This window comes from Rhinatrema bivittatum, chromosome 11, assembly GCF_901001135.1.
Source record: "Rhinatrema bivittatum chromosome 11, aRhiBiv1.1, whole genome shotgun sequence".
In the NCBI taxonomy this organism is placed as follows: Eukaryota; Metazoa; Chordata; class Amphibia; order Gymnophiona; family Rhinatrematidae; genus Rhinatrema; species Rhinatrema bivittatum.
Genome location: NC_042625.1, coordinates 37,985,380 through 38,112,557, shown reverse-complemented (window position 1 = coordinate 38,112,557; position 127,178 = coordinate 37,985,380). Strand labels below are relative to the sequence as shown.

The following is a 127,178-nucleotide window of genomic DNA, read 5'->3' as shown; positions in this document are numbered from 1 at the left end:
CCATCTCCACCATGGTATGCACTAATTACACTAAGATAAACTCTAATGGAGTTGGTTTTAAAGCCAACCTCCGATAGGTGAAGAAGGTAATCAAATTGTTTTGTGTCAGGCAAGAAAAGGGGTCCAGGGCCTTCTACTAACACCCCACACTGAACACCTCCTCCAGTTGCCCATAGGACTTTCTAGTGGAAGGCTTTCTAGAAGCCACCAAAGCCTGCAACACATCCTCAAAGATCAGGCTGTGAGCGACAGGGCCTGGAAGTTGGGATGCTGCAGCCTCCCTGATCTTGTGTAATGAGATTGTTCAGAAACTGATCAGTCTAGGGACTTCCCCAGACAACTCCAGCAGGAGTAGAAACCAAACCTGTATTGGCCAAGGAGGAGCTATGAGGATCATAGTCCCTCTGTCCTTCCAAAACTTCAAGAGTCTTCACCACTAAGGGAAGCTGAGGATATGAGTACAGAAGTCCAATTCCCTAAAACAAACTAACCAAATAATTACACCACCAATCACAAACCTGTCACTAACAGAAAGCTAGGTACCAAAAAGACTAAAACAAGCAATCATAAAACCAACATTAAAAATAGTCGGGAGAGTTGTTGACTGGGATAATTAGACAGATATCAAATATATCATTCCTGGTAAAAATACTCGAAAAAACAGTTCTTAACCAACGAGAGAACCATTTAGACGATCATGAAATCTTTTACCCAAATCAATTCGGTTTCAGAAAAAAACCAAACATTCAACAGAGACCTTACTATCATCAATAACAGATCTGATACTGTGAGGAATCGACTCTGGCAAATCATAATGCCTTGTACTCATTGACCTCACAGCATCATTTGACATAGTAGATCATAAGCTACTATGCCAACAGTTAAACATCGGAATCGATGGAACGGTATTAAAATGGTTCAAATCATTCCTAGATGAGAGAACATACCAAGTAAAATTCAATGGTCAGATATGACACCTTTCAATGTAACACTGGAGTCCTCAAGGATCAGCTCTATCTGCTACACTATTCAACATCTACATGTTTCCATTATGTAAAGTACTCATAGACTTTGGTCTAAACTTCTTCCTCTACACAGCTCATCAACAATTTTATTTTCCACTAACAAACAGAAAAGACAGCCTCATTAATTGCAAAATATATGACAATGATAAATGAAAAATGATCCCAACTTAAACTAATACTAAATACCAAAAAAACAGAAATACAGCTAAACCGAAACCCCCCAAAAACCCTACCACCTGCTATAGACAAGAAATTGCCAAATCAATCCACTGATGCAAGTGAGTACAACTGGATGAAAACATACCATGTATAATTTATGTCATAAACCAAGTAGTCTTTAACGATTTGTTACTGGATAATAATGGCACCTTTTGTAAAATACAAGCTAATTGTTACTATATGTGCCCTATTGTAAACCATTATGATGGTAAATAACTTAATGACGGTATAGAAAAACACGTATAAATAAATAAATAAAACAAACAATGAAAGAGCATATCAGTAAATTGATAAAATCCAGCTATAGCAAGCTGTGGATACTTAGCCCACTAAAACCGTAACTACTACAGACTTCAGAACTGTTCTACAAACACCAATATTTTCAAACCTTGACTACTCAACTCCCTGATCCTTGGTCTTCCTGCTTGTCACATAAAACCACTACAACTTCTACAATATGCAGCCAAGACTTATTCGGAGACAGGAAATACAATCACAATACTCCTACATTGAAAGCACTACACTGGCTACCAATTCAATCTAGTATCCAATATAAAACATTAACGATCATATTCAATATCATTAACCTAAATAATAATGATCTGCTTGGAATACCATTTAAACAACACAAACCCAACGAACATTAAGTTTAGAAACTAAAGGTCTCCTCTCAATCTCTACATTGCAAACCTCCGACCTGTCACAAACAGCATCCCTCACCCTATCTTCAAAGACATTCTCTCCCATATATGGCCCATCAGCAAGTTGTTCCTGTACCTTCAATTGGAGAGCCGAGGCCTGCAGTCATGCCATTCTGTGAGCGCTGATTCCCGCTGCAGAGGCTCTCAATGCTGTAATGAAATCAAAGGGTGCATGGACCTTCTGGTTCCTGCACTTGTGTACCAGCAACAACTCCTGCACCTGCTTCCAGATGTCCTGCAAGCATTGGCTCCTGTAGAGCTGGAAGGCAGTGATACAGGCAATAAGTATGGCACCCTGGAACACCTTCCTCCCAAGAGCGTCCATTGCTCTGTGGTCCTTCCTCAGGGGCACCGAGGAATGGGTCAGAGAGTGCTTGGGCCTCGAGGGCAGATTCAACCACCATTGACTGGTGAGGCAGCCTACACTTATCAAATCTGGCAGCCTTCTGGACAAGGTAAAATCCATCTGTCTTCTTATTAACAGAAGGCACTGTGAGGGAGTGTTCCCAAATCCTCAGCAACTCCTTAAGGATTCGTGTACTAGGACTGCCACAATCTCCTTAGGCGGCTCCACGAACTGGAGGATCTCAAGCTTTTTGTGCCTGGCATCCTCTTCTGTCAAAAGCTGGAAGGGGATGGTCTCCACCTTTACCCTCACTAACCCTGCAAAAATGAAGTCCTCATCTGGAGGGGAAGGGTCTGATGGGAGACCATCAGAGTGTTCATAGAACTCTGATCATCTGCTCAGGGATCATAGGGACCTTCATCCTCACCTTATACCACAGGAGATGGGGCCCTAGGTGCTCGGCCTAAATCCAGAGGTGCAAGCACCAGTGGAACTGGATGAGGGGCTACAGGCCTCCGCCAGCCCCGCTGAAGCTTCCTCTTAACAGAAACCAGCAACAACCACCATATCGGTAGGGGGAGGCCTCTGTGTCCCTCCAGGCATCGGTACCATCCCGGAAACAGCTGCCAGCTGGGTCGGTAATGCACCAATGAGCACATGGTTTCTCCAGAAATGATACAAAGGCCCTGCAGTGCCCGGCTCCACCGCCAGCTGGATTTGGCACTCCAGTTCCTCCTCAAATGTTGTTGATACAAACACCGACTGGGAAGAAGGAGGGTTTGGCCAAAGGATCAGCAACTGGCATCCGGACTGATGGGGACCATCTTGGACCCTAAGCATTGATGGAGGATGGGGGTTCCTAGCCATGGAGACACTTCGGGGGCATCGCAGCAAAAGCCGGTGCATCCCCATGCAACAACAACTGGTAACAATGCTTCTTAGTCTGCCCTCGATGGTCAGCTCAGTCCTTCCCTGGTGCAGAGGGCGAAGACAAACCTGGCATACTCGGCCTGAGGGAGACAGATAACTAATGGACACCAAGCCATCGGCAGGACAGTTGGTTCCATCGAGGTCCTTAGATGCCAATGCCTCGGACTTCCTCGACCCGAAGCAGATGTCCCTTCTGGGTCATCTGGGCACCAAGCAGCAATCTCAGATGTCATGCGATGCCCCCAGGCAGAGGATACATTCCTCGAGGATCAGTGATGGACATAGTCCTCGGGCTCTGGGGGCATTGGTGAAAACCAGAAGTGGCCATGACAGGGCAAAACAAAAAGGCCAAGCAACAAACGAGCGCAGCAGGCAGCAAGGCACCGCTACCAAGGGAGGAATAGACTGTGAAAGAAAACTTACCAAAATGCCGAAAACCCTGACTCGGGATACTACAGGAAGGTACCAGAGTGTGATCCGGCCACAAATTGAAGAGAAAAAAAAATTGTGAAAACACACAACAAAAGTTTTCCCACAAGCCAAAAAGCCAAGTTTTGATAGTCCTCACATATGGGTGACATCATAGGATGGAGCCCAATCACGGAACACTTTTGTCAAAGTTTCTAGAACTTTGACTGGCACTTACTGGGCATGCCCAGCAGCAATGCACTGACCCTGCATCCAGCAGGGGTCCCCCTTCAGTCTCATCTTATAGTAAAAAGTACATGCGAAAAATAAAATAAGAAAACGTAGGCGAACCCAACTCCGCGGGGTGGCGGGCAGGTTTCGTGAGGACTAACATCCTGCTGTCCGGAGAACACCTGCTACATGTAAGCAACTCTTTCTCACAGGACAAGCAGGATGGTAGTCCTCACATATGGGTGAGTACCGAGCTGAGGATGCCTGAGCAAAGCACCAAATGCACCCAAAGACGTGCAACAGGCACAACAGGGGTGGAAATTTGGTTAGGAGGGCATCCTGAACGGGTCGGTGGAAGGATGTTGGGAAGTTAAACTGAAAACAAGTTGCGTAGAATAGATTGGCCAAAGATGGAATCTAGTGTGCCAGCCTTATCTAAGCATTAATGGGCTGTGAAGGTATGGAGAGAACTCCAGGTAGCAGCCTTACAAATATCAGCACACGGCACCGAACGGAGGTGCGCTACTGATGTCGCCATGGCCCTGACAGAGTGTGCTTTTACATGGTCTTGCAGCGGAATGCCTGCTTGCTGGTAGCAAAAAGAAATGCAGTCCACTAACCAGGAGGAGAGAGTCTGCTTTCCCACAGGATTTCCCAATTTGATGGTATCGAAAGAGACAAACAATTGAGTGGATTTCCTGTGGGCCGACATGCAGTCTAGATAGAAGGCTAGGGCATGTTTGCAGTCCAAAGAATGCAGAACCTATTCTCCTGGGTTCGAATGGGGCCTGGGAAAAAAGGTAGGTAGGATAATAGATTGGTTAATATGAAATTCCGACACTACCTTTGGCAAAAATTTAGGGTGAGTGTGGAGCACTACCCTGTCATGCAGAATTTTAGTGTAAGGTGGATAGGTAACTAATGCCTGTAATTCACTAACTCTGCAAGTGGACGTAATAGCGAGAAGGAAAACTACTTTCCACGTGAGATAACGGAGATCACAGGAGTGGAGAGGCTCAAATGGAGGTTTCATGAGCCATCCCAAAACCACGTTGAGGTCCCAAGCAGGGGCCGAAGGGCACAGTGGAGGTTTTAAGTGGAGCAAACCTCTCATAAAGTGTTTTACTAAGGGCTGTGTTGAAATAGGAACATTCCCTACGCCTTTATGAAAAGCGGCTACCTCGCTGACATGCAACCTGATGGAGGAAGTTTTCAGGCCTGCCTCCAACAGGTGCCAGAAATAGTCCAGAAACTTCACCGTGGAACAAGTGAAGGGGTCTAACGACATAGAAGTGCACCATAGTGTAAACCTCTTCCATTTAGAATAAGACCTTCTCGTAGAAGACTTTCACGAAGCTACCAGGACTCTGGACACCGACTCTGAAAGGTTAAGAGGTTGGAGAATTAACCTTTCAACATCCAGGCAGTCCGAGATAGGGCTTGGAGGTTGGGGTGGCGCAGGCATCCGTTGTTCTGAGTTATCAGAAGCGGATCCTTCCCCAGAGGAATGTGGTAGCGTACTGATAAGTCCTGGAAGATTGGAAACCACACCTGGCGTGGCCAGTGAGGGGCTATCAATCATTATGCCCTTGTCCTTCTGTAACTTCACGAGTCTTCGATATTAGTGGAAGTGGAGGGTATCCATAGAGGAGACTTCTGGCCCACGAGAGTGCGATAGCATCTCTCGGTTGCGAGTGGTGGCTACGAGTTAGAGAGCATAAGTTTTCTACTTTGCGATTGTGAACTGACGCAAATAGGTCTATGTGAGGGTAACCCCAAAGTTGGAATATTGTGTCTGCTACCATGGGGTTGAGAGACCACGCGTGCGGAAGAAACGTGCAGCTCAACTTGTCCGCCAATACATTGTCCACGCCCGGCAAGTAGGTGGCTGTGAGGTACATCAAGTGGGAAAGGGCCCACGCCCATATCTGTGCAGTTTCCTGACACAAGAAGTAGAAGCCCGTTCCCCCTTGCTTGTTGATGTACCACATCGCCACCTGATTGTCTGTTTGAAGCAGGATGGCCTTGTTTGAGAGGCAATCCTGAAACGCCCTGAGGGCATATCTGATTGCCCGAAGCTTCAGGAAATTTATCTGGTGTTTGGCTTCCTCTGGAGACCAGGTTCCCAGAGTCTGTAGGTCACCAACATGAGCAACCCACCCTGGGTTGGAGGCATCTGTTAAGGTGATTTGAGGATCTAGAGCCTGAAATGGAAGGCCTTGAAGTAAATTGGAGTGTTGCATCCAGCCAGCGATAGTCAGATCTATGTGGTAACGTGAACAATGCTGGACATTGGTTGACAAACCTGAACCCACTGAGATTTTAAGGTCCACTGCATAACTCTCTTGGCTAGGCGGGCCATCGGAGTGATATGCACCACGGACGCCATGTGGCCTAGCAGTATGAGAAAGTGACTAGCAGTTGAGGATACTCGAGTCTGTAAATGATTTGCGAGAGAGGCTAGGGTGAAAGCTCAATCCTGAGGGAGGAAGGCTGTCGCCTGTATGGTGTTTAGGTCGGCTCCTATAAAGGAATAGGGTTTGGGATGGAACTATCCTGGATTTGGGATAGTTGATTAGAAACCCTAGGGAGATTAGGGTGTGGAGAGTGAGACGCAAAGACGCCAATGCGGCTGGTTGAGTCGGAGCCCTTATCAACCAATCGTCGAGATAAGGGTAGACATGGACACCCCGACTCCTGAGAAAGGCTGCGACTTCTACGAAGCACTTGGTGAATACTTGTGGAGCAGACGCTAGGCCGAATGGTAGTACATGGTACTGAAAGTGACGAGGACCGACCAAGAATCACAGGACTTTGCGATGAGATGGAACAATTGAGATGTGTGTGTATGCGCCCTGGAGATCTAGAGAGCATAGCCAATCTCCTTTTTGTAGAAGAGGAAGTAGCGAACCCAAGGTTACCATCTTGAACTTCTCTCTTTGTATATACTTGTTTAGGGCACAACGGTCCAGAATTGGACGAAACCCACCTGACTTTTTTGGGATGAGGAAATACCGGGAATAGAACCCCTGCCCCTGTTGGGAGAGGGGCACTGGTTCTATTGCCTGTGATTGGAGGAAGGTTGAAACCTCCTGTTCCAGAAGGAGAGAGTGCGTGGACGATCCCCACGTCAGCCGAGGTGGGGAATCTGCCAGTACAGTCAGGAAGTTGAGATGGTAACCCTGAGTGACTACCACAAGTACCCACTGATCGGTGGTGACTGTGTGCCAAGTGCTGGTGAAGTGGCACAAACGACTGCCGACCAGTACCGATGGAAGAGGAGGTTGGCCTATGCTCTCTAGGAAGGAGTCAAAACCCTGATGCTGGTCTTGGCTGAGGTTGGGTCATCTGAGGCCGGAACTGGACCTTCTGATAAGGCTTGAAAGGGTGACCTCGGGAAGCAGGAGGATAATACCTTCTTGGTTTATAGGCTGGTTGTTTAGAGTCTCGTCTGAATGTCCTCTTGGAGGTGGACAAGAACTCAGCAGGCACTGAAGAAAGTTAACGCAGCGTTTCATGGTGGTCCTTGAGCTGCGCCACAGGCTCCTGAATTTTATCTCCGAAGATATTATCTCCAGCACATGGCAGGTCAGCCAACTTGTCCTGTACCTCTGGTCTGAGGTCAGAGAATTTCAACCAGGCCCACCTTCTTGCACTAATCCCCACTGCGGACACTCTAGAGGCAGTGTCAAATTTGTTGTACGCAGCGCAGACCTCATGCTTACCAGCATCCAGGCCTTTCTGCGCAAGAGCATTAAGGTCATCCTAGAACTGGTCAGCTAAAGATTCAAAGAAATCCTGTATCTTTTTAAACAGGTTTCTGTTATATTAGGTCATGTACAACTGGTAGGAAGCAATGCGAGATATAAGCATTGAGCCATGAAAAACCCATCTGAAAAAAGCATCTAGGGACTTTTGTTCCTTTCCTGGAGGTATGGAGGAATGAGGTTTGGAATGTTTTGCCTTTTTCTGGGCTGATTCCACAACCACAGAGTGATGATCCAGTTGTGATCTTTGAAACCCAGGAGCTGACTACACAAGATCGGTGGCATCTGTCTTACGGTTAACAGGTGGAACCAAACCTGGATGCTCCCAATTCCTCTTTAGCAGGACTTCCAGCATCTTGTGCCTTGAATCTTCTTCTGTCTGAAGCTGAAATGGAACTGTTTCAGACATTTCCTTGATGAAGTTAAAAAAGGACAGATCCTCTGGAGGAAAATGCCTTCTCTCTTCAGGAAGAGGGCTCTGAAGGCAGATCATCTGTATCCTAGGAAGAATCATCAGTCCAAGGATCATAAGCTTGATCACCAGCTCCTGAGGATCTTCAGAAGGGAGAAAAGGCATTAATCCCAAAGGACCAGGCCTAGGCATCGCAGGTATCGATGGAGGCATCGATGAAGGAACCGGCGACATCGATGGATGAGTCTGTGGCAGAATTCCAGACGGCGGTATTCTGATGACAGAGGTATTGGCATCAAAGGAAGATGACATACTGGTGTTTTTGGTTCAATCGATGGAAGGGCACCAAGCAATGCATCCAATCTACCCAGTAGCGGTGCGAGCGCCATGGGAATCAGATCGGTGACTGGCTCGGGCACCGGTATTGGCATCGATGGAGGCTGGAAGCCCTGCAGTGCTTTACCGATGGCCTCTTGGATCATATGACCCAAATCCTCGTGGAAGCCTGGGGCGGGGAACCCCGGCACCGGAGTAGGAGGCAGCACTGGCGTAGCCGGAGGGTCCACCGGTGAAAGAGTAATCATAGCTCCCTGCACCGATGAAGGTGGGGGAACGCCTCTGTGACACAGTCGCAGAGGAGGATGGGGCCTTCTCTGGACGGGATTTCTTCATCTGTGGCTCTATCGACACCGAAGCCAAGGTCTTGCCTGGTTCGGCGGATTGAGCCTTCCAACGCCGGTGCCGACGCTTTTCACGATGTTCTCCTCGGTCCTTCTCCTGAGGTGAAGAGGAAGACGTTGACACCTTCGGAGTAGCCGATGCCGGTCAGGCTGTGGCGGTGACCCGCTGCTGGCGAGAGGTCGATGGCACCGGCTCAGATGAAGTGGTCGATGGAGTCGGGAGTTTTGAATGAAAAAGAAACTCCATCTTCTCCAAATGGGCTTTTCGGCCCTTCAGCATCATTTGGGCACATTTGGTGCAAGTTAGAGTATCGTGGTCGGACCCCAAACACAATACACACTCTATGCGGGTCTGTGATGGACACTGTCTGAGGACAATCAGGGCACCGATGAAAACCCGACGCCATGGCTCTGATGGCCGGTAGGCCCCAAAGGGAAAAAACTCGATGGGAATCGACCGCAACAAGGGTAAAAGCTTACCTTTCGACCGCGGAGTACAGATATAGATAGGGGGACCCCCATGGTATAACATTTTTTGAAATTTTTTTAAGAAGTTCCATGAGGAAAATTCCTGTCAGGAATCCCAAGAGAGCTCCTTAACCCGCTTGGCCTCTGCTGCGTGGGGGGAAAAAAAAAAAAAAAAGATTGAAGGGAGACCACTGCTGGATGCAGGGTCAGTGCATTGCTGGGCAAGCCCAGTAGGTGCCAAAGTTCTAGAAACTTTGACAAAAGTGTTCTGTGACTGGGCTCCATCCTGTGATGTCACCCATATGTGAGTACTACCATCCTGCTTGTCCTGTGAGAACATTTGTTTTGAGTACATGGCTAAAAGCATGCTTAAAGCAATAGGTAAGATTTCCTTGGTAGGCATGAACACCTGGGTACCATCTGGCCAGCACATGGGCAATGAAGACTATGCAACACTTCATTCTGTGCTGACATTGTCCACCACCATTGTCAGCAACAGCTTCATACTTCACTACCTCATTAAAAAAAAAAAAGTGCAGCCTGATCACCAGGCCAATTGCATTAAATGTTTTCTGGAATCTTCAACATATTAGGCCAGTTCCAGGAATCTTCTACAGCAGTATATGGGTTGAGTTACATGCACTGCTGAAGGGGATAGTAGAGGACCCCACTGTCCTTGAGGATCAAAGTGGATCTTCACTTGTGGCTTGAGAATTCAGCAACCGCTGCTGGCAGAGAAGGCACTCCAAAAAAGCTGTTTTCTGCAAGTTATGAGTCAGGCAGGGGTCGCGCTAAGGCTGCACTTAATCCTCCACATGCTTCATGCTCTCAACCCCATGAAGAAATGAAATAAAAATGAAGTAACATCCACATTTTTCTTTAAAAAGTATATTTTGATTTCTAAAAAATTAAAGTAACGGGTTACTGTATTAGTCCATTTGGAGCACTATTTGATAAAACCTGTACAAACGATATTCCCTCTTTAATATGCAAAAACTGAACCTGACTGACTGGGCAAGTCACTTTATTCCCTACCTAGTGGCTCAGTTTACCCACCTCTAACTACCCAAACATTGTACCACCTCAATACACTTTAGAGCCAGTCAGTAACAAAATTGCTAGCTCAACATTGCACATCAGGAGGTGGCTGTCTTTCTTTTTTATATATTGAATTGTAAAACATTGAGATGAAGTCCAGATTTACAGTCCAAAGGGGACAGATGTCTTGCATCTACATTAAAAACAATTAATCAGGCCCAACAAATCCAAATTCTTTGAAACAGTGGTTCCTAAAGCTGCCTTCATAGATCCACAGCCTGTCAAGTTTAAAGGATATCTACAATGAACATGCATGAGATATTTACACAGAGAAATGGAATGCAAATATGTTTGTCATGCAAATTCATTATGAATAGCTTGAAAACCCAATCAGCTAGGAGTTCGAAGGCAAGATCTTAGAAGGTTATTCTTTAACCTATTTTATGTTGATAGCAACCCTGTAGTAGAAACAAGACCCCTGTCCTCAAAATGAAATCCATAGTGTAAACACGTTTAAGCTACAGGGGTTTATTTATTTTTGTTTTAGTATCACCACATATGGCAGCATCTTTTTTACCATGATATAACTAATTGTTAAAGATGTAAGAAGTTTGTTATGGTATTTGTCTCAACTTATGCTAAATAGATTCATATCAAATAGACACAACTGACAATTTGTACAACTTTATTTAATCATGAAATCTACAAATGTTTTTAAAGTCATCTGATCTCTTGGTCAGGTAAGGAACATTACATACTGCAGTTAAAATGTGCTTCTGAGATGTCTATATTACTACAAGAAAGCACAACAATTCAGTCTAGCGTTTCTTGCAGGGTGAAGTATACAGAATACACGTCACAACCATCAAATCACACCATATATAAGCAAAACAATTTGTGCAAATCAGAGGACCTGAATCTAAAATCCTGATATATATATATTAAAAAAATAGTACATTATGATTTTACTAATAACTAGCAATACAATAGCAAATATTCTGTTGCTGAAAAAAAGCACAGAAAGAAAACAAAAGCACAAATCAGTCCCTAATGGGCTAGTGAAAAAAAAAGTACAATACAGTAAGAAATAGTATATTGGCAATATAAAAAGATCTAATTACATTAGTTGCCAAATATAGATTATGGATTAAAAGCCACATTGAGCAACCCAACATCATCAAAAGTTCAAATTTCACATTCACTATGAGAACTTATATTCTTTGATAACACTGATTAAGGTTTTTACACTGATAAAATTAGTTAACAGAAGTAGATGCACAGAGATGTCACCTTTATACAGCCAATATGTAACAATGCAAGCTTTCAGAACGACAACATTTCCTTGCTCTAAATCTAATCTTAGTAGTCACAAGACCTTGTAATTTTAAATAAATTAGCCTTATTTTAAAAAAGGTATAATTTCCACTATTGGCTTTTCTTTTCACATTTGAGGGGGTTAACACAGCATTTCCCCCTTATACAGAGTAATCATATTTAATTTGCTCATTTTGCTTTTGACATTCAGATGACGTTTCTTTGCGTATAAATTGGAACAGACACCAGTAATCCGCAACACACAATCCTTGATTCTTTCAAAAGAAAATATGTGGCAGAATACAAATGTGCCATCATTTTTAATATTAATGAATGTGCAAGGAATTACAGCAGCACAAGCTCAAGGGGGTTGGAGCAGAAAGAAGCTTTTAACAGTGGGCGTACAAGTCCAATAGTTGACAAGGCCACCTAAAGTCACAAATGGTCCCTCGATGTCCAGATTTCAAAATCTTCCCTTGTGTGTTTGGAACTTATCAAATCCAAGTATAAAAATACAAATGTATATTTTTTGGGGATGAAAAATAATTGGAGGCCATGCCCAAATTCTCAGGTTATTTTTGATCTAAGATGAAGAAGGAACAACGAAAAAAAGCAAAGAGGATGCATGGTGAAGGCATTTAGTTACAGACATGGGAGAACAAGAAATGGCTTTTAGTGAGTGGCGCACCACGTGCTATTTTAAATATTGGTGTCATCCTCAGACCTTTAGTTTTCATTTGTTTACAATCGGCTAATGGCAGATCTTTCTGATGCCACCAGATTTAGATTTTAGATAAAGGGTAAAGCACGTAACCAACCCAACCATGAAAACCAGCTGTGGTTTTGATATAAACTGAATATAAGAAGCATTAAGTCATGTATTACCAAATGTATCTTCAAAATAGTGGTTGTGTTATTTAGCAAAAAACTGTTTTGTTTGGGGGAGTGAGGAGGGCAGAGGGGGAAAGGGCAGGAGACTTTAAAACAGAGATGGCCAACTTCACTTCTTGAGAGCCATAAAGTCCTGGTTTTCAGGATAGCCACAATGAATATGCATGAGATAGACTTGCATACAAGGGAGGCAGTGATTGCATATCTCTCATGCATATTCACTGTGGCTATCCTGAAAACCTGGCCTGACCGCAGTTAAGCCACCCCTGCGCTTTAAAACAGTTTTTCTCAAGCTGGCCCTGAAGTACTTGTAGTCCAACTGTATTCACTTCTAGTCCTTGGAAGTCCACACACAAGTCAGGTTTTCTGGATATCCCTAATGAATATGCATGGGGCTTGCATGCAGTGTTCTCCATTGTATGCAATGCCTCATGCATATTTAGGGAGTACTCCAGGACTGGCTTGAGAAATAAATGCTCTAACACATCTGATGTGAATCAAGGTTAGTATTTTGTGGCAATGGTGCGTTATTAGTCATACACACTGGGTAAAGATAACATTCGTAGTGTGGGAGAATTAAGCAAATCTGTCCCAGTTTAAATCAGAAAACTGCCATACTGAAGAGTGCATGGACTTGTGTATCTCAGACCTTTCAAGCACATTCTGGGAACAACTCTTAACGTGGATAGTCTTCAATTATCACTGTCTGAGGGAGGTACAATTGCCACCAAGGAAAGCATGCAATGGGCAGTGTCATTTCATATGGAAAAATACAGATTTTACAGTTACAAAAGCATTTTCTAATTTAATACACAAAAGCCTAGGTAGCTCAGTAGATTGGCTGTAAAATACATAATACTGATTAAAAAGGATATGTTTTTTTTCACTTGGGTTACTCAGATCCACAGGAAAGATTTTGAAGATAGATGGTAGGTAATGAAAAATGGAATAAAAATAGTGCTTCATATCCGGGGCTGTTTTAAACATGAAACTCATACATTACACTGGGGCATAGCTCAGTAGCAGATACCCAGTTATCCAGCTAGAAGCTCATCCAATCACACCAAAATCTTTGTTGCAACCCTCAGGTGTATCCATTAAAAGCAATTCCAAGCATAGCCAAAGATTCATGTTTAGAAGTCTTTCCCTCCAATTTAGGGCGACCCAAACCTCGCTTTACAATGCAGTGAGCTACTTTTCAGATGCAGAGAAGCCGTGGCCTAAAACCAGTTGCCGGCTGCAGCTATGCATTTCTAGTTTACACTTCCAGGACTGAAACATTTAATCTTTTCATACTGTGTCTAGCTAGGGGCCTACACTCTTCCACCTGAATCTACATTTCTGTGACAGGCACTCCCTTCCAGAATAGGCCGTTAGTCTAAGGACCAGATGGGCTACATGTTTCTCCCATTTTGTGTCTATGGGGGAAATGCATATCACATTTGGCTCTAAGACAACATTCTTGCCCATCTCCTAAATCTGATGACAGTCTATTTCTTTCACATGCTCAATGAAATCCATCTGCTAGGGGTGCATTACCATGTTCAGCCACCAGCTCTGCATAATCTAACTTGGTAGATATTGGGGAAGGAAGGAGAACTTATAAAGATGTGTGGCACAGAAGCAAAATAAATGACACTGCCACACCTATGTGTCACCATTTTATTAGAAATTGGGATGTTTCTACGATCAAGCTGGGGGAAAACAAACAACAACAAAAAAACTTTCTGCGAGTTTTTACCAAATAAAGCCTTTCAAGAGGCAAAACCCCTCAGTACACCACCAACAGTATGTTGCAGAATTTCAAGCAGCTAGGACAGATAGGGTCCACTTACTCACACTAAAAACCTGGGAAAGCTAGAACAGATCAGAAGTATCCTACACAAAGAAAATTACCTGAATTAAGGTAAAGAGTTACATCAAATGTGTGCAAAAATCTATCATGTAAGTCTACCTAAAATACTTCTATCAATCCTAACAGAATGCATTAGTGATAAAACATGTCATTAATCCAGAGAGGCTATCTGGCTCAAATACATTTTATATACATGATGCCTTTGCTTGTCTTCCCTGAGGTTATTTACAACACTATTCTAAAAAACAAACAAACAAACAAAAAAAACCAGTGCTTGCAGTAGAATAAGTTCCAAAATATACAGATGAAAGGATATGAGCGGACATTAAAACACTCACTGAAATTGTCACTAAGCTATTCTTGGTCTTATGTCCAGTTAAGACCCTGCCTGCTCCCATTGTAGTAATACAGTAAATAATAGCATGGTCCATCCAGTCTGCCCAGTAAGTTGCTTATGGCAGTGGTCCCCAACCCTGTCCTGGGGGCCCACCAGCCAGTCGGGTTTTCAGGATGTCCACAATGAATATGCATGAGAGAAAATTTGCATGTTATGGAGGCAATTCATGCAAATTTTCTCTCATGCATATTCATTATGGACATCCTGAAAACCCGACTGGCTAGTGGGCCCCCAGGACAGGGTTGAGGACCACTGGCTTATGGTAGTAACTGCTGCTCCGTGCAGATTACCCCCATGCAGACACGTTACACCTAAAGTTATGATAGGTTACCCTATTTCTTCATGTCTGTCCTCTAACCTCTAGGAATCCAGAGTGGTATCCCAGGGCCCCTTTGAATTCCATTACTGTTCTCATCTTCACCAATTCTGGGAGGCCATTCCAGGCATCCACCTGTGAAGAAATATTGCCTGATATGGTTACAAATTTCTCTCCCCCCCCCCCCCCCGGAGTTTCATTTCATGACCCCTAGTTCTATAGATTTCCTTCCAACAGAAAAGGTTTGAAGTTTGTGCATCATTAAAACCTTTTGGGTATCTGAAGGGCTGTATCCCTCCTCTCTTTCAGGGAACATTCAGGTCCTTCAGCCTCTCCTCATAAGTCTTCCTATACAGAACTGCACACCATTTTGGTTACCTTTCTCTGGACTGCTTCCATACTGCCTCTCTCCTTTTTCAGATAAAGGCTCCAGAACTGAAGACAGTACTTCAGGTGAGGCATCGTCACCTCTTTTGTGCCCTTGCACAGAATATCTATATCTATACATAAACACACACACACTTTGTTGCCGACTCTCAGCACTGCACACACAGGTAGATTTTCAAAAAGTCACACGTGTTAAAAACAGGGGTTTTTTGCCAAAGTGCCAGGCCCAGATACCGGGGAAGAGAAACTGGCACGCACTCCGTTAGAGTGGTAAGCAACAAAACAAAACAAAACAAAATATATATATATATATAAATAAAGGTAGGGTATAGGGGGTATGGAACTGAGGAAGCCTGGGATCCGTCGGCGCACGAGACTTGCTTAATTCCGAGCCCCCCTTGCTCGCGTGGATTATAAAATCCGGCACGCATGTGTTGCGTGGCCCGCTGATATTAACATGCACGTGACGGCGCACACGTTATAAAATTGGTGCGTCCATGTGCGCACACCGGGAAGCACGTGCGCACGTATTAAAAGCTACCCACGATGAACTACACGCTAAAAAGCACCAATATTAAACACAACAGTAGCAGAAGGAAAAAAAAAGAAACCCTCTTCCAATAGATTGGGTTTCTGCTGCTTACTGGTCCCCGAGAAAACTAAGCAGCAAATGATATGAAGAGGGAAGCTGCTGAAGTTTTTCAGTTGGCTAGAAAATGGGTCTGAAATTAAAAGCAAACTGATCGGCAAGCCAGGCAGATTTCTATCCTGCTGCCCCGAACTATCAATCTTGTATCACAAAACAGCACTTGTGCAATTAATATCATTAAGCCTAATAATACAACATACCATTTATTTGTGATGGGCTTGTATATTTAATTCAAGTTTACTGTGCTATTATTTACCATAGACATTAATATCGACAAACTCCAGTAATACTATGCACTTTATTTTTTGACAGTCTGCTAATAACCCTGGATTATTGCAGCCGCTTTACTTGTAATCCACTGTGGATGGATTTCTTATTCAAAAAGGCAGGTAATAAATCCAAATAAATCCCCTGCATTGCACTGGTCATAATTTGTGCATTTGAACGAGATTACTACACCTGAGAAACAACATCCCATAGAATAAGTGCTCCCTTTAAGACTGTATGCATGATCTTCTGTTTTAATATATCTTCTTAAAAAAACAAAATCACACACACAACTCCTTTCCCAGCTATCTGTGCTATATGTGAGCAATAATCAGAGACAGAAGGCTTGGCACTGCTGCTCAGGATGACACCATAGCTGCTAGGCAAGACAGGAGGCCAAAAGCCAAGTGTCTTTAACCATTCAGGAAGTGTTGATATCCTACAGTGCGGCACACCCTGGAGTGACTTCTTGCAATTTTTTAAGTTTTTATTTATTTATTTTTAAAGGTTTGGGCTTTTTTTTTTTAAGCAAATCTATACTTAGGGCTTGAATTTAGGTTGTAAAATAAACCCCAAACAAAGCACCCCCAATGCAAAACAACAAAATAGGTGTTTAAACACTATAAAGGTACTTTCTCCTCTTTTGCCTACTCTGATCCTCCATTTTGTTTTGGTGCCTTTTTCCATGCTAAAGGCTCCTCAGCTGTACAAATATACATACCCAACAACTGTACCTGTGCCACAAAAGCACTGATAAACACCGATTTCTGGTAGCCTGAAAGAACCCCTACATAGCTGGAAAACAAACACCTAAATTTACAATTATAAAGTACTAAAATCAGAAGCCCTGCCTATATCACCATCTGTATAATGGAACTTTTTGCAGTCAAAGACCAGGGATCAGTGAGACACCTACATGGGGGTTCCAAGGACAATGGGAATGGCATAGGCAGCAACACTTTCCAGTGTTTAAACATTTAATTCTCAGAAGTGAAATAAAAACTAGAAGAAAATCGATTTTGTTGGTTTTAACTTCCAATTGAGTTACTGGAAATAGTTTTTGTTGCCAGTTTTAAACACCACATAATACCAATAAAAGCTAAAATACAGTACAACCTTTCTACCTGTAAAATACCTTACCAGTATGTGGGTAAAAGTCAAATCTTAATGTACTGCCATGATATTCAAATAATGATCCACAGAACAATTCGTTTTAAAAAACAAGATCTACAATCCACTTACCTGTAGGTAGCATCACACATACCCTGCTTTCTAAAATTATTTAAAGGGGGAACTCCCATGCTCAAAATTCAAAAAGGATTCTTGGATTCTTATGCATCTAAGAGGCAAAGCCCAGGAGTCTGTAGAATTAATTAGAACCAAGGACCCAACGAGCTAGTGAAAACCGAATCTGCGGGGCGTGACCACTTTGTGTTCTGCAGCAGCAGAGGTATTGATGTGAGCACACCTACCCCTGGGCAGAACATACCCGACATCAATACTCCGCTGCTGAACACAAAATGGCTGCTCCCAGTCCAAGCAAGACCTTGTCAAAGCTCGCCAGCTCAGGGACTCCCACTGTGGTCTTGGGCTTTCTTTTCCACCTGGCTGGACAATAACTACCCTGAATTTCAAGAATGGTATTTGCAATATTTGCTCTCTGCTTTAAATAAGTAAATAGATCACTCCATCTCATTTATCAAATGTGTATAAGATGTTTAAAATGCTTAACAGATTTTTTTTTTTTTTTTTTAACTCAAAGGATAAAGTTCTCTCAATAAAACAATGGACTCAGACTGTTTACATCAATAGCTGTGCATGTGAGCTGACCTATCGTGTAAAATATTTTAATATTCAAAATTGCATTTTAACATTGTTGCACATTTTTACAATTTCACATCTTGTTGCTTTGTGAGTTTAAGTTGGAGCTTCCCCCACCCACCCCCATCTTTCTACAGTGTGCTGGCGAGATAGCGATCTACAGACTTTACTTATTGGTCACTGGTTCTGTCTAGACTCTCTATGACCCTGTTGAGACGGATGTTGAGGAGACGGATCTGGCTGTCCAGGTGGTCGATCTTCTCCTCTAGGCTGCTGCTGTTCCTTTTCCAGCAAAACCCCATGGGCCTGGTCATGAAGTAGACGGCGACCACGCAGCAGAGGGGCAGCACAGCTTGCTCTGGCTCCCCTTCATACTTCTGGAGAATGTACATGCAAGAGAGCGCAAACAGCAGCACTCGCACCACCCAGAAGCAACGGCCGAACAGAACATGCAGCAGATAGAAGAAGAATCCAAGAAAGAGAGACACAAACCAGTAGGCTACCAAGACGGCACCAACTAGCAGAAGAGCCCGGGATGGGTTATTAGCAACGGCTGCAGGGTTGAAATGAGTCAAGCTGGAGGCTGAAAATAAAAGGATACAGATAAAAATAATTTAAAATTTTGATTACCCACCTTTACTTTGATGTACTAAAAGGAGGATCAAGCTCTCTTGCATTCCTTTACATGTAGATGGTCAACAACATGTGTATATGTAGGATGCTACAGGCAAAAATAAGTTAAAAAGAACAAACAGGTAGCTTTACATTCCCCAAATGCTTTTATTAAATGCACTGTGAGAAATATTGCCACCTGTCCAGTCATGCTCAACATCTCCTTTGTGCCGATAGTTGAAAGCTTTACTCTGAAATCATTCTTACACAGGCTCAGTGGAGCTAAGCATGATCTAACATCATCCTACGAAAAGCAGGGGATGTTGTTTAACACAAAGATAAGAGAGGTTTGCATACATCCCTTAGCAATCACAGAGAGGAGTGGGGGCAGCGGGAGATTCAAAACCAAGATAAAGCTTAGGAAATAAGTTAGAAACTGTATAAATACTCCTGTTCCTGTTAGTGGCAACAAAGCTGATATGGATATTTGTGCACATAACACACCAACTAGTGTCTTCAACACACAAAAAGTGAAAATCAGGACCGACGGAAGAGGGAAATCTAAAGTGATTGGGAAGGAGAAATACTTAAATATGTTGAGAACAAAGCAGAAAAACAAAAGTAAAAATAAGGAAGATGATACAGGAAATGTCTGTCTCAAACAGCCCCTACAAGCCTTTTCAATCAAGAAGAGATGTACCCACTCCGTCTTCCTAACCTTGAAGAGCAATTTATCCATGATACAAAGGCGTGAAGGTATTTTCCCCCCATCGACACAGAATAGGAAGGAGTCCTTTTGGAATAAGAGGAACACAGTGTGTTCTCTAGGGGAGAGGAGCAGTAACAGCTAACAGCTGCACTTGTCCAGGCTGCAGGTATCCCACTGAGACCAGGCTTGCAGTGGCAGGAGTCATTAAGCGAGAATTATGAAGGAGTTTGTATCATTTGTAACTTTAAAAAAAAAAAAAAAAGACTGGAGATCTCAGAAAATATTAGTATTAGGAAGAGATTACTCTTGGCAATTCCTTACAGTTAAAAAAAAAATTAAAATAAAAAAAAATAAAACGTATTTAAGAAGCTTGGCTGGCTCGTGTACAGATTCCTAGCAAAGGATAGCAAAGATGCAAATGGAAGAAAAATGGCTAATATGGTAAGACAGGGGGCTACAAATTTTAAAGATAAGTTAGTGATAGGAGGAAATAGAAAAGTGGAATTGCGAGACGCAAACATGAAAGGGAGGGAAATGTAGAGATTGATGAGGAAAAAAGCAGATTTAACAAATATTTGTTCAATGACGAAGGGCAAGGAGTAGGAACTAAAAAAAAAATAGTCTGGCAGGTAAGATTTAATATTTTAAAAAAAATGCAGTCACGATTTGGACTACAAAAACCCAAGAGAGCAGTACAGTGAGGAGTAAAATTCTTCTAAGCATAAAATAAGTGGTGGATCTGGGAATGACTATCTGATGATTTTAAGATGGCCAAAGAGGTGGGCACAGCAACAGTAAAATCCAGAAAGATGCTTGGCTGCGTAGAGAGAGGAATGGTCCGCATAGAAAGGGAGCTTATACTGCTCCTGTATAGATCCCTGGTGAGAGCTCACTTGGAATATTGTGTGCAATTCTAGAGACTTCACCTTCAAAAGGATATACACAGGGTGGATTCTGACCAGAGGGTGGCTACTAAAATGGTCAGTGGTTTTATTATGAAGCATATGGGGACACACAAAGATCTAAACATGTACACCCTAGAGGAAAGGAGAGATAGGGGAAATACAATAGAGGCACTGAAGTATCTCCAAGGTATCAATACACAAGAAGTAGGCCTCTTTCAATCGAAATCAAATTCTAGAACAAAGGATCATGGGATAAGGGTGAAAAGGGAAACTGAGGATAATCTAAGGATCTCTAGCGCTAGAGGATGAAAATGAAACAGTGGGGTAACGCAGTAACTTGAACCACTTGCTGGGAGGACTAGGTGGACCAGGTTGATCTTTATCTGTCATTATTTACTATCAGGTCAATACAGTAAAGTGCGGCCGCGGTTACCCGGCTCCTAACCCGCTTTCTACTCACTTTCCGGTCGCGTTAGCCCTTCCTGCGATATACAATCCCCTTTAACCCATTCTTACCGCCTCTTTAAATCACCGGGTAACCCCTTCCGCCCACAGCATGTATATTAGATGTAAACGATCGAATTAGCTATTCCCTCCCATACAGTAACAAGTGCACTGACTATCGCTTTATTACCCTGCTGTTTTGCCGCGCGTTTAACCTGCTAACTTACCACCTACCCTTACCCCTGCATTAGAGGCAGGGGTAAGGGTAGGCGGCAAACTTACCCCCAGCCCCCGCTCACCTGCCCTGGCCGCGTCAATGGGTGCTGGTCTCCAGGGCAGCCCCAGTCCTCTCCCCCTCCTCCCGAAGCAACGAAAGCGGAAAAAAAAATTATAAAAAAAAAAAATCGAAAAAGCCAAGAAAAAAAAAAGTAGCAACGAAGTGGACGGTTCTCCTACGCTCGGGATTGCCAGTCCTCTCTCCCCTCCTCCCGAAGCAAGGCGCGTAAAGCATTTGACATGACATTTGACATGACAGATACCAGCGTGTCCGTGAAGCGTTAGGCCCGCGCACCCAGGATACTGGATAGCGCTCTATACAGTAAAATGGGTTGCGCGGGCCTAACACTTCACGGACACTTCTTGGACGCGGCTTGCATTTGCAAGCAATTTAAATACAGTATAGAGCGTAGGTGAGCCGGACTGTGCGTGCGGCAACCGCGGGTGCGCCCGGCACTAACGCAGCTCTTCCTACCGCTCCTGATAGTCTGCCACCTTTCTTTATAGAAATGGTGGAGGGGATGTGTCAAACTGCCTCCCAGTGGAGGTAGAGGGGATAGGAACAATATCTGAATTCAGGAAAGCATGGGATAAGCACAGGGGATCTCCGAGGGAGTGGTAGAAAATGCAGCTGGTGTGGATGGGCCTATGTTTCTATGCAGAAGATCTCAAAGCTCATTCACATCCTGCTTTACTAGGCTTTTCTCCCATTCTACGTTCACGAGAAAAAAAAAGCTTAGTAAGTTCCGGCCCTAAGAGTCTTCAACCACTGCATTTTCCCTTTGCATAACCTATCCTGGGTGAACACCATACAGCAGGGCTTCCCAAACATTTTTTGCCAATGTTACCCCATTTTAGCATTTGAAAATCCACAGGACCCCAGACAATCAAATTAGCAGGGGTACAATCCATCTCCAGCGATCACTCCACTCACACCCTCCCCATACTCCAGGTGATCCCCTATCCCAACCTCCACACACTGCAGTCAATCCTCTCTCCCAACTTCTACCCCCTCTAAAGAACTTCCTCTTAACCTCCTCCTCCCCCTCCAACAGACCCTCTCAACCTTTGCCCCTCCAGCTCCCTTCCCCAAACCATCTCTCACATCTCTCCAGCCATTTTCATATCATCCCAAGCCCTTCTTAAAAACCCCAACTGATCCTGTCATTGCCCCCTCTTACATCCCCCATACCCCTCCCCCCCTTAACTCTTCACACATCTCCACAGCAACCAGTCAATCTATCATTTACCCTCCTTCACTCTCCACCTGATCTAACCCTCAAACTCCTCCTGCATCTGATCCTTCCCTTCAAACGGCCTTACCTCCAAACAAAGTCTGCGCATTTTCCTTTGGGCCTCCAGGCCAAAGGTGGATGACAACTGATGGGAAGAGAAGACAGGCTGATAACAGGAGCAACATTTTTCTCTTTGGTAGGCTCACTGGTAGATGAGAAAGGAGCAGTAGAAGTCTCCCTCTGTCCATGGAAACTCAGCCACAAAAACTATTGCAAGGGCAGTGCCCGTGAGCACCTGCTGGTTCAAAGGCCCCATACGGCCTTCCCACTATTAATGCTGCTGAAGAGCGCTACTACTTAAGGCACTTGTGACCGATCCCAACCCATAGTTTGGAAAGCCCTGCCATACAGCAAAGCACACAATTCTCCCACAGCTTACCATCAACTCCAAGAACATCAAGCAGGTCGGTCCAGATTCTGCACAGCATGTCTACCAAAAGATCCACACCGTACACAAATCTCTCCATCAGCCTGGAGAAATGCTGTTCAAAATAAGGAGAGGAAAGGAAAAAAAAAAAAAAAAGATCAGTTTTCAACATCTTCACTAAAATGAAACAGACTAAAGAATTTGTTTGCAAACGGCAATCTACTTATATATGTGTAAGCTTAATTTCCTGCCTATTCATGTCTTGAATGTACTATGAAGCATGGAAACATAAAGCCAGGCGATTTTACCATCTGTGGCAAAGAACTGTAGGAAAATGCCAGAATCAGTCCTTTGCCACTTTTATAAATAACTCACTGTCCATGGGATCTCGGTTGGCTTTTCTGGCTAAAATCAAAATCAAGCTGAAGATGATCCCTTCTTGGCCATTTGGAAGGGGGAGGGGAGAAGAAATGGGGTAAGGGTTAAAGCCCTGCCATCTGACCCCAATGAGGACACAAAAATGCTTTGAACCCTGACCAAACCAAATTAAAACAAGAGAGTGACGCAGTTAAGCAATCAAGTGTTCCCCCCAGTTATTATGGTGTTGGTACAAGAGTTTAAGGGTGCGGAATTCAGGCTAACAGTGCACAGAGTCCACATGCTCAATTTCGTCCCTTACCAGTCACCTTTCACCTTCCATAGCCACCAGGAAATGGACAAAACCCAAACCAGAGTTAAAAGAAAAAAAAAAGTTTTCACTTTTAATGTCTTTATTCTTGGGCTTTTACAAATCTCAGAACAAAATGGCTCGAGAATGCTAGATTTATCTTGAAATAGCTGTGCAAGTGCTGGACTGCAGCCACAAGGGTATTGTGACTAGTGAAAAATAAGCCACAGCAAAGATACTTATGAAAACAAAGCCAGCAAAAAGCAACATTTCGGTATCAGTTCAAAGGGTCATCATTCTATTAGCTCATTCAGACTGACCAACAGGAAACATTAACCAATGAAGTATGGATTTTTTTTATAAAATGCCAAATAATGGACTGAAAATGTTTTGTAGTGAAAAATTATAAATGCTAGGAAAAAAATTGCCATGTTTTTTGTTTTTTTTTAATTTTCTCTATTTTTCAGAACTTTACAAAGTATCCACTTTGAAACAGAAATATTGTATTAACTTACATGGAATAACATATGCTTAAGAAACAAAAAAAAAAATCAGAGGAAATAAGCTTTTTCCATTTATATAATACCCATTAGACCCCTATACTTGGGGGGGGGGGCAAGAGTACTGCACATTTAGGAGATTACAAGGAAACAAATTAAATTAAATATAAACAAATGAGTCTCACAATCCATATTACTTTTTATAAATCAGAGATACTATTGCTCAGCTGTAACAGAGCTTTTTCCCCTTCTGCAAAGCTCATCAAATGTTCTGGCTGGTAAAATATATAAGTGTCATCTTTATATTTTACGATACGCTTCCCATGTAAGTGTAACTAGAAAGACGCTCCCAATGCTAATACCACTTGTTTTAAATCAAGAAATGCCTTTCTCCTCTGTTGTGAACTCTTTGTAACATCAGGGTATATTCTGACTGCTGCTCCCATGAAATTTGCATTGGGCTTTTTAAAATAAACCCACATAATGTACCTTAAGTCTTTTTCGTTGAAAAAAGAAATTAGGAGCGTTGTTCTCTCCGCAACTTCATATGCTGATGAGTCGAGGAATTCGATCAAATTCTCAAGAACATTAGGAGTCAACTGTTTTTTCTGAGCTTTTCGTATTTGGAGAAAGTATACTTTATCCAGAGGCGGAGTTTTTCCAGAAGAAATTTCAAGTACTTCTGTGAAGTATCTTTTTATAGTTATACGCAGTAATTCTCCTATTACTCTGGGAAAGTTTAAAATCCTAAGATTTAGATGTCTCATCACATGCTCCAAAAATTCAAGTTTTCTATTTATAGCTCCATAGTTCTGCACCATAGTTGACTGGACCGTTTTAACTTGTTTTATTTCTTCTTCTATTTGTTGAAATTTACCCACTGTCTCCTGCTTTGATTTTTGAAAGTTCTCGTTTAACAAACACATCTGAGAAAAAAGTACACATATCTGCAGAACCTTCCGATAGAGACTTAGCAAGACTAGATATTAACGACCACAGGGATTCTAAAGTCACTACCTCCGGTCTTTTCATGCTTATTACTTCACCAGGTTTAATAGGAGTAATGGAATCTAGGTTCTCACCACAACCACTAGCTTGATCTCCTGCAATTCCCAGCACAAGGCCTCTGGTGGTATCCTCTCCGGGCGTCTGAACTGTGTTACACTACGATTCAGCCCCCTCAGCCTGGTCAGCTCGAAAATCCACATCGGGACTTTGTCAGGCGCGGAGTCGAGGTTCCCCGTTCAGACGGAAGTAGCCTCTGATCCAAGGGGCTGAGGGGAGCTTCAGAGGTCAGGTCGTGGTCTCCTTCCATCGGCCCGACAGCCAGATCACTCAAGCCCTCCTCTTTTGGTTTGGTGGCGCACTGAGGAATGGTTTTCTGCCCGGGGGGTAGCGAGGACGTCGAGGGGTAAGTCCTCTGCTTCCCTTTTCGTTTTGGAGGCATTATTTCTTAGGAAATCTTTAAAAGCGAAAAGAAACGCTGGAGCAGCCTCAACATGCAACCGGTCGAGACACAGCAAAGATACTTATGAAAGCAAAGCCAGCAAAAAGCAACATTTCTGTATCAGTTCAAAGGGTCATCATTCTACTAGCTCATTCAGACTGACCAACAGGAAACATTAACCAATGAAGTATGGATTTTTTATAAAATGCCAGTGGACTGAAAATGTTTCGTAGTGAAAAGTTAAAAATGCTAGGAAAAAAATTGCCATGTTAAGGGCAGTCTATTGGCTCTGATGAGGTCACACTTCAAAGAATGAGTGTAAGTATGCATGAGAAGGGCATCTGTAAATAAGAACCCCAGCCTATCAGCCTGTTAATCTAACTCACACCCCACTGATGTCTGAAAGAATCATTTCATGGTATAAAGGACCAAAAATAAAAAAAAAAAGGTTACATTGGCTACACATATGGATCTGTAAAAATGCACGGCAACATCAGAGCTAATGAACTGTATGTGATTGGGGGGAGGTGGAGGGCGGTGAAAGATTGCTGTGCACAGACCAAGAGAGGGACCTTGGGGTGTTGGTGTCTAGCGATCTGAAGACACCAAAGCAATGAGATAAAACGATGGCTAAAGCCAGAAGAATGCTTGGCTGCATAGGGAGAACCACCACCAGCAAGAAAAGATTGATAATGCCCTTGTACAGGTCCTTGGTGAGCCCTCAACAGGAGTACTGTGTTCAGTACGGGAGCCCGTATCTCAAAAGGGATAGAAGCAGGATGGAGGTGGTGCAGAGAAGGGCGAGCAAAATTATGTGGGTGTCTCCATTAATGACTTATGAATTTTGTTTCATTGTTCAAAACTTTTTAACAAACAGAATTAAACATAAATGACTTGTGAAGCAAGCTGAAGGATCTGAATATGTACGCCCTGGAAGATAGGATACAGACCTTCAGATACCTGAAAGGTTTAATGATGCACAAACTTCAAACCTTTTTCCATTGGAAAGGAAACAGTAGAACTAGGGATCACGAAATGAAACTTCCAGGGGGGGGGGGGGGGGGGGGGGGTGGATGCCTGGAATGCCTTCCAGAGGAAGTGGTGAAGATGAAGAGAGTCAAAGAATTCAAAGGGGCATGGGATAAACACTGTGGATCCCTAAAGGCTAGAGCAGAGCTTTCCAAACTGTGTGTGGGGACACGTTAGTGTGTCGCCTGCAGTGTGCAGGTGTGTCGCGCAAGTCCGGTCAACTCTGATGCGAGTTTGGGCTTTTTTTTTTTCTAGAGATTCACTTTTTTTTTTCAGTTTATGGGTTGCTTATTATTGGGTGATTTTTGCTGTCAATTGCGTTTTTTTGGGGGGCTTGGTGGGTGGAATGAGCCCAGCCATCCTTGCATTGGCTGCTGCTGCCGATGAGGCCTGGCCATGAGGAGTACTGACTGCAAGCAGCAGTGTGTGGTGATCATGGAAGGGAGTGAAGCACTTAACTGGCAACAATCAAAAAGACGAGGTACATGAGTGTGGGGGCCAGACATGTGCTGGGGGGAGGAGAGAGATGAGTGTGTGGGGGACAGACAATTTGTTTTATTATTGTTTCTCAAATTATAACAACAACATGAATCTTGGAATATATATTTTTAATATAAATTTAAGGTTTTCATGAGATAGGTTGTGTCGTGAAACATTTTATTTATGTATATATTTAAGGAAACATACATAAATTGTCAAAATATGTTTCGTTCGTTTAACCTTTAACCTCTGGTTTACTAGTAGACTGAATTACTGTGTCCCGAAATTATGTTTGTCTAAAAAGTGTGTCACCAACATGAAAAGTTTGGAAAGCTCTGGGCTAGAGGATGGGAATGAAGAGAAGAGTGCATGGGGGTAACCCGCTCGGTGTGACAGTTATAACTGCCCTCAGCAGAAGCATGGGGAGTACTACCCTCAAACAATAAACCTTGATGCTTTTGATGCAACTGCAGCATGACTTTCTGCTGTGATGGTGGGAAGGGGAATTGGATTCAGATGGCAACCAACATGGGCCCCGACTTTTATGGGCTGGGGATGCTGATATGCAGTCAAACGGGGAAAAGCACAGGACTGCTTCTACAGCCAAGTCCAAAAGCAAAGCCAGTCAGCATTGCTGGGATTTTCGGGAAGGCTCCTCACCCAGTAAAAATGCTGCTAGCAGTAATATTTATGGGCTTGACAGTTGCTTGGTTTTTTACTGTAAATATTACTGCCCTTATATTAAGCATAGTCTGTGCAGTTACTGCCAGTCCTTAAGAGAAACCTGGGGATGACCTACATGCCACGGTAGATATTACTACAAGAGGCTTTCTGGGAAGACTGGATGGACCTTTTGGTCCTTTTCTGCCATCATTACTATGCTATAATACACTGGATTATTTAAAACTATTTTTCAAAGACATGGGGGGTGTAGTTTGTGAAAGTTAATACATATAAGATCTTGAAGAAAATGACATGTGTGCAGAGTCTAAAGAATGGAGGAAGTAATTTAAAGGATGGATCCTCCTGGAGAGGGTGGCAGGGGACAAGGAAGGGTGGCATTAAAAGGGAAACATGGAGGATAATTGTATTTATGGTTTATTGATGTGTTTGGCACACACCTCAAAAAATTGTGTCACTATCTTTCAATAAAATTCATTTTCAAAAGAAATGTATTTTAAATCATTACTACAATACTTGATAGAGGTCAGTGTTAATAAACTAACATAACAAGGGCTGGAGTAGCATGAAGAGTACCTTAGTGGTTAGAACAGCGGGTTATGACCCAAGGGAAGCCAGGGTTTAAATCCCACTGCCACTCCCTGTCACCACGGGCAAGTCGCTTCACCCTCGGTTGCCTCAGGTACAAACTTAAGGCTTAATTTACTAAGGTTTTTCTCCCATTGTGTCTCTATGGGGAAAATGCTTAGTAAAATGAGGCTCTTAGATTGTAAACCCTCTGGGAATAAGGAAACATTTACCATATTTTTCGCTCCATAAAATGCACCTGACCATAAGATGCACCTAGGATTCAGAGGGGGAAAATTAAAAAAAAAAAAAAAAAAAAAAAAAATTTGTGCTAAACTGGCTCTGTCACCGGGCATCTGGGCGTCTTATGGAGCAAACTAGGAGCGTGCATAACTTTTTTTTTCTCCCCATTTTGTTTTCGGGTCTGGGGAGGGCCATTTCAGTCCACTCCCCAGATCTGAAAACTTTTCTTTCTCTGGGAACCCCCCCCCCCCCCAAAAAAAACCCCCATCCCAATCCTTTAAATTAATTAACCCCCCACCCCTCCTGACCCCCCAAAAGTCCCTGGTAGTCCAGCGGGGGTCCAGGAGCGGTCCACTGGGCTTGGACTGTCGGCTGCCAGTAATCAAAATGGCGCAGACGGCCCTTTGCCCTTACAACGTCACTGGGGCCGACCAATGGCAGCAGTAGCCCCTGTGACATAGTAAGGGCAAAGGGCCGTCGGCGCCATTTTGATTACTGGCATTTTGATATGGCCCAAGCCCAGGAAATCGCTCCCGGACTGCTCCTGGACCCCCGCTGGACCACCAGGGACTTTTGGCAGGTCTTGGGGGGGGGGGTGTTTTGTTAGATTTTTAGTTTTTTTTTTATATTTGCTCCATAAGACGCACATACATTTTCCCCCCACTTTTGGGGGGGAAAAAAGTGCATCTTATGGAGCGAAAAATATGGTATATATAATCTGCTTTGAAGTGCTAAAAAGCAATAAAGGACTATCAATTGATTTTATTTCTCTCTCAACCTTTACCTATAAAACACCCAAGGTGATTTAAAGTAATATAATATGTCAAAATACATCCTATCCATCTACAATAAAACATTCAAATTACATATTCCCAGATTATAGAAAATATCAGATTATTGCTGAACATCTTCCTCAACATCACCACAAACATAACTTCAATTCCCAAACTTCTGCCCCCATACTGAATAAACTAAAAAGTGATTCAGACATCTTTTATCACAAATTCAGCTGCTTCTTAAACTGCCTCATTTCTGAAATATCAGGCAAAGCCGGGGGTGGTGGGTGGTAGCTCGTCACATTCTTAACCAGTTTTGCCGTCTTCACTGAAGAACTCTTCTAAAAGACCCTCAAAGACGTTTCCCAAGAACTTGTATGGGCCCTGTAACTACCTAACCCCAATTATTTCCATATGTAGCTAAGTCAATCAGAAATTTGAAAACTGATAGAGCGCATCTTGAATTTGCTTTACATAAGACTGGCAAGCAAAGGAGGTGGCGAAGATCAGTGAAACATCCTCTCCATTTAACACCATCAATAATCCTGGTTGCGATATTCCATTATTTTTCGAAGCATGTCCACCAGTTTCAAAAAGGAAGATCCCATACATTATTATTACAGTAATACTATTCAAGCCTGGATGACAGGCTATTTATAGCAGGCCTGGACAGATAAGGATGCAATCTCCAAAATGACTTAATAACAGAGATTCTTAGAATGCTTGGAAACATTTTCCAGACATCTTTTCATCTAAAATTACTCCAAGACTGCAAACTTGCTGCTTTGTAAGCCAATAAAGCAAGGGGGCTAACGCCAGTCCTCTAGAGCCACAAAACAGAACAGGTTTTCTGGATATCCACAATGCATATGCATTACATGGATTTGCAAGTATGGCTTCCATTGTATGAATAGGCATGAGGGAGATTTGCATTGTGGATATCCTAAAAACCAGGCCTGTTAGTGGCTCTCAAGGCCAACCCTGCAATCCCATCCAAGTTAGGGGAAATAGGCAACACATTTCAGATTCTAAACGCGTCTGTCTTGGATTGATTCAACATCAGTTCATTTTTCAAACATGTTATCGGTAAACCTGCTCTAATCCTTTATCAACCCTGCCATCCCCTATCCTAGCAACTAGGTCTAATGGGACAACCAGCTAAATGTCATTAGCACAAAAAGAAGACCTGAAGACATCAACTCTTAGCTGATCTGTCAACTTCAGGTACAAATTAAACAGTTGTGGGAACGAACAAACTGCAGGACATAGCTGTTTTCCCCCCTTGCTCTCTTAGCTGCTATCATTTGGATTAATACTTTGGACCAGACTGTCCAAAAATGATATAAACCAGCTAAGCGCTATTCGTCCTACACCTAAATCTTTCAGTCTATCCAAAAGCATAACAGACACCAACATATTTTCTGCAGGCTCCTGAATTTGCCTTTGGAAGGAAGAAAAGTATTGCATCATATCATTCAAATATCTTCTAATCACAAAAGTACAATAAAGGTTAATATGCCAAAATAACCATTATTTACAGAAGGACCCTGATTTTCAATGGGGCCTATTTACTGATGTGTGTTCTGCAACTTTGATGCTTAACACATCTTAAGAACATAAGATAATTCATTCTGGGTCAGACCAAGGGGTCCATCAAGCCCTATATCCTGTGTCCAGCAGTGGCCAACCAAGTCACAAGTACCTGGCAAATATCCAAACGTTAAATGAATAGATCCCAAGCAACTAATCTTTATTGATTAATAGCAGTTTATGGACTTCTGCTCTAGAAACTTATCTAAACCTTTTTTAAACCCAGTTACACTTACTGCCATAACCACATCCTCTGGCAATGAATTCTAGAGCTTAATTATGCACTGAGTGAAAAATAATTTTCTCCGATTTGTTTTAAATGAGCTACTTGCTAAATTAATGGAGTGCCCCCTAGTCCTTGTATTATCCGAAAGAGTAAATAACCGAATCACATTTACCCATTCAAGTCCTTTCATGATTTTGTAGACCTCTATCATATCCCCCTCCCCCCCCCCCTCAGCCATCTCTTTTCTAAGCTGAACAGCCCTTATCCTCTTTAGCCTTTCCTCATAGGGGAGCCATTCTATCCCCTTTATCATTTTGGTCTTTTTTGAGATGCGGCAACCAGAACTGCACACAGTATTCAAGGTACAGTCTCACCATGGAGAGATACAGAGGCATTATAACATCCACCATTTTACTTGCCATTCCCTTCCTAATAATTCCTAACATTCTGTTTTCTTTTTTGACCACCACAGCACACTGAGCAGACTACTTCAATGTATTATCCAATATTACGCCTAGATCTCTTTCCTGGGTGGTAACTCCTAATGTGGAACCTAACATCATGTAACCAAAGCAAGGGTTATTTTTCCCTATAATGCATCACCTTGCACTTGTCCACATTAAATTTCATCTGCCATTTGGATGCTTAATCTTCCAGTCTCAAAAAGTTATCCTGCAATTTATCACAATCTGTTTAAGATTTTACTACTCTGCATAATTTTGTGTCATCCACAAATTTAAGCACTTCATTCATCGTGCCTCTTTCTAGATCATTTATAAATATAATAAAAAGCATGGGTCCAAGCACAGATTCCTGAGGCACTCCACTGTTTTCTTTTTTCCACTGTGAAAAAAAGACCATTTAATCCTACTCTGTTTCCTGTCTTTTAATCAGTTTGCAGTCCACAAAAGGACATCACCTCCTATCCCATGACAAATTTTCTTAGAAACCTCTCATGAGGGACTTTGTCAAATGCCTTCTGAAAATCCAAATACACCACATCTACCAGTTCGCCTTTGTCCACACCTTCATAAAGAAGTAGATTTGTGAGGCAAGACTTCCCTTGGGTAAAACATCAGAAATAGTCCAAACGTTTCTTTATTTGAGTGGAGACAAGAATTCATACAAACATTTGGCGTTTGTATGAATTCTTGTCTCCACTCAAATAAAGAAACGTTTGGACTATTTCTGGTGTCTAATCCATATTCTTGCCTACACGACGTTCTTAGACAACCTACCCTCTTGTTTCATCATTCCCTTGGGTAAATCCATGCTGGCTGGGACCCATTAAACCATGTCTATCTAAATGTTCTGTGATTTTATTCTTTATAAGTTTCCACGATTTTTCCCGGCACTGAAACCAGACTCACCAGTCTATAGTTTTCCGATCTTCCCTGGAGCCCTTTTTAAATAAATATCGATGTTACATTGGCTACCTTCCAGTCTTCAGGTAGAATGGACAATTTTATTGATTGGTTACAAATTTTTACTAATAGATCTGAAATTTCATTTTTGAGTTCTTTCAGAACCCTGGGTGTATACCATCCAGTTCAGGTGATTTACTACTCTTCAGTTTGTCAATCTGGTCTATCACATCTTCCAGGTTCACTGTGATTTGCTTCCATTCATCTGAATCATCACCCTTGAAAACAGTCTCCACAATGGCTATCTTCCCAACATCCTCTTCAGTAAACATTGAAGCAAAGAATTCATTTAGTCTTTCCATAATGGCCTTATCTTCCCTTAAGTGCCCCTTTAATCCCTCGATCATCTAATGGTCCAATCGACCCCCTTGCAGGCTTTCTGCTTCGGATATATTTTTTTAAAGTTTTTACTATGAGTTTTTGCCTCTACGGCCACCTTCTTTTCAAATTCTCTCTTAGCCTGTCTTATCAATGTCTTACATTTAATTTGCCAATGCTTTATCTTATTTTCCTCTGATGGAGTCTTCTTCCAATTTTTGAATGAAGATCTTTGACTAAAACTGCCTCTTTCACCTCTCCTTTTAACCATGCCAGCAATCATTTGGTCTCCCTTTCCACCTTTCTTTGAGAATAAGGGTGAAAATATGCCACTCTGATATACCTTCTCCAGTATGATCCTCTGTTTTTCAGTACTGGGAAATACAATAAGATTACCACCTTTTTAAGTATTTTTAGTGATGTCACACACGAGTGTAAAAATAAACCAGGAGGGCATGAAAGCCTTAAGTGCTGGACTATTTAATGGGGTTTGGGAGTTCAGCACAGGCACCAATCAATTTTAAAATCTACTTTAGAATTAGGCAGTACTACATGGGAACATATAATGCTATGGTCAAAGTAATATACATTCAAACTCTAACATGTATTACAACATCATCACATTAAAAAAAGTCTTACAAAACAAGTGAATTACATTAATTACTCGGCAAGTTCAATACCCAGGGCCGGCATGTCCCAATAGGTGAACTAGGCAGTTGCCTAGGGTGCCAGCCATTAGGGGACGGTAACGAGAAGCCACGTGGAGCCTTAAGCAGAGCCCATCCCGCTCGCAGCCAAGAGGAGCAACGACTTGGCAGGCCACTAGTGACGGGGTGTGTGAGTGAGAGGAATAGTGTGTGTACGAGAGCAAAATGGTGTTAGTGAGAGGGAGGGAGCCTATGTAAGGGTGTGTATGTGAATGAGACAAGGAATCTAAATGTAAGAGAGGGGGCCTGAATGAGCAAATAAGGCCAGAGCCAAGCCTGGACTGGGGGAGGGCAGCACAAGGCTCACCTAGTGCACCTAATACCTTTGCACCTGCCCTGCCAATATCTGTATGCTAACTGCATAAAGAGAGCTTTATCAAGATGCCATTGCCAATTTGTTTTTCAAATAAATAATTCTGCACAAATTATGTTGCCGCAAACAAGAACTCAACAGGAGCTGCTAAATTAAAAAAAATATATCAGAAGTCATAGCAGAAAAAAAATCTTGGCAATAAAATACAAAGGGGTGGGTGGTGGAGGGAAGGGAATAAGGCAGTAACAGAAGCTAGCATCCTGATATTTTGAAGACAACATCTGAAAATCCTGGCTCTAAAGGACAAGAGTCCAGCTGTGGCAGGAGTTACAGCGAACAGATCTCACAAGGTTCTCCTACAAACAAGGTACACACGACAGAAAATCTATCCAAAAACAGAACCAAAGCTGGTATAATTCATCCAGGTGAGACTTCAGGCCAGAAGGTCAGTCCAAAAGCGAATTCAGTGAACCCCCGGCGGGTGCAGCTGTGCTGGAAGGACAGATCTTATTCTGATTTTCCATTAGCTTTTACAAAATGTTCCCTTTCGGGCTGGCAGAAGAGGCGCGTTTAACTCACACAAACATTTGTCACCCACGCCCCCAAATTCATTTTGTCTTCCTTTAAGCCGGAAACCCACAACCGATCTGTGATTTCAGGCCCGGAAACGTTCTCTAACGCCTTTTTGGGTAAAAATCCCGACAGCCTACATGCGTTCCCCGGATAGACTGCAACGGGGGAGGGGGGGAATTAGGGACACCGGGGGCCCCCTCTACTCCTCCTCACCTTGTGCAGCGTTCGCACCATCTCCTCGCCCATGATGCCGCTTAACGCCTGGTACGCCCCGCTAGCTGCCCGGCGGAAGCTGTTGGGCCTGTCGGCGTTGCGGTTCTTAGCAGCCCGAGCGCACAGCGACCCACTGGAGAGTAGCCAAGGCCGGGCGCGGTGCATAGCGTTCGCGCGCGCGACCTTTCCCGCCAATTTTTTTTTTTTTTTTGAGCGCGCCACTAACAAGTAAAACCAGGACACGGCTCCTCCCTCCCGACTTCCGCGACCTCACTCCTTGCCCGCGCCGCAGCTGCAGGTGCGGACGGCGGAGAGAGATGATGCACGCACGTGCACCTGCAGGATAATTTCGTGTGTGCGCGCGCACGTAGCAAATAAAAAGGAGGGGAGAGCACCCGTGCTATACAGGAAATCTTGGCGTGCTCATACACGTAACGTTAGACGGGAGCCCGCGCGCCGTCGGGCTGTGCAAGAGAAAACTCCGGCGCGTGCGCATGTAACAGAAAAAAAAGAGAGCGGGAGACCTCGGCATGCGCGCGCAGCTCAGCCCCTCCTCCTCCGCTTACGTCACTGGGCACACCATAGCCAATTGGAAAGAGCCGAGGTGTTGGTCAACCGGAAGGCTAGTGCCACATGCAGGAAGGAAGGAAGGTATGGTGATCGCTGGGAAGGGGTCCGTAGTAGTGTGGGAGGAAATAAGGTCTCAGGCTTGACGCGGGATCGGAGCTGAACAAATGAGATCTCGGGAGGGGCTGATAACTAGTGCTGGAGTTGTAAATGGTGATGCCGAAGGGCTGATTACTAATTAGCCTGCTGGGGGTGGCGAAGCATAAGTTATTGTACAGTTCGGGGAATGGGATGTAGGTTTGGAGTAAGCCGACAAATACATCCTGGGCTTATTTCTTTTGCCAGCGTAATAACGATTGTAATTTGCGTAGTTTTTCTCTTTTAACAATGTAATTCATTCTGAGGTTCTGAAAATGGCTAGGTAAAGAATCAAGTACAAGCTATAGAGCAAGAGTGAGTGTGTATGTGTCAATAAAGTTTTCAGAGTCTGAACATCTGTACGTGTCGGAGAGAGAACACGAATCTTGTTTGCTTCTGCTTCAGTACCGCTGCCTGTACCTTTTTGTTACATTCACAAAAATGGAGAGGAGCAGACCAAAACCTCAACATCTCGCAGTATCTTCTACAAACTGAATTACATGTACGCTGTTCCCAACTCGTAGTTGGAAGACACTAGATCCACCTTGAAATGTTAGTATAGTGAAAAAAAAAGTAGCTATGCTGATGATGCCAGCCTAGCTGGGAAACATAGAGTTCAGGTAACCCGAGGGGAGAGGGGAATGCACATTGTCAGGCTCTGTATGTATTTACATCTTACTATCGTGGTGTAACTGGTGACGTGAAGTCTTCACACATCTACTTGTTAAGGGGTAAGCAACTCCGGTCCACAAGTGGCACAGACTGGTTGGATTTTCAAGATATCTGTACTGAATATGTAAGAGATATATTTGCATGCATTGCCTTCATTGAATGTGAATGCATTGTGGATATCCTGAAAACCCAACTGGCTTATTGTACTGGGGGCCTGGAGTTGCTTACCCCCACACTTATTGTACTGGGGGCCTGGAGTTGCTTACCCCCACACTTATACATACCCGTAGTTTCAAACAAATAAAGCTCCACACATGCATCTTCTCACCACTTTATTTTTTTTACTTAAAACAATTTTTCTTTGAGCAGCTATTGTGACTGTTACAGCAGGGGTTAGTGTCCATAGAATTTATTGCCAAAAGTGAAAATAAATGTTTATTTAAAGTGATTATTTTTGAAACCAGCCCAACTTTAGAACACTTCATGTGGCTTTGAGCTATAAATTTAGTTGACACTTAGCATCACTCAAGCCTGCCTGCCTGCCTCACGCACTGCCCTGTGCTGCCTCTGCTTGCTTAGGCAAGGCAGCTCTGTCCCTATCTATGGCATTGCCCAGATATGTAAACCTGAGGGTTTAAATTAATTTCTTGTCCTTCTAAAAATAAAAAAAAACACCCTTATTTAAAAATCATGTGATAGGCCTGGTATGGTTAACATTTTCTGTAGTAAACACCTACTGAGGGGATGCTGTCAGTATTTACTATATTCCACTAGATTGCACCTCCACATGCCATCTAGGAACCTTCGCTCACCATTAAACAAGCACTTTTGTGTGAAGTAAGGGAAAGAGCTACTTCCCTGTACATACCCGGATCAGTCCAGACTCTGAAAGAGCTGCATCTGTTGCTGGACCTGGTCTTTAGAACAAAATGCTGAGATTAAGTCAATTTTAAAAAAAAACAGTTTAAAAAAGGGCATAAAACCTGGTTGTTTCAGCTAATGTTTAAGAAATAAGAATTTATTTTGAGTCTGTCAACATTTGTCGATGAAACTTAGAAAATGACGGCAGAAAAGGAGCAAACAGTCCATCCAGTCTGCCCAGCAAGCATCTGCTGCAGCATACAAGGCCCCCCTTACTTAGTTTCCCAAACTGCCAATGCTGTTTTGATCTTTAATTGCAAGTGCGATTTTAAGATAGTCAAAATATTTGATCTCACTGCTGCATGGCTTAGCCTTAAAAAATCTTTCTGAGGCAAACCCAAGATGGTGTCGGGGGAGAGTGCGCCAGCAACTTTCATTTTCTTACCTTTTTTCCTCTTAAACTATGGTGAAGAGACACCGCAGGCTTCGAGGCATTCCCCCTGCCCCACTGTCAAGCACTATTTTGCGTCAGTCGACAATTCTGGAGTTGCTCCTTGCATCGATACCTGCAGGACCAACCTTCGATGCCGCTGCTTCCAGGGGAGCAGTGTGGCAGGCTGAAGCACTGCTGGACATCTCGTTGAGCCATGATGATAAGACTCTGCCTACCCTGATGTGCCTGCAGGAGATGCCGCCGACCATTGATGTGATCTCCGGCCAGGAGAGTTTGGAGGCTGACCAGGTTGTGCCGGCTGCATTTACCAGAGGCACTAAAGAGCAGGGTAGTTGGTGTTGGAGCTCTACAGCTTTGATCAGACTTTGAGGTATCTCAGGTTTCTGCTGAAACCCCTGTTGTAGCTGCAGAACCTGGTATTGGAACCTTGGCAGTTTTCCATTAAGGTGAGCCTGCTGCATTATCCATTTTGAGCAGGAAAAAGCATAAGCATTGTCAAGTTAAGTGTAAAACATTGATAAGACAAGCGAAGAGAGAATTTGAAATGAAGTTGGCCGTAGAGGCAAAAACTCATAATAACAACTTTTTAAAACATATCCGAAGCAAGAAACCTGTGAGAGAGTCGGACCGTTAGATGACTCAGGGTTAAAGGGGCTCTTAGGGAAGATAAGGCCATTGCAGAAAGACTAAATTAATTCTTTGCTTCTGTGTTTACTAATGAGGATGTTGGGGAAGATATCTGTTTTTCAGGGGTGATGAGTCAGATGAACTGAACTAAATCGCTGTGAACCTGGAAGATGTAGAAGGTCAGATTGACTAAAGAGTAGCAAATCACCTGGACCAGATGGTGTGCGTCCTAGGGTTCTAAAGGAACTAAAAAATGAAATTTCAGATCTATAAGTTAAAATTTGTAACCTATCAATAAAATCATCCATTATACCTAAAGACTTCAGTGTCAGGAAAAATAGTGGAAACTATTCTTTTTTTTTTTTTTAATTTTATTTTTATGCATTTTCAACAACATTTAAGTAAACATTCTTACTTCCAGAAAGATTGAGATTCACATAGTATATATCTTTTAACAAATTACAGAAAGAAAAAAGGATAAAATATAATATCAAGAATTAACTCAAAATTCCATTATTCCATACGAATTCTTAATCTATGTGTCTCGACTATAAAGGTAATTAGGAATAGGGTGAGACAAAGGAAAACAAAATGGGAGTACTATTGCGAAAATAATTTCAGTGTGCTGCGTGTCCGAACTTTACTAAACTATGCGCCTTCGGGATTAGATGTTAGTTACAGAGGGTATAGTTATATTCCTAGCATTGATAAAGGATTTTAACTGCTCAGGAATGAAAAAGATGAAAGATTCATCCTTCGATCTAACCATGCACTTGCATGGGTATCTTAATTGAAAAACATAACCCAATGTTGTTACTTGTACTTTCAACCGGTGCTTTTCAATATATTTATAAATGATCTGAAAAGGAATACGATGAGTGAGGTTATCCAATTTGCAGATGATACAAAATTACTCAGAGTAGTTAAATCACAAGCAGATTGTGACACATTGCAGGAGGACCTTGTGAGACTGGAAGATTGGACATCCAAATGGCAGATGAAATTTAATGTGTACAAGTGCAAGGTGTTGCATATAGAGAAAATTAACATGACGTTAGGTTACATATTAGGAGCTACCACCCAGGAAAAAGATCTAGGTATCATGGTGGATAATACTTTGAAATTGACGGCTCAGTGTGCTGCAGCAGTCAAAAAAGTAAACAGAATGTTAGGAATTATTAGGAAGGGAATGGCTAACAAAATGGAAAATGTCATAATGCCTCTGTATCGCTCCACGGTGAGACCACACCTTGAATACTGTGTACAATTCTGGTCGCCACATCTCAAAAAAGATATAGTCGCGATGGAGAAGGTACAGAGAAGGGTTACCAAAACAATAAAGGGGATGGGATAGCTCCCCTATGAGGAAAGGCTGAAGAGGTTAGGGCTGTTCAGCTTGGAGAAGAGAAGGCTGAGGGGGGGATATGATAGAGGTCTTGAATGAGTAGATGTGAATCTGTTATTTACACTTTCGGATAATAGAAGGACTAGGGGCACTGCATGAAGTTAGCAACTAGCACATTTAAGACTAATCTGAGGAAAATCTTTTTCAGTCAATGCACAATTAAGCTCTGGAATTTGTTACCAGAGGATGTAGTTAGTGCAGTTAGTGTAAATGGGTTTAAAAAAGGTTTGGATAAGTTCTTAGAGGAGAAGTCCATTAACTGCTATTTATCAAGTTGACTTAGGGAATGGCCTCTGCTATTACTGGCATCAGTAGCATGGTGTTTGGGTACTTGCCAGGTTCTTGTGGCCTGGTTTTGTCCTCTGTTGGAAACAGGATGCTGGGCTTGATGGACCCTTGGTCTGACCCAGCATGGCAATTTCTTATGTTCTTGTGAGCCTTCCCCTTCCTGCCTCTTTGCAGTAGTCTCTAATTTCTTTGAATGCCATTGTGAATACTTTTGTGAGTAGAATTCATTCTCAGGAGACTTCTGTACATTCAGGAAAAAATGTCAGTTTTGGAAACTGATCTTAGGAAGGTTTTGTCAGTTCGTAATACTTTAATTCAAGATAATTCTGTAATGTATCGTAGGATGAAGTTGTTGGAGAACTTTGCAAGATCGTCTAATCTTAGGATCCTGTGGTCTCAATGGTGTCCCTTTTTTCCATCTAAAAGGTCGGATGGTATGGGGGTTGTCCAAGCTGTATTGAATTCTGGAGGTGAATATTTGGGCATCTCTACCATTCTTGAGACTACTAGGGAGGATGTGTCACATAGATCTACTCTTATTGTGATTTCTTTCTTCAAACTTAGATTGGGATTTGGTTTTTCAATTGTATTTTTCCACTATATGAAAATTTCCTTCATGAGTGGCAAACTTCAAATTTTTCCTGATGTGCAACAGGAGGTTATTGATCTTAGGGGCCTATTTTTCTCTGCATTTCCCATATAAATGCATTGTTTTTTTCTTTGGATCCAGGAAAACAAATTTCTCTATTCAGCTTAGATCCTTTATTAATTCTAGAGCTCCTGATTTTATCTTCTTTTCCTTTTATTACTCCCATTCTGTGTTTGGCTTTCCTTATTGTGGTCTGTTAGCATTTGCACTAAATTTTGTAGTCCTGTTCCTTTTTTCCTCAAATTTATTTATTTATTTATTTATTGCATTTTCATGCTGTCAATTTGTATTCAATTGTAACAGTTTACAATTATATAAAATAAAGCATAGAACAAATAAAATCACATAATCATACACCAAATATAAATACAATAAAATATAATAAAATATTAAAAGAGAGAAAATTAAAACAATTATCTAAAAAGTACAGTAAAAGTGACTCATTTAACATTTCTGCATTGGTATCTACCGTGGGCTGTAATCCAATATCATTAATCAATACTCGTATGAAGATTTCAATGTATTTGCTTGCTATTTCTATTGCTTGTGTATGCTTGTGTATTATATATAAAATGATAAATAAAAAGTTAAATTATTTTTGTCTAAAAGGTTGGGATAAATGTAAAGAAATCTGTGAACCATTGAGTCATAGCAGCAGCTGTTACATGCCCAGGACTCTGTTTTTGTGCGTATGAAATAGTTGGTCCAGCCACCATTGGAGTGCAGTTAGTGATCTCTGGGGAGGGAGGGTGGGGGGTGATGAAATGCAGTGATTCTGTGGTGGGAGAAGGGGATAGAGGTGAAGTGAATGACACTCCTGCAATTCGTGTCTGTGTGCGTGCGCAGAGAGTGGCTCTCAAATGAGCCCTTTGCTGGGGAATGGGGGTGCTGTGCCACCACAGAAGCACACGTGCTGTGAAATGTTTCACCGGCTAGCTAGAGCCATCTATCAAAAGCCACCACTGCTGCTGGCAGCTGCAAAATCTTGTCTTTTTTTCCCTATGCTCCCTCACCTGCAGGATCGCCATCAGCAGATAGGCAGAGTCAGCAAACGGCATTTACCTCCTGCTTCTGCCTTCTCTTCTGCTGGTGCTCCATGCAGTTCTGATTGCAAGAGGAAGCAGCAGCACCAAGTAAGCACTACTCCTCACCTTTAGAGGATATGGTGGAGAAAGGAAGAAAGAAGGGACCCATGATTACTTCAGGAGGATGGAGAGAGAAGGAAGGGGAATGTGTACTAGAACGAGATGATGGGGGGAGGAATGATTATGCCTGGGAGGTGATGGGTGTGCCATGCTGAATTGAACTCTGTGCCAGTTTGGGAACCATTGGTCTATAGCATATAAATATAATAATAATCCTGGGGTCATGCTCAGCCCCCAAGGTGCAGATCCTGCTCCCTATATTTCAATTCACAGTCTGTCTTACAGGTAATTTTCCTCTGCAGACTTTTAGCTTCTGACAGCCTGAGTTCCCAGCACAGGAGAAGGATACGCTTGAAAAATAAGCCCAACTTGTCAGATACCCATCTAATTTCTTCAAGGATTTCTGTCTGCTTGCCTGTCTTCCAAAGGCCTTTTAACCCTTGTGCTTTTCTTCCCTTTTCAATTTTCAGGTATTGGCCTTGCACTGACCTTTATTCTATGTATTTAGCCTGTTGAAGGGAGCATAGCTCATAAAAGCTAGTGAGAAATGTCAAGCTAGACCAGTAAAAAGATATCACCTATAGCCTGTTTGCTGGCCTTTATTTCTATGTTGTGGACTCTAGGAAATTTGTAGATCTTTTATTGCAGTGACATGGGTTTGTAGAGCATAGATTTCTTATATTTTGAGGGGGGTAGTGATTGGGTGAGCTGTGGAGTCTGGGAGTTAAAATGCTGCTGCTTCTTTCTCTATTGCAGAACTTAAGAAATCAAAGCTTCTTCAGCAGCCCAAGAGGGAAAGCATGGGGAAACTGCGGAAAAGGCACAACTGGAAAGCCAGACAAGTTCAGACAGCTGAACAAAAGTCTGAGGAACCTAGCGTGCAAGTTCAGATTGAGCTGAAAGGTGATGCTTATTTCCAGAATCCATTATCTGTGTTATGGCTTGCACTTTTTTTTAGCTGCAAGAAACAAAATACTGAAACAAAATATTTCCATGCATACTTCTGATGTAGTAGTGAATGCATATTCATTCTACACTCCCTCTGCTGCTGTTCACATGAAATGGTAGATTGATGCTGGCAGGCCCTTTTGTCACCTAAGTAGCAGTGAAGGGTCAAGATTAAAACATTAACAGAACCAAATACTAACATACCTTTTTTTATTTCTGGAGTAGTTTTGTGATGTGAATAGAATGGATAACAAAATTGGAATAACTGACTTAGTTACTAATTTGCTCTGACATTTAATTCTAATTCAGTATCAAGAAGGTTAAAAACAGTACAACTTATTTGATGATCACATTACATGCATCTTTTTAAGAGAAATATTCATTCTTGACAGTTTATTTTATTTAATTTGTCCATTATGAAATGCAAAACACAGTTTTCCTAGCGTGTAGCAGATGGACTCAGGACCAATGGGTATAGTGTACTCCTGTTAGCAGTTGGAGACAGATCAGATTTCAATCTGACGTCAGCCCCAGTACATATACCCCTGCAGGAAGTGCAGCTCTTCAGTATTTTCCGTCTCCATAGCAGTTAGGGACTCTATGCATGCTAGCATGCGTTAGAGAAAATTTTACCAAAGAAACCCAAATTGAGAAGAAATCTTACCTCTACAGACGAGCCCCGCTCTCCTGCGGTGACATCTGTTGGGTCCCTCCCCCAGACGAGATTCCCAAGGTGATTTCCGCGATCCCTCGAAGGTGAGCCTCGGTCCGGTGGCCGACCCTCGGCAGGGACCTAGCCCCCGACATCAGGTGAGGCTGAGAGGCAGTGGGTGCAACCTCAAGCGTGGCGGTGAAGGCATTTTCCCTCTCCCCCCGCAGCCGGAGACCGCCTGGAACGAAACAGGGAAGCGCCAGGACAAGGTAAGGTAAAAATCTAGTTAAAAATCTCTGGTCTCCGAAGCTCGAGGAGACACACAGATCGCCAGCCGGGACCAGTGCTTCCAGGTTGATCGGCCCTAGCAGAGCTATACCCCGGTCAGATTCGAGGGTCCTCCCACGTGGAGACCCTCTGAGGTGGTCGCCATATTGTCCGCGTGGTCGGCGTCACCATTTTGGCCCTGTTCGCCGCCCTGATCCGTGCGCACAATGTCGCACGCACAAGTGCTGAGCGCACAAGTGAAGCGCATAGCCACGCGCTCACTGTGCTGGGCACATAACTTCGACCCATGCGCACAACAGTGCTCACATCGCTCTACATGCGCACATCTTTGACGCACACTGGAGCGCACAACTGTATTGTACGAGCACAAACCATGGCACCTCCTGAAAATAAGCTCAAAGCTCAGGACCTTTGCCCAGCATGCCACATCAGAGCTGCACAGCATGAGGAGGCCACAGCCCTGTGTATACAGTGCGAAGAGGCCTTAGGGCACCCAACTCATGGCCCTCCCCAGCCGGTACCGGATCCCAGCCCCTGGAGCGGTACGCCGGACCTAGCATCACACAGCGGGACTCCCCCTCAAACATGGCGTCCCCTAGCCTAGACCCAGCTTCTATCTCCTGGGTGGAATTCTTCAAAGGTCCGCATACCTTCGTCCACATGCAACCGGTGCCTCCTAGAATGCGGTCACAGGTACCACCAGAGGACCTCAACATGCCAGGACCCTCTTTGCCCAGGGAAGTGATCCCACCGCCCAGAAGCCCCACCTACGGGGACACAGACATCTCAGATGTGGAGTCAGAACCCCTGGAGGAAGGGGAGCACCCTCCAGGGACAGAACCCCATCGAACCATGAGACGCTTCTTCACCAAGGATGAACTTCCAGACCTAGTCATGCACAGCTTAAAAGAGCTTGCCATCCTGGGCACTAGTGCCTCCAGGGAACCTAAGACGAACCCACTACTAGAGGGACTCCGTCAGACCTCCCGCCATTTCCCACTATTACAAGCCGTCCAGCAATTAATTGACCTAGAATGGGATGCCCCAGAAACCACGTTCAAAGGGGGCCGGGCTCTGGCAGCCATGTACCCTCTGGACCCTGCGCCAAGGATCTCCTGGCATGTCCAAAAGTGGATGCTATGGTCTGCACGGTCTCGAAGTGCACTACTATCCCAGTGGAGGGAGGACCAGCACTCAAGGATGCTCAAGACAGATGTCTGGAATCTATCCTCAAACAGTCCTTTGACATCTCCGCTATGTCTTTACAGATCGCGGCCTGCTGTGCCGTGGTGACATGCGCCTGCTTAGCACAGACCAGGAACATCACTCCTGGGGAAGCCCTGGAACCAGCCGTATCATTCCTCGTGGATGCTGCTTCGGATCTGGTAGGCACAGCAGCTAGAGGAGTCTCATCTGCCATGGCAGCCAGAAGACAAATCTGGCTCCGAAACTGGTCGGCCGACGCATCCTTCAAAATGAGACTCACAAGGATGCCTTTCAAGGGAACACTCCTGTTCGGAAGCGAACTAGAGAAACTAGCCAACAAGTGGGGTGAGCCCCCACTGCCGCGGCTACAGGAGGACAGGAATAAGAAACAAATGATCCTTCCCCCGAACCTCCAGGGGCAGAGGTTCACAGCGCTTCAACCCATATAGAAGCTCATATCAAGTGGCCCGCCTCGCAGGCCGGAGCCAGTCCTTTCAGAACAAGCACAATAAAAAGGGAGCCAGCTCGGGCCCAGGCCCCAGCCACACCCCACAATGAAGATCAGCCGACCCATCCAAAGGAAGAAGCCATAGGGGGCAGACTGGCCCTATTCTACCAAAGATGGGTCGAGATAACTTCAGACAAGTGGGTCCTATCCATCATTCGAGAGGGATATTACCTGGATTTCCACCACCTCCCTCCGGACAAGTTTTGTGGAATCTCCCTGCCACGACCCTTCCAAGAGAATGGCAGTGAAAGCTACTCTGACCAGATTACTAGCCTTGGAGGCTATAACACCGGTGCCTCCACAACAAATAAATACTGGCCATTATTCCATCCATTTTATCGTTCCCAAGAAGGAAGGAACGTTCAGACCTATCCTGGACCTCAAGGTGGTCAACCGTTACCTGAAGATTCCCCGCTTCCGCATGGAAACCCTATGTTTGGTAATAAGGGCGATACAACCAGGAGAGTTCCTTACCTCCCTGGATCTGTTGGAAGCCTACCTACACATTCCGATCCATCAAGAGCATTAGCGTTTTCTATGCTTCTCGATCCTGGACAGTCACTACCAGTTCCGGGCACTACCTTTCAGGTTAGCCACTGCACTCCGGACGTTCACCAAGATCATAGTAGTGGTGGCACCAACACTGAGGAAGGAAGGAATCCGCGTGCACCCTTATCTAGACGATTGGCTGATCAGAGCGAAATCCCCAGAGGAAAGCCACCAGGCAACCAACAGAGTCAAAACTCTACTGGAGAGCTTCGGGTGGGTGGTCAACACAAACAAGAGCTGCCTGCAGCCTTCCCAATCTTTAGAATACTTGGGAGTCCGGTTCGACACCAAACAAGACAAGGTCATTCTGACAGCGACAAGGAGATCAAAACTGATGACCCAGTTACGAACCCTGTTGAGCGAATTTCGCCCCACAACATGGGCTTACCTACAAGTTCTCGGCCTCATGGCATCCACACTGGAAGTAGCCCCATGGGCACGGGCTCACATGAGACCCCTAAAACAATTACTACTATCATGATGGAATCCACTGTCCCAGAACTACACCATATGGCTTCAGCTCCCGGACAGAGTTTGGGCCCAACTACGATGGTGGCTACAAGAAGCCCATCTGAGCCAGGGAACGAGACTATCATCCCCAACCTGGATCCTACTCACCACAGATGCCAGCCTATGAGGATGGGGAGCACAATGCCAGGAGCTAACCGCCCAAGGGCAATGGAACAAAGAAGAGTCGGGATGGAATATCAGTCACCTAGAAGCCCGGGCAGTCAGACTAGCCTGCCTAAGGTTCAGTCACAGACTCCGAGGCAAAGCGGTCAGAGTAATGTTGGACAATGTCACAACAGTGGCCTACATCAACTGTCAGGGAGGAACCAGAAGCCAACAGGTGTCTCTGGAAATAGACCCCCTAATGCATTGGGTGGAAGCGAATCTTCAAGAGATCTTGGCCGTCCACATTGCTGGGAAAGACAGTGTCGCAGCAGACTACCTCAGCAGAGAGTCTAGATCCTGGAGAATGGAAACTGTCAACCACAGCATTCCAAATGATAGTAAACCATTGGGGGAACACCAACCATGGACCTCCTGGCAAGCCGGTCCAACGCCCAAGTACCCAGTTTCTTCAGTCGCAGGCAGGAACCCCAGTCCCAGGGAATCGATGCCCTGGTACAGACCTGGCCACAGGAGTCTCTGTTATATGCCTTCCCGCCGTGGCCCCTATTGGGCGCGATCATCCACAGGATAGAACACCACAGGGGGCCAGTACTTGTAGTGGCCCCGGACTGGCCAAGAAGACCATGGTACGCAGACATGCAAAGACTGCTGGCAGGGAACCCCTGCCGCTGCCTCCACACAGAGACCTGCTCCAACAGGGACCAATCCTCCATGAGGACCCAGCTCGATTCTCTCTTACAGTCTGGCCATTGAGAGGACTCTCCTAAGGAGGAGAGGATACTCGGGGGCAGTAATTGACACCCTACTCCGAGCAAGCAAGTTCTCCACATCCCTAACATACATAAGGATTTGGAGAGTATTCGAATCCTGGTGTGAGGACCACGGCATCATACCACACTCAGTCAAAATTCCTGCGATTTTGGAATTCCTACAGAAGGGATTGTCCCTCAACTCCATCAAGGTACAGGTGGCGGCCTTGTCATGCTATGGAACCAAGAGCGAGAACGGCAGCATAGCCTCTCACCCGGATGTCTTCCGCTTCCTGAAAGGAGTCAAGCACATCCGACCACTCCTAAAGTAGCCGGTGCCTCTTTGGAACCTCAACCTGGTCCTAGATTTCCTAGCAGGAACCTCCTTCAGACCTCTCCGCGGCCTGTCTCTCCGATTATTAACATTGAAGACAGCCTTCCTGCTGGCAGTCTGTTCTGTTCGTCGTATATCCGAGCTACAAGCACTGTCCTGCTAGGAGCCGTTCCTCAGACTCACCCCGGGAACCATCCAGTTACACACAGTTCTGTCCTTCCTCCCCAAAGTGGTGTCTCACTTCCATCTCAACCAAATCATCTCGCTACCATCACCAGATGAGCATAAGAATTCAGAAGAGGCTCGAAGTCTATGACATCTCAACGTCGGCAGGCTCCTAGTCCGATACCTGGAAAGGTCAGAATCCATACGAAAGACGGACAATCTATTCGTCCTTCACAGCAGGAAGAAGCAGGGGGAAGCGGCCTCATGAGCAACCATAGCCCGCTGGATCAAAGAAGTCATCAAGGCGGTCTACGTGGAAGCAGGCAAGCCACCGCCTTTACAAGTCAAGGCCCATTCTACTAGAGCCCAGGCAGTGTCCTGGGTGGAAACCAAGATGCTGTCACCCGCCGAGATCTGCAGGGCGGCGACATGGTCCTCCATCCACACCTTCTCCAGGTTTTACCGCCTGGATGTTCAGGCTCGGGAGGACACAGCATCTGCAAGGGCAGTACTAAGTGGGTCACATGCAGCCTCCCACCTGGTTCGGGAGTAGCTTTTATACATCCCATTGGTCCTGAGTCCATCTGCTACACGTTAGGAAATGGAGAAATTACTTACCTGATAATTTTGTTTTCCTTAGTGTAGACAGATGGACTCAGCATCCCACCCACGGCTGCCATTACTCATGGAATTCTCGGGGGACATCCCCGGGAGTGAGTGATTCAAGGGTAAGCCATGCATTCCTTCATCTAGGACACCCATCCTACTGGGTGTCGACGTTTCTCGGTTGAGGGCACTGGCGGTCTCCAGCTATAGCCAATTCAACCAAATCAAGTTAACCAAGTTATAAAGTTAATCAAGTTATTCAAATTAGTCAGTCATACATATATCCATAATGCTTTTCGAGGAGAATACTGAAGAGTTGCACTTCCTGCAGGGGTATATGTACTGGGGCTGACATCAGAATGAAATCTGATCCATCTCCAACTGCTATCAGGAGTACACTATACCCATTGGTCCTGAGTCCATCTGTCTACACTAAGGCAAATAAAATTATCAGGTAAGTAATTTCTCCAATGTTGCATTACTTATTTTTCTCCCCCCTCTGCCCCAGCGGTGCTGAGTAAATGAGTATCTCTTCAGTTGGAAGTGATTGGGGGAAATAAAGGTAGTTCTCAGACCGGCTGCATTACTAACAGCAGCGAGTTGAGCAATGTTATTATTTCGATAATAGCTGAATAACCAAACCAAGTCTTTGCAGATGAGGAGATTCTAAAGGGAGTGGATGAAAGCAACGCCTTGGTTCTACCAGCCAAAAAGACCCAGAAGAGAGAAATTGAGAGCACCAGACCAGAGAGAAAGCCTCTCAGCAAAAAACAGAAAAAAGTTTTACAGAAGGTCCTGGAGCAAAAAGAAAAAAAGAGTCAGGTATGCCGTGGTATTGTCCTTGGCACAATAAATGGCAAAAGATTTGCTGTTGCAGCCCCCTCCACTAAGAGAGGACATGTCTTTCTTTCCGACTTGCTAAAATGGGTTTGTTGGCGTCCCTTTTTAAGGACGACTTATTTACTGACTTGTGTAAATGGATGCTTTTCCTAGCATTTCTCTTTTTCCTTTTCCTCCATGAACATTTTTATTGCTTGTTCTTCATACAGCTAGAAATGGTGAAACGGGGCCTGGTCCCTAACTTGTAACCAATCCTACATCTCCTGTAACCCAGGAGCATATCCAGTCCTTTACAGTTACCCTGCCGCTGCATTCCCCTACAGCCTTTAGATTAAAGGCTCTTGTCTGGAGTTTGCAACGCATTCCTTTCTCCTCGTTTGTTTGGTTTTTTTCCAAGAGAACCTCTTTTCATTTATGCCTTTTGTTTTGTTTGCTTGTTTTTGTCAGCGAGCCGAGATCCTAACTAAATTAAGTGAGGTTCAAGCTTCCGAAGATGAGCTGAAACTCTTATATACCACTTCCAGACTGGGAACTGGCGAGCGCTTGTACCAGAACAAACGGTAAAATATCCTTTTGGCTTTCATGAAGCAGAGCTCCATTGTTGATGGCTGAGCTTTTGAGACCGTGGTCATGTTCAGAATGAGTGAGGCGGTGGAGGTGATGATAGGTTTTGCATCCCTACCAGCAGATGGAGACATAAGAGAAATGCTTTACCAACACTGCTACTTAACCTAGTTTGCCACCTGCAGTCCCTCAGTATTTCTCTGCCTCCAGCAGATGGTAGAGGTGCAAACCTGCAGCTGGAAAAAAAAAAGGATAAAGAAAGAGAAGAAGTTAGGAAAAGATTAGAGGAGACGTTCCCAGGGGTGTTTGGTTCCTTCATGGACCATCCCTCAGGTCCAGCCGGGCAAGTGGGGAGTTGGAAATCCCTGTTCCCTGTATGCACCCAGGTCAGTCCAGACTCCTGTGTTTTGCTTCCCTTCCAGCAGATGAAGACAGAAATTTTCACAGCCACCAGCACATAACCAGGTGTGGCACCTGCAATCCTTCAGTATTTCTCTGCCTCCAGCAGATGGAGGAGGTGCAAAACCTGCAGTTCTGAGAGAGATAGACGGAGATTTTTCTTCTTCCAAGAGGATTTCCCTCCTAGGATGTTGGCAAGTCCTGGTGGGATCATCCCTCCTAGTTGTAGGGGCGAACGAGCAGGGGTTGGAAACCCTAAATTGCCCTTGATACCATGCCAGAGGTGAAAGCTGGTGGTCCAGTTCCCTCACCTCCTGGAAATCTGGGAGAAGCCTTTGCCAAGCTTCAGATAACTGTTCCTTTTTTTTTTTTTCTCTCTCTTGTCTGTGTCTTGTTTGTTGTAAAGTTTAAAAAAAATAAAGAAAGAAGTAAGTGCAGGGTGTTTTGTAAGCAAGGATCACGTCACCTTATCTCTGTGATTTCCTTGCTGCCGATGGTGCAGGGAGGCAGCTTGGGGGATCGTTCTGCATTCTTTCGACTCCTGGTGTTTTTTTCCCCATTCAGGTGTCTGCCGCGTGCTCATACACCCAGGCATGCTGAAGGAGGTCCGATGCGCTGGTTGTGGCCACAACTCCATGCGCTTGTCGCGGAATGGTCAATGTTCCCGGTGCCTCTCTGCAGGGTAGGGCACATTGGAAGGGACTGTGGTGGCATCCCCTCTGCAGCGTCGGTCTGATGGGCCAAAAAATTGTGCGACGCAAGGCTGCTGATTAAGAACATAAGAACATAAGAAATTGCCATGCTGGGTCAGACCAAGGGTCCATCAAGCCCAGCATCCTGTTTCCAACAGAGGCCAAACCAGGCCACAAGAACCTGGCAATTACCCAAACACCTAGAAGTTCCCATGCTACTGATGCAATTAATAGCAGTGACTATTCCCTAAGTAAACTTGATTAATAGCAGTTAATGGACTTCTCTTCCAAGAACTTATCCAAACCTTTTTTGAACCCAGCTACACTAACTGCACTAACCACATCCTCTGGCAACAAATTCCAGAGATTTATTGTGCGTTGAGTGAAAAAGAATTTTCTCCGATTAGTCTTAAATGTGCTACTTGCTAACTTCATGGAATGCCCCCTAGTCCTTCTATTATTCGAAAGTGTAAATAACCGAGTCACATCTACTCGTTCAAGACCTCTCATGATCTTAAAGACCTCTATGATATCCCCCCTCAGCCGTCTCTTCTCCTCTTCAGCCTTTCCTCATAGGGGAGCTGTTCCATCCCCTTTATCATTTTGGTTGCCCTTCTCTGTACCTTCTCCATTGCAACTATATCTTTTTTGAGATACGGCGACCAGAATTGTACACAGTATTCAAGGTGTGGTCTCACCATGGAGCGATATAGAGGCATTATGACATTTTCCGTTTTATTAACCATTCCCTTCCTAATAATTCCTAACATTTTATTTGCTGTTTTGACTGCTGCAGCACACTGAGCTGACGATTTCAATGTATTATCTACTATGACGCCTAGATCTCTTTCTTGGGTGGTAGCTCCTAATATGGAACCTAACATCGTGTAACTACAGCTAGGGTTATTTTTCCCTATATGCAACACCCTTGCACTTGTCCACATTAAATTTCATCTGCCATTTGGATGCCCAATCTTCCAGTCTTGCAAGGTCCTCCTGTAATGTATCACAGTCTGCTTGTGATTTAACTACTCTGAATAATTTTGTATCATCCGCAAATTTGATAACGTCACTCATCGTATTCCTTTCCAGATCATTGATATATATATTGAAAAGCACCGGTCCAAGTACAGATCCCTGAGGCACTCCACTGTTTACCCTTTTCCACTGAGAAAATTGACCATTTAGTCCTACTCTCTGTTTCCTGTCTTTTAACCAGTTTGTAATCCACGAAAGGACATCGCCTCCTATCCCATGACTTTTTAGTTTTCGTAGAAGCCTCTCATGAGGGACTTTGTCAAACGCCTTCTGAAAATCCAAATACACTACATCTACCGGTTCACCTTTATCCACATGTTATTAACCCCTTCAAAAAAATGAAGCAGGTTTGTTAGGCAAGACTTCCCTTGGGTAAATCCATGTTGACTGTGTCCCATTAAATCATGTCTTTCTATATGCTCTACAATTTTGATCTTGAGGATAGTTTCCACTATTTTTCCCGGCACTGAAGTTAGGCTCACTGGTCTATAGTTACCCGGATCACCCCTGGAGCCTTTTTTAAATATTGGGGTTACAATACATTCCTGCTGAGCGCGGGAGCGGCAGCCATTTTGGAAACCTTTGCAGCTAAATCACAGCTTGCGGCGGGGGGGGGGGGCTGGGGGGAATCTCCCGCCTGTGCTTTCTCCACCAGATTTAAGTCCTGAAGAGGCCCGGGGGGCCCGCAGAGGGCAGACGGAGGAGGACTCAGACCCTCTGGAGGAGGATTCTGAGAGTTTATCTCCTTTTTCCCCTGAATTTGTGGTTTTAATGCACAAAGTCTTTTTGGCCTGCCAGGCCGCAGGGCAGCTGGACTTCCTTCCGGAAAGAGGTCCAAGTTTTCATGGGCCTAGGGGGGGCCACGAGGATTCGGTGAGTCCTTGGTCCCCCTGGCATCAAGAGCCACTGAAGAGGCCTCCTCGTAGGATTCTGACCGAGGATTGTCACGGGGGGATGACGCCCCTGACTCTGATGCGGGTCCGCAGGATCTTGCTGAGGAGCCAGGAAAGGTCCTGACAATGGACAGAGACTATCCCAAAGTGTTCCACCTTTTTCAGAAGGAGGAGCTGGGCCCCCTGATACTGTTTGTCTTGGCGGAGTTAGGTATAGCAGCTCCTCAGGAGCAATCGGACCAGGAGGATGTGGGATCCGGTCATGGTGAGCTTGTGGGGTCCGGCCAAGACTTCTTTCCATTTCATAAGTCGGTGAAACGGATGGTGGCCAGGGAGTGGGTACTCCAGAGACTGGCCTTAAAGTGAGCTGGGCTATGGATAAGCTGCATCCGTTGCCTGAGAACACTGGAACTCCTGCGGGTTTTGAAGGTGGATGCTTCTGTCTCCGCAGTTAGGAAGAAGTCGACCATCCCCAGTGGAGGGGGCTGCGGCTCTAAAGGATGTGCAAGACAAGAAGCTGGAAGTGGATCTTAAAAAGATATTAGAGGTATCTGCGCTGGGCATCCGGGCAGCTGTCTGCAGTAGTTTTATGCTTTGAGCGTCACTGCGGTGGGTGCAGCAGTTACAGGAGAAAAGAAGTTTGTCGCCCTCGGAGTCTCAGCAGGTGGAGCATCTCGAGGCGGCAGTCGCGTATGGCACGGATGCCTTATATGACCTCATTCATACTTCTTCCAGAACGATGATGTCCGCAGTCTCAGCCAGGAGACTTCTTTGGTTGTGAAATTAGTCGGCTGATGTCTCCTCGCAAGCTCAGCTTGGGGCACTGCCATTCAAGGGCAAACTCCTCTTTGGTGAGGAACTAGAGCAGCTGATAAAGCTTTTGGGTGAGAATAAGGTTCACAAATTGCCAGAAGACAAGCCCAAGGGATCTCTTCCAGTACACTCTCCATTTCGTGGTGGGAGGCATTTTTGGCAGAATAGAGCTCCGGCTACTGGGCAGAGACAGGCCTCGGGGAGGCTGCAGTCCTGGAGCCAGCTCTTTTGGGCCTGTAGAGCAGGCAGGGAGGTCACCAGCCAGAGTCCTGGTGGGATCAAGTCTTCACAATGAAGCGAGGCTGGCCCACTTTTCCGTTCCAGTGATAGGAGGTCACCTCACGCATTTTTACAAGGAGTGGGCCGAGATCACGTCAGACCAGTGGGTTCCAAGCATGATAGAGTAAGATTACGATTTTAGAATTTGCTCGGCCGCTCAGGAATCTCTTTGAGATTTCCTTGTGTCTCAGTGAAAAAGGAGCTATTTGTGCTGCAAACTCTTGAGCGCCTGCATCTGTTAGGAGCATAGTTCCCATTCCTCCACTCAAGTGAGGGAGGAGGCATTATTCCATCTATTTTGCGGTGCCCAAAAAGGACGGGGCAATCTGCCCAATTCTGGATTTGAAGAAGGTAGATTTAGCTCTCAAGGTTCCACAGTTTTGGATGGAATCTTTGCATTCCGTCATCGCAGTGTTACGAAGAGGAGAGTTCCTGGCGTCCTTGGATCTGACGAAAGCATACCTGCACCTCAGGATCTGTCTGGACCATCAGAGATTTCTCCGGTTCATGATCCTAGGGCAGCATTTTCAATTTTGCACTCTTCTGTTTGGTTTAGCAACAGCTCTGTGGACTTTCACCAAGGTGATGGTAGTGGTGGTGGTGGCCCTCAGGAGAGAGGGCATTCTGGTGCACCCATATCTGGATGATTGGCTATTTGGGCAAAGTCGTAGGACCCATGTAGGCAAGCGGTGGAGGTGGTGATGCACAGCTTGCAATTGTTGGTTTGGATAGTAAATCTATCTAAGAGCCAGCGTCTCCCCTCACAAGTTTTGAATTTTTTTTTTGGGGGGGGGCGCATTTTCCCCAAGTGGGGAAGCTTTTTTCACGGAGGAGCGGATGCTCAAGTTGCAGTCTCAGGTCTGCAGTCTCTTGCAGGCCTGGGTTCCCAGGGTCTGGGATTACTTGCAGGTCCTCAGCTCCATGGCATCTACTTTGGAACTCATTCCCTGAGACCACTTCAGCAGGCATTGCTATCCTGCTGGGATCCAGTATCTGAGCAGTTTCATCTTCCCCTGCCGCTCACCAACTCAACAAGATCCAGTCTATCATGGTGGCTTTCACGCAACCATTTGTGCCGTGGAGTGGTCTTGGAGGTTCCACGATGGCTGATGGTGACTACCGATGCCATTCTCTCCAGGTGGAAAGCAGTATGCCAGTCCCAGTCAGTCCAAGGGCAATGATCATCGGAGGAAGAGTTGTGGTCCATCAATCATCTCAAGACAAGAGCAGTGCAGTTAGTCCTCCAGGAGTTTTTACCTCTTTTATGCGGCCACCCTGTCAGGATCCTGTCCGACAATGCGACGGCGGTAGCCTACATCAACTGCCAAGGAGGGACCAAGAGTCAGGAAGCGGAAATTCTGATGTCTTGGGTAGAGCAGCATCTGTCTTTGATAGCAGCATCCCACATTGCGGGCTCCAACAATGTGCAGACCAACTTTCTCAGCCATCAGCAGTTAAATCCCGGAGGAGCTATTGGAAGAAGCGATGAGTCTCATTACCCACAGATGGGGCATTCCTCATATGAATCTAATGGCTCCTCGGTTCTTCAGTCGCAGGAGAGAGCAGGGAGCGGAAGGGGTCAATGCCCTGGTTCTTCCTTGGCCAAGCGATGTTCTGATATACATGTTTCCGCCATGATCTCTGGTGGGCAAGATAATGAAGCAAATAGAGGTCCACTCAGGAAGAGTAATTCTGTGGCTCCAGAGTGGCCTCTGATATCTTGGTTTGCGGATCTGCTTAATCTAGCGGTGGACGGCCCGCTGAGGCTGTGTCATCTCCCAAAACTGCTATGTCAGGTACCCATATTTTTCGATCAGGCGGATCATTTTTGTCTAGCAGCTTGACTTTTGAGAGGCAGTATTTAAGGAAGAAGGGATATCTGGAGGATGTTATCCCCACTTTGTTGCAAGCTCGTAAGTCTTCCACCTCTTTGGCGTATGCTAGGGTGTGGTTTTCAAGTCTTGGTGTGCTCATCAAGGGATTAACCCTCAGCGAGCCTCGTTATTGCAGACTCTACCCTTTTTGCAGAAAGGACTGACTAAATGTTTGTCATTCAACTCCTTAAGGGTACAGGTCTCCACCCTGGGCTGTTTTCAGGGCAAACTTCATGGGAGGCCCCTGGCGGTGCATCCATATGTGGTGTGCTTCCTCAGAGGAGCAAAGTATTTACACCCTTTTACTCCTACGTGCTGTCTGTCCGTCTTGGAGCCTTAATTTGGTCCTCAAGGGATTGTGTGCGGCACTGTTTGAGCCCCTTAGAAGGTCTACCATAAAGGATCTCACTTTGAAGGTGGTTTTCTTGGTGGCCATTTGTTCAGCCAGAAAGGTTTCAGAGATTCAAGCGGTGTCCTGCTGGGAGCCTTTCTTACAGATCTCGGATTCAGGGGTCTCGTTAAGGACAGTACCGTCTTTTCTGCTGAAGGTGGTCTCGGCGTTCCACTTGAGTCAATCTGTGGGACTTCCAGCTTTCTAAAATCTGGAGTCTGGTTCGCCTCATGCTACAGAGTTAAGGTGTTCAGATGTTCGGGCCTTGCTGCTGTATCTGGAGGTGACTAACAGTTTAGAGTGTTGGATCACCTTTTTGTGCTGTGGAGTGGTGCAAAGAAGGGTCAAAAGGTTTTGAAAGCTAGAATTGCCCATTGTTTCAAAGAGGCCATTGGTTCCGCTTACATTTGTTGTGGACGTCCTATCTCAGAGGGGTTAAGGACTCATTCAGCTCGGTCCCAGACGGCCTCCTGGGCCGAGTGTCAGCTAGTATCACCACAGGAGATTTGCAGAGCGGCAATGTGGAAGTCTTTATATACCTTTGCCAGACACTATAGATTGGACATCCAGGTTTCGGAGAGGGCATTCTTCGAACGGGACTCTCACAGTCCCACCCAAGTTAGAGAAGCTTTGGTACATCCCAGGAGTCTGGACTGATCTGGGTACCTACAGGGAAAGGAAAATTGGTTCTTACCTGCTAATTTTCATTCCTGTAGTACCACAGATCAGTGCAGAGTCCCATCCAGGGGTGTAGGAGCATTTAGAGAGTCTGCTCAATCTGTTTATTGTCTGAAGAATGGTACAGGTTTTTTGTCTTGCCTTAAAGTTTGAAATATTGTTTATAGTTGATTTTTCTTTCCTCTGCTAATTCAGGGGATTTTATATTTTGATTGGAAGTTTTCTGTATCAGCTTGGGTACATAGTAATACTGAAGAACTGCAGGTGCTATACCAGGTTATGTGCTAGTGGCTGTGTGAATTTCTCTGTCTCCATCTGCTGGAAGGGAGGCAAAACCCAGGAGTCTGGACTGATCTGTGGTACTACAGGAACGAAAATTAGTAGGCAAGAAACAATTTTCCTTTCAGCTTTAACCTGCAGTATCCAGGAGTAGGAAAGCCAGCAGTCCTGGTTCCCTCCTTCCCCTGAGGTCGTCTTCCCCGAGTCCAGTCAGTTAGCAGGTAGGAACCAATTTTCCTGTCTTCAATCCCTGGGAGATTTTTCATAGGTTAGCCACTGTGATTAAATATTCCGAAAAAATGTTTTGCCCTCTAAATCGCAAGTGAAGGTCACTGCTTCACATGCAGCGAGGTAGAAGTTGTGAAAGAAATGCCAGATGCGCCATTTGAATCAAATTTAGTGCGCTCGTGCAGCAAAGTACAGTTCTCGGAAACTAACTGGACTGATGTCAGATTGCTGGACAGTACCTAGCCCCCAAAGGCATTCAGGTGAAAAGTAGAGGCAGATATAGAAAACATAGCCTAATGACTTAGCAGGCCATGGGGGTAGCTGGTTTGCTGCCCTACAAGCCGTAACTCCCTATAACACAACTAGGTCATTGTAAGCAGGTTGGTGATGACCGGGTACCATCCAGCAAGACCCCAGGGGAATTAGAAGACTGAATGATTGAACACAGCCTCACTAGATTTATTATATGGAGGGGTGGGAGGCTGGGTGTTGGATTAAGTATGGGTTCTTAGAGGTGGTGTACACCGCATGGTAAAGAACTAGATAACATTTTTGTTTCCTGACTTAAGTGATGTCTTACAAGTGGTCAGGCTTCTGTGGTTGACAGCTGGGATATATCCTTAGCAGTGTGGACAGGAATAATTGGTCTTTTTCTGCCACCACCTGCGTGCTATGTTACTAGTGCATGTCTCCGTTGGTGTGTGCTCTTGTGACACAGCCGAGGTTAACAAGTGGTGATTCCACAGTTTTGTCACAGTAACGGTTCAGACTTGAGGATTGTTAGTAAAAAGCCAAAGTATTCAGTACCTGACTAATTGGCCAGTGGCTAGAGACAACTTATACCAAAGCATTTTTCGGGTGAATCCATTTTCTTTTTTGCAAGATGCCAGAAGACTGAAGTAGGTGTCAGTTCCTGAAATGTTTGACTTGAAAGTGTGGGGGTTTTTTGTTTTTTTTGCTGATTCATCTTGTAGGAACATCTTCTCGGAAAATGCTTGCTCATTCTGTGCTCACGGAAACGATGCTTTCAGCATGGTGTTAAGAATGTAAAATGTAAATCTGAGTCCAGTTATCCAAGAAACAAAATCATTGATGGTAATGTTTTTTTTCTTTGTAGGACCGTAGAAGCTGCAGGGTCCTCATGGGGAGGAAAGATCAGCAGCATCAGCGGCGTTAACAAACGACGCAGACAGAGCTCGGGGTCCTGGGAAGAGCCTGCGGAAGAATCTGATTCCTCTGATGAGGGCGAAGGTGGGGGAGGCTGCGAGACGAGGGAACACGGCGGTTCAGGCCCTGCAAAGCAAAGGGAATGCGCCTCGAGTCCATTACAGAGCGATGGCGCGGTGCCTGGCGCAAGCGTTGCCAGAGCCAGTGGGAGGGCTGGCCAAGAAACGTCTCGCAAACCATCTTCAGAGCCTGCAGTCTTCATCCCGGTGCTCAGAACTCCCGAAATCCAGGTCAGGCTTCCTGGCATTTTAAACATAAGCCTCCAGTGCCTCTCTTACAGGAAGGGCGTGGACGTCATAGATTACAAATGGCACACGAGGCAGAAAGGGCTGACCTACGGTGCAGTGGGTGACACTGTTCCTTTGAGTCTTAGCTTCTGAAGAAATGCACCTCCCACACCCCCACTTTCAAAGCCAGCTTTAATTAGTAACTCTGAGTTGCATGTTGAGATTTCAGTTTTTTGTAGGTTTTTTTGTTGTTGTTGTTTTTATTTGTGCTAATTTCATAAGAAAGATAAGTTGTTGATAAAAAGAGTCAGATGCATGGAAGGAAGTCACATAGAGCATGAAAGCGTGTGTGTGTATGCGAGCGCGTGTGTATATATGTGTATATAATCATTTTTTTCCCCCCTCTGATGTTAGGAGGCCCGTTTGAAACTCCCGATCCTGGCAGAAGAGCAGGCCATCATGGAAGCCATTAAAGAGAATCCTGTCGTCGTCCTGTGCGGAGAAACCGGGAGCGGCAAAACAACACAGGTGCCGCAGTTTCTGTACGAGGCCGGGTACAGCAGGTGCGGCTCCAGGTTTTCAGGCAAACTCTCTGTATCCACTTTTCACCTGCAGTGGGATGGGTATCTGCTCTGTTCCGTGCACTAGTGTGAGAGCCAAAAACCCCCCCCCCCAAAAACCTCTCTAGGCAGGAGAAAGCACGTGGCCAAAGTAGCTCCGCACTGTCCCATTTCATTGTCACTCTGGTCTTGAAATACTTCCCTTACCTTGGTGTGGGCACTGTTTTATCTTGAATATCCCCCAGTGAAGCTGCTCTTAGATGAATTTGGTTCACGACCCGTGGTCCTTGCCACCCAGCTGCCTATGAAAGTGACAAGCTGCTTGCAGTCTCAGGATCGAGACGTCCGACTGTTTCTGACTTTTGTTACTCCCGTCCCCTCCCCCCCCCCCCGTTTCATTTTGGTGCTTGCAGAGCTGATTTAAGATGGAGGAAACAGGAGTACAAATACCAAAATACATTCCAAACCCAAGAAATGGCTAAAAATATCCCTACAGAAACTGAGTCTGAAGTGATGCCTGGTGATCCAGAGTGGCTACTTAGAATCACTTTGCTTACTTTCAGGTCTATCCAGTAAAGTGCGGCCGCGTTTACCCCGCTCCTAACCCACGTTCTACTCACTTTCCGGCCGCGTTAGCCCTTCCTGCGATCCACAACCCCCTTTAACCTACCCTTACCGCGTCCTAAAATCCCCGGGCAACCCCTTCCGCACGCAGCATGTATATTGCATGTAAATGAGCGAATTAGCTATTCCCTAGCATCCAGTAACCCGCGCCCCGACTATCGCTATTTTACCCTGCTGTTTTGCCGCGCGTTTAACCTGATAACTTACCGCCTACCCTTACCCCTGCATTAGAGGCAGGGGTAAGGGTAGGCGGCAAGCTTTCCCCCAGCCCCCGCTCACCTGCCCTGGTCTCCGGGGCAGCCCCAGTCCTCTCCCCTCCTCCCGATGCAAAAAAAAAGCGAAAAAAAAAGTTGCAAGAGAGAGAGGGGAGAGGACGGGCAATCCGAAGCTCGGCGACTTACTTTTGCAACCCCCCTCCGGACATCGTGGCTTCCCCCGTGCCAGTCCCCTCTCCCCTCCTCCCGAAGCAGGGCGCGAAAAGCAGCCTTGCTCCGGGAGGAGGGAAGAAGGGACTGGCAGTGTAAAGCGGCGAAGCGACTTACTTTTTGCAGCCCCCTCTGGACATCGGACGACCTCTCCTGCCTCCAGCTGCTCGTGAAGATGGACGCCTGCACGGCCGCTGAAGACGTGACGTGACGTCACATGCAGCTGGAGGCAGGAGAGGTCGTCCGATGTCCGGAGGGGGCTGCAAAAAGTAAGTCGCTTCACCGCTTTACACTGCCAGTCCCTTCTTCCCTCCTCCCAGAGCAAGGCAGCTTTTCGCGCCCTGCTTCGGGAGGAGGGGAGAGGGGACTGGCAATCCCGACTTCCTGGTATCTGTCATTTCAAATGACATTTGAAATGACAGATACCAGCGTGGCTGTGAAGCGTTAGGCCCGCGCACCGAGGATACTGTATATCGCTCTATACAGTAAAATGGGTTGCGCGGGCCTAACGCTTCACGGACGCTTCTTAGACGCAGCTTGCATTTGCAAGCTATTTACATACAGGATCGAGTGGTAGGTGAGCTGCACTGTGCGTGCGGCAAACGCGGGTGCGCCGGGCACTAACGCAGCTCTTCCTACCGCTCGTTACTGGATAGACCTGTTTAAGAGGTCCAGTAGAGGAAGCATCATGCTAGACACAGAGTGGATGCTTTTATTTTGTCATCTGCCTTATTTAAAATGTTTGCTTTTTTTTTTTTTCCACCCATGTCATGGTAGTGATGGTGGCCTTATCGGAATTACGGAGCCTCGGCGTGTAGCTGCGGTAACCATGTCTCAGCGGGTAGCTACGGAAATGAACTTGTCTTGCAGGTGAGGGCAGGCCTGCGATGCTGTTCAGTGACAGAGTAGTAAACGGAAGAGAAGCAAAGTATAAAAGGAGGCTTGTCCTTCAGAGTTCAAAAACCCTGCTCCTCTCTATGCTTCCTGTCTATAGTCTTCAGGTGCTCACCCTTATTTACAGTCTGCAAATGGTTTCACCCAGGTCTACCTGTGTAAAAATAGTTTTGAAAATTACTCCCCCACCCGTACAGGGGTGGAGCTGCAGACACAACACACCCATTTCATTTTTAAATCCCTCCCTGTGCGTGTTGAATTTGCTTCAGGTGCAAAGTCCATAGGTACTGAAGTACCCATTGTGCTGGCTGGCCCCAAATTTTTAAAGTGAAACTTTTTCTCAGAGGATGCTGTTTCCTTTTGAAAATTTGAGTGCGGGCCTGTGGGTGCACAGCACTCGCAAGCTAGCTATGGCAGGGAGAGATGTTTCAAAAATGACCCCCGTTATAATGAACTCACATCTTATGTAGCATTCTTCATCCAGTCTCCGTCCCAACATGTTAGAAATGCTTGGTGTTGAATGTCCTGCTACCAGTTTTAAAGACAGCTTAGAGGGGAGGAAAGAATGAGGAAACTGTGTTGTAACTAGTGTTACTTAATTACAATTAAGCAAACTGAGGCACAGAGAGAGAATGGGACTCACCCAACTACAGATAAAGCAGGCTTTGAACACTTGAATCTCAGATGCTTAACCTCTGGAGTAGCTGTCTCCCTCAAATGTCAGATATGTCAAGTAAAGTATCCACCCCTTTTGTAGCTTGCATCACTGTCTGACTGACTGTGACAGCACAAGGCTAGAACGGATTCCAAGTATGTTCTTAATTATAGTAATTAAAGTATGTTAATGCAAATCTTTGACATTTGCTAGAATAAATCCTGCAGATCCTAAACCGGGAGAAATAGCTTTGAATGCAGCCATCTGTGGAACTGGTACAGGCTGAGAAATTCATTGTGCTTGTATAATTGCTAAAACATCCCTGCTTTTCCACTCAGGGTGGTTTCATATCAAATCCGATATGAAGGAAATGTTACAGACGAAACAAAAATTAAGTTCATGACTGATGGTGTGCTTCTAAGAGAGATTCAAAAGGTCAGTTTTTTTTTTTGTTTTTTTTTTTTAAATCTTCACGTGTTTCAGAATAAAATGACTATGTTGTGTGTCTGTAGGTAATTTAAACCTGTAATTAGGACAATCACCAATCGGACTGTACTGCAGAGACGTTCCGTTATAAAACTGATAACATGAAATTTTGGTTAATGCCAAAGAAGATTTTAGGACTCAGTAGATTGGAATATTGCAATTCATTATTTCTAGCCCTTTCGGAGAAAATATTAAAGGTGTTACAGTTAGTGCAAAATGGAGTGGTTAGATTAATTACAGGAAATGGGCATCGTGAAGGAATTACACCACAGCTAAAAACACCTTCACTGGTAAAGCTGAGGATACAGTTTAGGATATTAGCTGTCATGCATAAAATTCTTTATCATGAAGAGGCCCACTCTGTCAAAGTTAGTAGCCTCCTATGTGCCAACTTGGACGTTGACATCCTTGGAACAGAATTTATATGCAGTATCTTCATTTCCCTGAACGTACCCAGATCAGTCCAGACTCCTGGGTTTTGCCTCCCTTCCAGCAGATGGAGACAGAAAAGTTTTCACAGTCACCGGCATAAAACCTGGTGTAGTCCTTCAGTATTTCTCAGTCTCCAGCAGATGGAGGAGGTACAAAACCTGCAGTTCTGAACCTTAAAACAAAAAAATAGAATTTGCTTCATTTGCTTCAAGCGGAGATTCTCTCCCTGGAGGTTTACAGGTCCTGGTTGTAGAGGTGGGCTAGCAGGTGTTGGAGATCCTAAATTGCTCTCTGAACAACGCCGGAAGTGAAAGCTGGTGGTCCAGTTCCCTCACCTCCAGGAGAACAGGGAGAAGCCTTTGCTGAGCTTCAGATAATGCTATTCCTTTTCTTTTCTCTGTGCCTTTTGTTGTCTTTAAAGTTAAAAAAAATTTTTTTACAGGGGCAGCGGTTGTGTGCACTTTACTTCTGTTTTCCCCAGTGCTGGTGGTGCAGGGAGGCAGCTCGGGGGACAGATATGTTCTTTGTGGCTCTCCCGGTGCCGGTTTTTCCCCTGTTTCGGGCATTTTCCACACAGTCAATGCATCACCTGGTCATGCTGAGGGAGGCCTGATGCCCCATGTGTAGAGACAGCTCCACACGTCTTTCTTGTGCAGGTCGCTGTTACTGATGCCTCCCTGAAGGGGAGGGCACATCGGGAAGGGCTGCATCAGCATCTTCCAAGCAGGACCAGTCTGGGGGGCCAAAGGCGTGAGGCCAATGATCTGTTCCCTCTGAACGTGGAAATGGCAGCCATTTTGGATACACTCGCTGCTAAGGCGCAGGTTGCAGCTGGGGGGTGGGGGGGGGGGGGGGGCAGGATCTCCTGCCCGTGCTTTCTCCAGCCAAATTCAGCCCTGAGGAGGCCCGGTGGCAGTCAGGGGAGGAATCAGACCATCTGGAGAATGAGTCTGAGTGTTTCTCTCCTTTTCCCCCTGAGTTTGTGGTTTTGATACATAAGGCTTTTTTGGCCTGCAAAGCCGCAGGCCAGTCCTCTCTTAAGTGAAGGGCAGAGAGAACCCGTCCAAGAAGAGGTCCAAATCTTCAGGGGCCTCGGGGGGGCCACGAGGATTAGGTGAGTCCATGGTCCATCGGCGTCGGGGGCCGCTGAGGATGCTGCTTCTGAAGAATCTGATCAGGGATTACTATCTGGGGATGGCTCTCCAGACACTGCTCCTAATCACGGGATGCAGGATCCAGCTGAGGAACCGGGAAAGGTCCCGATGTTGGAAGGTGATGATCCCAAGGTGCTTCACCTTTTTCAAATCCCCTGATTCCGCATGTCCTGGCGGAGTTAGGTATAACGGCTCCTCATGAGGATTCTGGCTAGGAGGAAGTGGATCCGGTCATGGTGGCTTGCAGGGTCCAGCCAAGACCTTTCCTTTTCACAAGTCTGTTAATCAGTTGGTGGTCAGGGAGTGGGACACTCCGGAGACTAGCCTTAAGGTGAGCAGAGCTATGAATAAGCTGTATCCATTACCCGAGGACAATCTGGAGCTCTTGAAGGTTCCAAAGGTGGATGCTTCCGTCTCTGCAGTCACGAAGAGGATGACCATTCCAGTGGCTGGGGCCGCAGCTCTGAAGGATATGCAAAACCAGAAGCTTGAGATGCAGCTCAAAAAGATATTTGAGGTGTTAGCACTGGGCATCCAAGCGGCTGTGTGCAGTAGTTTTATGCTTCGGGCTTCACTGCGGTGGGTGCAGCAGTTACAGGACAACAAGGCTATGTCACCCTCTGGGTTTCACCAGGTGGAGTGTCTGGAGGCAGCAGTCAGTTATAGCACAAATGCCTTGCATGACCTCATCCGCATGTTTTCATGAACAATGATGTCCGCAGTCTCAGCCTGGAGGCTTTTTTGGTTGTGGAATTGGTCAGCGGATGTTTCCTCAAGCTCAGCTTGAGGCCTAGCCATGTAAAGGCAGGCTTCTCTTTGGTGAAGACCTGGAGCAGCTAAAAAGCTTTTGGGTGAAAATAAGGTACACAAGCTGCCGGAGGACAAGCCCAAGGGACCCAAGGGATCTTTTCCAGTGCATTCCTGGTTTCGTGGCCAGAGGCGTTTTTGGCAGAGCAGAGCAAAGGCAATCTTCGGGGAGGTCGCAGTCCTGGAGCCAGTCTTTTCAGGGCTGTAGAGCGAGCAGGGAGGGCTCCAGCCAGGGCTTTGGCGGAGCTAAGCTTACACAATGAAATGAAGCTGGACCACTCCTCTGTCCCTGTCTTAGGTGGCCATCTGACTCAATTTTACGAGGAGTGGGCCAAGATCACGTCAGACCGGTGGGTTCTAAGCGTGATCGAACAAGGTTACACTTTAGAGTTTGCTCGGCTGCTAAGAAGCCTCTTCATGGTGTCTCCCTGTGTCTCAGTGGAAAAGAAGCGGGTCATGTTTCAAAACACTCCAGTGCCTGTAAATATTGGGAACCGTAGTTCCTGTTCCTCAGCAGGAGCAAAGGATGGAACGTTATCCATTTATTTTGTGGTTCTGAAAAAGGAAGGAACGTTTCGCTCAATTCTGGACTTGAAGAAGGTGAATCTAGCTTCAGGGCTCCTCGATTTTGGATGGAAACTTTGTGGTCCATCATCGCAGCGGTGTGAAGAGGAGAGTTATTGGCTTCTTTTGGATCTCACGGAAGCGAATCTACATATCAGAATCTAGCGGGACCATCAAAGATTTCTCGGGTTCATGATCCTAGGAGAGCATTTTCAATTTTGCCCCTTTTGTTCGGTTTGGTGATTGTTCCTAGGACCTTCACCAAGGTGATGGTGGTGGTCGCAGCAGCCCTCAGGAAGGAGGATATGCTGGAGCACCCATATCTGGATGACTGGCTCATTCGAGCAAAGTCTCAAGACCTATGTAGACAAGTAGTAGAGGTGGTAATGCACTGCTTGAGTTCATTGGGTTGGATAGTGAACTTATCCAAGAGCTGCCATCTTCCCTCACAAGTCTTGAGTTTTCTGGGCGCATGCTTAGATACCCATGTGGGAAAGGTGTTTCTCACAGAAGAGTGTATGGTCAAGTTACAGTATCAAGTTTGGAGTCTCTTGCAGGCCTGCATTTCCAGGGTCCGGGTTTACTTGCAGGTTCTCGGCTCCATAGCATCTACCTTGGAACTCCTCCCCTGGGCGTTTGATCATATGAGACCGCTTCAGCAGTTTCATATTCCCCTGCCACTTACAGACTCAGCAAAGTCCAATCTGTCATGGTGGCTTTCTCGCCACCCTTTGTGCTGTGGAGTGGACTTGGAGGTTCCACAGTGGATAGTGGTGACTACCAATGCCAGTCTCTCTGGTTTAGGAGCAGTGTGCTAGTCCCAGTAGGTCCAAGGGCAATGGTCCTCGCAGGAAGCGTCTTGTTCCATCTAGAGATGAAAGTGGTGTGGTTGGCCTCCAAACGTTTTTACTTCTTATGCACAATCACTCGGTCAGGATCCTATCCAACAATGCGATGGCGGTAGCCTACATCAACCGCCAGGGGAGTACCAAGAGCCGAGCGGTGGCTCAGGAAGCGGAGAAGCTGATGTGTTGGGCGGCGCAGCATCTGTCCTTGATATTAGCCTCTCACTTTGCGGGGTCTGACAATATGCAAGACGATTTTCTCAGCCGCCAACAGTTAGATCCCAGAGAATGGGAGTTGTTGGAAGAAGCAATGCTTCTTATTACTCACAAATGGGACATTCCTCATATGGATCTCATGGCAACATAGCAGAATGCCAAAGCTCCCATTTCTTCAGTCACAGGAGGGAGCGTGGAGCAGAAGGGGTCGAAGCTTGGCCCAGGTAGAACCAGGGCAATGTCCTGATATACGTGTTACCGCCATGGCCTCTGGTGGGCAAGATAGTGAGGAGAATAGAGATCCATCCTGGCCAGGTAATTCTAGTGGCCCCAGAGGCCTTGGTTTGCAGATCTGGTCAGTTTATCAGTGGATGGCCTGTTGTGGCTGTGACATCTTCCAAACCTGCTATGTCAGCGACCCATTTATTCAGATCGGGCAGATCACTTTTGTCTAGCGGCTTGGCTTTTGAGAGGCGCAGATTAAGAAGGAAAAGATATCCGGAGGATGTTACTACTCTGTTGCAGGCTCAAAAGACTTCCACTTCTTTGGCGTATGTCAAGGTGTGGAGGATTTTCAAATCTTGGTGCTCCAATCAAAGGATTGACCCTTGGTGAGCCTCGGTGGTGCAGACTCTGACTTTTCTGCAAAAAGGGTCTAATGATATATTGTAACCGAACCTTTGACGGCACCTGTTAGAATGTACTATAGTACACTTTTACCTACATTAAATATGTGCCTACATGTAAACCGTTGCGATGGTATATAACTTAGTGACTGTATAGAAAAGATTTTAAATAAATAAATAAATAAATAGATTGGGTACATAGTAATACTGAAGGACTGCAGGTGGTACCCCAGGTTTTATGCCGGTGACTGTGAAAATTTCTCTGTCTCCATCTGCTGGAAGGGAGGCAAAACCCAGGAGTCTGGACTGATCTGTGGTACTACAGGAACAAAAATTGGCAGGTAAGAACCAATTTTCCTATATTGACTTCAGGAAACTAGTTCTAGAGTTTTCTCAGTAGCAGACCTTGGATTATGGATTGCTTTGCCCAGTGAACTTAAAATGCTTATTATGTCAATTTTAGAAAAAAAATAAAAGGCAATTCTTAAAACTGACCTTTGGCTAACTAGTAGGATTTAAGAAACATTTTAAGATTTTTAGTTTTATTGCTTTATGTGTGTGTTTGTCTGTGAGTGATTGATTTTATGCTTGTATTGAACACTGGCCAAGTGGAATTGGTTTTGCAGGGTATAAAAATTTTGTAAATATCTCAAAAGAACCTGTGAGGTCTGAAAATCTCGTGTACTGTGTCATCTTGGGATAATTTTTATCTTGACCAATAAAAGTAGGCACTGACCTTTATGCTATGTCTGCTGTTTCCCATAAAATGTGATGATTCTCTGTCTCGTCTCATTTTGTGTTGTACTGCAGTGTATTTAATAGCTTTACGGGTGAAGCTAGGTTTCTCATTATTTATTTATTTAAAAGTTTTTATATACCGCACCATGGGGTAGCAGTCTATCCGTCTAGGCGGTTTACAAGATAAAAACATACACAATATCTTAACTAACTTCATTTAAAATACATTACTAGTAACATGTGCTAGTAGTATCAAGTTCAGAGTAAAATGTTCCTTATTGTAGGTTGTAAGCACGTGTGAAAAGGTAGGTTTTCAGTATTTTTTTAAATTCATTGCGATTTGCTGTTAGGCGAATATATTCTGGAAGTGAGTTCCATAATATAGGGGCTGCAACTGAAAAGGCTCGTTTTCTAGTTAATGCTAAACTGGCAGATCTTATTGAAGGGACTTCCAGAATACATTTATCCAAGGATCAGAGCTGCCTGGTAGATTTGTATATTTTCAGTAAAGAGCACAGCCAGATTCAATTAGAATTATATAATAAGTTGTGGATAATGGACAGAATTTTATATGAGGTACGGTATAGGAAGCCAGTGTAGGTGATGCAGTATAGGTGTAATGTGGTCTCTGCGAGATGCAGTGTATAGCATTCGAGCTGTAGCGTTTTGCACAAGTTGTAATGGTTGTATAGAAGAGAGGGGTAGGCCAAGATATAATGAATTACAGTAATCCACAGTGGTAAGAATCAGAGCTTGGGTTACTAGACGAAAATCATTTGGTAGTAGTAACGGCTTGAGTTTCTTCAGCATATGTATTTTGAAGAAAGATTTTTTTACTATTTCTGATATGTTGTCAGTCATTGATAATCATTAAGCTAAAAGCCTCCTTAAAAAAAGATCTGAAAGCAGAGACAAATGGAGAGTGAATCCAGCTAAAATGTATCCAAAAGTGACCCTCTTGCTGTGTGCTTTCCAATAAATCTTTTTTTTTCAGGATTTCTTGCTGCTGAAGTACAAGGTGGTTATTGTCGATGAGGCACATGAGAGAAGTGTGTATACGGACATCCTGATTGGCCTCTTGTCTCGCATTGTCCCTCTCCGCAAGAAGGTAAGCATGTGTGTGTGGTCTTAACTGATGTCCCGTGCTAGCAGCTGTCCCCTCTAGACCTGTTCTCTATAATGTGGTATGGAGTTCTGTTGCTTGCATTTACGCACAGCGCTGATTACTCCTGAGAGATGGGGCTCAGCATTAGAATGTACATTTAATTTCAGATTGTTGCACTGAGGCAATGAAATGTTTTTTGCTTCCTGCAGAAGGGGCAGACTCTGAAGCTGATCATTATGTCTGCCACACTCAGAGTTGAAGACTTCACTCAAAACAAGAGACTATTTCCCATGCCACCTCCTGTTATAAAGGTAATTGTCAAACGTATGAAAACTATAATTACTTCTGCTTCTAATTAACTGCTCTTTCTGCTTTTTGCAAATACGCAAAAGTACAAGGAATTTTAAAACAGCAAATATTGTATTTTTTTAAGCATGTTTCAAAAATGTGAAAAGAGCTATTGTCACCCATTCAGGGTGAACCCTGTGGATATGTAAGGGTTCTGCTAAGCACTGCTTTAGTCTGCCAACCTTTGCCCACCAACTGGGATCCTGATTGCAGCTAGTACCCTGCCCACAAGCTATATCCTGGTGGTGTCTAGGGATATTGAGACCACACAATACCTAAGGATCCCACAGTTCCTAGGAATGCAGCTACTGATCAAATACATAAAAATGTTGGGATCATTTTTGAGTCACAGACATAGAGCTAATAAACTAAACAGTTTATTAGAGAAAGTTAGATACAATGAATTGTAAAAGTTATAACCAGTTTCCGTGAAAGCTCCAGTAACAGTCTATCAACAGGTTACTTTTCAGAAGTGGACCAAGGCACTGATGCAGGTTTGGTCAGTTGTTCTCCTCTGTCAGGGTTGAGATGTCTGGCAAATTCTGGGCTAGGCTTCTCTGGAGCTAGTGCTGCAGACCCCAGGACACTGGCATCCTGATTGTTAGCACTGCTTAATCTTAAAACACTAAGAAAAAACATTACAATATTTCAACTGTCGGGGAAAAGCAGGAAGGCTTCCATTTTGAATTAGTAGGGCATGTTTAACTCCTTCAGTCCTAGCTGACACAGAGGAGAGCCTCTCAGCTGCCAGTGATTGCAGAACACTGCAGCAGTCAGGAGGCCACTTGCATGGTATTTTAAGGATTTGGAAAGGGAGGGAGTTTTCACTGGAGAAAAACAGTCCCAGGGCAAAACAAGGAATCATAACTGGCACAAAGATCCCATTTTGTCACAGCTATTAATTTTGATGTGACAATCTGTCCATCACAGCAGCTGTTGAGCACCTGAAACAAGCTTTAATAATGGTTTGTAGTGGGGTCAGGCATGGCTCCATGTCCTTGTTTCAGAAAATAGGGAGTCAAATCCCCGCCGTGGTTAAATGAAGGTATTAATTTGTGATCTCACCAGTGGTGCCTGGATTTAGAATTCAGCTTTGCTGCTTCTTGCTTGACATGTGCTTTTCTCCTATGCAGGTAGAAGCAAGACAATTTCCTGTTACAGTTCATTTTAACAAGAGAACCCCACTTGATGACTATGCAGGGGAGTGCTTTCGCAAGGTCTGCAAAATCCATCGCATGTTGCCTGCGGGTAAGTGCCTTGAGCATGACTGCTAGTGCTTTCATTTAAAGGAGCAATCTCCAGGCATTTTTCTGAAAAGGCATTCCTAAATCCGCTTTGCAGCCCCCTTCCCAACACAATAACCAAATCCTTTTTTAAAAATATTTTTTTAAATAAATAAAAGCACATTGCAGAGCACTGGTTTTCCTTCCTTTTTGGAAGAGTGGAATTTTCTGATAAAGAGTTCTGTTTTAAAGGCTTGTTATAGTGATGACACGGTTTTGATTGCTAGGCAGAAAGTTAGTCTTATACTTTTATTCTCTCTGTTGAGTTGTTGCATTGTGTTGGTGGAAGAACTCTGCTTTAAGTAACCCAAGGAGAAAAGAATTAACCAATGAGAAATTACTACCTACCTGATAATTTCCTTTTCTTTAGGACAGTCAGATGAATCCAGAACAACTGGGTTATGCACCTCTACCAGCAGATGGAGACTGAGCAAACTGACATCACAGTATATAAACCCCTGCAGTAACATCAGCCTGCCAGTATTCTCTTCAAAAGCAGACTAGCAAAAACTTGATTAAAAACAGATAACCATTTCAATATTCGGCCAACAGGTACCACTGAGTTCAGACAAGAATGTAACACTAGTCTAGGGACTGGAGTAACACTTACCAGTAATCCCTGTAACATGTAGCCATGCAGGAGGACCATAATACGATCATTCAGCAGCCAAGGGAGGGAAGCTGGATTCATCTGATTGTCCTAAAGAAAAGGAAATTATCAGGTAAGTAGTAATTTCTCATTTCTTAGAGTCCAGTCAGATGAATCCAGAACAAGTGGGATGTACCCAAGCTACTCCCGAATAGGACGGGAGCCTGCCTGCGGTCCAGTCAAAACCACACATGCAAAGGCTGCGTCCTCCTGGGCCTGAACATCCAGGAAAAAGTGTGTAATGAGGACCACATCGCAACTTGGTAAATGTCAATGGGAGACAATTTCACTTCCGCCCATGACACTGCCTGAGCCCTAATGGAATGAGCCCTGACCTGACTAGGTAACGGCTTCCCAGCATCCACACATGCAGCTGTGACTACCTCCTTATTCCAGTGAGCTATTGTAGCCTGCGAGGCTGGCTCTCCCTGCATAGTACTGCCGTGAAAGACAAACAGGCGATCCAACTTCCGCAAAGGCTCATTAACCTCCAGATAACTGACAATATGTCTGACATCCAAGGGTCACAACAGACGATGCTCCTCTACATCTCTTTCTCTGTCCAGAGATGGCAGGGAGATGGACTGATTCAAGTGAAAGTCAGTGACCACCTTCAGGAGCCATTCCTCCAGAGTCACCCGGAGGAATGGCCACCGGCAAGACAAGGCCTGCAGTTCGGCAACCCTATGCGCAGAACAAATTGCCACAAGAAATACCGTTTGCAAGGTCAGGTTACACCAGTCTAAATGTAGGACCCGCTAAGAAATCCAATACCAAATTAAGACTCCATACGGGCACCGGAAACTGCAAAGGTGGATGAAAATGTTTCACTCCTTTCAGGAAACTGGCCACATCAGAATGAGCTGATTGGGAACCACCATTCACCTGATCCCTGAAATGGGCGAGAGCTGCTACTTGTACCTTTAAGGAATTGAGGACAAAGCCTTTATTCAAGGCATCCTGCAGAAATTCCAATGTGAGTGGGACCTTGGCCAAACAAGGAAGAGTACCTCGCTCCTCACACCAGGCCTCAAAAACTTACCAAATCCACACATAGGCCAAGGAAGTGGAGAACTTTCCAGCTCTCAGCAAGGTGGAAATCACTGTCGCAGAATATCCACACTTCAGCAAGCGAACCCTCTCAAGGGCCAATACTGTAAGACAAAATCAAATCAGATCTTCGTGAAGAACAGGTCCCTGCTACAACAGGTTCCTGTGCGCTGGATGTCGAAGGGGCGAGTCCACCAGGAGCCTCCGCATACTATGGTCTCCTGTGCCAATCTAGAGCGACCAAGAGCACCATCCCTCTATGGCGTTTGAACCTTCGAACCAATCTGCCCCAGCATGGGCCATGTAGGAAAGGCATATACAGTAACTTGTCTTCTGGCCACTTCTGCACTAAGGCATCAATCCCCAGTGACTTCGGATCTCTCCTGCGACTGAAGAATTGTGGAAACGTTTGCATTGCAAGAAGTTGCTGGCAGGTCTAGAAATGGGAGACCCCCAGCGATCCAGAATCAGGTGAAACGCCCCGTCTGACAAAGCCCATTCTCCTGGATCCAGACTTTCCCTGCTGAGAGAGTCTGCTCTTACATTGTCTTTTCCTGCTATGTGTGAGACTGAGATCATCTGGAGATGCACTTCGGCCCATTCCATAAGCTGATCTATTTTCTGCAACACTTGTTGGCTCTTGGTTACTCCTTGCCAATTGATTTAAGCCAGAGTCATTGCATTGTCCGACATTATCCAGACCAATTGACCCTGCAGCCTGTTGCCAAACTGTAAGATTGCCAGCCGGACTGCCCTGGCTTCCAGCCATTTGATGTTCCAGAAAAACTCTTCTGTATTCCAGCACCCTTGCGCTGTCAGCTTCTGACAGTGAGCTCCCCAATCCCTTCCTTGGATGACCGCCTGTAGCCACTACTGCAGTTGGCAGGAGATCTACATTGGGAGGTGGAGCCGAATCAAATAGTCTTGAGACTGTGGGTTCCACAGAGACAGAAGGGAGCACTGAAGAAGATGCATATGCACCCTTGCCCACGGTACCACTTCCAGGTGCCGCCATTTAAACCAAGTACTTGCAAGTAGGACCTTCAGTCGGGTGCAAAGTGTAGCTGTGCCGTCAACTTCTGAATACGAGCTTCTGGCAGGAAAACCTTGCCCTGCTTCATGTCTAAACAAACCCTGAGGCATTCCAATGACTAAGCAAGCTGAAGACTGCTCTTGGCCAGGTTCACTACCCAGCTGAGTTCCTGCAACAGGGAGATCACCTTGCGGGTCACCAGGTGGCTCTCTTCCAGCGACATGATTCAAATTAGCCAGTCCAAATATGGATGTACTAGGATCCTATCCTTTCTCAACTCTGCCGCAACTACTACCATTATCTTGGGAAAGGTCCTGGGAATGGTGGCCAAACCAAAGGGTGGAGCCCAAAACTGATAATGATGTCCCAGAACTGCGAACCATAGAAAACATTGATGGGAATGTGAAGATACACCTTGGAGAGGTCAAGAGAGGTTAGAAATTCCCCCGAATGCACAGCCATTATAACCGAGCGCAAAGTTTCCATGCAAAAATGCTGCACTCGCAAATGATGGCTGACACCTTTGAGATCCAGGATGGGACGAAAGGAGCCCTCCTTCTTGGGCACAATGAAATAAATGGAATATCACCCCATATTTTCTCTAGACATGAGCACTAGAACCAGCCCTCAGACTGAAGAGCCTTGCCAACATATCCTCTACTGCCCGCTTCTTCTGCGGGAAGTGGCAGGGGAGACTCCATGAACATGTCCCAAGGAACAATGCAAAACTCCATCGCATATCCTTCTCATATCACCTTCAGAACCCATTAATCTAAAGTGATTTCGACCCACCTCAGAAGAGAGAGAGACATCTCCCTATCAATCTCCTTTTCCTGGGGGTGGGTCAGCAAACCTTCATTGGAAGGCTCGGGAACTTCCACCACCCAAGCCTGTGACCCTTCTGGCTTGTTTGGGATGAAAGGACTGAGGCCTACTGAAGGGTCGAGTCCTCTGAAAGGTTGCTCCATTATAGGGTCGAAAACACTTGGCTCCTCTAGCACAACCTCTCATGTTAAAGGAGCGTGGCATCTGTTTGTTTTTTATCCTCCAGCAAACGAGGAACTGGTGATTCGCCCCTCTTACTGGCCAGTTTCTCCAATTCGCTCCCAAATAAGAGTGAGCCTTTAAAGGGCAATTTGGTGAGGTTAGCCTTGGAGGTTGCATCGGCCAACCAGTTTCTCAGCCATAACTGACATCTGGCTGCTATTACCGAAGCCGCCCCTCTGTGACCAAATCACAGCCTGCATCTGCCAAGAAGGCAGCAGCTGGCTCCATAACTGCCCTGGAGTTTACCCTAGAGTCATCGACCTCCTGGGAAAGAAGTAAACAAGAGCGAGCCACCAGGAAACAACAAGCAATATCCTTTCCACAGCTTCAAATGCTTACTTAAGGATAGTCTCAATCCTTCTATCATGATCATCCTTCAAGGCTGCTCCTCCTTCCACGGGAATAGTGTCTGCTTGGAGAATGCACACACAAGTGCATCTACCTTCGGGAAAACGTAAGTGTTCTCTTACCACTGGATTCAGAGGGTACAGGCCTTCTAAAATCCAACCCCTTTGAAATTAGCCTCTAGGGCACCCCACTCAAGATCAATTCTTGAATGGCCTCCATCACAGGGGAAAAACAAGAGGCTTTGCGCAAGGAAACCAAAATGGGATTTTTCTTTGGCTCCGACACAGAATCTTCCCCAGGGACCCTGAGCATTTTCAAGGTCTGAGAAATCAGAGCTGGCAGTTCTCTATGAAAGAACCATAGCATAGTCCTATGTGGTTCTAATCCTGGAAGAACCTTCTAGAGATTCAGGATCGGCCTCATCATCTGTGCCATCCGGATCGCTATCGAGCAGGCCCGCTACTGATCTAGGAATACCCCAGCGCTTGAGAGTAGGTCCAGGCAAGCTTCCCACCTGCGAATCTGCCCTGGGAGCATTGGACAGGGCCGAGGCCTGTGCCTGAGGATAGGATTGCAATCCCTGGAAAAATTCTACCCATGAAAATGTAGAAGTATCCATACCAAAACCAGGAGATACCGGAGGCATACTCGCTGAGCTACCTTCGCCTGCTGAAGAACCAGTTAGGGGAGTTCCAAAATCAGGCACCCCCATCTGACTCATCTTTACCCAGGCCTACATCCGGCTGGGAAGAACCAGGCTCAGTGAAATCAGAGGAAGATAATTCTTCCTGAGCCTCCAAACAGCACTGGCACAAATTAGTGTGTGCACTCCAGGCTGAACTGCCAGAATATGACAGTCAGCGCAAAGAAGGAAGGTGCTTGGCATAGGTTTCTTAGGCATAGGCGCCATTTAGCCGACAGTGCGCTGAGCGGTGACTGAAGGCTTGCGTCCAGCTGTTTTAGGTTTGTTTGTTGGGGTTTTTTTTTTTTATGTTTTGTTTTGTTTTGTTTTTTTAAAGCATCCAAAAAAAAATCTAGGCATCTCACACCTAGGGGTCTAAAACTTAGGCATCCCTAAGATAGGCACCACACAAAACTTAAGCGCACACAATGCTCAACTTGTGTGCACAGGGAAGCATGCGGCCACTAAAGGTGCCGCTTAACTTGGATGCACAAAAAGAAGCCCAACTAAGCGTCCAAAAACTGGACACACAACTAGACACACACACCGAACCGACAATCCTGTAGATGACTGCCTATAGAAAGTGCACGAAATGCCGTTGAGGCCTACCAAGTGGCGCACAGTGAAAAAGCCTCAGAGTGGGGCCTAGCTTACAGAGGCTGCTCAACCCGCTAGGCTGCCCATATCCCTCGACCTCCCATGGAATGGTGCGCCAAGCATGGAGACTGGGGGGAAGAGGAAGCCCTACGCCAAAAAACACTTCTTTTCTGTCTCTATATTGTTTTTTATTTTTATTAATTTTTTTAAACTTACCTGAGCTCAGCCCTACCCGGCTGAGTACAGAGATGGTCTCCGGCTGAGGGAGGAGAGGGCATATGCCGTCACCACCGAGTTCAACTTCCTGCACCCGCTGCCTTTCAGCTGCTTAAACAGCTAAGTCCACACTGACTGAAAAACCAGTTACTGGACCAAGGTACTCATCTGAGGGACCACGGAAATCACCTCTGGAATTCTCAGCTGGGGGAGGGACCATTTGGCATCACCGCAGGAGAGCCTTATTTCCTTATTTCTCCTTTTTTTAAAATCAAAGCAATCCCCAGTAGGAAGATGCTGGAGACGGAGAATACTGGCAGGTTGATATCACTGCAGGGGTGTTTATACTGTGACGTCGGTTTGCTCCGTCTCCATCTGCTGGTAGAGGTGCATAACTCACTTATTCTGGATTCATCTGACTGGATGCTAAGAAATTGAAACATTTTCCCGTTCTGCTATTTCAAGCTGCACTAAACAAAAGTGCATTCCCAGGATAATATTGTGCCATGTTATAATGCTGCATGCTCCCACCATGTTAAAATAACTGGTTAATATTCTCCAAGTAGACTGCTCACTGGTGGAATGCTTCAGCCTAAGCTAACTGTAAGCTGAGCTCTACTGCTGTGCTGCTTTAGATCAGTCTGGGTTTCTGACTATATTTATGGGGCCCCATGTTGGCTATGTAGAGACTGATGGATATGCTCTAGCAGAGGAAGATGTGAGTGATTTGCAGTGACGTTCTGATGTTCCTGCAGGAGGCATCCTGGTGTTTCTGACTGGACAAGCCGAAGTGCATTCACTCTGCAGAAGACTAAGAAGAGCTTTTCCTTACCATCATAAACACAAACCTGAAGGTAAAATAGTACCTGAAAATTATGCGAGTCCCATGTTTCCTGTACTTACCCGGATCAGTCCAGACTCCTGGGTTTTGCCTCCCCTCCAGCAGATGGCGACAGAGAAGTTTTAACGGACTCCGTCCTATACCCCTGAGGTGCCACCTAGAGTCTGTCAGTATTTCTCTGTCTCCAGCAGATGGTGGATGTGCTATTTTGGAAAAATCAGAAGGGGAAATAGCATCAAGCTTCATTTTGATTGTTAATTTCACCGTAGGTTGGAATTTGAAACAATTTTTGTCGTAGAAGTATGACATTTCTTAATATGAAAATTTGAGTATTTCCTGACATTTACCAGGGCCTCTCAGACACTTAAGAAAGCTTTTCCTAGAAGTAACGAAGTGAGAGAATGATCCAGTTGGGCATGTGCATATTTTTTAAATTTGTGTGCCAATGTTTGCTTTTATATCCTGATGTCCGCTATATCTTTTTTTGATCCATGTCTGTTGGTAACTTTTTGAGAGTGAAGCCTGTATAAAATTGTATGTTTTCGGAGACATTCCTCATCCTCAAGCTTGGACCCACCCCCTCTCTCTTTTTTAGTAGATGAAGATTCGTCTGACACCATGAAAAAGTTTAAGAAGTGCAAAGCCAAGAAAGCCATGGTAGGTCTATAACAGGACCATGAGACAGATCAGGGGTAACAGCGGTGTTCTCGTGGTTTCCTGTCTGTCGCATGTGTACTGAGGACAGCAATACCGCCCTGTTATCCTTGTTGTAAGGGTGCAAGCCACAGAGAAGGTATTTCTGGAATGTGAGGGTTTCCTCCTGCAGTGAAGAGTCTCACCTGGCTTTTTGTTATATATCCTGCCTTTCTAGGCACAAAGACTTGAAAGCAGCTTACAATAAAGCAAAAATTAAACCATTTCAAATCAGTATATTAGGTAATATAAAATACAATCAACACAGCAACACAAGTCCTTAAGTAGCACATCCAGACATCCTAATACGTATTTATTTCTATATAGAGAGAGAGATAGCTATGAATGTTATTTTGGTAAACCATTGTGATCTTAACATGGAACAATGGAATATAAAATGTCTAAATATATAAAGCAAAACTACAAACCTATCCCCACCTCCGCTCACAGAGGGGCAGAGACAGACAAAGTCCCTAAGCAACAAATTTTAAATACAAAAACAATCGCTATAATCTACTCTCTGGGGAAGTTAACGATAGCATGATTTGTATTGACACATTTGATTCCAGGCAGTAATGCTGCCATTATATAATGGTTTTGTTTTGGATAAACTACTTTCTATGTTCAGTGTTTTTAACATTGAAATGTTGGTATTTCTATTTCTGATGTTTCATTAAAAAAAAAAAAAAAAGCATGTCATAGAAAAAAAGTAATTAAAAAAGAAGGTATACAGGTTATATGCAGCAAATAAAAGGGACTTTCATCAGAAAGGGTGAAATGAAGGAATCTGGCAACAGTTCCACAGGACTTCTTGCAAATTCTTTTACTTGCATGAAAATTATTTTTTTTTTGTGGATTTTTTTTTTTTTCCTTACACTCCAGAAGATGCAAAATTTCAAAGCTGTGCTGGCAAATTAATGTGTAGCCTTTTACGCTGCTTAAAGTAACCCAAGAGCACAAGCAAAATTTTCTGATTGTGCAGGAGTAAGCAGGAAGTGATGCAATCTTTGCTCTGTTTCTGTACGTGGGGGGGTGTTTCAAAGCAATCAATAACCGTACTACAGATAAAATGTTTCTCTTTTAGATCTTGCCCAGGATTAACCTGGATAATTACTCAGCTATGCCCGTGGATGAAGGAGATGAGGACAGAGAAGCTGGGATTGATGATGGGGAGAAAGCGTTGGTGTCGGACGATGACCTAGATTTAGGCGATGGCGTGCATGAAGAAGGTTCAGCATTTAGCTAAAATTGTTTGGCATTTGGATACTTTAACCACTTGTAATGTGTGTGTATATCTGAGTCTGTGTCAAAATAGAAAGAGAGAAGGGGGGGATTTAGTTTGTTACGGAAAAAATACCAAGCATTCCATCGTATGTTTGCATGTTTATTTGCACATTTTGTTTGTAGGGATTACCTTACCTGAAAGTTGTGTTTTGCATAAAGTTGTTTGTAATCAAATGCTTAAACTATAAATTAAAAAAAAAAAATAGAGAGAGAGAAAGAGTGGGCAGCGAGGATCTATATTAATATAGTAGCATGCTAGTAATAGATCAATTGTCACATCCATCTGTCCAATTATTCCTTTCCACACTGCCAAGGAGATATCCCAGCTGCTGGCCATAGAGCATCACCATTTATAAGATATTGCACCGTGTCCAGGAAAGGTTTTGTCATAAACTTCCTTTTGTACCCTATGCTTTTGGGTAGATGAGCTTCAGGGTCGCCTATTTAGTTCGCCCTCCCTTCCCACGCCTAACCAAAAAGCGTTGTAACCCTAAGTAGCTACCAGTATTAGCGCACCTGAATATCTAAACCTCCTAGGGCCCCTTCGCAGATGGTACCCAACCACCTCAAACCAGAGGCACTGGTCCGATCTCCACAAGGCGTGATCAGCCTGCCACCCAACTAAGGTGAGCCCCTCCGTCTCCTCTGGGGCTTCTAGTTATTTTGCAGTCATCGTCTTTGGGACAGACCCAGTTTTCTACTTGGATTTCTCACATTTCATATTGCTCGCTTTGCCTTTTGCTAGTGTGTGTGTGATAATTTTAAAATATCTATATCGCTGCATTTGAAAAGATTATTATATAAACATGGCTTGTCTAGAAGAGAAATGTTTAGCATCAGATGTATAGTGCGATCCATTTTCAACATATATGTTTTTTGGAAGGGAGCAGGGGTTATTTTATAAGTAGTTCGTACACCATCTAATATTGCTAAGACTCCGCTACTGATTTCCTTTTGCAGGTGAGGCGTCTGACTCGTCCCTGCCTCTCTTCGTTCTCCCCCTCTATTCTTTACTAGCACCAGAAAAGCAGGCAAAGGTAAAAGCCTCCGGGGCTCGCGACGCCCTACTGATGTACAGTAAGCTAATTCTCTGCTCGTGGTTCTGTGCACGCCTTCAAATGCCCTCAATCGGCGCACCTCGTATGTCCGTCTCATTACTTTCCACACAGCCTTTACCGGGGAATTCACCGGCTGAGATGAGTGCAGACCGCCCCCTCCCCTTCCCGTACAGCCACCGTATGGGGGAGGTCAGGGTTCAAAGGCGTTGACGGGAGTAAGCAGCTATGCACCTGCAGATATTGACCATTTGAAAGATGGCCTCCCTCAAGGGGGATAACAATTTGTGCGCTGACCTCCAGTGCACGTACTCTTAGCCACGTTTCAGAGGAGGCATTCCTATGGCCTTGTTAAATTTGGGGGAAGAGAGCATTGGGCATCGATTTGCATTTTCCACTGCATGTGCGCAGTTTTTGTTTTGCTTTATTTTTTTAAGGGAAAAGTACCCTTGTAAAAAGAAAAAGATGGTGTTAATACTGGGGTAAGGGCTTTTACTGTCCTCTCTTTCTCCTTTAGTATTTTAGTAAACTCTGCTGGGGCTGGCAGCTTACTTATCTATTTGCTTTCAAGGTTTAGCAGAACATCTTTCTAGCCTGAGATCGGGCAGCATGTTTTATTGACCAGAATCTGTCACATCACGCAGGCATTCAGACCCCCACCCAGCGGAACGAGGCTGTGCATTGTGGCAACCAACGTTGCGGAGACGTCCCTCACCATCCCAGGGATCAAGTATGTGGTGGAGAGCGGGAAAGCCAAAAAGCGGTTTTATGATAAGGTGACCGGCGTCTCCTCGTTCAGAGTGACCTGGATTTCCCAGGCATCGGCCAATCAGAGAGCAGGGCGGGCGGGCCGTACGGAGCCTGGCCATTGTTACAGGTCGGTCGTTCTCTTACCGATGGAGTCTTTCCCCCCCCCCCCCCCCCCCCCCTCCCCAACCTGTAATATGTTTTGTGTTTTAATGGCGGCCGCTAAATGAAATCATTTGTTTCTCCAGGCTGTATTCGTCTGCGGTATTCAGCGATTTTGAGACATTCTCTCCCCCTGAGATCGCAAGGCGCCCCGTGGAAGACTTGGTGCTTCAGATGAAAGCATTAAACATTGAGAAGGTGAGGTGGTGGGTGGCGTTCGGCTCTGTGAGCAGGCAAGGGGGAGTTGTGCATGGAAGAGGAAGCACTTGCTGGCCCAGGAAAGGGTATTTCCGGTAGGGTACACTTCTAATGGACTCTGAAAAGGCTTTGTGTCTCTTGCCCCCTAGCTGTGGGATTTAGCACATTTTATAGATGGATCCAGAGATGTGTACACTGGTGCGGACATAATTTTTAGAATTTGTATTACTAGGTGGTCAACTTCCCCTTTCCAACACCGCCCACACCAGATGCACTGATAGCTGCTGAGGAGTTATTAATATCCTTAGGGGCATTGCAAGAGCCCCCTAAATCTGGAAGGTGGGTTCCTTTCTTAGTTTCTGAATACAGACTGATTACAAATATAGTGATTTGAGTATTTTCTGTTCTTAATTTTGTAGTTGGTTAAATTCTTTCTCCCATTTTTTATTGATTTAAAATTATTTCAGTACAATTTGATTGTGCTGCCATAAATACATTGGGGTAACGGGAAACTCAATGCAGAGGGGTTTTGGGGGTTTTTTTTAGGATTCACAGCTAAGGTTTCAACCTGTTTTTCTCCAATAGGCTGAAAGAGCTGGAGAGGGCGAAGCTGAGCTGCCCCATCAGCCCCTTGGGCAGAACCATGGCCCTATTCCCCGTGTCGCCACGATACGCTAAAATGCTTGCACTGGGCAGGCAGCACGACTGTTTGCCCTACGTCATTACTATAGTGTCTGCCATGACTGTGCGGGAGCTGTTCGAAGAGTTTGACAGGTGAGGCTCAGTTAGTGATTTGCTTGCAAAAGCTTTGTGCTGGAAGAGTTGTGCTTCCCTGGGTTGAAGCCTTTTAGCATTGTTCTGTCGGATGCAGTCGTCATGCTGTGGCAAAATCCAGATGCAAAGTAGGTGCTAGGCATGGAGCGAAGTGTTTTGCATGGAGATTGCAAACCATGCATGCTCTGCATGCCCATCTGTGCTGGGGCAAGGAAGGTCAGTAGAAGCCTGGGTGAGACGGCAGTGACCGTTTCGCAGGATTATCGCCAGTATTTTCTCCTAGAAGTGACTTTTATTTCATTTTTTTATTTTGCTGTGGATAGCACAGTTTAATTGCCTTCTGCACGTGCCGTTCATTAAAGATTTGTTGATTGCTGCTATTGTCTCCAGACCAGCCATTAGCAAGGAAGAGAAGGAGAAACTGAAAGGGAAGAGAGCCCGAGTTGTACAGATGCGGAGGATCTGGGCAGGGCAGGGGCCCTCTCAGCAACTTGGAGATCTCATGGTGCTGCTAGGTATGTGTTCTTGAGAATTATTTATTTATTTGCTTGCTTGCTTTTTACGCATTGGTGGGGCAAGAGTTGGAATCATAAGCTTTTTTTTTTCCCCAAGAGATTGACTGTTTTGAACTACTTGGGAGTATCATTCTCAGCTACCGAAGAATTCAAACTCACTTAAGTCCCAGATACCCATTCCCTGTACGTACCAGGATCAGTCCAGACTGCTGGGTTGTGTCTCCCTTCCAGCAGAGGGAGTCAGAGAAAAAAACTGAAAAGGCACCCCTCTTAACCTGGTGTGCCACCTGCGATCCCTCAGTATTTTCCTCTGACTCTCAGCAGAAGGGTTGACAGAACCTGCGGTCCTGATTTTTCAGTTTTCTTTAAATTTAGTTACATTTTTTTTTTTTTTTTTTTACAGAGTTTTAAGGCTCTGGATGATTTAGTTAACACGTTTGGCTACAGCAAGTTGGTTGTATATAAAAAAAAAAGCTCAGTATGGTTTTATTTTCCCGGGCTTTTCACTCATCAGGTAGAGGTAAGGCAGGGGCTGGCAGCTCTAAAAGCCTTGTTCCTGAAGGGCCGTCTCTCTCTGGAGGGGGATTAACCGGTGGGCCAGTCCCTCCCCTCGGCACCCCGAGACGAGTTTCCTCGGGTGCTGCAGCGTTCCCAGAGCTCCGGAAGGCCGCGAGTCGGCAGGGTATTTTAAGTTCTTCCTTTTTCTTTCCTACCGCGCTGTTTGGAACACCGCCCCCCCCCCCCCCCGGGATGCTACGAGGGCTATTGTGCTCAGCATATGGGGAGGTGGGGTTGCGCCTCTTGCGGGACGGGGTTTGCGCCCGCTGCTTCCCGGCGGGGAGGGCTCATCCGGGGGAGATTTTGGGCCCATTTTGCCACAAGGAGCGGAAAGGTGATCGCGTCCGGTCCGTCGTTGGCGCGTGCGGGAACGGCAGCCATTTTGTCGGAACCCTGCCTGCCGACTGGGGAAGAGGATTCTCCAATTTCTCCTCCCAGTCTGAGTCCCGTTCGACCGCGCGATCCGGGGCCCGCCCCCTTGGGGAGACCGGTCCTCCCCCCTTCTCCTCCTCCTCACCTATCGGATCCCTTAAAGGGCCAGTCAGTTTTTTCTTCAAAATTTATTTTACTTATGCATGGGGCTTTTTTGGAGGCGGAAGCTCATCAGCAGGATGAGCAGCCCCCTCCCGCGAAGATTACGCAGCGGGACTCGTCTCTGGATGCCTTTTCGGCTCCTGGGGGGGACTCCGGATCCTGCTCCCTTGGGATCTTTTCTGGATCCTCTCCTCCAAAACCTAGATGGGGTTGTTGATGAGTCCACTCCAGTAGAGGGGGAATTCCCCCGGGTTTCTCGGCTGTTTCGCCGGGAGGAGTTGGATCCCTTGATCCCCTATGTCCTGAAGGAACTGGAAGTGGAGGCACCAGTCCCCAGTTCGGAGCCAGTTAAGGGGAAACTAGTACTGTCGGGGCTGCGTGCCCTGCCCCAAACTTTTCCTTTCCACACAATGCTTAAACAGTTGGTCACTCGGGAGTGGGAATCTCCGGACACGACCCTGTGGGTGGGACGGGCGATGGACAAACTCTACCCTTTACCCGAGGAAGCCTTGGATATCTTCAGGATTCCCAAGGTGGACGCGTCTGTTACTGCGGTCACCAAATGGACCACCATTCCTGTTACGGGAGCGACGGCTCTTAAGAACTTACAGGATAGGTGGCTAGAAGTTCTCCTCAAGTGCATTTTTGAGGTGTCAGTGCTCTGTGTTAGAGCGGCAGTCTGCAGTAGCCTCATGCAGCGAGCGACCCTCGGGTGGGTCCAGCAAATGCTCACATCACAGGTGTTGCCGCCAGAGGAAGTAGATCAGGCGAATAGGATGGAGTCCGCGGTAGCTTACACAGCGGATGCATTATATGATCTGTTGCGGGCATCTTCACGCAACATGGCCACTGCAGTTTCGGCTAGACGGCTTCTCTGGCTCCGGAACTGGTCTGCGGAAGTTTCTTCCAAAACTCAGTTGGGTAATCTTCCTTTTAAGGGAAAATTGTTGTTTGGGGAGGAACTTGACGTCCTTATTAAGTCTGTTGGGGAGCTGAAGGTGTATAAATTGCCAGAAGACAAGCCTAAGTCTTCCAGGCCCTTTGGGGCAGCGCGTTACCGTTTCCGAGGACAGCGCAGATTTCGGCAGTCACGGCCGCCCGCTTTTCCTGCCCGACAACAGACTCAGAGAGCTCAGTCTTGGCCTACTTCCTTTCGTGGTCGGAGGCCATTTTGGGAGGGAGGCTCTCAAGGGGCCACCGGAGGTAAGCAGTCCCAATGAAGGTGTTCCGACCTTCTCCCCGGTTCCAGTGGTGGGAGGTTGTCTCTCCCTATTTCTCGAGGAGTGGGTCAGGATCACGTCGGACCAGTGGGTCCTCAATATCATCGCCCACGGTTATGAGTTGGATTTTGCCTGCCCGTTAAGGGATCTTTTTCTGATTTCTCCCGCCGGCTCTCTGAACAAGCAAGAGGTAGTCGGGCAAACCCTGAGTCGTTTGAAATCCCTGGGGGCTATTGTTCCGGTCCCTCCAGAAGAGCACAGGGCCGGCAGGTACTCCCATCTATTTCATTGTCCCGAAGAAGATGGGGTCCTTCTGGCCAATATTGGATCTCAAGGCAGTCAACCGAGCTCTTTGGGTTCCCCGATTTCACATGGAGACTCTATGGTCCGTCAATGCGGCCGTCCACTCGGGAGAATATTTGGCCTCTTTGGATCTGACCGAGGCGTATCTTCACATCGGGATACGCGAGTGCCATCAGCGGTTTCTCTGGTTCATGGTCCTGGGGGAGCATTATCAGTTCCAAGCTCTTCCGTTCGACTTAGCGACAGCGCCTTGGGTCTTCACCAAGGTAATGGTAGTCGTAGCAGCGGCCCTCCGGCGGGAGGGGATCTTGGTTCACCCAAGCCACCCAAGCTCATCCAAGCCAAATCGGAGAGCCTCTGTCGGGAAGCAGTGAGCAAGGTGTTCTACTCCAGCTCCATTCCCTTGGTTGGGTGGTCAACTTTGCCAAGAGCCAGTTGGTACCATCTCAGGTTCTCAACTTCCTGGGAGTACGCTTCGATACCTCGGTAGGCAAGGTCTTCCTCACTCGGGAGAGGAGGCTCAAGTTAGTGGCGCAGCTCTGTCGGCTCATGTCCTTATCCCTGCCCATAGTATGGGATTATTTGCAGGTACTTGGTTCCATGGCTTCTACTCTGGAAGTGGTTCCCTGGACGTGGGCGCATATGAGACCATTACAACACGCATTACTTTCTCGGTGGGATCCAAAATCGGAGGAGTTTCACCTGCCTTTGCCACGGATGAAACCAGCCAGGTCTCGATTGGTGGTTGATTCCGGCCCACTTGTTACAGGGGATGGACCTGGAGGAGCCGCAGTGGGTAATAGTCACGACGGATGCCAACCTCACTGGTTGGGGAGCAGTTTGCCAGTCACAATCTGCTCAGGGTCGTTGGACAAGTTATCAGGCGACGTGGTCAATCAATCGATTGGAAACCAGGGCAGTACGCCTGGCGTTACGTGTTTTTCTTCCTCTGGTAGCTCAGTGTGCGGTGCGAGTCTTGTCAGACAACGTGATGACAGTAGCCTACATCAGCCACCAAGGGGGGAACCAAGAGCCGATCGGTAGCCTGGGAGGCTGAAAGGCTCATGATGTGGGCAGAGCGACATCTGGTCTGGTTGGCGGCCTCGCACATAGCTGGGGTGGACAAATTGCAGGCAGACTTTCTCAGCCACCAGCATCTAGATCCCAGCGCGTGGGAATTGTCCAATGCAGCTTTCCGGCTGATCACTCATCGTTGGGGGGGGTTCCACACCTCGACCTGATGGCAATTTGGACAAATGCAAAGGCTCCCCGGTTTTTCAGTCGTCGGAGAGACCACAGGTCGGAAGGAGTGGATGCTCTTGTTCTTCCGTGGCCTTGTGGCGTACTGCTGTATGTGTTTCTGCCTTGGCCACTAGTGGGCAAGGTCGTGCGTCGGATAGAGAACCACGTGGGGTCTGTCATTCTTGTAGCCCCAGAGTGGCCCCGAAGGCCGTGGTTTGCGGATCTGATCTCGTTGGCGATAGACAGTCCGGTGCACCTCACCCACTTTCTGAATCTTCTTCGACAAGGTCCAGTATTTTTCAATCGAGTGGATCGCTTTTGTCTATCGGCCTGGCTTATGAGAGGAGGCAATTGAGGAAGAGGGGATATTCGGATTCGGTTATTTCATGCCTCTTGCAAGCACAGAAATCGTCCACGTCGTTGGCCTATATTCGTGTTTGGAGAGTTTTCGACTCTTGGTGCAAAGGTTTGAACGTCCCCCCTCGTCTGGCTTCAGTGGCACACATCCTATCCTTCCTGCAGGAGGGACTGAAGAAAGGTCTAGCTTCCAGTTCTCTCCGGGTGCAGGTGGCGGCACTGGGGTTGCCTGCGGGGCAAGATTGATGGCTTTTCACTGGCAGCTCATCCAGATGTGTCCCGTTTTTTTAAAGGGGGTCAAGCATTTGCACCTGCCGGTACAACAAATTTGTCCTGCCTGGATCTTGAATTTAGTTCTCAAGGGCTTATGTGGTCTTCCTTTTGAGCCCCTCCGGCGGGCTACATTGAAGGATTTGACACTCAAGACTGTGTTGTTTTGGTAGCCATTACCTCCGCACGGCAAATTTCAGAGCTTCAAGCTTTGTCATGTCAGGATCCGTATCTTCATATTTCGGATTCCGGAGTTTCGCTGCGGACCGTTCCCTCCTTCTTGCCCAAGGTGGTATTGTCCTTCCCGAATTTGGATCCGACTTCGGCGATGGATAAGGATCTGCATAAGTTGGATGCGCGCCGGGTTCTCCTTCGCTATCTAGAGGTGACCAATGCTTTTTCGATTATCGGATCATTTGTTTGTCTTATTGACTGGTCCTAGACGGGGACACAAGGCATCCAAAGCTACGGTTGCTAGGTGGTTGAAGGAGGCCATTTCCTCCACTTATCTTTGCGCTGGGCATGCCATACCAGAAGGCTTGAAAGTACACTCTACCAGGTCTCAAGCGGTCTCTTGGGCAGAGAGCCAGTCGGTCTCGCCGCAGGAGATTTGTAGAGCAGCCACTTGGAAATCATTGCATACTTTTGCGAAACATTATCGTGTGGACGTCCGGGATCCGGAGGTCGACTGTTTTGACAGCAGTGTTCTTCGTGCGGGTCTCTCCAGATCCCACCCCAATTAGGGCAGCTCTGGTACATCCCAGCGGTCTGGACTGATCCTGGTACGTACAGGGAAAGGAAAATTGGTTCTTACCTGCTAATTTTCGTTCCTGTAGTACCAAGGATCAGTCCAGACGCCCGTCCTTGGGTTTTTTGGAGAGTCCGTTTTTTCTGTATATTTTCTTCCTCCTTCTTACCTCGACAGAGTTCTTTACAGGCATGGGAAGGAATCTTCTTGATTGATGTGTTATGCGGTGGTACGGTTTGTTTATTTTACCGCGCATATTGTTGTAGCCACTGGTTGTTTATGTTTGGGGATTTGTTCTCCTTTATTGGTTATTCTGCTTTGTTATCGTATATACTGAGGGATCGCAGGTGGCACACCATGTTAAGAGGGGGTGCCTTTTCAGTTTTTTTTCTCTGACTCCCTCTGCTGGAAGGGAGACACAATCCAGCGGTCTGGACTGATCCTTGGTACTACAGGAACGAAAATTAGCAGGTAAGAACCAATTTTCCTAAAGTTCCTACTCATAGATGCGTAGCACTATTATGAAGTGCTATACATCCCAGGGTAATTCAAAGAAACTTGAACATAAGGGGAAAGGGAGTGAGTATATGCTGCAGTTTCTCAGTTCCCAGATATATAAACAGTTCTGTATGTTAGAGAACGAGGCCCTAGCAGCTTTTCATCCTTCCTGTTTGAGTTTTGACACGGCACCGGATGTTGACTACGTTTTATTCCCAGCCGTTTTTTTTTTTTTTTAAGTTATTCTGCAGTGTAGCTGAACTATGTGGGGGCAGCCGAAACCCCTGAATGAATATCGCAGGCTTTCAGTCTGACCTTCTGTTCTCAGGAGCCGTGGGTGCCTGCGAGTACTCGGGATTCACTTACAAATTCTGCGAAGACAATGGTTTGCGGTACAAAGCCATGGTGGAAATCAGACGCTTACGGGGGCAGCTGACGACGACTGGTGAGGAATCTTATGTAGCTAGCTCCTTTCCTACAAATCAGACCCAGGTGTGCTTTTCTAGTGAGAACTTAGAACCATACAAGTTCCTGCTGCAATGTCGGTGTAGAATTTATGAATTAGGAGTAAGGCACAGAATTTATACTTCTTTCTCTAGAACAGCACACGCCAAAAAGCACTTGCTAGCTGATATATTGTGTGTTCTTCTTAGATGGATGCACCAAGCAAAAAATGAATTGGCTGTGCAGGGCACGATTTTAGCGTGTGCTGTCAGATCCATCTTTTCCTATGTGGCCTAAACCACCTTTTTGATTTGTTAATTTTATTTTTTAAGTGAATTCACTCTGCTCAGATGTCGGGGTCTGCGTGGATCCTAAAATGGTGCCCCCAACAGAATCCCAGGTGACATGCCTGAGGCAGATCATGATGGCAGGTTTAGGTGACCGAATCGCCAGGAGGATGCGGCCAGAGGAGCTTCTAGATGAGAAGTGGAGAAATGCCTATAAGGTAAAATTCCTGCTGTGAAATCGGAATATTTTAAAGGGTTACCCTTGTGTTTCCTGTACGCACCCAGTTCAGACTGGACTCCTGGGTTTTGCCTCCCTGCCAGCAGATGGAGACAAAGTTTCACTGACATTGTACATAACCCAGTGTGCCAGCTGCAGTCCCTCAGTATTTCTCTTCTCCAGCAGATGGTAGATGGTGCAAAACCTGCAGTCTGGAGAGAGAGAGAGGAAAAAAAAGGAGATTAAAAGACAAGAAAATTTCTGGATCCTCCTAGGGGGTTGTGAGGTCCTGGTTTGAGGCGGATGAGTAGGGGGTTGGTAGTTTGTTCGGGAGATCTGTGGGGTGGACATTTGGTGGTCCAGATCCATCATCCCCCATGAGACAACGGTGGAATTTGCTGGTGGTTCTGCCATGCAAGCCCAGTACAGCAGGGAGGTATCCCTTTTATACAGTTTGTCCTGGGCTGGGTCGCTAAAGTTTGGCGAAAGAAGACTGATATAGCCAGTGGTCTGGCTCTTTTCTGACTGCTTGCCTTGCAGCCTGTGCTCCTGGAACCGGAACCTCTGCACCACAGGAAAGCATTAGTTTCTTTGTTCTCAGAGAGTAAAACTAAAAAGCAAGGAACTAGTTAGAAGAATCTGCAACATCGGGGTTCCGGGGGGAGGGAGCTACCTTAGCAACTCAGGTAGCTCAGCGATGGGGTTTTTCAGCAGCTTCCCTGCCTGTGGAGGAGACCAGGTGTTGTCTCTGTGGTGCCCTCCTACTTGCTGTTGAGGTACTGGTGGTGCCATAGGTGTGGGGAGGAACAGCGTGTGTGTTCGATAAAAGCAGCATGGCATTCAGAAGTCTGCGTCGAGCATGGATACACCAGTAGAACGAACCTCGCGAGTGACGGGATCTAGCTCTGAGGCTTTCCCTGTCAGCATGACAACAGTGGCCATTTTTGATTCCCTAGCAGTGTCAGCAGGAGAGGCAGGGGAATTTCCTTCCTCAACTGTTGCCGGCGGTTCCCTATCTCAAAGAGGTGCAGAGAGGCACTTGCACCAAGGAGGATTCTCTGGTTCTGGTAGAAGTCTTCTGCCAGTTTTAATTTGCTTATGCGCAAAGCTTATTTAGCAGAACAAGCAGCAGGAGATGTTGACTCTCTGCCCCAGTCTCCAGGGATTCTTGGCCGGTCAAGAGGACTGAGCTATTGAGAAGCTCTTCAGGCCTTCAGTGACTTTCAGTGCCAGATGTTGAACAGATCAGGGTCTAAACACGCTGAAAGTGCAGGCAGGCTTTGCTTAGTCACTTGGTAGGCTGCAGCAGTGGATCTTTTCCCACTCGCATTCTCGCCATGTGGCGTAAGGCCTCAGCCTAGATTTGAGCATGTACATCTGCAACCTAGACTTCAGTGCGTATTTGCATAGGTACTTGTGCGCGTAAGGTCATGTCATAGACTGAAGCACATTTGCGCAGGTACTTGTGCATGAACAATCGTGGCCTAGATGAGCATGTATTTGTGCATGTACTTACACGCATATGACTGCGACCTAGTCTTCAGCGCGAATTTGCGCGCATCCTGGAAGGGTGCGCGCATACACTCGGGTGGCATTGGTGTGCGCACGGGTGGCCACCTAGACCCGAAGTTCATGAGAACTAGGTGCTGGGGAAGAACAGGTCCAAGCACCTTGCTGTCTGTAAGGCTTGTCATCTGATAGCAATTCAGTCCTCACTCACTCTCCATTTGTGTCATTGCTGTTGTAGATGCTCAAAGCGATTTGACTACTACAGCTTTTGCCCATGTTAGGACATCCCCTTGGCCTATGGTGTCCCTGGAGGGGAGTAGAGTGGGAGGTGAGGCAACAGTCAGTTCTCTTCCTCCCTTGTTCCCAATAGCAGAAGCTTCCCCAAGAGAGAGAGGTTTGAGAGAGCAAGATTGGGTCTATGGGTGCCTGTATAGACCCATCCTCCTTCTCTTGGATGGAATGTTTCCAAGGCATGCAGACCTTTCTCCAGAGGTGCCCAATGAAAGCAAAGCAACCTACTATGTTAGGGATTGCGTGCTCAGGCCCCCCATTTGTCAGTCTCGGCGGGCAAATGCCGCAGGAAGGCTGTCCCTGGGGATGTTCAAGGGGGTGTGGATCATGAGACATTGGAGGATTCTGATGCGGAATTGGCTTTCTCATGCCTGGAAGTGGGAGAAATTGCATATTATGAAGAACTACTTTGGACTCTGCTCAGATTTTTTTCTTTTTTCACAGAGTCCGAGTTTCTTGCCTCAGGTTCTGAACATGCTTAGTATGAATGGAGGTCATTTTTAAGTTAAGCGTCCTGTTTCTTTCCCTCCTGTATCCAATTCAAGAGTTATTTAGCCTTCAGTGGAATGTCCCGGAGGCAAGTTTTAAAAAGGGAGGAACCAGTTTTCCTACATTCCATCTATTATGTGGTTCCAAAAAAAAACAAGGAAGGGATGTTTTCAGCCAATATTGGATTTAAAGAAGATAAATGCAGCTCTCAAGGTTCCCTGTTTCTGCATAAAAACTGTGAAGTCCAACTCTGAGGTCCATCAAAGTGGCGGTACGCAAGTGAGAGTTCTTGGCATCTCTCGCCTTGACAGAGGCGTATCTGCACGTAGCCATCAGGCCAGAGCACCAGAGATTCCTGAAGTTCATGTCCTAAGGGAACATTTTCGGTTTCGGGCCCTTCCCTTTGGCTGGCGACTGCTCCGCATACCTTCACCAAGGTGATGGTGGTCGGGGAAGCCGCATTGCAAAAAGAGGATGTGGTGCATCCGTGTCTGGACAACTGACTCATTCGTGTGAAATCAGAGGACCTCTGTCAACAATCAATACAAAAGGTACCGATGTGCTTGAAGTTTCTAGGATAAGTGGTGAACCTAGCATCGAACCATTTAGTCCTCTTTCAAACTCTGAAGTATCTGGGAGCTCAGCTCGACACACTGGGAGAGAGAGATTGCTGAAATTGCAGCATCAGATTCGGCTTCTGCTAGAGGATCTGGGACTATTTACAGATCCTGGGTTCTATGGCATCTACATTGGAATTAATGCATTGGGCATTCGCGCATATGTGGCCTCTGCAAGGGGCTCTTTTCTCTTGCTGGAATCCATTATTGGAAGAGTTTCGTCTTTCGTGGTGGCTTATTTGCACCAATCTCAAACATGGTGCAAAATTGGAGGTTCCAAATTGGATAATAGTCATCACCGATGCAAGCCTCTCCGGTTAGAGGGCGGTGTGTCAAGATCAGTCGGCGCAGGCCAGTGGTCGAAACAGGAGGTTTCATGGTCTGTCAGTTAGAGATGAGAGCAATGCATTTCGCGTTGCTTGCCTGTCTGTAACGGTTACACGGCCATCCAGTATTGATCCTATCGAACAGTGCAACGATGGTAGCCTACATCAACCATCAAGGTGAAACCAAGAATCAGGCAGTGGTTTTAGAGGCTCGGGAGTTGATTCTCTGGGCAGAGCAGAACTTGGAACGGCTAGGAGCATCTCACATTGCCGAAGTGAAAAATGTTCAGTCAGATTTTCTTAGTTGGAGAAAGTTAGACCTTGGGGAGTGGGAACTGTTAGAGGCAGAGATGTGTCTCATTCATGGAAGATGGAGGTATTCTGAGCAAAGAGAATACCAAGGCATTGCGGTTTTACAGCCACCGAAGAAAATACGATATGGAAGGAATTGATGCTCTGGTGCTGCTGTAGACTCAAGGGATTCTTCTTTGTCTTTCCTCCATGGCCTCTGGTGGACAAGGGATTATGGCAGATAGAGAAACATCCAGGCAACGTGATCCTGGTAGCTCCAGAGTGGCCACATCAACCATGCTTCCCAGATCTGATCAACATGGCCATAGAAGGGCCGCTAAGGTCTGACATCGGTTGACTGTTTTCCACCAGGGTACAATATTTTTAGGTCAGGCGGCTCACTTCTTTCTTGCAGCTTCGCTTCTGAGAGGAGATGAAGGGAATATTCTGAAGTGGTTATTTCCACCTTATTGCAGGCCAGATGACCACCTACAAGGATCTTCGATTTCTGGTCTGCTGTTGACGGGGTGCAGCCTTAGCCAGTTCAGACTATGATGTCGCATATTTTGGTTTTTCTTCAGGATGGTTCTGCGAGTCCAGGTAGTAAGGTAGTAGTCCAGGGTAAGGTGCAAGGGGATCCTCTGTCCATACATCTGGATGTTATACAGTTCCTTCGGGGAGCTAAGAACTTGTGTCCTCAGGTGCGGAACATTTGTCCATCTTGGAATCTGAATCTAGTCCTTAGAGGATTGTGTGAGGCTCTGTTTGAACCACTAAAGAGAGCTACGGTTAAAGACTTGACTCTTAAAGTGTTTTTTTTGGTGGCTATTTGTTCAGACAGGAGAATTTTGGAGCTCCAGGTGCTGTCATGAAGCAGTTCCTTCCTGCGGATATCGTATTCAGAGGTATCTTTATTCATGGTGCTTTCTTTTCTGCCTGAGGTAGTCTCTGCGTACTTTCCAACCCGCGAAAGGCCTTTATCGCGTGCGTTAGGGCCTTATCGCGGCGGTAGCATTCAAATTAGATGGAGGGGAGGAGTTAGGGAGGGGATTAGAGAAATAGGCCGGCAGCGGGAAACAGTACCACCTTTTATGGTGGCGCTATGCCCGTGATAGTGTGCAGCACGGCTGCAACGCAGCAGGCGAAACTGCACTGCTGTGGTGCGGCCAGCTGCAGGCTATCGCCCGACTGCCCCCTTCTTCGCCCCCTGCCCCCCTTTACCGCCTTGTTCATCATTCCACAAGGAATGATGAATCTTGGCCTTAGTTAGACAGTGATGCTTCCAGCTTTTCCAGATTTGAATTCTTCTACGTCTCAATGGGGAAGCTTAGACTCTTAAATGGGAGGCATGCATTATTGAGGTATCTAAAGGTCACTAATGATTTTCGTAGATCAGATCACCTCTTTGTCGATTGGATCACCTCTTTGTAATGTGGAGTGGTCCAAGGTAAGGCATCTAAGGCTACAATTGGACGGTGGCTGAAGGAAGTGATCAAGCCGACTTACATTTCTAAAGGGCGCCCGGTACCAGGGAGTGAGGGGCACACTTAATGCATTCTTAGGTGACTTCATGGGCTGAGTCATAACAGGTGTCTCCCCATGAAATGTGCAGGATGGCTACTGGGAAGTCGTTATACACTTTTCCTAGGCATTATTGCTTGGATGTCGGGGCTCCAGCTTCCATGTGCTTTGAGTTTTCTCGAGCGGAACTCTCAAGGTCCCACCCAAGTTCAGGTGAGTTTAGCTACATCCCAGGAGTCTGGACTGATCTGGGTGCATACAGGGAAAGGAAAATTGTTTCTTACCTGCAAATTTTCGTTCCTGTAGTTCCACAGATCAGTCCAGAGACCTGCCAATTTACTGGTGCTTTTATATAGTGCACAGTTGTTGGAACTTTTCAATGCTGATCGCGTATGCTAAATTTGGGAAATGAGTTTTCCATTGTCTTTTTGGACAACTTCACCTTCTTCTGGCTCATGGACGGGAGGGAGTTTGCTTAGAAGTTTATGGTTGTAGCTGTCAGCTTGGCTTGGGTACAGGTCAGTACTAAGAGACTGCATGTGGCAAACTGGGTTATGTACAGTCTCAGTGAAGCTTTCTCTGACTCCATCTGCTGGAAGGGAGGCAAAACCCAGGAGTCTGAACTGATTCGTGGTACTACAGGAACAAAAATTAGCAAGTAAGAACCAATTTTGGAAAGTTAGAACATAAGATTTGCTGTACTGGGTCAGACCAAACATCCATCAAGCCCAGTATCCTGTTATCAACAGTGACTAATCTAATTCACAAGCTCCTGGCAAGATCCGAAGGGCTAGATAGATTCCATGCTGCTCATCCCAGGGATAAGCAGTGGATTTCTGCAACTCCACCATAATAATAATTCATGGATATTTCCTCCAGGAACTTCTCCAAACCTTTTTGTAAACACAGCTACACTAATAGCTTTCACCACATCCTCTGGCAACAAATTCCAGAATTTAAAATTTTGAGTTGAGTAAAAAAAAAAAATGTTTTCTGTTATTAGTTTTAAATGTATTACTTAGTGTTAAATAGTTATATTAATATTGCATTTTTTTAAATTGTTTTTTAGTCATTGTCTCACTGCTGCCCTTTCTTTTAATGTCAATGGCTGTAGGTGGTGTTTTTTGATTTGCTTTTATGGCTGTGTATGAGGACTCCCTTCATCCCCCAAATTTGTTTTAAAGTGAATTTCTGATTCTTAAATTCCTGCAGTGCAGACGCTGTGTACTAACTATTATCTTCCTCTGCTTTGTTTTTTCATTGGACTGTTCGTATATTTGTAGACACCCCTGCTGGATGATCCCGTCTTTATCCATCCAAGCTCCGTCCTCTTCAGACAACCTCCAGACTTTGTGGTCTACCAGGAAATCATAGAAACTTCCAAAATGTACATGAAAGGTACAAAATTGTCCCTTTTTTTTTTTTTTTTCCTCTAATGGTTATTAGAAAGATGTTGGGTAGATTGTTTGCACAAGTGCCTCTTTTTTTTTCCTGTGCGCTCATGCTGCGCATCTCCTGTTTTTGCTAGGTGTTTCAGCGGTGGAACCGGAGTGGATCCCCGTCCTCCTGCCTCAGTACTGTCACTTCGAAAGCCCTCTGGAAGCCCCTCCTCCTTCCTATTGCCCTGAATCTGGCAGAGTCCGGTGCCACAGGGAGAGCACCTTTTGTAAGTTCCTTGAGCAGGGTGGCGCGACTCTGCCTGCCAGCTTTTCTCAGCATGGGTTCTCCATCGTCCTCTCTACCCCAGCACAGCCCGGCCTAACCTTTTGATGGTGAACACTGGGTGTGGATGGGGGTCGGTGAAAAGATTCTGTACTGGAGAACTGCAGTGATGCTCGATGGCATTTGATGGTTTTTAGCTTTTACTTCCAGTTTCTACCAGTTGAAACGTATATTGAATGTGCCTTTTAGTTCTTTACAAGAGTGACATCCTGCCAAGAAGATACTCATCTTTTTAATCTCATCATTCCGTGCCATCGCCCTTTCAAATATCAAAATCTCCCTGTAATAAGTATTGAAAGTTGCAAAATGTGTCTCACTGTAACAGGAAGTTGAGACATGTACCTTGCATATTACAAAAGTACTTTTTTATTTGGTGGCCTGCTTCCTTTGTTTTTTTTTTATAGGAGAGCCCTAGTGGTGGGAAGTAATTCTCATGACGTTTTATGCCATCTGTTTTCTCCCTTGAATTCTCATCCATCTTTTCTCGCCTTCTAACCCTTTGTTTTCATGTAGCACTCTCTTTCCATTGCAGATCGGGTAGGCTGGCAGCTTCCTGCGGTGGAAGTAGATTACCCAGAAGGCCTTGATCGCTACAAATACTTTGCTAAGTTTTTGCTGGAAGGAAAGGTAAGATTTGTTAGTGTTCTTTGTATTGTCCTTTTTTTTTTTTTTTCTTTTGGAAAAATGTTAAGTGAAAGTAAACAAATGAAGACACTTAGCTTTTTCTTTTTGTCTCATTTTTATGTAGGTTATTAAAGCATTAGGCTCATATACCAGTGTTTTTCTGTCCAGCCCAGTAACAATGTTGAAGACCTGGTCAAGGTAAGTGTAGATTGTGAGTAAACCTAAATAAGTGGGGGTGGGGGGTGTTGTTTTCCTTTTTGGTCCAAAACAGCTGTATTAGAAAATTTTGTTTTTAATTTATATCTTGTTTATTGATATGCAACAATATATTCTAGTTTTAAAGACAGCCTTCACCCAAAAAGGAACTCAAGAATCTATCAAGGTAGTTTTTTAAGAAAGGGAAGTTTATCGCCACTAAAATGCTTTTGGTTTCTTTTTTTTTTTTTTTTTTTTTTAATTAAGAGGACCCATGGCATAAAGCAGCAGGGCCTCTGTTGATGGATATCCTTATAGTTGACTTTTTTATTTTTTTTTCCCTCTGAAACTAGTCCATGTTTCCTCTGGAATAGGCTTGAAGTGAGGACATTATGCCATGGGACCCTAGGTCTCAGCAGCCAGTTGTGGTCGAGGCACATGATAAAAGAGTTGCAAACTGATATCAAAGACCCTCCCATTTGGTGGCACGTTTGTTTTAGCAGGAGCTAGCCTGCCCCAGGAGTTTCATGCAGGTGGTTGTGGGTAGAAGGCGGGGCTGCAGCTCCTAGATACCCTTTCTTCAGGCTGCAATCCTCTTCCTTGTCAGGCTCCAGCCTAGGACGGAGGCACTGCTGAAAGCCCTGGTTTCCGAACAGGCTGACAACCGTGATGCCCTGCTTGCTGCTTGGAAGAAGAATCCAGAATGTAAGTCGTGGTCCCTCCCTGCCCGTTGAGCGTTGCAATCTTTTCAGAAATGTGAATAATCTGCGAGGAGTTCATTTGGTGACCGTTACGGCATCATACGTCGCTATGCAGGGAAACCTGATTTGGTTTTCAAAGATCCTGAGATTTTGGGGGGGGGGGGGGGGGGGGGGGGCTTTTTTTTTTTTTTTTTGTCTGCTGTGGCTATGATGCACTCGGGCTGAAGGGAGGTGGGACATTTGATGTGAAGGATGATGGCGCGCTGTTTAGGGGGAGATCACTGAAGAGGTCGGCGTCTGCTGAGGCCTCCCTCCAGCGCTGGGTCAGCAGGGAATATCTCGTTTGCCCTGCTTACACCATCAGGAGAACTAGGGAGGGGAAAAAATGTAGCCATTTAAAAGAAATCAACATCTGTCTTTCAGATTTGTTGTCATCGTATTGCCAGTGGATTCCTGAAGCCATGCATGCAGAGGTAGCCAAAAAGTGGCCCCCTGTCAAATCATGAAGTACTTGGACTCCTAATCTTCTCAGCACCATCTCCTCTGGAATCTCTAGGATATTCCGAGATCTCTGAACAAGTCATGGACATTAGAATGTACTGGCGTTTGCTAATCAAAAATATGTAAGACTGAATTGTTGGAGGCTCATTTACATAGTCCCTTTCTGATGTAAAGCTCCAACGCAGTACAGAGCGTATGCCAAGCCTTGCACAAAGCTCAGTCTTAAGCTCCTGTTTCCTTCTGTGTATGGACAGTAAATGTACCTAATGTATTAGGTAAGGTTCTAAAATGTGTCTTTGGACTATGTTAGTCATATGGCACGATACTCGACATGTACAGTCAGCTTACCATAAGTCATGAGTACTTCCACCATTTGGAATGGGCTCACCCACGCCTCGCTTTGAGCCTCCAGGCAAAACCATCCATGCTTACTGAAGCTGCTTCCACGCAGAGTGTGTTTTTTTTGTTTGTTTTTTTTTCATTACAGCATGAGTGTGGCTACCTAAAAGAAGGTTTCCTCCCCACCTCCGTTCAGGTTTTTAACTGTCTTGTCATTCCGGTGTCTCTCTGGCTGCCAGGTTTGCAGTTTTCTCCCAGGCAATCGACCCATGTGGAATTTGTTCCCTTAGACCCCCAGGCTCTGGTGGAAGACCAAGGTCCTTAAAACATGCTCAGCTTCCTTTGAGCCCAAGAAAGAAAATATCTCCGCAAAGGCAGCAAGCAGCTCCAGCACCAGCCAGTCACAATATGTTTTGTATTTAATGAATAACTGTGAATGTAAACAAGATGGCTTGTTTAACTGTTTCATGGTCAGTTAGAGACCTGTCCTCTGAAGACCACACAAGCTGGAGGTAGATTCAAATCGTTTTTATTGGCCTCTGCAACAGACACACTGTCAGATGAAGAACTCAGTCAGGTTCATTGTATTTCATGTTAAAATGAGCATTTTCAGGGGTGGCGGAGGGCTGCAGATGTACGCTGGGAGCTTTTATATTTCCTACCGTTATTTTGTCCACAGATGGCTTCCATAAAAGAAAAAAACAAAACTCCAAAACTGTGAAAATATTTCCAGATTTGGATGAATAAAAAATTTTCTATAAAAAAAAAAAAATGCAACAAATTGATCTTTATTCCTGATCAGATGGGCCACGTTGGTACCTTTTTATTTTTATTGGCTAATTTTTTGAAAGCTCATCTTGCTTGGGGGGGGGGGGGGGGGAGTTAGTGTTTTTGACTTGCTTTAGTAAGTAAAAAACACAAAGATTCACATTTTTTCTCATTTTGTACAGCTGTGAAACTGGCATGGATTATTTCCCAACCTTGACCACGATGACAAATAAAGTTGTATAACTTTCTCAAACACCCTCCAAGCTTTGTAAAATGTGTGACAATTTATTTAAATGCGGTTTTTTGTGTGTGGGATGGGTGCCATGTGAAATTTTAAACTAAAGGGTTGCCTCTTGTCCCTATAAACTTATTTTCAGAACTACTGTATAGGTCTAGAAAGCCACATCAAACCACGGTTTTGTGTTGCATCTGTTTTAGATAAAAAAAAAAAAAAAAATGACAGCAGCTAAAGACAAAATTGGGCTGATCCCACTTGCGATTCTTCTGCTCTATGTAGCCTATACATTTATATGTGCAACTCCAAAACCAATCTGTCTATCCCCCTCCCCCACATCCTTAACCTGACTTCTCAAACTTTTTCCTACAACTGCCCTCCTCGGCTGCCCCCCACTCTCGCTCTAGCATCACTTCGTGTTGTGTCAACTTCAGCTTTGATTCTTACAAGAGCTGTTGCTTAATCCAATACCCAGGCCCCCACTCTCAGGCCGATGCAATATCAGCTCGCGTAAAACAGGCGCTTATGATTGCGTGCCTGCTCTCCTAACGTGTGCCCAGCCATCTCTTTTGGGCCCACGGTGCACTATTGAAATGAGGAGATGCGCTAAAAATGAGGCGCTAGGGAAAATTGTGCATCCCTAGTGCTTCCTCAGCATTGGGCGCACAGGAGAGGTGGCTGTCAGTGCGGGCTGGGAAAACGGACTGTCAATACGAGCAGCCGTTCCCCCCCCCCCCCCCCCCACTGCCGACACAAGATGCATGCACAAGATAGACGGCCTGAACCCTCTTATCTTGTGAGTCTATTTTGGTGCCCAGTATTTAATAATTCCTGTAGCCACCAACTCTGGCCTCAGCCATCAACACTGAAGTTAGACCTGTCCAAAGCCTATCTGCACATCCCAGTCCATCACGATGATCATCTGTCTACACTAAGGAAAATGAAATTATCAGGTAAGTAATTTCTCCATTACGATCTGGCCCTTGGGAGGGCTTGCCTGATGAAGTGAGGATATTCTGCAGCGGTAATTGCCACCTTACTCCGAGCTCGGAAGTTCTCTATGTCCCTAGTGTATGTGTGGGTCTGGACAGTAATTGAGGCTGGTGTGAGGAACGCGGTGTCCCCCCTTGGGCTGTCAAAATCCCACAAATTCTGGAATTTTTGGAAGATGGTCTGAATAAAGGTTTGGTCCTTAACTCCTTGAAGGTGCAGGTAGCGGCTCTCTCCTGTTGCAGAGTTGAAGTGAATGGAAACACACCCCTCACCCCCCCACCCCCCATCGGCTCATCCGGATGTGGCCTGTTTTCTGAAAGGAGTGAAGCACCTTCGGCCACCCCTACTGTGGCCGTGACCCTTGTAGAATCTTAATCTAGTATTGGAATTTTTGGCAGGGCCTTCCTTTTGGCTGCTGTGCAGTCTTTCCTTGGGTTTATTAACCTTGAAAATGGTGTTCCTGGTGGCTGAATGCTTGGCACATCACATCTCTGAACTGCAAGCATTGTTGTGTCGGGAACTGTTCCTCCTGATGACTCCAGGAATGTTACAGCTTCGAACTGTTCCATCCTTCTCGCCTAAGGTAGTCTCGGAGTTTCATTTGCATCAGTCCGTTTCATTGCCATCCTTGGATAAGCACAAGGATGCAGAGGAATACCGCCTTCTCCTTCGTTTGAATATCAGTAGAGTTTTGATGCGGTATCTGGAAGTTTCAGAACCGGTCCGAAAGACTGACCACCCTTCACGGTGGAAGGAAGTGAGGCAAACCAGCTTCGTGGGTACTATAGCTTGCTGGATTAAAGAGATGGTCATGGGAGCCTATGTGGAGGCAGGAAAGCCATTACCTTCTCAGGTTAAAGTTCATTCCACTAGGGCTCAAGTAGAGTCATGGGCGGAAGTGAGACTGCTGTCTCCCGTCGATATCTGCCAAGCAGCGACGTGGTGGTCCTCGCACACCTTCTCCAGGTTCTGTCGCCTGGACATACAGGCCTGAGAGGACGCAGCCTTTGCAAAAGCGGTGTTAACTGGACCACGCACAGCCTCCTGCCCCGATTGGGAGTAGTTTTTGTCCATCTGGTTACATGCTAGGAGAAATTACTTACCTGATAATTTCATTTTCCTTAGTGTAGACAGATGGACTCAGCATCGTGTTCTTGGCTGCCCAAGAACTGTGCTAAGAATTCAGCCATGGAATGGATATTGAATCCAAGAGATTATGGGTAAGCCTTCCTCCAGATCAGGGTATCTATAATCTTACTGGGGTTCAATGTTTGATTGGTTGAGTACAGTTATGGTTATTTGTTTTTAATCATATTTTTAATCAGGTTTTTTCACTAGTATGTCCACAGTGGCCTTTGAAGAGAATGCTGAAGGGCTAAGGTTACTGCAGGGGTGTCTGTAGGGTGAATTCAGCTTTGAAATCTGACTCTGTCTCCATCTGCTGGCAGGGGAGCATAACCCACTGGTCCTGAGTCCATCTGTCTACACTAAAGAAAACAAAATTATCAGGTAAGAAATCTCTCCATTTCTATTTTACTGTTGTTTTTTTAGTGAATATTTTAGACATTGTTTTAAAATATTTTAAGTAGTAATTGTATTGGGGTGGTAGGCTATGTATTATGAATGTAAAAAGCTGTTAACTGCACCAAATAGTGGATGGAGGATGCAGATCATAAGCGCTGCTAACTAAATAGTTATTTATGTAAATACCAGCACAATTTATTCTGAGAAGTCTTACAAATAGCCTGGCCAGCAGCAGCTCCCTAAACTCTAGGAATATATCCTTCAAGCATAACTTTTTTAAAAATGAAACATTTAATAGTAATACTCTGTAGTAGATGCCTGACTTTTTTTTTTTTTTTATTACTTAATCTGTTACCGAAATCATTGTAATCCAGTTGACCAAATGAATGGCAACATAAAATGAAGTTTTTTGGTTAGATCTGGCTACTTGGTTTCAGGAAGTGATGCTGTATCTCATATGATTGTAATTGTATAGGTGCTAGTCTGTACAGGTGCTAGTCTGTACCTTACATAATCTTTTGCTTGAGAAATGGTTTTCTAATGATTGTACTTTGACGTTTCTTGTGGTTTCATTAAAGTTGCTTCGGATAGGATTAAAAAATTAAAAAAAAGTGAGCTCCGAACTGCCGCGATAATTTATGGTATCTGTTTTCAGCTTTTACCAAAAACAATGGAGATGCCGGGGATTGAACCCGGGGCCTCATACATGCAAAGCATGCGCTCTACCACTGAGCTACATCCCCAATGTGTCTAAAATTTGTAGACGTGAGTTCTATGAAAGCTTCTTTGAGGAAGTGATTGCTTATTTTTATTTAGATTTTGTTGTTTCTAAACTCTATTAATTCTGATTGGAAATCTAAAAAGAGGAAATAGATTAAATAACCACCTCCCCCCCCAAACCATGTTTGTACTAGAACATCTGGAATATTATGGAGTACTCAGCAACTGGATGCAGAAAAAAAACAGGTGCAGTTTTGTATCATTTTCTGTTGATAAAGATTAATGCAGGATCTGCTTTGGGTAAGGGAAACAACAAGAGCATTGATTCCCTCTGTTGGAGAAATGATTGTCTAAAGGAATCTGCCTGTAGTATAGGTAAATGTATAGTTAGAGATCCACTAAGAGATTATAAAAGTTGAAAAAAAATAGTTACAAGACCAACTTTGTATTTTTTTAATACTCATATATAGACTTTATGAATGCCTTATGTGTATGTGAGCGACAAATTTCAGTGTTTTTCTAAGTTAATCCTCGTTAGTATAGTGGTGAGTATCCCCGCCTGTCACGCGGGAGACCGGGGTTCGATTCCCCGACGGGGAGACCTAATTTTGGAAAAGGCCAGTTTTGCTTTTTTAATATGTTTGCCCAAAATTTCATCTTTTTCATATTGTCTCCTTCCGAACTGCTACAGATCAACTATTTTATTTATGAATCATTTAGGCATCCTTTTTTACTGAAAGCACTGTGCACAGCATGCTGAATAATAACATGGGTTTTATGCATTTTGCAACGATAAGTTTGCTGCACATTAATATTCTACATTGTTTGAATTTGTATGTTTCATTTTCTTACAACTCTAGTCTCTGGCTGTTGGTTTTTGTCTGGTCATTACCTCAATTGTACTATAGGGAGGTCTAACTCATTAGCTGTGACAGTAATCTGGTTATATTATCTACTTCTGCTGCTGCTGTTATTAAAAACTGAATCCCAATGGAGCTTGAAAAGTTGGAGTGAAGTACATAAGGGTCAAAAATTTAAAATAAAAGTTAACCCAATCGGTCATTTCCTTTTTCTAACAAATGTTTTGTGCTTTAACACTGGTTACCCCCCAAATAAAAACCCAGAGGAAGCTCAGCCATTCCCCATACCTAGGTTTTATCAGACAATAATCACACTTAGTGATTACAGTGATAGTTTTTATTTTACTTGCAGAAGAAATCAGGAAATACAACAGATATATAATTTCTGTTATACATTATTAAACAGTAGCTCATTACTTAGTATATAGCTATTAAGTGGAATTGAAAGAACATTTGTTTCTAGAAGCCTTTGGCCATAGTTTTCTTCCTAGTTCTTCTTATTTTTTATATCTAAATTTTAATGATATATAACTTTTGTATTTTATATTTTTTTATGATTGTGCAAATGTATAGTTTATTGCTGTAACCAACCCAGCACAACAGGATTGATATGAGTGGAAAATAAATGGTTTTTAAATAAATACATATTTTTTTGGGGGGGCGGGGAATGGTCTTACAACATGATGCCTTTCCATATAAGGTAAAACTCAGATTCTGACCTGTGCAAGTTCTGATCATTGTCTATATTGCTAGCAGATTCTATACCCTAGGAATAATAACTTTATGCCTATGTACAGTCTTCTCTAAAAGTTTTACTGCTCACAACAAGGAACTTCTGGTTAGTGTTCAAGACTGGCTTCAGCCGAGCAGAGGTTACTGTAGTTCACAATATACAAAACAATTTCTGCCTAATGCTAAGAAACCTATGCAGTGAAATGTATGGACCCTTGTTGCTGAGGTGAGATTGGCTCAACCTATGGGGCAGGCCCTCACTGGCGGCAGCCACACACATGCACAGCTTTATTTATTTATTTATTTATTTAAATTCTTTTAATATACCGATGCTCAAGACCAGGTCTTATCGTACCGGTTTACAATGAACTAGGGGGAAAAAACCAGTTAACAATAGAAGCAGGAAATTACATTATAACAGGGAATGTGGAACTTGGTAGTTAGAGGAAAGGATAGGTTAAACAATTTCTAACAGGAGAACAAAGCAAATAAGCAGAAACGTAAGTGCTTACATGGTAAGCATTATATACCAAAATTACATCGTGTGTAATATTAGGCAAGTTATATTAAAGTGCGGTTGTCCGAGAAACAGTTCCTTTTTTGAGTTGCTGAAGGAGGATGCAACCGCGGGGTATGTAACTGTGGGGGTGATCCTGCGGTTTCTTCAGGGGTATGCTTGGGCGAACAGCCAAGTTTTTAATTTTTTTCTGAAAGTGATATGGCAGTGTTCCTGGCGGAGATCTGGCGGGAGAGAGTTCCAGTGATGCGGACCGGCAGTTGATAGTGCACGTTTTTCAATGGTGTTGTGGAGAACGGACTTTTTTGGGGGAACCTGGAGGGAATCTCTGTATGCAGATCTGGTGGGTCTTGTAGAGGCGTGTGGTTTGAGGGGTATGGTAAGTTGGAGTGAGGATTCCTGAAATAAGGTTTTGTGGATAATAGTAAGTGTCTTGAAGAGAATTCTGTAGCGAATGGGTAGCCAGTGGAGTATTTTTAGAATCGGGGTGATGTGGTCCATGCGGCGAGAGTTTGTGAGGATCCTGGCTGCAGCATTTTGCAGCATTTGAAGAGGTTTGGTAGAAGAGGCTGGGAGACCTAGCAACAGAGCATTACAATAGTCAAGCTTTGAGGGAACAGTGGCTGGCTCACAGCATAGGAACAGCATGCTTCCCTGCTCAGCTGCTGTTGGGATGAGGTTCATTGGCAGGCCACATAGGCTTCCCTATGGCAGCCATCAGCACTCCCCCCGCCCCCCGCTATGCCACTGGCTGGTGCAACTACACAGGAAAAAGACTTGAGTGGGGTTTTACCTCTACCTACTCCATTCCCCATGAGTTGAGCCCTTGGGTTTCAGGGACCAGAAGATGAGAGTTGCTGAGGAAATGTCTTAGAATAGATGATGATCCAGGCCAAAATATTAGCCTGGAACCTTAAGGTAAATTTGGGTTCTCTACAGGCAGTGGACCTATAATTTACAAAGTGCTATTGGTGCCAGGAAAAGGGATTCTCTCATTAACAGCAAGGGCTCATGGTTCCCAACAAGATTAGCGAGCTAAGAAACTAAAACATGGCAGGACGGCACTGAAATACAGCAATAGCCAAACCTATCACTCTAATTGTCTCTAAAATAAGGCTATAGACTACACCCAGTCGATCTCCGGAAATGACCATGTTTTAGTAGCTACTTGAGCAGGTTATTCAAAAGCGTTATCAAGCCAATCCTCGTTAGTATAGTGGTGAGTATCCCCGCCTGTCACGCGGGAGACCGGGGTTCGATTCCCCGACGGGGAGGTAGAATTTTATTTTTTTTTTTTACTAGATTTGAAATGTGTAAACAAATAATATATCTAAATGAGCATAATCAATTGCTACTTTAAAGTGTAATCAATTCGATTCCCCGACGGGGAGGAAAAAAATCTTTCTTATAAATATTTTTCGGAAAACCCGGTTGTTTTGCTTTTTGGCATATTTGCCCAGTTTCATAATTTTCAGATTGCCTCCTTCCGAACGGCTATGGCTTTGAAGTATTAACGATTTTAGGTATCGTATTATTTTATTGAAAGAATCGTGCATTACATGCTCAGTAATAGCATGGGTTTTATGAATGTTGCAGCTGACTAATCGGTGGTTTGTTGCACACTAATGTTCTTCATTTCACTTCTTTGCATTTTGCATTTTCTGACAACTTTAGTTTCTTGGTTTTTGTCTGGTAAGTACCCCTATTATATAATGTGGCGGGATAACCCATCAGCTATGGGCTTTATCTCGTTATATTGTCTACTTCTCGTGATGCTATTGCTTAAAGCCGAATTCGAAAGGAACTTGAAAAACTAGAGAGTGACGAATGGTCAAGAAAAAAAATAGCACAATATATCGTCCCTTTCTTCTAACAAACTTTTAGTGCTTTAACACTAATGCTATTATTGCCAGCCTACTTACGCCTTAAATAATTGCCATTGCTAACGAAGTTTATTTTTTGCCCTCCGCGCACATTATTTGACTATTGGCAAATCCATTTGGTGGTAAGGTGACAGTTTAATTACTCATTAAAAAAGAAATGGAAACCATTTTCTGCGATAGAAAACTTCCTTTTACTGACAATTTATAATCAATACCGTTTGATGTCACCCGTTACATGATACTTTTATGTGATTACAAAGAGGGTGGTCTCAACCGCCGAAATAGCTCAGTTGGGAGAGCGTTAGACTGAAGATCTAAAGGTCCCTGGTTCGATCCCGGGTTTCGGCAAACCTTTTTCTTTTCAAGTCAAAGCAGCTTTCAAATTAGTTTTTACTAGTAGCCTGCCACTTTAAATTGATTTAAAAGCTTCTGCATGCCTTTCCTTCTCACTTATGAAAAAAATAAACCTTATTTAACACTTTTCAGAATCTTACTCCTGTAGCATGACTTAATACAACACTTAGGTACCAACAGCATACTTCAACTCATAAAAACACAAGATCTGACTACTGGATCAGATCAAGGATCCATCAAGCCCAGCTTCCCATTTCCAATAGTGGCCAGTCCAAGTTACAAGTACCTGGCAAGTTAAACATTAAATAGATCCCAAGTTACTATTCCTTACTAATTAATATCAGTTTATGGACTTCTGCTCTAGTAATGTATCCAAACTTTTTTAGACCCAGTTACATTAACTGCCCTAACCACATCCTCTGGAAATGAATTCCAGAGCTTAACTATGCTTTGAGTGAAAAAATAATTTTCTCCAGTTTGTTTTAAATGAACTACTTGCTAACTTCATGGAGTGCCCCTAGTCCTTTTATTATCTGAGAGAATAAATAACTGATTTACATTAACCTGTTCAAGTTCTTCATGATTTTGTACACCTCTATCATATCCCCTCTCAGCTGTCTCTTCTCCAAGCTGAACAGCCCTATCTTCTTTAGCCTTTCCTTATAGGGCAGCCGCTCCATGCTCCTTATTTTGGTCGCCCTTCTCTGCACTTCCTTCAGTGTAACTTTATCTTTTTTTAGATGCTTTGACCAGAAATGCACACAGCCTTCAAGGTGCAGTCTCAACAAGAAGCGAAACAGAGGCATTATGACATCCACTGTTTTATTTGTCTTTCCCTTCCTAATAATTCCTAACATTCTGTTTGCTTTTTTTTTCCACCTCAGCACACTGAGCCAATGATGTCAATGTATTATCTACAATGATGCCTAGATCTCTTTCCTGGGTGATAACTCCTAAGATGGAACCTAACATTCGGACCGATACAGTAAAAATCACGGGAGAGCAGGCGAGCGCCCCCTCTCCCTGCGCACGCACAGGCCACTCTCCTGTGCGCGTGATTTAGTAACTTAATTTATTTAAATTAGGGCCCGCGGTAAAAAGAGGCGCTAGGGACACTAGCGCGTCCCTAGCGCCTCTTTTTGGACAGGAGCGGTGGCTGTCAGCGAGTTTGACAGCCAACGCTCAATTTTGCCGGCGTTGGTTCCCAAACCCTTTGGGTAGGCGCTAATTTCTTAAAGTAAAATGTGCGGCTTGGCTGCACATTTTACTTACTGTATCGTGCGGGAATGACTAATAAGGCCATCAACATGCATTTGCATGTTGCGGGCGCTATTAGTCTCGGGGGGTTGGACGCGCGTTTTCGACGCACTATTACCCCTTACTGAATAAGGGGTAAGGCTAGCGCGTCAAAAACGCGCGTCGAAATGCCGGTACTGTATCGGCCTGATAGCATAATTGCAGCAAACATCCTCAAACATACATAGCCATCCATCACACACCAAGGGACCGATGAGCGCACTGTATAACCCACAGTCGGACGCGGGTTAAATAGGTGCTAACCCACCCCCTAATGCAATAGGGAGATTAGCATCTATTTAACGCGCGTTCCACACAGAGTGAATGAGATAGCGCTCATCACATGCAGACTGCAGTTATGCAAACCGATGCCGAGTTTATCAGCGTCAGTGTTCATAACCGGCAGACCGCCGGTAACCACGGGGTCGCATTAGCATGGAGGCGCTAAGGTCATGCAAGCGACCCTAGCGCCTCCTTGCTAGCACGACCCCCTAATTTGTTTATAACATGGCACCCCCCCTTGCGGGCGCCATGCACGCATTAAGAAAGTCAGCACCCGCTTTTCGCGTTTAATATTGCATCGGCCCCTAAGTGTATTCACCTCCTATCTGCCACCTCCATCAACACAATCCAGTCCTCTAATACCAGCCACACATGTCTATCACCAGGTCCTGTGCTTCCATTAGGCAATCTAGTTAGTTGCCTAGAGCAGTGATTCTCAACCCGTGTGTCACCAAGCATTGGCAGGTGTGTCACAGCTTCCCATAGAAACAGAAATAATGGCAGAAAAGGACCAATGGTCCATCCAGTCTACCCAGCAAGCCTCCCATGGTAGTATCTGCTGCCTCTGTTGGAAACAGGATGCTGGGCTTGATGGACCCTTGGTCTGACCCAGCATGGCAATTTCTTATGTTCTTAGTACCCCAGACTGTAAAAAAAAGTCATGACTCTTGTTGGTTGTATTTAAATCTAAATTCCTCTTTCCCTCTATTTCCCACCCCTCCTTCAATGCAGAAAGCAGTCTTCCGCTGCCCAAGTTGCTTTTTCTCCCTCTCCTCCACCCCAACAAGATGCAGACATTCTTCTACTAACATGGCTGCCGTTCCCACAGTCAGCAGTGTTAGTGGAAGCTGGCAACATTAGAGGCATGGCCTTTTCTTCTTTGTGTCCCCACAGCCCGGAAGAGGTGATGTGTGTGGGAAGAAAATAAGACTATACTGTATTCAAAAGTACTGAATTATTGCACTACCCAAACATCTGCAAATCTTGATTTAGCAGTCTCAACATTAAAATTGTAGCACTAATACTACATCAAAAAATATTTTGCATGAGACCCTGGCTTTGTGCAACCTACTTGGGGACGATTTTCCAAACCTTCTCATAGCTAATCCTCGTTAGTATAGTGGTGAGTATCCCCGCCTGTCACGCGGGAGACCGGGGTTCGATTCCCCGACGGGGAGGCAAATTTATTTTTTCTAATTTAGAAATGTGTAGATAAAAACAATATACATAAATGAGCATAATCAATTGCTACTTTACAAATGTAATCAATTCTATAATAAAAGACAAGCGTACTCTCTAATTAGATATGCACATTTTACTGGGTTTTAGTACACAAACATTGCAAGGGAGAATAATTCGGTATAGTCAGACCAGTATATTGTTTATCTTATTTTAAATAACTGAAGACTCGTGTCAGCCTCATAAAAGTGGGTAGAACAATATACAAGCAAATGCGAGAAGTAAATTATTTCTGTGCCCGAAAAATATGAAAGTATGAGTTAACCAAAAAACAAAACCCTGAAGAAAGAGAAGCGGTTAATGACAGAACCTTTCCTCCGTCATCCCGTTAGGATTTATTTCGTCTTCGTGCCTGACGTTAGTAGCGACATCGCATACATTGTAGCCAAAGACAAAAAGAGAGGAAAGATACATCATTTCATGCGCTTCAGGGCAGGCGAATGATCCAATACAGCTACTAACTAGGCACTAGGGCATCTTTTTTATTTAAAAAGGCAACGCGTTGCATTTGTGGAATATTTTTTTGTTTATTTTTTTTGTGTGTGTTTAAGCTAATTTATGATTTTGTGGATGGGTCGAAACGACCATAGAGAAGCGTATTCACCAGAATATAGGATTTCAGCAGACGTCATGATTACTGCAGCCATTTATAGGCAAATGACGAATATTTACACCGCAAGGGGATGTAGCTCAGTGGTAGAGCGCATGCTTTGCATGTATGAGGCCCCGGGTTCAATCCCCGGCATCTCCAGTTTTGGTTTGGTTTTTTTTTTTTAATGTGATTTTTAGCTCTTTGAAATTTGCTTTGGTCTTTTACTTTAATAATCATATGTAAGAAGAAGACATTTAGTAAGGAAATATAATAAGCAACTTCCAGAGTCTGAATGCTATGGAGTCAATGCAGTAGCTTAAAAAGAGGGGGTAAAATAATTAACAGAGTTAGAGGATGCTAAATCCTGCATTCAAATTTCGAATAGACTGTAGAGGAGACAGATGTGTCAGTGGGTGAGCTATGAGGAGCAGATCCAAGTAAGAAGCGATGAAATAGTGGAGTACAGTTTGCTCATTGTGTTCACAAAGGATGTCACATATTTTGGTGTTATAAAGAAGGAAACATTTTAGCCAGTGTCCAAATTATAAAAAGGAAGTCCCATAAACCCCAATCCCAGGTGGCCACGTCAGCATATCTGGAAACTCTCTTTCCCCAGTTAATCCATGCCAAGTCCTGCATTGGGACTATGCTAAAAAGCACATTTTCTTAACAAAAGTCGAAGTAAGATTTTTCATAATTTATGATTACCCCAGACTTTCCAGGTTTTGGATTGTTTGGAATAAGTCTTGATGAAGAGACCGGATCTGGAGACACTTTGAGGCAATCGTCGAGATATGGGAAAATCTTGATTCTCTGTCTTCGTAAATGGGCCACAACTATTGCTAGACATTTCGTGAAGACTCTTGGGGCAGAGGAGAGTCCAAACGGGAGCACCTTCTATTGGTAATGTTGATTTCCAACCCAGAAACAGAGGTAATGCCAATATGAACTGTGAATGTATGTGTCCTTTAGGTCCAAAGAGCACATCCAATTGTTGGGTTGGATAAAAGGTAGGATTGATTTTAGAGATGTCATTTTGAACTTGTCTCTTGATTGATTTGTTGAAAGAACAGATGTCTACTAGTGGTCAGAGACCTCCAGATTTTTTGGGGATGAGGAAGTATTGAGAGTAGTATCCCCTGTTGATGAGAGGCAGCAGGAGGGCCCAGATTGCCCCTTGCTGAAGCAGAGTCTTCACTTCTTGATGTAGAGGTGAATCTGTGATAATTCCTTCGTTGGCGCTACTAGGTAAGGCGTTGAAGGGAACTGAGAAAATTCCAGTTTGTATCCCTGAGACAATGTTAAGAACTCATCTATCAGTTGTGATGTTGGACCAGGCTTGGAAAAAGAAATGAATCCTTCCCCGAATCTATAACAGCTATTGTGGCTGATTTGATTCTGACTCAAAAGTTCTGTTGTTTTTGAGGTTGCATCTTTTGTTGCGGCTGTTGCGATCCTGCCCATGAGGAGCGCGGGCAGGCTCTTACCCCACACGGCCAGTCGGGCCGCTGACGCTGTTTTCTTCGCGGCAAGCCTGCCGCCGCCGCGGGGTCCCTTCCCGGCTGCCTCCAGCCCTGCACTGCAGGGTCGGGCCACCGGGAGCTCCTCCATGCGGCTGGGCCAGCTGCCACCGCTCCGGTGTCCCCCGACTCGTTGCAGGCTTCCCGGGGTCTTCAGCCGGCAGGGAGGCCGTCCCTGCCAGTGCCTGCTTCAGACCGGATCCTTGGTCGGCAGGGAGGCCATCCCTGCCGGTGCCTGCAGCCTCCTCAGCTCCCTGCAGCCAGCTTACCTTTTCTGTCTTCCTGCTTCAGCCTTCGCAGCTGGGAGCCGCTAGCAGCCTGCCACCTTTCCACCTTCAGACCAGGTCTGCTCCGCGGTCTGCCTGACTCCCTTGGATTCTCCACGTGGTCGGGAGGACGCCGTCAGCTTCCAGCTTGTCTCTCCAGCTTCTTAGGGCGCGGGCGCGCGCCCCTCTACTCCTCTTCAAGGGCCAGCCAGGTGTGGCCCCCTGCTGGCCCCTCCCAGGGCGTTGTCATCATCAGCCCTACTAAAGGGCTCAGCTTTCACTCTAACATTGCCTTCGCAAGGAGTTGGTCACTCCTGGGACTTTACCATCCTTGCTCCAGGAGTTGTCCGTGTTCCAGCCTTCTGCAAGGTCCAGTGTTACTCGTTCTCTGTTCAAGCTCCTCGTCCCGTCTGATGTCTTCCTGCTGTTCCAGTCTTGATGTCTACTTGATGTACCAGCCCTGATGTTTGCCTGTCCACGTTCCTGCCCTTGGCCTGTCTTCCAATCCGGATCCTGTGTTCCAGTCCAGTTGATGCCTTTACCTTGCCTCTGGCTGCCGGTGTGCAGCAAACCCTGCTTCAGGCTGTCGGTGTGCAGCAAACCCTGCTTCAGGCTGCCGGTGTGCAGCAAACCCCTGCTATATGCTGCCAGGAGTGCAGCAACCTGCTTCTACACTGTTCCTGAATCTCCTGAAAGCTAGCACCTCGTTCCTGTTCTTCAAGATGTCCTGGTGCCTCGCGGCAAGCCATGTCGTGGTCCGTGACCAGCCCCATGGGCGGGCTGGGAGCCGCTAGCAGCCTGCCACCTTTCCACCTTCAGACCAGGTCTGCTCCGCGGCCTGCCTGCCTGACTCCCTTGGATTCTCCACATGGTCGGGAGGACGCCGTCAGCTTCCAGCTTGTCTCTCCAGCTTCTTAGGGCGCGGGCGCGCGCCCCTCTACTCCTCTTCAAGGGCCAGCCAGGTGTGGCCCCCTGCTGGCCCCTCCCAGGGCGTTGTCATCATGAGCCCTACTAAAGGGCTCAGCTTTCAGTCTAACGTTGCCTTCGCAAGGAGTTGGTCACTCCTGGGACTTTACCATCCTTGCTCCAGGAGTTGTCCGTGTTCCAGCCTTCTGCAAGGTCCAGTGTTACTCGTTCTCTGTTGGAGCTCCTCGTCCCGTCTGATGTCTTCCTGCTGTTCCAGTCTTGATGTCTACTTGATGTACCAGCCCTGGTGTTTGCCTGTCCACGTTCCTGCCCTTGGCCTGTCTTCCAATCCGGATCCCGTGTTCCAGTCCAGTTGATGCCTTTACCTTGCCTCTGGCTGCTGGTGTGCAGCAAACCCTGCTTCAGGCTGCCGGTGTGCAGCAAACCCCTGCTATATGCTGCCAGGAGTGCAGCAACCTGCTTCTACCATGTACCTGAATCTCCTGAAAGCTAGCACCTCGTGCCTGTTCTTCAAGATGTCCTGGTGCCTCGCGGCAAGCCATGTCGTGGTCCGTGACCAGCCCCATGGGCGGGCTGAGTAGGGCGCTTCGTGATGCAAGCCATGCACCTCGTTCCTGAGTCTGTGAGCGATGGAAACCTTTGAGTGCAAAGGAAATAAGCCTTGGCTGGCATGCACACACGGGAGTGATCTTGCTCCGTTCTCCAGCATTAACTTCCTGTTAACACAGCCCATGTGAGAGGAAGAGCTGCTGTAGGGCCTATGCTGATTTCCTCTGCTATAGCTGTGCCAGATCTTCATCACCATTGCTACACCTAGAAGCCTAAGTGAAGGATAGAGGAAGGCTCAGAACGAGGTCATGGAGAAGAGAGAAGATCTGGGAAAGGGCCATTGGAGGGGGAGGGGTCATTAGGAGGGATAGAGAGGATCCAGGAAGGGGATGGTAGAAAGGAGGAAGGGAGAGGAGCCATTGGAGAATGAGGTGATAGGAGGAAGAGGACTAAAGAGGCCATTGGTGGGGTAGAGGGAGAGGACCTGGGAAAGGGCCATGGGGTGGAGGAAGAGAACCCAGAAAATGGTCACTGGGGACTGAGAGGGCCTTGGAGAGGGCCATCTGGAGGTAATAGTATTTATTTTATTTATTGAGATGTAATATTTTTCCTTTAGTGCAAAGCAGATCCACAAAGTGGACTACAGTCAAGTTACAGAAAAATCTAACTAATATACAATATTACAAGTCAATTAAAATACATTTTCCCCCAACCACTCTTGAATATCAACTCTTCTTCAATTTTCAAACAGAAAACTACAACTCCAATTAGTTGACTTTAATCAAACACACCCTCCAAAGGCAAGGCATTTTCTATTTTGCAAAATTTTAAGTAGTTTATTTCCAGGTGAATTTCATGAGGTAAAAGATTACACGATGGATGCAAAACACTGGCAACTACTTCGCCTTGTCCCTACTAACATGGCACTTTGAATACTGCTTGTTGAGGGGAACATGGCAGTCATGGTGGAAGGAAATAGCAGAGCAAAATCCACTAAATACTTAGGTGTCACAAAATAAAGGTATTTAAAAACCAGGGAGAAGATTTAAAACAGCATTCGCTGTTCATCTGGAAAACAGTGAAATTCTCTCAAAATGTGTACCATGAAGGAAAGGATATGAGAAGGGGGCCTTTGGAGTGCGTGGTAGAAGGGAGGTTGGGGAAGATCTCAGGACTGGGGGAGAAGCTGGGAATTTTGCAGAAGATATTTTCTGGAAAAGTTTAAAGAATTATAAGTACACGGTACAAACGTAGATTGTAAGCCCTCTGGGGATAGGGAAATACCTACAGTACCTGAATGTAATCCACTTTGAAGTGCTGAAAACAGTGTGAAAAGCAGAATATAAATCTAAATTAAAAAAAAAAAAAGTAAAATTGTAGGTACACATATTCTAGTTAAAGAGATTGAGGGAACTTCATCTCCACCTGCTGCGTTTGAAAGAGATATTTCTTTGATGGTGTGGCATATGATTTTAATAAATACATTTCATGCTTTTCTTGCTCACCTACAAGGGCTTTCATTCTGGAACTCCACACTGAACCCTCCTCCTGTACCCTGCTGATTAAACAAGTCAGGCTTATCTGTGCCCTTCTGCTGGGTCACGAACTCCCAGCTGCCCTTTCTAGCTTGTCACGCCATATGCCTGGAATAGATTTTGTGAGCTGGTGGGTCATACTCCCTCTCTGTGTTATTCAAATCCAACCTTAGAAAGGTTTTTGAAGAACGATTTTAAATCTTAACTTCTGAGCATATCCTTGTCGGTTTTTTGTAATAAATGAAACTCCGTAGAATCTTTGCTTTGACCCAAATGTTCTACAGAAGTCTCTTATTCGTCCTGTTGGTGCAGCTAGACTGTAAGCTCTAAGGAGCAGGGACTCTCTCTGTGTAACTGTGCAGCATTCCCTAAGTCTACTGGTGTTACAGAAATGATTAGGAATAATAATTGTTATTGTTAGTTGAGTTGATTTTTTTTTTTTTGCTTTTCTCACATTATAAAACTCCTCTCCCAGGCCCCAATTTAAGCCGAGGCAACCTCTATGGTGCCAGATTCCGAAGGTGCCAAAATATGCAGGCCAAGGAGACACACGCTTCGGCATGCCCTGGGGCAATGTACACGCCCACCTTGGAAGGGGCACCAAAATCTGAAATGCGGCCCCGCTCTCTCCCCAAGACGACGACTTATCCCAGATTTAGAAACGCAAAATGACACCCCTCCCCCAGCAAAATTAAGCAAAACTCGTCGAACACCGGTTGCCTCCACTCTCTGATTCGCTTGTGGGATTTATTTTCAGAAATCGTTTTGATAATTGATAAATAATATTTATCCCATATTTCAACAGGATTTCATATGCGCGATCACAACCACCCGGAAGAAATCACAATGCGGAACAAGGTGGGCCTGAAAAAGGAAATACCATGCATTGTGCGCGTACATAAATACAGATAGGATTATACCATCATACTACGGTAGTTATTTTATTTCCTTTCGTTCGTTTGGTCCATCAGCAAACCGACCTGAAAGCGTCTGTTCCAGGCCGAGTTTTAATTTTTTTTTCGGTTCCCTTTTGATCCTAAAGGTGTTTGTCATTTAACACATGCCCCCCCCCTACACTTAAAAAAAAACACCATTATAACTGAAAATATGCAAACAAAACTAAATAAAATAACAATAAAGCAGTGGCGCCGGCGGGAACGAGCTGCACCACGAATTGGGGGAGGGCGGCAACTGTCCTTAGACACATCCGCCAGCGCCGGCTGCTTACGTCATGGCCGGCCGGGGCTGAAAGAAACCTAACAACTGGGCATTGTTTACACGTGGAGATGCACCTGTTGAAAGAGGGACTTGCGTTTAAATTGCTTTCCCCCCCCACTTAATTTCCCCTCCTCCCCTCCCTTACCTTCATATTTTAGCCTGACAAAAAATAAAGTAGTCCCTGCAGGGCGTGCCCGCGCATGGATCCGGGAAGTCTATAAAAGGAGGCGACCAAGCACTTCTGGCGCAGTTCGTTGAGACTCTGATAGCGAGCGAAAGAAGAGTAATTGCTGAATACAGACGATTTTCCGTAAGTTTCCCATCTGCCTTATTATTTAACGTTTAGGAAGGGGAAGTGTTTGAATGTATGAGAAACACGTGCGTGAAATGTTCCCTGTTGTAATTTTGTCGTGCCGGGTGGTATAAAAAAGTAATTTTTTTTTGGTCAACGTAATTTAGGTGGTGGGGGAGGAATCTTAGCCACTTACAAAAAGTGTATTTCTAATACGTTTAGAGGTGGAAGTGTGGCATTCTTTGTTTAATTTCGGAGAGCCTTGAGGGAATGCAGAATTCAGCGGGCGGAGTGACCTTGAGAGGAGGAGGAAGAAGGCGACGCTCTGGCTGCGAACGTGGCCGCGAGGTCTGCGTTTTCATGGGTGGAGGCGGGACCTGAGAGCTGCGCGCGCTCCCGGGCGCGGCCGCTGACTGTTTGCTCAGCGTGGCGTATGCGCACCCACTGACGTTTAGCTAAGGGCGGAGCTACCTCCGTGGGATGGGTTTGATGAAGGATTGTTGCGCACGCGTCTGTACTCTGGAGAGGGGTTGAAGCCCTTTTTATTTTTTTCTTCCCATGGCGTTATGGGGTGATGTTGGTATGTGGGTTGGGTGTGTTAATTAGTACATAGATTTATGACTGGTATCTGAGCGAAATACCAGTATGCCAGAGGGGATAATATCTGAAATCTGTAGATTCCACGTTGGTTTAAACTGCTACAAAACTCTGTGAAGACCATGGTAGGTGTAGGCTTCTTGCTGCTAAATTAATCTAAACTATGTATGTTTGCTTTTTTAATTCTGTACCTCTTTTTCAGACAATGCAGATTTTTGTGAAAACATTGACTGGCAAGACCATCACATTAGAAGTTGAACCCAGTGACACAATTGAGAATGTGAAAGCCAAGATTCAAGACAAAGAAGGCATTCCACCTGATCAGCAGAGATTGATCTTTGCTGGCAAGCAGCTGGAAGATGGTCGCACATTATCTGACTACAATATTCAGAAAGAATCCACCTTGCACTTGGTCCTGCGTCTGAGAGGCGGTATGCAGATCTTTGTGAAAACCTTGACTGGCAAGACCATCACATTGGAAGTGGAACCCAGTGACACAATTGAGAATGTGAAAGCCAAGATTCAAGACAAAGAAGGCATTCCACCTGATCAGCAGAGATTGATCTTTGCTGGCAAGCAGCTGGAAGATGGTCGCACATTATCTGACTACAATATTCAGAAAGAATCCACCTTGCACTTGGTCCTGCGTCTGAGAGGTGGCATGCAGATCTTTGTGAAAACCTTGACTGGCAAGACCATCACATTGGAAGTGGAACCCAGTGACACAATTGAGAATGTGAAAGCCAAGATTCAAGACAAAGAAGGCATTCCACCTGATCAGCAGAGATTGATCTTTGCTGGCAAGCAGCTGGAAGATGGTCGCACATTATCTGACTACAATATTCAGAAAGAATCCACCTTGCACTTGGTCCTGCGTCTGAGAGGCGGTATGCAGATCTTTGTGAAAACCTTGACTGGCAAGACCATCACATTGGAAGTGGAACCCAGTGACACAATTGAGAATGTGAAAGCCAAGATTCAAGACAAAGAAGGCATTCCACCTGATCAGCAGAGATTGATCTTTGCTGGCAAGCAGCTGGAAGATGGTCGCACATTATCTGACTACAATATTCAGAAAGAATCCACCTTGCACTTGGTCCTGCGTCTGAGAGGCGGTATGCAGATCTTTGTGAAAACCTTGACCGGCAAGACCATCACATTGGAAGTGGAACCCAGTGACACAATAGAGAATGTGAAAGCCAAGATTCAAGACAAAGAAGGCATTCCACCTGATCAGCAGAGATTGATCTTTGCTGGCAAGCAGCTGGAAGATGGTCGCACATTATCCGACTACAATATTCAGAAAGAATCCACCTTGCACTTGGTCCTGCGTCTGAGAGGCGGTATGCAGATCTTTGTGAAAACCTTGACTGGCAAGACCATCACATTGGAAGTGGAACCCAGTGACACAATTGAGAATGTGAAAGCCAAGATTCAAGACAAAGAAGGCATTCCACCTGATCAGCAGAGATTGATCTTTGCTGGCAAGCAGCTGGAAGATGGTCGCACATTATCTGACTACAATATTCAGAAAGAATCCACCTTGCACTTGGTTCTGCGTCTGAGAGGCGGTATGCAGATCTTTGTGAAAACCTTGACTGGCAAGACCATCACATTGGAAGTGGAACCCAGTGACACAATTGAGAATGTGAAAGCCAAGATTCAAGACAAAGAAGGCATTCCACCTGATCAGCAGAGATTGATCTTTGCTGGCAAGCAGCTGGAAGATGGTCGCACATTATCTGACTACAATATTCAGAAAGAATCCACCTTGCACTTGGTTCTGCGTCTGAGAGGTGGTATGCAGATCTTTGTGAAAACCTTGACCGGCAAAACGATCACATTGGAAGTGGAACCCAGTGACACAATTGAAAACGTGAAAGCCAAGATTCAAGACAAAGAAGGCATTCCACCTGATCAGCAGAGATTGATCTTTGCTGGCAAGCAGCTGGAAGATGGTCGCACATTATCTGACTACAATATTCAGAAAGAATCCACCTTGCACTTGGTCCTGCGTCTGAGGGGGGGTAACTGAGTGACAATCTGCAGTGTTGGCATTTAAATTTAAGGTTTCTTTGCACTGTTTTCAATAAAGTTATTGCATTCCCAGAAGGTGGTTGTCTCTCTTTCACTTGGTACTAAATAGTTTTGATTTTCTTTGGTATTAATACTGGAAGAGTAATCGATAGAGTAGTGAACTCTACACCACCTTGGTAGAGTATGGCAACCATATTCTGATGTGTATTGATGTAATTTGAGTGAGGTTAGAGATGAGGTGCCTGATTAGCTGCTAATTGATTTCATATTTTCATATTCCACTCAAGTGAGAATTGCTGTATCCTTATGTAAAGACAGGTTATGTTTGAGGTATGGTTAAGATAAATTTACCCAGAACAATTTTTAGTCTTTCAAAACCATGGAAAGAATATTGGGTGTGTCATACACAAGATTTTTCTCAATTACTGATAAATGTTGAATCTTTATGTAGCTTTATTTAACCTATAATCAGGGCCCTGGTCTTCACCATGCTGCAGTAGGGGCTGCAAAATTTGGTCATGCCTCAGCCAAATTGCTGTGGGAGAGCAGAGACACCAAAAAATGCATTGATGGCAGTGGGATGGCACTCTGCATCAACCTACCTATCCTGGAAGAAAATCATTGGTATCACTTATTTAATTTAACTCTTTTCTATACCAGCATTCATGATACCGATCATATTGGTTTACAAGGAACAAGGGGGTTACAACATTAACATTGAAGAAGCAAAGATACAATAAAACAGGGGCGTGGGAACTTGGGAGTTCAAGTAGCTAGAGGCTGAGGTTTAACTAAATAAACTTAAGGGGATATTGGAAGTGCCTTGAGTCATATATGGAGTGTTCTGTATAATGTCCTGTGCTTCCATAATATGATATCCTGTGCTCCTTCAACCCCTCACCTGCTCATTACATTAAGGAGATGGTGAATTTTGCAGCACATCTGGTGCCTCCTACCCGGCCCTAGCATTGTGCTTTGAATCAGGTGGTTCTGTATATTCTATATTCACTGTTGGCCTTGTGGCAAGTATAAATTTAGGTAGACCAAGAAGTGTTCAGAAAGTGGTGTAGGGACTTTTCCCCTATGCAAAATAAGTGTAAAAGTGATTTTTCTCCTGAGATCTTACTTTTCTATTTCAGTTCAAGCCATTTTCAAAACAGTGAAAGAAACCAAAATAGTGCAATGGTTTTATTTTTGTTCTGGGGAAAAATCTCAACCCAGGACCTCCCTGGAGCTGCCCCAAAACTGTGTAGTGACACTCCCCAACCCTAACAGCTACTGGGGGCTGGGAGCTATCCTGGTTCCCACTTAACTCATGATGCCCACTCACTGCCCGCCCTGGGTTATCTGCTTTCAAATGGCACTAGTCATGCCTGAGACTGGCACCATGTCAAAATGGTGCCAGGCTTAGGGCTTGGCAGTGCAGTTTTCTTGAATGGCTGTACAAGAAAATGGTGCCAGCCAGTCCTGAAAATGCACCATTTTGCTTTCATGAGGGAGATTTGAAGTAAGTTTATTGGTGCAGAAGGTGAGTAAGTTGTAGTACTGCAATACATTTTCTTGCATAACAAGACAATGGGGCAGGAGTGGCTCAAGGCACTCTGCCTAAAGGGAGAGTCATTCCCCCCACCCAAGGCACAGGTCAAATCACTGAGGAGGCCTAGGTGCAGGGTTCCCAGTTGGAGTCTGGCATTGTGATTTTTTAAATGGTTGTAAGGGGGGATACAGAGAGAGGTCTGCAGAAAGTGTCATTGCTAAAATTTCCAAGAAGATTAAATGCCTAGTCACCCTACTATGTGCCTCCCACCTGTCCCCCAACATGTTCCCACTGATGTGGGCATTTCCTAGTGTGTAGCAGATGGACTCAGGACCAATGGGTATAGTGTACTCGTAGCAGTTGGAGATGGATCAGATTTCAATCTGACATCAGTCCCTAGTACATATACCCCTGCAGGAAGTGCAGCTCTTCAGTATTTTCCGTCTCTATAGCAGTTAGGGACTATCTGCATGCTCTCGCAGCGTTAGAACCAATTCAAGCAGAAACCCAAATTTGAAGACTAAACTTACCTCTGAAGACTATCCCTGTTCTCCTGGGGTGATACCCTCTGGTCCCTCCCCCAGTTGAGATTTCCAGAGGTGATTTCCATGGTCCCTTGGAGGTGAGCGGCCGAATCACGGCGAGGACCTAGCCCCCGATCCTGAGCATAGCTCAGGCAGCGGGTGCCCCCTCGAGCCGCAGCGGTGAAGGTATTTGCCCTCCCCCCCCCCCCCCCGCAGCCAGAGACTGCCCAGAGTGAAACTGGGACGTGCCGAAGACAAGGTAAGGTAGAAATCTTCAGCGTCTACTCAGAGGTTCAAGGAGTTGCACAAGTTGCTAACGGGACCAGTGCCGCCTGGTTGATCCGCCTTAGCAGGACCAGGCCCCGGTTTGATCCAAGGGTCTACCCACATGGAGACCGACGTAGTAGCCATATTGCCCATGTGGTTGCCGTTACTCTCTTGGCCCTATTCACTGCTCCGCTTGTAGTCTCTGGCCAAGCGCACAAGTTTTCATAGGCGCACAAATTACATGTGCGCATAAAGTTGCACGCACATAATCCCTGTGGGCATAAACTACACGTGCGTGCGCGGCCCTTGTGCAAGATATAGGTGCACCGCGCGCCTACCGGGCTAAGCGCATAACCGACTTTGGCGCACAACCCACACGTATCTAGATGTGCTGGAGCGCATAAAGGTTTACGTGCTGACAACCATGGCACCACCAGAAACTGAGATAAAGGCTCAGTCTCTGCCCAGCATGCCATATCAGAGCTGTACAAAGCGAGGAGGCCAATGCCCTGTGCACTCAGTGAGAGGAGGCCCTGGGAGATCCAGCCCAGGGCCAGTCCCACTCAGGACCAAGTAATAGCTCCTCAGTGGGTACCCCAGACCTGGCAATGCCCAGTGGGACACCCCCACAAATGGGGACTCCCAGGAACCCAATGCCCCTCACCTTGGATCCAGCGTCTTATCTCATGGGTGAGGTTCTTCAAAGGGCTCCACACCTTTGTTCACATGCAAATGGAACCCCTAGCTGACCAGCCACATCCTCCACCAGAGGACCTTTATGTTCCCGGCCCCTCGAGACCTAGACAAAGGTTGCCGTCACATGGGAGCCCCACCTATGGGGATACGGACAACTCTGAAGAGGAAGCAGAGCCCCTAGAAGAGGGGGATCTCCCCCCCCCTGGGGACAGCCTCACCGAACTATGAGACTATTTTTCACCAAGGATGAGCTCCCTGACCTGGTCACCCACAGCCTGAGGGAGCTCGCTATTCCGGGCCCAGATGCTTCAGGGGGGCCCAAGCCGAACCCACTACTGGAGGGCCTCCACCAGACCTCCCGCCACTTCCCACTGTTACAAGCTGCCCAGAATGGAGCGCTTGAGTCCACCTTCAAAGGTGGATGAGCTATGGCAGCCATGTACCCCCTGGACCCGGCGACCAAAGATATTCTCACATGCCCAAGAGTCGATGCCATAGTCTGCGCGGTCTCGAAACGCTCCACTATCCCAGTGGAGGGAGGAGCAGCGCTCAAAGATGCACATGACAGACGTCTGGAATCCATCCTTAAACAGTCCTTTGACGTAGCCGCTATGTCCCTACAAACAGCGGCCTGCTGCACCGTAGTGACACATGCCTGCTTATCTCAGACCAGGAGCAACGCCCCTGGAGAAGTCATGGAACCAGCAGTGTCATTCCTTGCGGACTCTGCTTTCGATCTGGTGCACACGGCGGCCAGAGGAGTGTCATCTGCGGTGGATGCCAGGAGGCAACTCTGGCTCCGAAACTGGTAGGCCGATGCATCTTCCAAAACTCGCCTCACAAGGATGCCCTTCAAAGGATCCCTCCGCTGACCATTTTGAAGCATTGGCACCCTTGCGAGTCATCACAGTCAAGGGTACGGTTAAAGAAGAATAGTTCTTTATAAAGCTTCAATAATAGTTGGTGAACCCCAGGAATCTCCTTAAAGCCTTCAGGCTGGTAGGTTGGGACCAATTCTTGATACTTTCAAGTTTGTGAGGGTCCATTTGGAAGCCTTCTTTCGACACTATGTAGCCTAGAAAACGCACCGAGTCTTTGTGAAATTCACAGTTTGGCGTACAGCCGGTGTTCACGAAGACGGTGGAGTACTTGCTTGACATCTGCAATGTGGGTGTCCAAGTCCTGGGAGAAGATTAATATGTCGTCCAGGTAGACCACAACATTCTTGTACAGCAGATCCCGCAAGATGTCGTTCATCATATTTTGGAAAATGGTGGGTGCTTTGCACAACCCGAACGGTATTACTAGATACTCGAAGTGGTCATCTCACGTGTTGAAGGCCGTTTTCCATTCATCGCTGCTCCGAATGCAAATGAGGTTGTAGACCCCCTTCAGGTTGAGCTTTGAAAATATCTTGGCCCCTTGCAGCCGGTCAAACAGCTCCGAGATTAATGGCAAGGGGTAACGGTCTTTGATCGTGATTTCGTTTAGACCTCAGTAATCAATACATGGACGTAGGGTACCGTCCTTCTTCCCCACAAAGAAAAAGCCTGCGCCGGCTGGCGACTTTGATGGTCTGATAAAACCCTTCTGGAGATTTTCTTCAATGTATTCTGACATTGCTTTATTCTCAATGGCTGAGAGAGGGTACACCCGTCATTTCGGTGGCTCAGCATTGGGCTTCAGTCTTATGGCACAGTCATAGGGCCTATGTGGAGGAAGAATATCAGCCGCTTCTTTGGAGAATACATCCCCGAAGGATGCATATTGAGGCGGCAGTCCTGGCATCACTGGAGTCGTAGGCATGCAAATGATAGGCGAGATTTCCTTAAGGCACCTCCCATGACATTCTGGGCCCCAGCAGGAGAGATCCAAGGATGCCCAGTCAAATTGGGGTTGGTGTACTTGCAACCAGGGTAACCTCAGGACGATAGGGTGCATGGCCCTTTCCAGTACAAAGAAGGAGAGCCATTCCGTATGGAGAGCTCCGGTGCAGAGAGTAACTGGTACGGTTTGGCAAGTCATGTTGCCCGGTAAGGGCTCTCCATGAATGGAGGATAACAGTAGTGGATCTTTCAACTTGATGAGGGGAATCCTCAAGTATTCCACTAGATGTCTGAGAATGAAGTTGCCTCCTGCCCCTGAATCCACCAGGGCAGGAGTCTGAACCGTGACTGGTCCGTAGGTCAAAGAGACTGGGAGAGAGAGCGGAGGAGAGGGCGTAGTGAAGCCTAAGAACAGTCCTCCTGCAAGACTTAGGCCCGTTCGTTTTCCGGATGAATGGAGCATGTAGAGACATCGTGGCCGGGCTGACCACAGTACATGCAAAGGCCGCGCCTCTTCCGAAGTCTTTTGTCTTTGGAAGTCAAACGTCCATGACCAAGTTGCATCGGTTCATCTTTATCAGCAGCAGGGATTACTGGAACCATCCGAGGTGCAGATATAGCACTAGCCTGTTTTAACCCAGGTAGCACCTTAGGCCGGAGTTCCTTCACATTGTCCCAAAGCCGGTGAGCAATCAGAGTGGCCAAGGCTACTAATTCGTCCAGCAAGTCAGGTGTTTCACGAGCAGCTAGCTCGTCTTTTAAACGGTTATCCAGGCCTCTGAAAAAGAGAGTCTTGAGACATTTGGGGTCCTAGCAGAGTTCCGCCGCAAGAGTTTTAAATTCTATGGCAAATTCAGTCAATGATCTGTTGCCTTGCTTCAATTCAACCAAAGCAGAACTGGCGACAGAAGTTCGAGCAGGGTCATCGAAAACAGATTTAAATAGTTCCCTAAATCCTTCTATGTCCTGCAAGATGGGGTCCTTGCGTTCCCACAAGGTAGATGCCCAAGACAAAGCCCTACCATCCAGGTGTGAAAGGATGTAGGTAGTCTTGGAGAGAGCTGTAGGAAATAAAGATGGCTGTAAAGCAAAATACATGCAGCACTGGTTTAAAAAACCCCGGGTCTTCAGGATTTCTCCAGAAAAATGAATTGGAGCCGCCAGTGGTACAGCAGTCTTTAAAGTTACCTCCTGTAACTGACCTTCATGGCTGGAAGCTGTGCCTTGAACCTTCTGTGTGTGTAGCTGATGGAATGCTGAAGTAAGTTTCTCCAAGGCGTCTTGCTGCTCCGAAATGGCCAGGGCCAGGCCCGGTATGGCCTGTAAGGCATTGAGCTGTGCCGGATCCATGGAGTTAGCAATCTGTTATTATTTGTGATAATTGTGGGTGGATCCTTGGGCCAGTGGCAGATGACCACGCCCCTGGGGGAAGATCCCGAGAGGGGCCACCGGTCAGGCTCAGAGTTGGGAGACAGACACACACTAGATCTTTTATTAAACTGTATAGTGAACTACCAGAGGTGGCAGTAGTGAGCTGGAAGAGCCCGGCTGGGCTGTAGTCCCTCAGGCACGGGAACAGCGATCCCAGGATGGCTGAGCTGTAGAGAAACTGAATATAGTGAGTAGGCAGAGTATGCAGAGTTCAGGAACAGAACCTTGATGGTAACACTCACATAATAGTCTTTTGAAGCAGCCCAGAGGCTGGAATGAAGTAGGCCCTCAAGGAGCAAGCACCTGATTCCAGGGAAAGCTCTGAGAGAGATGGTAACTCACTGGTGTTGTAGGCAGCGGTGACTTCCTGGCAGAATTGTATTCGGTAGCAGGTCCGGGAACGTGGGCCCTCGAGGTGCGAGTACTGATTCCAGACTGCGACCTGAAAAGCAAGAGAGAGAGCGAGGCCCCCGAGGAGCGGGTACCCCTGGTAAAGTCCGAGGAGGCAGAGTAGCAAGTTATGCAGAGAGCGAATCCCATCTGCAGCGATACCTGGAGGAAGCCCTTGCTAACTCGAATAGCTAGCAAAAACGAAGAACTTAAGTATCCAGTAAGGATGACGTCATCTCAGGGGGACGCCCCTGAGGTTCGTGCCACAGCTGGTACTTGAGTCGGGGCCGCGCCGTGCGCGCGCCCTTAGGCTTCAGGAGAACATGGCAGAAGGCAGCGTCTAGCCGGTCCGGGGATGCCGGAGGAGGTCAGCAAGATGACTCCGCGGCAGCCAAACCTCCATCAACCAAAGAGGGAGTCGCAAAAGAGGTAAGGTGGGCGGAGTGGAGACGTCGGGCAGTGACGGTCGCAACACTGACCTCAAACACTGTGCCTGACCGTCCACTGTCCAGGCCGTATGTCCCTACAACAGCCTGAGCTCTTAACGCTGTGCCTGATCGTCCACTGTCCAGACCGTACATCCCTACAAGGGCCTGACCTCAAACGCTGTGCCTGTCCGTCCACATTTGGAATGTAAGAACATAAAAAGCTAACTTAAGATATTTGGAGCTTTCATATTTCATATGCTCAATATTTCTCAAGACCTTGCCAACAGTAATGTTTCTATTGAAAACTGGTGGTAGTTGTACTCTAGTTCATCCTCTCTGTTCCCATTGTTTACAGAGGCACTGTGTAAACCACAAAGTCAACATAGGTTGATATTGTAGATTTTGACTTAAGTAGCGGTTTCCTTATTTCTGAGAGCTCTTCCTGTTCCTTTGTCATTAGCTGAAGTGCATAAGTACAGTTAATAGCTTCTGGGTATTAAAAAATAATCTGCAGCTCAGTTTTTGCTTCACAAATGGCAGTCTCTATTGCTCTAAAAGCATCTTCTGTTGATTTATCTTTCAGAAATGAAAAAGATGCCATTTTCTTATTTATTTATTTAGCATTTTTCTATACCGACCTTCAAGGTTAAAATACCATATCAGATCGGTTTACATCGAACTGGGATAGAAAACTGTAACAGAAAAACAACTTTTTTTTATAATCAGAAGAATCAAAAGTTACATTTAACAAGGACAGTAAACTTGGAAGCTTAAGCAGCTGGAAGGAAATGCCTAAGAGGGCAATAAATTAAGAACATAATATCATCACGGAATCCGGGCTAGTGCTTATTAAGTTATTAGAAGAGGTACTAGTGCTTATGAAGTACTTAGAGGAGGAACAAGGTTCCATTGCTCGTGAACAGGGTTAATCATCTAATGTGTATCCGAGGGATCCGCGAAAGCTTGGCGGAACAGCCAAGTCTTACGTTTTTTCTTAAATGTTAGGAGGCAAGGTTCCAGCCTGAGATCTGAGGGGATGTTGTTCCAAATGGCTGGGCCTGCTGTCGAGAAAGCTCGGTCTTTGGTCGAGGTGAGGCGCGTGGCTTTGGTTGGAGGGGCTTGTAGAGCTCCTTTGTAGACTTCTCTAATCGGTCTGTTGGAAGTATGTCCTCGAATACTGTGCCTGTTCATCAGGGCCTTATGTCCCTACAAGGGTTTGACCTCAATTGCTGTGCCTGTCTGTCCAGGCCTTATGTCCCTACATGGGCTTGACCTCTGTCCTCCACTGCTTTGCCTGTCTGTCCAGGCCTTATATCCCTATGTGGTATTGACC

The 127,178-nt window shown here is 45.5% G+C and overlaps 3 protein-coding genes and 6 non-coding genes across 12 annotated transcripts; 7 read left to right on the top strand and 2 right to left on the bottom strand.

Annotated features, from left to right (window-relative positions):
- Positions 1–16,771: 16,771 nt before the first annotated feature.
- On the bottom strand, positions 16,772–34,828 carry BRI3BP (BRI3 binding protein). Its single transcript, XM_029619951.1, has 3 exons — positions 34,485–34,828; positions 22,743–22,845; positions 16,772–18,705 (listed from the first exon to the last, which is right to left on the bottom strand). Exons 1-3 carry the CDS (start codon positions 34,647–34,649, stop codon positions 18,293–18,295), a joined length of 681 nt encoding a protein of 226 aa, XP_029475811.1. The 5' UTR covers positions 34,650–34,828; the 3' UTR covers positions 16,772–18,292.
- A 43-nt stretch (positions 34,829–34,871) lies between these two features.
- On the top strand, positions 34,872–98,621 carry DHX37 (DEAH-box helicase 37). 3 transcript variants are annotated; one of them, XM_029619949.1, is made up of 28 exons: positions 34,872–35,135; positions 42,047–42,193; positions 48,587–48,753; positions 49,219–49,331; positions 58,017–58,356; positions 58,768–58,916; positions 60,740–60,832; positions 61,850–61,946; positions 68,374–68,487; positions 68,694–68,795; positions 69,966–70,080; positions 76,493–76,591; positions 77,177–77,235; positions 78,356–78,500; positions 79,516–79,592; positions 80,255–80,487; positions 80,606–80,717; positions 80,950–81,056; positions 81,303–81,491; positions 81,882–82,006; positions 88,065–88,181; positions 88,513–88,685; positions 95,012–95,126; positions 95,257–95,394; positions 95,983–96,077; positions 96,199–96,272; positions 96,877–96,974; positions 97,394–98,621. In XM_029619949.1, exons 1-28 carry the CDS (start codon positions 35,015–35,017, stop codon positions 97,474–97,476), a joined length of 3,597 nt encoding a protein of 1,198 aa, XP_029475809.1. In that variant the 5' UTR covers positions 34,872–35,014; the 3' UTR covers positions 97,477–98,621. The 3 variants fall into 3 exon arrangements, with proteins under 3 accessions (XP_029475809.1, XP_029475806.1, XP_029475810.1); XM_029619946.1 differs by having other exon boundaries at positions 77,174–77,235; XM_029619950.1 differs by lacking the exon at positions 34,872–35,135 and adding an exon at positions 37,200–37,622 and having other exon boundaries at positions 77,174–77,235.
- Positions 98,622–102,001: 3,380 nt separating this feature from the next.
- Positions 102,002–102,073, bottom strand: TRNAA-UGC. Its single transcript has one exon. It is a non-coding gene; the product is annotated as a tRNA-Ala (tRNA).
- A 505-nt stretch (positions 102,074–102,578) lies between these two features.
- TRNAD-GUC lies at positions 102,579–102,650 on the top strand. Its single transcript has one exon. It is a non-coding gene; the product is annotated as a tRNA-Asp (tRNA).
- A 2,711-nt stretch (positions 102,651–105,361) lies between these two features.
- Positions 105,362–105,433, top strand: TRNAD-GUC. The gene has a single exon. It is a non-coding gene; the product is annotated as a tRNA-Asp (tRNA).
- An 884-nt stretch (positions 105,434–106,317) lies between these two features.
- On the top strand, positions 106,318–106,390 carry TRNAF-GAA. Its single transcript has one exon. It is a non-coding gene; the product is annotated as a tRNA-Phe (tRNA).
- A 2,690-nt stretch (positions 106,391–109,080) lies between these two features.
- Positions 109,081–109,152, top strand: TRNAD-GUC. The gene has a single exon. It is a non-coding gene; the product is annotated as a tRNA-Asp (tRNA).
- Positions 109,153–109,892: 740 nt separating this feature from the next.
- On the top strand, positions 109,893–109,964 carry TRNAA-UGC. Its single transcript has one exon. It is a non-coding gene; the product is annotated as a tRNA-Ala (tRNA).
- A 6,016-nt stretch (positions 109,965–115,980) lies between these two features.
- Positions 115,981–118,821, top strand: UBC (ubiquitin C). 2 transcript variants are annotated; one of them, XM_029571231.1, is made up of 2 exons: positions 115,981–116,130; positions 116,912–118,821. In XM_029571231.1, the coding sequence occupies exon 2, from the start codon at positions 116,915–116,917 to the stop codon at positions 118,742–118,744; it is 1,830 nt and encodes a 609-aa protein (XP_029427091.1). In that variant the 5' UTR covers positions 115,981–116,130; positions 116,912–116,914; the 3' UTR covers positions 118,745–118,821. The 2 variants fall into 2 exon arrangements, with proteins under 2 accessions (XP_029427091.1, XP_029427090.1); XM_029571230.1 differs by lacking the exon at positions 115,981–116,130 and adding an exon at positions 116,817–116,834.
- The last annotated feature ends 8,357 nt before the right edge of the window (positions 118,822–127,178 follow it).

What these genes read in the sequence shown, in the direction of transcription:
- BRI3BP (XM_029619951.1), bottom strand. Translation starts at nt 34,649, where the DNA reads ATGCACCGCGCCCGGCCTTGGCTACTCTCCAGTGGGTCGCTGTGCGCT. An exon ending in TGGTGCGAACGCTGCACAAG is followed by an intron (nt 22,846 to 34,484) that starts GTGAGGAGGAGT and finishes TATTTTGAACAG; the next exon opens with CATTTCTCCAGGCTGATGGA. An exon ending in TGATGTTCTTGGAGTTGATG is followed by an intron (nt 18,706 to 22,742) that starts GTAAGCTGTGGG and finishes TTTTATTTTCAG; the next exon opens with CCTCCAGCTTGACTCATTTC.
- DHX37 (XM_029619946.1), top strand. Translation starts at nt 35,015, where the DNA reads ATGCGCGCGCAGCTCAGCCCCTCCTCCTCCGCTTACGTCACTGGGCAC. An exon ending in CACCAGAAAAGCAGGCAAAG is followed by an intron (nt 79,593 to 80,254) that starts GTAAAAGCCTCC and finishes CACATCACGCAG; the next exon opens with GCATTCAGACCCCCACCCAG. An exon ending in AGATCTCATGGTGCTGCTAG is followed by an intron (nt 82,007 to 88,064) that starts GTATGTGTTCTT and finishes TTCTGTTCTCAG; the next exon opens with GAGCCGTGGGTGCCTGCGAG.